General features: G+C 41.1%; 1 protein-coding gene and 1 long non-coding RNA gene across 2 annotated transcripts; both read right to left on the bottom strand.

The window, feature by feature from the left end:
• Window positions 1–4,502: 4,502 nt before the first annotated feature.
• Window positions 4,503–8,538, bottom strand: LOC114670120 (uncharacterized). Its single transcript, XR_003719605.1, has 3 exons — window positions 8,488–8,538; window positions 5,719–5,774; window positions 4,503–4,540 (listed from the first exon to the last, which is right to left on the bottom strand). It is a non-coding gene; the product is annotated as an uncharacterized LOC114670120 (long non-coding RNA).
• A 42,683-nt stretch (window positions 8,539–51,221) lies between these two features.
• Window positions 51,222–113,785, bottom strand: PTPN20 (protein tyrosine phosphatase non-receptor type 20). The gene is made up of 9 exons (XM_015146968.3): window positions 113,702–113,785; window positions 110,415–110,512; window positions 107,770–107,882; window positions 87,819–87,970; window positions 84,890–84,980; window positions 68,675–69,009; window positions 65,669–65,884; window positions 53,589–53,651; window positions 51,222–52,880 (listed from the first exon to the last, which is right to left on the bottom strand). The coding sequence occupies exons 3-9, from the start codon at window positions 107,864–107,866 to the stop codon at window positions 52,815–52,817; spliced, it is 1,020 nt and encodes a 339-aa protein (XP_015002454.1). The 5' UTR covers window positions 107,867–107,882; window positions 110,415–110,512; window positions 113,702–113,785; the 3' UTR covers window positions 51,222–52,814.
• Between the last annotated feature and the right edge of the window lie 30,394 nt (window positions 113,786–144,179).

Genomic DNA, 144,179 nt, shown 5'->3' with positions numbered 1-144,179 from the left:
CTCCAGCAGCCATCTGATGACATGTCCCAGGTTGGGGTCTCCACCAACCCTCCCACTCACTGATGCTCACCCTGCACCCAGAACTACTCAAGAAGCAGCAGGGATGGGATGAGTCTCCAGGAAGCCTGCAGTTGGGGCAGATTCAGGGGTGCAATTCAGGACTGATGTAAGAAGTAGATTTACCTCGAAGCTACTGATGCTTCCAGCACAGGCCTCTCATTTATAGGAGCCCATTCCAAGCCCCCAGGAGAGGCTCCAGCAATGTAAGTAAGAAGATATCTTCTCATTCCACTGGGATCTCCCCTCTGTCCCACATAATGCACTCTGCCCCCATCAAGTGGCACTGGAGTGGCCCCAGGTATATGGGGGATCTGGAGAGGTTCAGCTAAGAATATGTTATTTAATCTATAATCTGGAAGGATGCTTTGAAATGTTGCAATAAAACAAATGAGAAGTTATGGTCTTCCACTTTAGACAAATATTATTTTGTCATCCTTAAATTTTTAATTAAGGAACAGAGAAAATTTAGATAATTATTGATGGGGTCAGGCATGGTGGCTCTCACCTTTAATCTCAGCACTTTGGGAGGCTGAGGTGGGAAGATCACTTGAGCTCAGGATGTTGAGGCTACAGTGAGCTATGATCACACCACTGCATCCAGCCAGGGTGACAGTGCAAGACCCTGTCTCAAAAAAAAAAAAAAAAAAAAGAAAAAAAAAAGAAAAGAAAAGGAAAAAATAAAGAAAGAAATTACTGTTAATCAAATTACATTTTTAAATGTTCAGATTTTACCATGAAGAGGTAGAAATAAATTCCTAATAAAAATAATAAGCAGGCTGTTGGAATATTTAGTAATCTAATCAAGAAAAGTGAGTCCTATGAAGATATTGGGGAAACATTTAAATTTCTTGATGAATTAATCAAAACTGACAACAACAAAGAAAACACTAAACATGAATACCATTAAAATGTGGGTCTAGATGTGTATGTCGTCATTCAGAGAGCATTTCAGGTCAATCACCATACAGAAAATTTGACATGCCCTAAAGTCATACAGTGCAGATGGGATAGAAACATGGTTCAAGTCTTCCCTAATTTTTTTTCAACAATTTACTATAATGTATATGACATTATCAATTCGTTATGAAGTTGAAATGAATTTTTCTCAACTACCGATTTTTTTCAGAAAATGTTGTTTGACCAGCCCTGCCAGAGGAAAGACTGAATTACCTTTCTATTATGACTCTAGAAAATCATTGTCATATGAAGAGGGAAACAGCAAGTACCCAGCCAAAAATACAGGAAGGAAAATATTACAATTACAGCAGTACGTCTGGAAGCCATACTGCTTCCAGTAATTAATATGTTTTTGCAGAGTTTTGTGATGCTTACATTATTTATCAACTTTTTAAAAATGTGTAGTTCATTTCGATTATTGTATCATTTTGAATAAGTATTCACTTTTATACCTAGTTTTGTACTCACAATTTTGTATCCTTTTTCTTTACAAAGTCCCCTACATTTAATATGGAATCATAGAAACTAGATGGACTGTGACTGAGGTGGTGACCAGGCATGGGCGCAGACACAAACTCTGCACAGCCTCGGGCACCTTAGCCCAGAAACCACCTCTAGGCCCTGTGACCCAGAGCCAAGCTAAAAACCCACAGGCGTGGAGCCCCACTGGCAGGCGCCAGCTCTGCATCCCTCGACACCTCCCCTGGTTCAGGCGCCCCTGATTCAAATGGGGACAGGACTGGCATCTGGTCACTAGATATCTTGTCCCCAGATTAGCTTTTGAGTCATTTCCAACCCTGTTCTTTTTAAAAGACTGATGGTGTGTACTTTCACATTCCCGGAAAGCAAATAACATGAGTTTCTGGAGGATAAACTGGCAATACATATTCAAAGGTTCATACTCTTTGGCCTGGTAATCCCCCTTACAGGAATCTACGAATAGAAATGATCAGAAAAACAGACAAATATGTAAGCAAAATAAGGTTCCCACAGCATTGCATGACACAATAATGACACAATACCAACAGTGTTAACAGAAAGAAAATCCTTCTGTTATGTCTATCCCTTGTCACTAGGTATCCACAACCCGAAGAAATTTACCAGCATATTAACTAAAATGCTCTGAGTGGTACAATTTGGAGTGATGGTTGTTTTCTTCTTTATGCATTTGTGTGTGTGTGTGTGTAACACAGATGACTTTATCAGAAGAAAATGCACTTTTAAAATGAAACAGTCGTAGAAGGAAATTAATCAGACACCTAAACTAGGAGGCTGACACAACTGCTCCCAAAGGAATGTCTTAGTACCCATCAGTATTTCTTTAAAATAAATGGCTTCATCAGGCTAAAAAATGGGCCTGCCCACCTCTTTTCTCAGGGTCCCTGGAGCCTTTGCTCAGACAGTTTGATTCAGTAATGCTCATAAATATGGAGCGGCCCTTTGCAAGATTCCTTGCATTTTAACGTGGGGGTAGTTCTCATCTCCTCCGTGGATGGGCGATTGCAAGCAGTCTCTTGCTCCTCATTTCTGCAAGAGCCAGTGAGGTGTGTAGACTGGGATGCCTAAGAGGGAGACACGTGGAAATGCCCATCTTCTGACCAGGGAGTCCCTTGGACCTTGAAAGCAACCAGAGAGCAGAGAAAGAACAGTAGCCCATGCAGATGAACTTACCTCCGCCTTCTGGCCTTGCTGTTGTCTTCTGTCAAGTGGGGAGATGACTCTGAGTCATCTCCGAGGGCTCCCCAATTCTGCACGTGAGCTTCCTATGAGCAGGGAAGTTGACTGGCATGGTGCCTCATGTGAAGGTCACAGGGAGGACAGGTAGTTCACCCCATCCAGCGCGAATGCCCTTCCTTCATCTTAGCTTGGGTGGGGGGTGTCAGTATTTCTCATCCTGAAGTCAAGCTACCTACTCTGGTCTCCTGGAGTCTCTTCTGAAACAAGGCTAAGTTATGTAAATACACAAACTAAACATGCTTTTGAGGCATAATTTTTAAAACAGAGATGAGGAATGGAGAAATAACCAAAAAAATCATGTACCTTCTCTGTGCCTGGTTTATGTCTGATTTCGTAGAATCCAGCAGACTATACACATGGGACAAGCCTGTGAACGTGGCTATCACCTCTGAGTTTCAGAGGGTGGGTGACAGACTAGGACAGGCTGGCGCCACCACCCAGCACAGCCTGCAGAGGACACCTACACATGGGGACTCGGTGTGGATCTTGGTGGCACAGGGGAGTCTGCATTGGCCAGGGAGCCCTGGGGCCCAATCTCAGGAAGGGAGGTGCCGCAGGGAAAATGGAGGGCCACAGATCAAGACAGAGATTCGTTTCTGTGTACGGTGCAGAGAGAGGTCCCCAGGGACAAGCCAGGATGTCACAAGTGCAGGGTGGGTACAAGGCATCTCAGAGGCCACCTGCAGAGAAGGATCCCTGCTGACTTGGGCACTTGAACACAATGTGGCCTACAGATCCATCCTCCGCAGAGTCTCTGCACTCACACACTCTCTGATATTCCTCATCTGGACTTTTACACCAAAGGGGTTTTGATGCACCTATCAGCGTACCAAGGCCACTGACAGCCACAGAAATGCGGTAGAGCCAGCCCCATCCAGGCATCAGTCTTTGATCCTATTTATTTTAGACCAGTTTGTGACTTGGTCAATACAGATGCTGCATAGCCAGGAAGCACTGGGTGCAGGCTTCGAGCTCATTCCCACAGATTTAGTGGTCAGGGAAGAAAGGGCAACACCTTGGAGAAGCTTGGGAAATTGAGGCCCAAGAGATGAGGGCCAGGGGGTTAACTCACTCAGCCTCAACTGGCAAAAGCAGATTTGGAAGCAGCTAGAAAACCACATTGTGAATAATGTAGTCTGGCTTGGCCCCCCGCATTTCCTTGTCGTGGGCTTCCAAACCATCCACTTGGAAGTGGCCCATCACCAGCCTCTAATGAAATGCAATTGGTGTTCCCAACCACGTCCCCACCTTCACCAGTCCCAGCAGCCCCTCAGTCCTGGCCGCACACACTTGGGCATGCAGTGCCAGTTGCACCAAGCCAATCTGCTGTGAGATGCCGGGAAACGGTTTGCAAATATTACTTTCCAAATTTATCACACTTGGCCTGGTACCCTGGAAAAAGTTAGTTCTGATTTCAATGTGGATGAGTCTGAGGCCCCAGTCTTTGTCCTCTTGGAGCTGGCTTCGGGTGCTGGGGCCGAAGTCTGAGCTCAGAAAGGGGCCGGGCATTCTCAAGTGGTTCTACTGCCGAGAAACGTGCCGGCCCCTCCACTGACCACTGGCCACCGGCAGAAGCCCACCCAGCCACACAGGGCCTTTCCCAGCACTTTCCAAGCCAGCGAAGGTGACCTCCCTCTGGCAAACAGAAATCCGCGCTGTTGGGAGACAGAGCAGTAGGCATCTACCTCCACAGAGCCATCTTGAGCACCTGGTATGCGCCATATTGTTAGCACGGAACTCTCTCCCCATCCCTGTCTCAGCAGCTTCCTTGGAGCCAGCCGCAGGCCTGAGGAGGAGGAGAGGGGAGTGGCCATCAAGCCATCCCAACTCAAGAGAGAACCCACGGGCCCCATAGGAGGGACCTGGCTGCCCGTCTAGACCCTCAGTCTCTCGCTCTGTGACTCTCAAGTTCCCAATATGTCTGTCTCTCTCTTCTTTTCTGTCTTGATCTGTTTCTTTCTCTGTGTCTTCTTCTCTCTCTGTCTCTGTCTCCCTCTCTGTTTATCCTTCTCTATATCTCTGTCTCTGTCTCTGTTTCTCTCTCCCTCCTCCCCTCCTCTCACTCTCTTTTTCTCTCTCCCTCCTCCCCCTTTTCTTGCATTTCCCTGGGGATGATGGAATTTTCTTCTGCATCACCATGTGGCTAGACAAATCAGCCTTGGCCTTTTCGTTCCTGCATGAGAGGAGAAGGCCCTCCAAAGTCCCACAGGCTCCATGGTGTCTGCTCCAGCCAGGTCCCCTACCCAAACCCTCTGAATCGCTGGCTCTGGGGATGGTGACAGCCCTCTTTGCCTGGTCCTCACACTCAGTCCCAGACTGTGTAGACCAACGACCTTGTGTGTCACATCCCTCATGTCCCCCTCTAGGGAAACTGGCCAGAGTGGGAAATCACAGCCAGATTGCAGGTTATGGGCAAGGGACTGAGGGCTCATGTCTGTGAAGAGAGGGGCCTCGAGGGGCCCAGGCAGGGAATGGTAGTGCTGGGAGCACTGTGGAGAGTGGTGGGGTCTGCAGGAACCTGCCCCCAACTAGATGGGGCAGCTGCTCTCCTGCTGCATGTCTCCTTTCACATCTGTGGCCAGAGTCTCCAACTTTTCAGGAGAAACTGCAGATCTAGATTTTCATATGAAAATGTTGAGACATAATTCAAAGTTTGTTGAGAAGCACTCTGCAAGCCAAATAAAACACATCAGCAAGACGGATCTGGCTAGCACAGCACATTCATGACCTCTGTTTGGTGTCCCCTAACACCCAACCTTGGGCCCCAGCCACCTTCAGGGCTGGTAAGGAGGCCTCTGCTTCCAGGACCCATGCTCCTCCCTCGCCTTCATCCTGGTCATGGGGCTCTGCCTTCCCCAGAGCTGTCCCGGAGCTCAGATGACCCCTGTGCAGGAGCCCATCTGCAATACAGCCTCCAGGCTGGTCAGCCCGCGTAGACACCTGGTCGTTCTCCATGTCCCTTACCTGCCCAGCTGGTCACGAAGCAGAGGTCCAAGCCCCAGGAAGCTCAGGAGCACCGGCTGCAGAGGAGAGAGGGTTGCTGGTGTTTCATGCACCTTCTTTGCTGTTACCAAAGCTCATGTTTAAATGCAATTACTTTCTGCCCCTCTCAGGCAACCCAGTTGGCACACCCTGCCAGAGGCCAAGTCCCATGTCCTTTAAGGAAGCCCTAGCATGGGGCTGCCCATTCCCTAGACGTGAAAGGCATCTAGTAAGTTTGCTACTCATTAGCTGTGGGGCCTGGGAAAATGACTTAGTTTGGCTGGCCTCAGTTTCTTCATCTGTAAAATGGGAACACTATCCCATGCTAGATAAAAAGGGACAAAATTAGACAAATTAGATAAATTCCCTCCCAGCTTCACTCATGTGCAGGAATCCTGGAAGAAGGTGAAGGAGAAGGAGAAGGAGAAGGAGAAGGAGAAGGAGAAGGAGAAGGAGAAGGAGAAGGAGAAGGGGAAGGGGAGAGGGAAGGAGAAGGGGAAGGGGAAGGGGAAGGGGAAGGAGTAGGAGAAGGAGAAGGAGGAGAGCAGAAAGGGGAGTTAACATTTATTGAACCTATTATGCGTGAGGCACCTTGACAAGGGCTTACAAATGTCATCTCAACTCACCCTGCCAATCACCCTGGTAGGCTATCACCCCACTGTTCACACAGTCCCCATTTCCACTTCACAGATGAAATCCTGAGCTCCAGGGAAGTTGAGCTATTTGTCCCTGGAAGGGCCCAAGATTTGAACCAAGATTCAAATTTGATCGGTCTCAACATCAAACCTAGAAATCCCAGAGCAGGGCGTGGGGCCACCTGGCCAGCTGCAGTGACCCCCCTGCTGAGCCTTCCACCCCTGGCCCTGGACTGACACTCCCTCCCACAGCTCCAGCATGTGTGGGCCCAGGCTCCTGCGCCCTCCTCAGGGGCTGCCCTGCCTCCACTCTTGACAGGACCTGCAGGCCTCCACCACCCAGCCCATGCTTCCTGCCTGTGTCACAGGGGTGCCCAACCCAGTGCTGGCCTCCTCCTCTCGGTGTTGCAGGCAGCCTGCCAAAGCCATTCCTGGGCTCAAGTGGACCCTGTGGACAAGAGAACACTCCCCCAACCACTGCCTTCTTGGCCCAGCCAACTCCTTCTCATCCTTCAGAACGCAGTTCAGACATACCTCATATTAGGGGCTGTGCCTGGCAACCCCAGCTCCCCAGGCTGGACTGAACGCCTCCCTAGGCCACACCAGCACCCACCTTGGCCTTGGTCTCATGCTTTATCAGTGAGTCCGCTTTGCAATGAGGGGCAACACTAAGTTGAGGTAAGGCGCTCTCCCGGGGCCACTGCCTTAACCTGAGGGTCCCGGCAACTGTCCCCGGGGCCACTGGTCCTTGCCTCTGATGCCACCCTGTGCTGCTGTTACCTACTCTCAAGCAAACCACACCCTGTTGGGAGGCTCTGGGGCTGCAGAGGCTGTGAGGACAGAGCCTGAAGCCTCTGCTGGCGTCCCACCCTGAGCTCTGAGAGAACCCCCAAGTGAGAACCCCCACCCTCTGGGTTACACTTTGCTTTTCCCATGTGGCCACAGGTCCCAGGCTGGGGACTGGGCCACCTTCCCTTCCTCATGCTTTATTTTCATGCCCAGCTCTGGGTATCTTCTCGTCGGGGACTGTGCATGCCTCTCTCAGGGCTGAGTAGAGCTGAGTGGTCCAGGAGCCCTGGCTACCCCCAGGTGATATCCCGTGGTATTGTTAGCATGGGAGGTGATGTAGTGAAGACAGCTTGTCAGCTAGGATGGGGGCGAGATGGCCATCTAAGCAATGTCAGAGCAGGGCACCCACTCAAAAATGTACAAACATATCTTCCAATCTTCCAGCTGTTGGGAGAGCTTGGGCCATCCAAGGGCACAGCGCCCCCTGCTGGCCATGCTGATGATGTGCCCTAGCTCACAGGGCTTTCCTCTGCAGCAGCTCCCCGGAAGCTGGGCAGGGGAGTGCTGGGCGGGGTGGGGGCGGGATAGGGGTGTGCATGCATGGGCCATTTCTCATTCTCTCACATACACACATGCTCTGACATCTCTCTTGAGGACCCCCTGTGCCCACTGGCACCACCAACAAACCAATCACATAGCCAATCAACAAATTCACAAGCACCTGTGGTGTACACACTGGCCCAGACTCACCTTACCTGGATGCTCCCCACCTCCACTCTCTGTGTTCAATTTGCCAGAGTCCTCCTGCCCCACCTCCCATGGTTCTCACCCCCACAGAACTGCCCCTTGTGCCTTCCTCCTCAGCCAGGTCTTCATGCCCCCAGCAGGACACATATCCAGGGCCTAACCAAGTGGCCTGACTCTGCACTCTCCTGCACCCATCCATCCCGCACACCACCCGCACTCTAGTCCTCTTGCCAAGAACGCTCCAGTGTTCTCACCACCAGCTCCACAACCTCCAGGGCTTCCCAGTCCTTGAGAAAGAGCCCAGGGAAAGCCTTGGGTGATCAGACTCAACCTGCAGACACAGCCCTGCCTGCCTGACTCCCACTCACACCTGCCCTCTAAGCAAACTGCAGCAGCACAGCACCATTCCCAGAAAGCCCCTTCACAGCAGCCTCCCACACACCTCCACAGCCCCCACCTGCACAGGCTCACTCAGCCTCGCAGAGCCCCCCTACAGCCCTGAGCCCTCGTTCCTATGGAAGACTCATGCCGAGGCCCTCTTGCCCATTCCCATTGCACATGGACCCACCAGGCCACTCACCTCTTCATCTGAGCCCCCTACACCCAGAAGCACCCATGGCCCGACACCCTCTGTGGTGTCCACCCTCCCGCCCACACTCAGGGTTCTGTACAGAAAAGAGTGACGCAGGGAGCATAGTGAGCATGGGCTCCGACACCCAGTTTCCCCGGAGAAGCCTTTCAGATAAATCATTTTCACATGGCAGCTTTGGTCCTCCGGGAGGGCAGCAGCTGAGGAGGGGGCATGACGGGGCAGCCAGCAAGACCATTGTTCACGCCTTGGCTGCTGGAGCCAGGCCCCTACCCCAGTGCCCCTTATCCATTGGAGGAGACCAAAGGAAAACAAGGTCTGGTACCCGAGGGGCCCAGTGACCCATTTGAGCAGCTCCCCTCAAGCGGAAGTTTCCCACATGACCTTCCAGCCGGGCCCTGGGCTTTCCTGCCTCCACAGCAACCGCAGCTCCTCACTTGGCACTGGGTCTTGGCCCAGGGCACAGGGGGAGGGAGGAAACGGGGAGGTGGGGAGAGGATGCACAGGCCTGCCCCAGACTCCCAGCGGGCAACAGCCCTTCCTGTAAGGACTTCTGGGTCCTCTGACCACCTCTTTCCACCACCCAAAACTGGTCATGGCCTGCACGGGTTTGGGGACCCGGTGAGCTACACCCACATCACTGGGATGCTTCAAAACAGCTGTGTGACTCCAGGCGAGTGTCAGGACTGTGGGTTCTTCATGCCCTCCTGGCTAAATCAAGCTTGGAGGGCCCATGTGGAGATTCGAGGGAAAATGCACACTCAGGCCCAGGAGCAGTGTCTGGCACCAGTGAGTGGAGCTCCCTTTTTAACATATTCTTGGGTATCGCCTCCACCCAGGGTCTGTTTGTCCCCAAATTTAAGCTTCCTGGGTTCTGACTATGTTGGGCCCAGTGGTGTGGTCTCTGCCCAGCTGGACGTCAGCCTCCCCTCGGCCTCAAGGGCCTGATGCTACCACCTACGTCTCCTGACCATGAGTCTGAGCAGTGTTGCTCCCTCTCTAAGTCCCAGGAATGGTGCACTTGTCTGCCACTGGTATCTCCACTCCCCAAGAACCTTCCTCACCCATCCTACTGGGCCACCCAGGACTTCCGGCCCTCTCTGGCCTTCTGACAGGCTCTGCTGTAAGCTCAAGCTCTCCACCTCCTCACGCCCAGCCTCTCACAGGACCAATGCACCTCAGTAGGCGCTTGACCGAGGGCGGCAGGGCCGTGTTGAATACACAGATTTCCTCTATGAGCCTTTGCGGTGAGGAAGGCAGAGAGCTTGCCAGCAGCCTGGCCTTTTGTCCCGTGCCCTAGGCCCTTTGGAGGGAGCCCCTGCCCTGCCCCTGTGGCCTCCCCACATCTTGCACTGTTGCCTGGCCTTCTGTAGCCAGCGCCTCACACCTCCCAAGCCTCAGGCGGAGGCCTGCCACTCACGGGCCACAACTGCCATGTCCTTGGAGCCTTAAGATGCAGGTGCTGAGAGTTCGGTCTTGCCTGCAAAGGCCCCCCTGGAGAGGTCCCTCCCATCAGACCTGGAGGCTTGGGTCTGTCTACATGCATTTGCATGGGGCATGGCTGGTTTCCAGAACCTCAGAACCCAATCCACCTGCCCACATAGCCCACACCAGCTGACCAGTGACAGTGAGGCCAATCACCAGGCTCCTCCTCACTCTGAGGTCTCCCTGCTGTGACCGTCCTCAACTTTTGATTCCTCCTTCTTACAGCCCAGCTCCCCGACTGGACTCAGTTCTGGGATTTGGGATCTGGCCTTGATCTCCAACTTGCTCCAGACTGTGCCTTGGAGTTGGCCCAGTCCATGGTCAGGTGGGCTACCCGGAGCCACTTTGGGCCTCTCAGAGCCCATTTCTTTGGCGGTTGGTGCTGTGGACAGAGAAGGGTCTGGTGGAGAGGGGAGCGGAGACATGCAGGATTCTGGTGCCTGGAATGGCCGAGGTTGGGCCCATCGCTCCCTGGAACCACTGGCTGCCTCCTCTCTGGGGCTTGTGTTTGCCACAGTCTGTGAGCTTGGTGCCCACACCCCGTGGAGCACCATGGCCAGATCCAGGCAGCAAAGGTGAGGTTGGCTCACAGAGAAACCTGCGGAAGCCTCTGGCCCGCATCCCATCCCAGGCTCAACCTGCCTCACAGAAAGGACAGGAGACCCCTGGCACTGGGGCTGGAGCCCAGGGCATCTCTTCCAAGTTCCTCTGGATTATGAAAAATATTTAATGTGATATCTCAGCTCTTTTCAAACAACATGGGGTGACGTCTACAGGGCACTTGCCTAATGCTGAACATCTGGGTCAGCAGTAGAAATGCCTCCAGTTATTGGGGTGGCTCCTAATATCCAGATGTCAGGCACCAGGGAACCCAACTTAGGGACTAAGATCCTCACTTGGGAAGGGTCCTGGGGGCTGTCAGAGGGAGGGTCACCACTCGCAGATGAGCGAGTGTGCACATCTGGATTCATTTCCACGACTCAGGATCACCCCGGGCAGCATCAGGGGCTGCGGGGGGATGGGGGTCACAGGCTCCTACCCTCCTCTTGGCCCTGGAAATATGAAGGCCTTCTGTGCCCTCCTCCAGTACCACCTGTGAGTGCCTGGCACACAGTGGGCACTCAGTGAATGCTGGTAAGTGCCTGCTGACCAGAGCTCATATGGGGGAGCGCACCTCCCTGGCAAGCTGGATCCCATCAGTGTCGGCCCACATGTGCACCAGCCTCATCTCAGCTGGGAGAATCGCATCAGGACAATGGGAAAACTTCTCCCCATTCCTCTGCCAGGTGGGCCCAACGCCAGAGCTGCGATCCAGGGCGTCGCTGCCAAGTTTCCAGGCTCCCGTCAGGCATCACTCCCACCCAGGGGGACCCTGCACAGTCTCACTTCTTTAGAGACAAATCAAATTGGAGAGACTTGGCTCGCATCGAAGACAAGGCTATGTTGTTTACACACATTTTTTGGGAAGAGGGAACAAATTATTTTTCTTCTTGTCCATGGGATGCCGATGATGAGTTCTGGGGGAACCACTCAGAGGCACCTGTCGCGAATTCCCAGGGCAGGGCGAGTGGCGCAGGCTCCTGATTTAGAAAGAAAAGCGCAGCATGGGTCCTCTAAAGTCCAGTGGCAGCAGCTTGCAGGGGACACTGTGGCACTCATGGTGCCCTAAAAGTCACATGGGATGGAGGCCACAGTGGACGACGCATGCTGATGACATGGCAGGAAGGGCAGGTCTTAACTCAGCCCGAGGGTGCTTCTCCCCGGTGCCACAGGCTTGCACTTCCGGGCTTACTCATCAGGACCAAGGGGAGAGGCAGGCTGATGGCTCTAGGTCTGGGTCCCTCTGACACACCCACACAGTGGTGGAGCCTTGAGGACAGCCTGGGGCCTGCTGCAAGTGTCCCAGGGAAGAGAACATGGGGGATCTCTGCCTGTCCACATTGGAATGCCTCCTCCATGGGAAACACTGCAGGCTGGGCATCTCTGGGGGAAACCACCAGGAGCCTGCACAGAGGCCCTGCCCAATGCACTGGAGCGTGAAGCAAGGACAGTCTGCTTGCCCTAAGCGCACCCCATCTGGAGAGAGTGACTATGGCACTGGCCATCCTGTCAGCTGGAAACCTCAGGGAACCAAGGCAGGGAGAGCCCCCAGAGGAGGTAGCAGCTCAGGTGAGCCTCACATGATCACCTGCAAGGAGGGGATTTCTAGAGGGGCATGAGTTGACTATGGGATGCAGCTGCTGCTGCTCCTTCTTCTTCTTCTTCTTCTTCTTCTTCTTCTTCTTCTTCTTCTTCTTCTTCTTCTTCTTCTTCTTCTTCTTCTTCTTCTTCTTCTTCTTCCTCTTCTTCCTCTTCTTCCTCTTCTTCCTCTTCTTCTTCTTCTTCTTCCTTCTCCTTCTCCTTCTTCTTCTTTCTTCTTCTTCTGGCTAAAAAGAAGGAAGAAAAAGTCCCACTCAGCTTTACCATCCAGATCACATTTGGCAGAGGCTCAAAGAACCTGCGTGTGGCGCCCTGGGTGGAGGAACGCTCTGGTCCCGACAGCAGTCTCCCTCTTGCTAAGGCCTTCCCTGACTCCCCAACATCTGCTCCCCATTTCCCTTCCCTGGTCTCCCCACTCTGCAGCCTGACCATCACAGACACAGTGTGGGCGGGACTGTCAGCCCCTCCAGGGCAGCACCTTGCTTTCACAGGGCTCACAGTTGAGCTCTGCCCTGAGTGCCTTCCATGCGCAGTGCTCATTCATTTTGGTTCATTCAGCACCTTCCCATTTTACAGGTGGGGAAACATAGCCCCGGAGAGGCTAAGTGACTTGTCCAAAGCAACCAGCTGGTGTATGGCAGAGCAAGGACTCCATCCAGGCTCCCTGACCCCAGGGTCTGCATAGTTAACCCCTGGCCCGTAGTATCTAAAATGGTAATGTTATCTAAGGTCTGGAATTTTTGCAGTTGCAATGTTCCCAGAGCCAAAAACAGTGGGTAGCACATAATGAGATCTTCATAAATGTTTGTGAAATGAATGAATGTAGACATGTGTAGACACACATGCATTACAGTGAGAGAACTTTGTCATCTCAGTTACACTGAACCACATGGCATTTCAGCTCGGGGTCCCCACTGTCTGTGTCAGAAGCCTCTGGGGCCTGTGAAAGCAGCACACACCATACCTTCGAGTAAGGGTAAACTACCAGCAAGCAATGTTGGGTGCAGGGAGCATGGCCTTTGGGCCAAGCACCAGGCAGAGAATTGGAGCATCTGCTGGAGTCATTTTCCTGACCCTTTGTCCTTCTGCCCACAGTTCTCTCCCTTTCCCAGCACAGCCTGGAGGTTGGAGGCCTCCGTAGAAGCCTCATTGAAGAGAAGACAGTCTGTACTAGAAACTCGAGGATTAGAACTAGGATTAAATCCTGCCTTCTCACTCGGAAGTTGTGTGATCTTGGGCAAGTGTTCCAACCTCTCTGAGCTCCAGATACCTCTGGATTGACAAGGTCAGGGTTTCTCCCTGAGAAGTAACTTTCTAACACCTTGACATACACACTATCTTGGCCTATGTCCCGGACCGCTGGGCCAGTTTCAACCTCTCTGCTGGAGACAGCAGCAAGGTTCCTGGACAATCCCTATGTTCGAAGTCCACTTGCCACTGCCTACAACGGCCTGTCTGCCATTCCCCAGGCCTCAGTGCTATTCTGCGGTGAGCACAGAAGTGTCCTTGCCCAGTCTCAGTTTTTATTTATTTTTCATTGTCAGCCTCAGTTCCAAAATCTTACCATGTTATTAGAGGAAGGTATATTTTTGACAACTTTATCCACGGTTACTTTAAATCAAGGTGTCATATACACAGTGCCAAGACTGAAGATGTTTTTCAACATAAAAATCCATTTGATGATGAAAAGGCTGTTGAGAATCCCTTTTGAAATTTCATCAGCCAGTACTCAGAGGACTTTTGGATTTGACTAACACAGAGGAATCGCTTCTTGGTAAAGGATCTCAGATCCAGATGTTGTCCCAATGGAAAAAAGAAAGAAAGAAAAGAAAAGAAAAAAAGAACCTTTTCCAATATTCCTTTATAAGTAAGCGGGTGCTGGGGATATGATGTCCACTTTACTGGGACAAACCAAAATATCTTGATAAGTATAATTTTTTTCAGCAAATAACCTGCTGTTGGAAATTTTTTTAAAAACAAACACAGTCCTGTAATCTCTGTCAAGTTCAGTGGTAAACTTGTATAAAAAGAACTTAAAGAACTTAAAAAGTCAACTGTCATCTGGGTACCAGTAAACTCAACGTAAGTAGTGATTCGGCAAGGGAGCTTAGGTTTTTAAAATGTACTTTCATTTTTTTGTTAACAAGATATGAGTTAACTTCTTAATGAAACCCAAATAAAATGTAAAATATAGTATGTATTAAAGGTTGGCATAAAATAATTTCCATGCATGTCAAGTCTGCACCTGTTTATCTGGGGGACTATCATCTCACAGAAACCGAAAACCTCCTGACAACTTGAGTGTCTTGCTCTGCAAATTGGGAATGACAGCACCTACCTCTCAGAGTTGTTTGTTCACCTCCCCTGCCCCATATTCCAGGTGAACCCCCGACAGTGGATGCTTAGTTCCCCAAGCCAGGATTTAGGCCCAGGTGTGTGGCTCCTTACGGAACATCCTAAGTGACAGCATGCAGGCTTTGCCTCTGAAGAACAGCCCTTCCCTCCTTCCCTTCCTCCCTCCCTTTACTCCACACCTCTGCATGAGTATCTAGTGGGCACGGGCCAGGGGCAATGCTCTAGTACTTGATGATACAACAGTGAGCAAAGTCTCTGTCCTCACAGCGCTTACCATGTAGAACAAGAAGAAAGATGTTAAAGGAACACACAGATGTCTAAAGTTTAATGCAAATAACATAAAAGCGGAGATAGATGAGTCCCAGGCTTTTCCACCCTTCCCCCCTTTAAAACAATCCCCTCTGCTTTGCATGCAGGCTTCTCTCCTTCTACCCCAGCCCTGGTGAGAGCATTCAGAGAGCTCCAGGGAGCATTAAATGGAAGGGGTGGCTCTAGGTCTCGCAGCCTCAGTGGAGACTGGTCACTGCCCCTGTCCAGAGTCTGAGCAAGCTAAGCGGGCTTGGGTCTGATCAGCATCCACCCACGAAGCGGGCAGGAGGGAGGGCAAGTGTGCAGAGGGACAGGCCACACTTCTTCCAAACCCATGCGTGGAGGCAGGCAGGTGCCCTGCTGTGGCTGTGAGACAGGACTCAGGGGATGGACCAGCTCCAGGAATGGGTATGGAACAGATTCACATGGCCCAGGTCGGATTCAGGTCGCAGCCTGGTAGGCAGCTTGACTAGGCCAGCACCAGAGCACAGGCCCTGCCATGGAGGCTGGAACCTGTAGGCTGGGCTGCCAGGCTTTGGGCGTGCAGAGGAACACACCTGGGGCTTTGTCTACGGCGCTGCCTGGTGGACAGTGAGACTGAATGGGGGAGCAGCAGAGCAGTCAGGAATGATGAGGACACGGGGTGGTCCTCAAGCCTGGTCCATTGGCTATGGCAAGCCTAGTTTGGGGATAAGGTGGCTACACCATCATAGGGTTATTACACGGGTTTTCGGAACCAGTCTTAGGATCAAATCCCACTCCTGTCCCTTCTCAGCTGGGTGACTTTTGGCAAGGTTTCCTCATCTGTAACTTGGGAACAGTGACAGGTGCCTTGCAAAGCTGTCTTGAGAATTGAGATGGTGAAATCTAAACCTCAAGCTAAAGCAAGTGGGGAGACAATGGTCACTGCTGTGAACAGACGTATCAGCAGCGGCCGTGGTGTGTGACAGAGCTGTCCCCCCCCGCAGCATAGTTCCGTGAGGCATGGCTGGGTAGGCCGTGTGGGGCCAGCACATTCCCACCCTGCCCACCTACCAAGGCCTGTTTGTGTTAATGTCACAGCTCTGAAGTATTATCATCAGAGGCCATGAGATTTCAAAGGAGCTTCCTTTGCAGAGCCACGTTGCTCTGTCCATAATTAGCGCAAGTTTCCATGAGCATGACGATGAGGCCAGAGGGGCTGCCCTGCGGGCTGGTTTGTTAGTGTAAGACATTCCTGGGACTTCTGCGTAGCCTGGGCTGTGCTTCTCCAGCCCTCACTCTCCGTGGCCCCTGCCCTCAGCAGCCCCCAGGCCCTCATTAAGGGATTAGCGATATGGGCCATGCAATCCCTTGGCCATCTGCTCGAGAACTGCTGGCTCTTTGCTCTGTCCCCACTGAATCTTATCAGTGGTCCTCGCGCAATGTTTGTGCTGCAAAAATCAAAGTGGGTCTTGGGCGGAAATTATAGACCACTGGTGTCATGAGCTAATTAAAGACTACGGGGTCATATACAAGGGAGAGGACACAGATTTCTCTCACTAACTGTCCTTCTGCTAATGGGACATTGACAAGCACAGACCAGGCAGAAGGCTGAGAAAGCCAACAGCCCATGAGAGTGTGATAAAGGGTGACAGTGACAGGTCTTGCTTCACCAAGTATAGATTGGGGGATGCTCCTATCAGGGCCCAGCACCCCTGTCACAGAGGGTGTGGCTGCGGGGCCTGGCAGCAGGCTAGGAGCACACCCCCAGCAGCCATCCAGAGCCTGAGGGAGGGGATCTGTGAGGGGACAGTCTCATGTCAATGGCAACACATTTATGACCCAGGAGGCAGTTTAGGACAGTTCTGAATGTCTACATCTCCATCATCAAAACAGATTAAAATTCAAGAACAATCTTGAACAATGGGAAACAGGCAGACAGGGAAAGACCAAAATGTAACCTTGAATAGCTTCTGCTGTTGTTCTCTGTTTACCAGGAGGCTGTGGGCTTCTTGAAGGCATTGCCTCCCTCACATGCGAGGTGGGGGTCTGGGGTGATCTGAGTGAGTGATGGGAGCTCACATCCTTGCACTTGGGATGAGATAACATCCCCAGGTACCATCTGAGTGCTCCAACCCCCTCCACACTCACCTCAGTTCCCAGCCCCAGGCAGATGGACCAGAGACTCCACTGCTGAATCTAAAGTAAAGGCTGCAAATGTACGACCACTAGGGTCAATATCTGGTGACGTAGGTCCCAATGATCACACTTGCCATGGGTTCCTGCACAGAGGGTGATCCTATCCTAGAGGACTGGCTCCACAGCTTCCACAGGCCAGGGAAGGGGTCACAGGAGCACACCCCCACCCAAGCAAGTGTAGTCCCTGCCAAGACTAGCAGTGCTGTAGTACCCTTGCCCACTCTCCTGTGGTTAGGACCCCCAGTGATGGCACATGTCATCCAGTTCGGAAAGATCATCAAGCCTCAAGACTGGGCAGCACCTCCCACTCAATGCACCCATGTGGCCAGCCCCTCCAGGGACACGCTTCGGCCTGGGTGCGGGGGGTATTCGAGGAAGGACTGCCCTGTCTGTCAGGGAGTGCTGGAAGCTGATACAGTATGGTACAATCTAATAATTCTCTGGGGAGACCTTCTGAGCCCCTCCCACTTCCTTCAGCCATTCTCCATGCCCCCTTTTGTTGAGTATAACCCTCAATTTCTTTATCACTCAATCCAGCCTTCTCTGGCAGAGTAGCACCTACTATTTTCCAGGGGAGGCTTCTCAAACTAAGGCCTGTAGGTGAAATCCAGCCTGCTGTCTATTTTTATTGATAAAGTTTAGTTGGAACACAGCCAGCTTAATCTGTTTATGCATTGCCTGTGGCTGCTTTCCAGCTACGATGGCAGAGTTGAGTGGTTGCAGCAGAGATCCTATGGCCTGAAAGCCTAAAATATTTACTATCTGACTCTTTATAGAGAAAGTTTACTGTCTCCTATTCTAGGAGGTGTAGAAAAACTATTTTAGTTTAGCCTCATAATGTCCCTGCGTAATAGACCCTGACTTTCATTTGAAGGAAAGCCACTAAGTCTTGGCAAAGTTAAATAGAACCCAGCTGTTAGGGAGGGGAGGTGGGCCTCAAACCCATGTGTACTAACTGTAAAGACTGTCCTTTTGGCGTTTGTCTGGTTGCATCTTTGGCAGAATAAGCTGAGGGTGAAACATTGCCTTGATCCTGTTGCTGGAGCAGGGCTAGAGCTTTTACACCTCCTAAACCTGCAGAATGTCTAGTAACAGCCCCCAACTTTCCCCATGGAAGTCCTGGTTAAAATGAAAAGATAAATGACCCTCTCCATATTATCCTCCAAGATCCAAAAAATTACTCATTCAAACAACTCTTTGGTCTTCTCCTTAGGTTTGTGATGTAAAAGTGTATCAACCAGTGAGCCTTTTCCTCCTCCCTTTGATCCAGGCATTGTGTGTGCATTTGGAGCCTGAGCCAGGTGGGTAAGGTGAACCTGGATGCCCCATGAGGTCCTTTTTGGGGTTGGCAGGTATCTCCTCACTGGGCAGTGGAGACACAGGATGAGGAAGTTGATCTGTGGCTACAGAGAAGCTGTCAGAGACAGAACCTCTGGTTACTCAGTGATGGCCCTCCGGGAGTCAGGAACCCAACAGACGTAATCTTTAGTCTGCAGGATCGCCCAGAAAGCAGATGCGCTGGGCATCAGGGTGCCTCTTGTTCTCTCTATTGGCTTTCAAGCCTCTGAACACCCTTAGTGCTTGAAGAACTGGCCCAGCATGAATGAGTTCTGCAGGATTCAGGACCCAGCTGCCGCTACAGATAGGGAGCAGGGCACTCCAGACTCAGCCATATTCCTGCTGCTGCACCCACCTGCTTGTTACCTGAACTCTGCCATCCAGCGGTGAGCTCTGCCAGGCCTCACAGTGGGGTGGCGGGGTGTGGCCCACACCTCCCCACCACCCACCCCCAACCTCCAAGTTGACTTCGGTGGTCAAGTTTGCTTTGATTCCTGCCTGTTCCCTAAGCCTGTGCTCCAGGCTTCTCTGTCAACCACCCCATCAGTTCAATAAATTCATTTTCTACTAAAGTCAGCCCACACCTGTGCAGAAACTGAGTTAGTGCAATTAGGTGTCTTGCCCAAAGTGATAACAGATGGGAAAATGCAGAACTTGGATTCAAGTGCAGCTCCTCTGACCCTAACAAGCACAGGCCTCTCTCGCTAGCCCACACCCCTCTCAAGGAGCAACACTGCTCTTTCTAGACCCTCAGAAATGGGCCACCTCCCAGATGCCAGGTGTGAGTGTCCCGACACCCTCCCCTCACCCTCCTCCCCAGCCAGGGCTTCTCTGATGGATTTTCCTGAGTCGGACTATTGAACTACCTGCCTTCCTGGGAAACACCTTCAAATCCGCAGAGGACACAGTGGGCTCCAGAAATGAAAGTGGAGCGTTTCGCCGTGTGTGGAGCAGTGAGAAAGGGAAGGCGTGATCTTGGAGAGTGCAGTTAGCCTGCAGTGGGCAGCCTGACCTGTCGGGCCCCGGAGGCGGGGGAGGGACACAGGGGCCTCCAGTCACAGGAGGTCCTTGGGGGGACAAGGCCTAGTTGAGGAAGAGGGCAGAGGGCCGGTTCCCAGCACACCTGTCAGGCCCCACACATGGGGCCTTGGGGTCCCAGAGATTTCTTTGCAATGCCTAAAGCTTTGCTATCTGAGCCTAAAGACATGTGGACAGGACAGGGCAGGATGGCATAAACTTGACCTCCTTCCCCTTGTCCCCTGAGTCGCACCCTCCAGACATGGACTGGCTGCACAGATGGGCTGGACACTCAGGGGGAAGGTCAGACTCGCCAGTCTGGGACCCTGACTTTGCTGTTCGCGGCCAGGTGTCTGTCCTGAGTCAGACTACAGCTGTCAGCTGTGTTCACAGGTGTGTGTCCCCACAGAAGGTGACTGGCTATTCCAGTGGGAGTGTTGGGAGGAGGAAGGAGAAGAGGGTTCTATAGGCATCCGTTCTGCTGCGACTGTGTGTGGCTGAGTGCCCCATGCTCTGTGCCCAGGGCCACCTGTCTCTCCTGTGACGGGTGAATGTGTTGATAGGGGGAGTCCAGATCTTAGTTCCCCTGGTAGTAAAGGGGACCCTGCAGCTCCATCTCAGGGGTGTGGCTCCCTGAGGCAGGCTTTCACCCATAAGGGACTTGCCCAAGATCAAGACAGCAGAGCACTAAAGCCAAGCTGCCCCTCCAGCCCAGCTCTCACCAACCCCAGGAATCGAGAGGCCCCCCACTTACTTCCTCCTGTGTGCCAGGGCTAAGCATTCAGCTTCATACACACACTTACCTGCATTTAACACCTCCAGTCATCAGCCCTGCTTGAATCAAGTTGCCTATCTGCCAGGGAAGTGGCAGAGGTGACCGCTCCTGACCACAGTCACCTGGCCCCACTGGGCAGGAGCATCTCCCGGCTGGGAGCAGTGGGGGTAGGAAAGCCATTTTCTCAAGCATTGGATGGGGCTGGAGGGAAGCAGCCATGCTCTGTGGTGGGCTTTGGGAACACAGATTCCTTGTTCTGGGTGAGCGGTCATGAGGCAATCTCCATTTCCTCAACTATGAAATGGAAAAAGAACCTGAGAGTGCTGGCTTCATGACCTCACTGTGGGGCACACACAAGGAGGATCAGTCCCATGGTGACTGCTACCCACCAGGGCGGGTGCTCCGGCAGTGACGGGCTCGTCCACAGCTGTGGCAACCCCTGACACCCCCAACTTACCTTGTCATTGTCATCTGCATCCTCCCTGTCATTAACCTCCCCATGCCCCACGCCCTCCCTTTTACATCCTGTCTGGGCTGTCCGTGCCAGCTCACCAGCAGCCCATGAAAAGCCTGGACAATGATTGGAGAGAACAGTAATGAATACAAATCGTTCTCCGAGTACCGCAGAGCCAATTTCGGGTGATGCGGCCTCTGGGTGCTAACCATCCTTGGTCCTTCCTGGAATGGCTGTCAGGCCACCGAGGCCGCAGGCTTGATGAAGACGGATGATGGCCTGCGCCTGGGTGATGCTGTAGTAACACAGAGCCCAGCGTTTAATCAGAGCTCTGCTCTCTTCCAGAGCCCAGTAATTGGAGGCAGGTGCTAAGCACAATTGAAATAAAATGTGGAGTTAATAAGGACAGTCGACAAGGATGTTGCAAGTCTCCTGTCCAAGTTTTCAACAGAAATTGGAAGGCAACTTGGAGACCTCAGAAACTATGAGTTAATTTCCTACGTTTCTCTTCAAAAACAAGTACAATCAACTTTAGGGTTTTTTTTTTAAATAAGCTTATTTATTTTCACATTTGCACTTCAAAAATAAGATGGTCAGAAAAGCAGCACATGTCTAAGATACTTACGATGGACTACAGGGGACACCACCTCCGTGGAGGCCTGCACACCCCTCTCTCCACCTTCATGCTCCCCACTCAGCCTCAGAGTCCTCCAGTCTGCCTCTCTGGCAGTCCCTTCCTCTTCCAGCCCATTCCTAATGGTCGCTGCACCCCAATCTTGATTCATCCAGGCATTGCTACCAGTGCAGTCTTACTAGAATACACAACTCCCTGCAGAAAGTTCTATTCCCTCCCAAGTAGAGCTAAGCCCCAATTCTCCATGGTCTTGCCTGAGCTGGGCCCCAGCCTTATCTCCCCCTGCTCCTGCTCTAGTCATGGTGAAAATCCTCCACCTTCTCAGAGGGTCCCTGACACCTCCACTCTTAATATACTCTCTCCCTGGCCTGAAGGATCTTCCTCCCTTCTTCATTGGCATGCTCAGAGAGTGCCCCAAGAGCTGTCCTGAGCCCCGCACCTGCTTCCTGTGCCCACCCATCCCACGGACAGCATCGTCCATCACATCCTACCCTCCACAGGCTGCTGTCAGTGTCCTGTCTCCCATCCCACTAGACTCTGCAGTGGCCAGGTCAGTCCTGATGCCTGCAGGACTGCACCCCGCATGGCACCTGCACCTCGCAAGGTGTGAGGGAGGCACTGGACCCACCCAAGGCTGTCCTTGTATCATGTGCTGTCACTTACTAGCCAGCACATTCCCTCAAAGCTGCACAGGCAACTTTGCCATGGTCTGTGCCCACCCTCTTTATCCTCAAAACAGTCCCAGTTTGTGATTTCATTTCATAAATGACTGCCCCCCTACCAAGAACCAGAACTATAAGAGGCAGATGAAAGAAAGGAAAACAGATTCAAGCCTGAAACCTCCCCGCCCAGCCAGCAAGGTTGTCTCGAGTACCTCTCGGCTCAGTCTTCAGTGAAGTGACACCTGGTGAGGATGGGCTGTGGATTGTCCCCCTCACCAGCTAATATACCTGGAGTACACAGTCACCTGGAGAATGAGCCTCAGGGTGACCCACCTCAGTGTCAAGGGGACTCGAGGTCCATGAGACCCAGCTCCTATATGAGGGGACCATTCTGCAATCATCCCCAAAGTTGGAGTGCATGGAGCTACCATATGATCCAGCAACCCCAATGCTGAGTCTATACTCAAAAGAAAGAAAATCAGTTTATCAAAGCGATGTCTGCATCGCCATGTTTATTCCTGCAGTATTCACAATAGCCAACATGTGGTCACTGAGCTTGACTGATGCTCAGTGTCCATCGATAACTGAATGGATAAAGAAATCGGTGGACAATGGAATACTATTCATCCACAAAAAAGAATGGAATTCTGTCATTCATGGCTGCATGGATGAGCCTGGAGGATATCATGATAAGTGCAATAAGCCAAGCACAGAAGGACAAATATCGCATGTCCTCACTCATATGTGGAAGCTTAAAAACTGGGTCTCATGAAGATAGAGAGTGGGTTGATGGTTACTACGGACCAGGAAGGTTAGGGAGAGCAAAAAATAAAGAGAGGTTGATTGACGGGTACAAATATACAGTTAGATAAAAGAAACAAGACCTCATGTTCAATAGATCAATAGGGTGACAATAGTTAAAAAAAAATCTATTGTACATTTCAAAGTAACTAGAAGAGAATAATTAGAATGTTTCTAGCATAAAGAAAAGATAAATGTTTAAGGTGATGAGTATCCCAATTACCTTGATTTAATCTTTACACATTATATGAATATTTCAAATTATCACACATACCCCTAAAATATGTTCAACTATTATGTCTCAATAAAAAAAAAACTTGGAGTTCAACTTCCCCCAAGACACTCCAGAGAAGGGGTTTTGTGATGAGCAATAGCTCAGAGATCAGAAAGCCCCCTCTGAGTCTTGCTGACATCCTCCTCTCTCTGTCGGCGAGCTACAGAGCCACGATGGAAGCAAATGCTCCCTTCCTCTACCCTCAAATGGAACAGTCCCTTCTGGACATGGTTCCAGGCCCATCTTTCTCCTGCTCGGCCACAGTGCCTCTTCAGAGGACCTTGGTGGGGTCTGCGCAGCACCGAGGAGGCCTCACTCCATTCGGGCAGTTCTGCCTCTATGGAAGACAGCGGCTCAGAGAGTCAGAGAGTGCCCTCTGGAATCTTTTGCAGCTCTGACTCACACCCAGTCATGGCCTTCCCTCTCCCCACCCAAGTCTCTGACCATGTGAGGGGCTTTGCACACAATGTCCCTGATTCTCTTGCATCCTTGTCCTCATTCCAGAGTGGATTCAGGGAAGTGCAATGATCTGAGGGCTGTGCTTACTTCAGGCCCACTTGGGCCTGCCATCTGCTCTTCCCTGTGGCTCCTGGGGGAGTCCGCCCACCTCCCCAACATCCCCAGCCCCGTCTCCCCTGGCTCCAGGCTCCATGCAATCTGAAAGCTCTACAGGCAGCTCAAACTCAGGTCCCAAACGGAACTCATTATGGATCCCTCCAAACTCACTCCTCCTCCATCCCCTGCTCCAAAGAATGACATCACCACCAGCCGGTCCCCACGCCAGAAACCTGGGAATCATTTGAGATGTCTCTGACCCTCATCTCCACCCCCAGCAACCAGCCAGCATTGCGGCTGCACTGGCCTGAGGTTTCCTGAGCCCAGCCCACCCCCTTGCCCACTGTCATTCCCTGGCTCAGGCTCTCATCTTTCGCCAGGGCTGTTACCGCACCAGCGCCCTCACTGTCTTTCTGATTCTAAGCTGGCTCCCTGCCAGTCCTCCCGCAGCACAGGTCTCAAGATGATCTTTATAAAGGTCCCACATGGTGTGTCATTCCAGCTCTAAATCCCTCAAGGGCTTCCCCTACATTGCCAGAACTCAAATGTCTTGACACAGCAAGGGAGAACCTCATGACCTGGCTCAGGCCTGCTCCCTACCTGGGAGCCTTTCCCTCCTGCACACTCAACACTGCTTTTCTCTCACTTTGACCCCTTGTATTTGGACTCCGTTGTCCTCCATCCTCATCCCTGGGCAGTGGCTCTCAAACCTACGTGTGCATCGAAATCACTGTTCAGGCACATAGAACACTGGGATCCCCTCAGGGTTGCTGACTGGTGAGTTTGGGGTGGGACCTGAGAATTTGCATTTCCAATGTCAAGTTCATACGATGGCGATGCTGCTAATCTGGTGGTGCCACACAGCACCCCCACTAAAAGCCTTCAATAAGGGATTGAAAGGACCCAAAACTGTTAGCTGAATGAAGGAATGAACGAGTGGGATACACTCTGGCCAGCCAAAGTTTTGCAGCCACTCCCTAGGACTCTGTTGACTGGGTCTCACGTATGTGAGTAATCTTGGGTGGAATTTCTGAATAAGTTAAAGAGACAAAGCTACATGTTGCCTTTATCAGGGTTAGGGGGACTCCTGTGAGTTCCTCTCCGAGGTCAGGTCCCGCTGTGCGCCCTGAGGGTCAGCAACTTTCCCAGACGCGGAGGTGGGAATTGGAGGGCCTGAGCCTGGGACCTCTGAATGCATTCCCGTTACATCATTTGGATTTCTTTATAGACTGAAGAGTTTACAACATCATCAAAACACATGTTTTTGTGATTTTCCAATAGCCCTGATTCCTGCTACTATGTCCTGTTCCCAGGCCACCACTGAGCACAGCAGACAGATGCCAGCAAGCATCTGAGCTTTCAAATGCACACAGCATGTCCCTTCTCATGGGCAGGAGCTTTGGAAAATGGAACACTGGGTGTGAAAGACCCAGAAAGGGCCCTATGAGGCTGCGGAGAAGGGGTGAGGGTGAGGCCAGCCTGCCCAGCCAGGCCGTAACTGTGGAGACTCCGTGAGTTTCCAGAGTCGTGATCAGCATGAAGAAGCCCTTGGGGCCCAGCACAGCCATGATGGCCAGCACAGTCAGCCTGCATCAGCCACTGAGGGCCTGGGCCACGTGGAACTCACTGGGGTAGCGCTTGTGATCCCGCTCCTCAGCGTATCTGGACTAGGAAACCCCGTGGTGGTCAGGACATCCAGGGAGCTGACATCCAGGGGAACTCTCCCCCTCAGACCCACCAGGCTGAAAGGGCAAATTCCAACCCTCCTTCAGAAAGGGAGTTCTCCCTGAGTCCTTGAGATCCACTGCTCTCTTGGGGTGCTGTTACAGGCTAAACTGTGTTTACAAAAATTTCAGATGTTGAAGTCTCAACCCCCAGTACCTCTCAATGTGACTGTATTTGAAGATAGAGTCTTTAAAGGCATGACCGAGTTAAAATGAAATCATTAGGCTGGGCCCTAATCCAGTATGACTGGTGTCTGTATAAGAAGAGGAGATGAGGACAGACACTCAGAGGGAGGACCATGTGAGGACATGGCAGAAGGCGGCATCTACAAAGCAGGGAGAGAGGCCTCAGGAGAACCCGGCCCTGCCGACACCCTGATCTTGGACTCGTAGCCCTGTGGGAACTATATGGGAAACTGAGAAAATGACTTTCTGTGGTTAAGCCCTCTAGTCTGTGATTCTTTGTTTCTGTAGCTCAAGCTGACTAAGACAGACACTCCAGAGCCCTGGCCAATGCGGGCCTCTCTGCTGGGTGAGGAACCAAGCTTAGCGTGCCTCATGAAGGGGTTCAAGGGTGTCCCTGAGGCCTGTGTCCACTGCCTGCTCTGTGTTCCCCCTGGGGAGGGCCCTTCAGCTCTGTCTGCCCTGGGCATCTCAGCCCAGCCGTGGCTTCCCATCCCCACAGGGTGAACTGCTTGAAATGGAGATGTGCTCATTGAGAAAGGGGGGCTTGAGCCAGGTTTCCAGGCAATGCTCTCTTGACTGAGCCCCAGACAGCAGCGCTTTGGGCCCTGTCGCCCAGGCACGGCTTACTCCCCTGGGGCTGCGCAGAGGATGCGGGGCTGTTTCCTGGAGCTGATCCTTGGTGCCATACAGCCCTTTTCTCTCTGGCCTGACCATTAGCCCTCTCCCCAAGGGGGTCCTGCTTCCTATCCCCAGAGGGATGCGCTTCCCTTTAACTTCTTGCTTCTTCCACGAGGATCTGGAAGCCACCTTGCCTCTGGGTGGGATCTGAACCACACACCCATAGCTGGAGATGCTGCCATGGAGGGGAGAAGAAAGGAGGTGAGGTAAGAGAAGGGGTGGGTGACAATTCTCTGACACCAACCGAGGACCCACAATTCAATTCAATTCTAACACAACTGCCTCTAGCTAGCACAGACCCCACAAGCTAGGGGCTCTGCCCTGCAAGACTGCACCCACTTCTGCACCGAGTCACACTGCTCCCACACTGCCGCCAGGCTGCTGGGATGCCGGGTGGGAGGCTGCAGAGGCAGGCAGGGGCCCTCAGAGTGGTGTTAGGGCACTCCCACCCTATCTTCTAAGTGACAGGGAGAGTTGGGCGGGGCGGCACCCATGAAGAAAGGCTGTTTTGCTGTCCACATGGAGAGTCATACAGGAGATTACAGCGCACAGCCTTGGGAAAGCGCTCACTAAACAATCCTTGAATGGAACTGGGCGGGGCCTGAAGCAGGAGGGTTAAGGGGAGCCTTCCATGTGTCCGAGACCTAAGAGCAGGACTAACTTGGTGAGTGGCCAGCTGGGTGGGCAGAGCAGGGGCTCCAGGCTTCTGTCTGGGCTGTGAGTGGCCTTGTGGATGCAGGGCAGGGGGGCAGGAAAGAGCATGGAGTGGCAGCTTCATTGCAGACACACTGAGGATGAGGACACCGGAGCCTGGGCAGGGATAGCCATCGGACATGAGGACACCTGTGTCTAGAACTCAGAAGTCAGAGCAAGAGACACAGATTTGGGGCTAGCCATACCATGGCTGCCGGGGAGGGTCTGCTGGGGCTGTGATGGAAAAGTCTTCTGTACAGCCCTGTCCCCGACCTCCCATCCCTGGCTCTCTCCCTCTCCCCAGGGCACAGCTTCCCAGGAAAGAAAAGCCGATCCCATGAAGTATCGGTGGTGCAAGCCTGGCAGCATCTGTAACGCTCTCACTGTGCTGTTCCTTGTTGGGGTAAGACAGTCCCATGAGCAGGCTTCTCCAAGGACTGGGAGAGGCTCCCCTGTGGAGCACCTGGCCCACAGGTCCGTACGCCCCTCTGCCGCACCCTGGCTGGGGTGGGCACTGGTTATCCCTTCCCCATTGGCCTCAGGATCCGGGTTGCCTGGCTTGTGGAGACTTGTGTCATGCTCTTCTGATTAGCCAACTATGGAGCCTTCCAGAAGTGCAGGGCGACAACCTGTCCCCCTGAGCCCCATCAAACCCCCTAGTGCTTCCCTTCCCACTCCAATACCTCTGCATCTGAAGCTCCTTCTGAGGCTGGGAGGCTCCTGGCTTCTTCCCAGGGCTCTGGCATGCCTCACCCTGGCAGAATACCCTCAAAATGTTAACACAAGTGTGTTGGGGCACTGACACAATTGATGGGGAGAACCTGGCAGGTGTGGCATCAGGCTGGCAGCTTCTGACCAGCCCTATGACCCCTGGGTGGCCACAGTTCCCTTCTCTGCAAAGAAAAAGGCCATGAGTGACCCCCTCCTCTGGTGGGGTGAAGCTTTGAGGAGATGGGACCCTTCTCTGCCTGGTGCCCAGCTTCCACTGGCACCAGAGGGCATTCAGTGCAGGACTCCCTTCTGCCCTCCCCCTCCCTACCCCCCTATCCAAGTTGACATCCTCACTGTGGTCCCTGTAGGGGGCCCAGAAGGAAGGGCCAGGGCTGGGCAGAGGGCTCACTGGATAGCCCAGGAGCCCAACTCCCCACTTGCTCCACCCACCAACACCTTGTGGGCGAGCACCCCTCAGAGCCCAAGGACCTAGGGCAGCAATCCCTTTTGGAAACTGCTGTGAGGCCTGATGGTGAAGTCAGCGGCAGTGGCCGGGCTCCTGGCTTCCGGAAGAGGCCCGCTGGGAACTCCAGGAAGGGAATGGCGAGTGGAAGGTCCTGATCTTCTTCATGTGTGTGGATGGAAGGGCTCAAGGCAGGTGGACCCCATGAGAAGCCTGGGACACAGGGGCTGGGCCCCAGGAGTGAGAGGTCAGGGGAGGCCGGAGCCAGTATGTGCTGGGTGCAGGTCCAATCCTGCTGAATCCTCACCCTCTTCACGGGAGGTGGGCACTCTCATGAACCCTGTTTTACAGAAGATGAAACTGAGGCTCCAGGAGGGTTAGCTCCCTAGGCTTGAACAGCTGGGGAGAGAGCTGGGATTAAACCAGGTTGGATGGGGCCAGGAACCCTGGGTGAATGCACCACCCACGATGCCCTGCATAACCATGTGGAGATGGGCACAGTGACCTGAGGTGGCCTTGGGGGTCGATGACATTTGCAGGCAATAGTATAGCTCTGGCTCTCTGTAGTATTTCCTACAGGTAGGCAAAGGGCAGATGGGGTCTCTGCCTCATGGTCCTGCAGGGAATCTGCATCTTAGCGCTGGAGCACCTGTGGGCACCTGATCTTGTCCAGCTGTAGCCGCTGTCATCCCCAGGAGGGGCCAGAGTGGCAGACAGACTTCCGTGTCCCTCCTCAGGAAGCTGAGGGTGACTGGGGCTCACAGGCCTCCACCCAGCCTGGACTCCTCTCTCCCAGGCTTCTGGGAGTTGTCCCAGAGGAGGTGGGGCCCAGAGTCCAGCCTGTCTAAGGGCCACAGACTTGGATTCCTGCAAGGGCCAGGAAGGATGAGTAAAGGCTGATGATGGGGCCTGGTGGAGGCTCTGGCCACCAACAAGCACCAGCCTCTAAGAAGGGTGCAGTCACTGACTGTGCATCTGTGGGCTGCCAGGCTCTAGCCTCATATGGACAGGGTCAGACGAGCCCCTACTCACACAGGTCTGGGTTCACAAAGTCCTACAGCCACCCTGCCGCACCACGCAGGGGAGGGAGCAAAGGCCCCTGACTGCAGAAGCCCCACCCCATCTGGCTTCAGTCTTCTCAGTCTTCTGTTTCTGGTCCTGAGGCCCCATATGTTCCCTGCTCTGTGCCCAGCACACCCTCCTCCACCAGACTCCCTCTGAGAGCAGGGCACAGGCAGCAGGCTATGGAAGTGAAGGGCTGTAGAGTTAGGCCTGGCTCCCTCCACCTCGCTGCTGTGTGACCCTGGGCAGGTGCTTAACCTCTCTGAGCTTCAGTGTTCTCACTTGACAGATGGGTGTGAAGATCCAAAGCAATAATGTGTGTCAAGTGCTTCACATGGAGCAGATGAAGCCTTCCTTTCCTCTCTGAAATTAACACGTGCAGCGTTGGGAAGTGGGAGTCAGGCATAATATTAAGTCCATGCTCAAATGGGATGTGGGTCTGATGGCAGAGGTTTCCAGCTGGGGCTCATCTGTTAGCCTTGAACTTCTGACCCAGAATAGAGCAGGATATGCAGGTTCAGCAGCTGAGGGTGTGGGTGGGGAGTCAGGGGAATCTGCTTCCCAGAACCTGCCTCTGGCAAGGTCCTGATTGCTGCGCAGGCGGGCAGCACCACCTAGTGGGCTTGCATAGTGCCATGACTCAGGGTACTGATTGTTCTCACACATGCACATACACACGCACAGAGCTGTGAACACACACCTCAGGCCCCTACCCACACCTTCACCTGCACACAAATGTCTCCTAGCTTCCTACCCCTTGGATCCCATCTTGGAGCTGAGCATCAGCAGCCATAAAACCATGCATCCTTCCTCTTTCCAAAAGCTGATTTGGGGATTGTGTGAGGACAGCCAGGTAGTCTGAAATGGAAAGGGGGTGAGGTCACATTTGCTAAGGGCATACTAGTGCATGCCAGGCTCCAAGCCATGAGGGAGGTGTTACTGTCACGCTGAAAGGCTAAGAGCTTGCCCAAGCCCACCCAGTGAACACAAGACTGCACGCCCCAGGGTATGCATCTGGAAGGCCTGGTTCCTACAAGCTCCACAAATTATTCCATCATAAAAAAGGATTTTTCTGGATCCTTTAACTTCTTTCTTGAACTCGGTTTTATTCGAAGTGGAATCAACTTTGCTCATAATTTTATTTAGCGTCCTGAGATGATTTTCTAAGTAACAGCAGAACCTGCATTCTCAGCAGCCATTGTCTAACCTACGTTGTCCTCCTCCTCCTTCTCCTCCCAGCAACAGTGTGTGTGTGTGTGTGTGACTGTGTGGTTTATGTGTGCACAAATGTATATGTGCAGGTGTGTGTGGTTGTGTGTATATATGTGGTGTGTGGGGTGACGTGTGGTGTGATATGTGTGTGTGGTGCGTAGTGCGTGTGGTGTGTGTGGTATGGTGTGTGTGTTGTGTGTGTGTGGTATAGTGTGTGTGTGGAGTGTGGAGTATGTGTGGCATGAAGTGTGTGTGGTGTGTGTTTGTGGTATATGTGGGGTGTGTGTGGTGTGTGTGGTGTGTGCACGTGTAGTGTGTGTAATATGTGGTGTATGTGGTGTTTGTGGTGTGGAGTGTGTGTGTGGTGTGTGGAGTGTGTGGAGTGTGGAGTGTGCATGGTGTGTATGGCATGGTGTGTGTTATATGTGTACATGGTGTGTGTGATGTGTGGTGAGATGTGTGTGTATGTGGCATAGTGTGTGTGGAGGGCATATGGTGTGTGGTATGGTGTGTGTTATATGTGTAAATGGTGTGTGTGATGTGTGGTGAGGTGTATGTGATATATGTGGTGTGCTGTGCATGTGTGATGTGTGTAATGTGTGGTGTTTGTTGTGTGATGTGTGTATATGGACTGTGGGTAGTGTGTGGTGTGCATGTGTGTGGTGTGTGTGATGTATGTGTGTGTTGTGGTGTGTGGTGTGCATGTGTGTGGTGGGTGTGGTGAGTGTAATGTGTGGTGTGTGTGGCAAGTATGTGGTGTGGTGTGTGTGGTGTGGTGTATGTGATGTAGTGTGTGTAATGTGTGGTATGTGTGGTGTGTGGTATGCATGTGTGTGGCGTGCCTGTGGTGTGGTGTGTGCGGTGGGTGTGGAGTGTGTGGTGTGTGTGGAGTGTGTGGTGTCCATCTATTTGGTGCATTGTGCATGTAATGTGTGGTGTAATGTGTGGTGTGCGTGATGTTTGTGGTGCACGTGGTGTGTTGTGTGTGGAGTGAGTGGTTTGGGGTGTGTGGAGTGTGTGGTGTGTAGTGTGTATGTGTGTGGTGTGTGTGTGGTGTGTGGTGTGTATGTGTGTGGTGTGTGCGGTGTATGTGTGTGGTGTGCTGTGCATGTGTGGTGTGTGTAATGTGTGGTGTGTGATGTGTGTGGTGCATGTGGTATGTTGTTTGGAGTGTGTGGTGTGTTAGTGGAGTGTGTGGCGTGAGGTGTGTGGAGTGTATGGTGTGTATGTGCGTGGTGTGTCTGGTGTGCTGTGCATGTGTGGTGTGTGTAATGTGTGTGGTGTGTAATGTGTGATGTGTGTGCTGTGAGTGCGTTTGTGGTGAGTGGGGTTCGCGGCACCAACAGGCACTCAGAGTGTGGTTAAACCCCTGCTCTGCACCAGATGTCCTGGGCGTGCTTCTGTGGAACCTGTGCCTGGACTGCAGGCTGCTCCTGGTGCCTTGTTTCTAATGAACAGAACAAGGCAGAAGTCATCGGCCGCCACTTCCAAGAATAGGTTACAAAAAAAACCCTCTGGGTTCTGCCCTGGGTGCCTACTGCCCGCTCGCTTGCCTGTTTCAGGGAAAGCCGGTGGCCAGGCTGTGGCCTGGAGAGGACCACGCAGCAGAGAACTGAGCCTGGCCTCAGCCAACAGTCTGCAAGTGATCCACCAGCAACTGCCTGAGTGTGCTTGGAAGCAGAGCCTCTGTGTGAGGGGAGCCTGTGGGACACCCTGAGGCAGAAGACCTAGCGAAGCCACCCTAATCCCTGCCCCATAGGAACTGTGTGAGGATAATTGTTGTTGGAAGCCACCAAAGGACGGGCAGTTTGTGACGCTGCCACAGAGAACTAACTCAATGGGCCTTTTTTGTCCCCTTCTGAGTCCCACACTCCCTGCTATAAAGTAGGGATTGGGTCACAGGTCATGCTTGCTTAACATGGTGCTTGGGAGCAAAGAGAGACTCAACACAAGTCCCCTTTTTCCTGTCCACGCTCAGAGGCAGGCTTGGATCCTGCTCACTCAGCCAGGTGTTATGAAAAACCCTAAGTCAGGCTCTGTCTCACAGCTGGGGGCTGACAAACAGCACCGCTTTGCCAGCCACAGCAGCTGGAGAAGGAGGTCGCCAGCACCAGGACTGGAGAGCAGATCTGATGGCGCCAGCTCGGGCTTGCTCCGTCCACGCCGGGCTGGAGTGTGGCCATCGCTCCCAGCCACAGAAGCTCATTGATCTCTGACCTCCGTGGTGGGAACAGGCCTTTCTCCAGGACGGGCCCGGGCACCTGCATTCGGACAATCTACGGGTACTCTCTAGGCCAGGACAGCCCCGATGGAAGACTGACGCCCTGCCTTTGGCACGGTGAGTCTAGGAAGAGGCAACTAGCCACTGCCCACGTCTATGGGAGACACCCCTAGCCAGCTCCTGATTCCCTAGCCTCACTCAGGCACCTCCAAACACTCCATCTTCCTGACTAAGGGGCAGGAGGCAGCCTCCCACCCCCACAACGCTCGCTGCTGCTCCAGGCTAGCCCAGGGAACGCCATCTGCAGTCCCACGGCATGGACCCCAGGACCCTGACTCTCCGGGGTGGGCCCTGAGAGGAATTTCAGAGCTGCTGTCTCCCAGGGGAGGCTGGCCAAGCCCCTTTTCTCCTGCTCTTCCTCCCATCAGGCACAGCAGTCCCTTGCTCTGGGAAAGTACAAAGACCTTACCTCTGAGACCCCTCCACCTTCGAAGTTCTAAAACCAGGATTCTCGCATGAGTCACCCTAACAGCAACCCTGATAAGATGTTCTTCCTACTTTCTAGATGAGGAAAGTCAGACTCTAAGGCTCAGAGTTTTTGGCAAGATCACACAGCAAGGGAGGCAGTCTTAAACATGGCCCCAGAATCCCTTGACCTTCCTTCCACTGAGGGGTGGGGTTTATGCCGTCTCTTTGAGCCTGGGCTCTGTGGCTGCTTGGCCAAGGAAACACTGTGGACATGATGCTGAGCCAGTTTCTGGGCTCAGGCTGTAAGAAACCTGGTTTCTCTTGGAACCCAATCATCCTTCTTGAGGGTGCCCAAGTGGCCCAGGGAGAAGAACCTGACTTGGTCCCCTGCTGACAGCCATGCAGTGTGCCATCTTGAAAGCGGACCCTCCACCCCACCTTGCATTGCCCAGGTGATACCATGGGGAGCCATCCCCACGAAGCCCGACCCACGCTATGTCATGAGCTAAATAAATGTGTTTTTTAAACCACGAAGTAATTTTAAAATTCAGGGTAATTTTAAGTAACTGATACAGCAAGAAATGATGAACACAGTTCAGATGATATCCAAGTCCATGGTCTTTTTGATTCCAACCACGGCTGCCTCTCTGATTCTCACTGCGTTCGTCTGAATAGCTTATTAGGGAACAGAGGCCTTGAAAAGACCCCCAAACTGAATTCCCCTTCCTCCAGGGACAGCCCCCACCAGGAAATTCCTTTCAGGGCTGTCCTCGCTGCATTTCATCTCTAGCCCCGTGGCAGGGGTAGAATTCTTAGATGACCCCTAATGACTGTCGTCTTTTTTATAATTTTCCTTGAGTGAGTAAATGTGAGTATGAAAATCTATCACTCTCATGATTATGTTACTAATTTGGGGCAAGGACTTTGCAAACGTTATGAAGGTTACTAGTCCGTCAGTTGGCCTTAAGGAGATTTTTTCTGCGTGGGTCTAACCTAATCACAGGAGACCTTTAAGAGTAGAACATTTTTTTTCTGGTGGTGGGAGATGAGGTAGTCAGAGAGATTTAATGCTTAAAGAGGCTTGTACACTAGGGAGGTTCTCCTCTCCTGAGACAGAGGGGCCATGGGGCTAGGCCCTGAGAGGAGCCTCTAGGAGCTGGGGTGGTCCTTAGACATCAGCCAGCAAGAAAGTGAGGACCTCAGTCCAACAACCACAAGGGCATGAATTCTGCCCACAACCTGAATGAGCTTAGAAACATTTTTTTCCCCAAATTGTCCAGAAAAGAATGCAGTCCTACCAACAACTCAATTACAGTTGTGGGTTTCTGGGCGGACAACTCAGTTGAGCCCACCGAGGCCTCTGAACTACAGAACTGTGAGATAAGTGAGTTGTTTTAAGTTGCTAACTTTGTAATTCGTTTCATAGGAATAACAAAATTAATACGACCCCATTCTTTTTGTTTCCAGACTCTTCCTTCTCCAAAAGTGTCCTTCCTTTTTTTCATTGCAGACCTTGTAAATGGGAGGACATGTAGATCTTCAAGCTGTGGCTGGAGGGTGGGTCTACAGCCGTGGCCAAGGCCCCTGGGCCAGCCCTTGGGAGTCATGTTTCCAGGCGTCGCTGAGGGTTGAGTGTGGGCCCGCAGTGGAATGCCTGAGCGTGCACTAGCTGGGCCTCCATGGCCTGGCAGAGCCTTCCCAGGCTGGACCGGCTGAGTTTCTGAGTCCAGGGTATGCCTCCAATGATCAGGCTCCCAGACTTCCTGTTAGGGTGACTAAGCCCAGCCTTAATTAGGTGGCCTCTGATGATCTGGACTCTCCCGATTTCCTCATTTCTAGGACAATAATGGTTCTCTGTTCATAAAAGACTTTCCCCCTAAAGAACCAGCCCTAGACTCTTCACACAGTTTATTCCATCTTCTCCCTGTGTAACCCCAGCCTTTCCCATCTCTTACCTTCTCTGAAACCCAGCCACACTCTTACAGCACATGCTTACACTGCTGTTCAGAGGGGGCTGAGTGTGCCTGACGCCCCTTCACCTCCTCTCCTCACCCCAGTTCTTGGCCACACTCTAGAAGGCAAGCAACACAGGAGTTCCCATGTCCGTCTTTAAAATGAGAAGCCTGAGGCCCAGAGCCCTCAGCACGGAATGGAAGGCTTTGAATGTAAACCTAGAGGGTTCCTAGTTACTTTATGTCTCCGCAGTTACTTTCCAGGTTTTTAAAGACAATGATCTTTTTCTTCTATCACCACTGAAGTTATCCCCTTCAGAAAGAAGCACTGGCCTAGATATGCAACAGATTGTTAAAAAAAAAAAAACTGTCTGATAATTGCAAGGTTGTATATTTACTTATCATATCAAGAAGAAGCATGTGGTTTTGACCCTCCATTTCCTTACTAATCATCTTATCTGTGCTACAACCCTACCATGTTATCTGTGTCCACTCCACGGTGGCGTGTTCACCACATCACTGGAAAATAATGCCACTCCCTGACAGCATACCCCCACAAAGCTCCCTGTCTTCTCAGAGGATGGGGGCCCAGACCCTCAACGCCCTCTTCACTCTGCCCCCTGCCATTGTCTCTAGGATGGGAAAGGAGAGGACACCAACCTCCATGATCTGACTCTGCTGAAACGTTGCTCCCAGGCCCCCTCTGGTGGCCTCTGACTCCACTCTTCTCAGCCACACACAGAAACATCCTCATCTTGGGTTTCTTCATCCCTCAAGAATCAAACCAGCTCCCAGGCCAAGCCCTCTGACATTGCCGTCATTGGCCACAATCTGCCTCCCTTTTCACCTCTCCCCAGGCCTGGTTCACCTGCTTTTTATTTCCATAAGAACACCCCATTCTTTTTTCCTGCAAGTCCCTCCTGAAACCATTTTCAGCTCTATCCTCACACACAGACCAAAACCCTGCAGAGTCCCCCTTTCTGTGGCTGCCTTGTCAGGAACCAACCATGGATAAGCCACCACCTGCCTTCCTGTATCTTCTGGCCAGTGCAACATGGAGGGGAAGCTGTGCAACTGTGTGCCTTGGCTCCTTGACAAGCCAGGCAACCCCCACCAGCCCCCCAGGCTGCTGCACAGCCCAGCTCTTCATCCCTTGCTAGCATCCCAACAGATGTTCCCAATCTCCTTCTTTTTCCCCAGTCCACAAATCCGCCCCCACGTCCCAAACTCATACCAGGTGAATTCACTTTATAATTTATTGAGAATTTCATCCTATAATGACATTCTCACCTTCTCTCCCCTTCTCCTCAGAATGTCTCTTATCTTTCCCCAGTGTGTCTTTTTCCGAGAAATACCCTTCCTCTTTTTGAAACAAACATTTCCCTCTGGACTCTAAATCTCTCAGCTTCCTGATTCCTTCCTGACCTCCTTCCATTTTTCTGTCTTCTAACTTCTTCCAGTTTTCTGTCTTCTAACTTCTTAAACTTTTATTTTTTAGCTGTATTGAGATATAAATGATACACAGAAAATTGCACATATTTAATGTATACATCTTGATGAGTTTGGACATATGCACACACCATCACCACAACTAAGGAACTAAACATATTCATCACCTCCAAAAATTTGTGTACTTCTGTAAGTCATGTTTTTTGGTAAGAACACTTAACATGAACTCTGTCCTCTTAATGTATTTTAAAATGCACAATATTATATTGTTAACCATAGGTACTATGCTGTACAGCAGATCTCCAGAACTTACTCATCTTGCATAACAGAAACTTTATACCTTGAAAAACAATTCCCCATTTCTTCCCCTCACCAGCCCCTGGCAGCCACCATTCTACTGTTTCTATGAGTTTGACTATCTTAGATGCCTTATATAAGTGACATCATTCAGTATTTGTCCTTCTGTGACTGGCTTATTTTGCTTAGTATGTCTTCTAGGCCCATCCTTTTTGAAGCAAATGGCAGGATTTTCTTCTTTTTAAAGGCTGAACAATATTCCATTGTGTATGTGCATGGCAGTTTCTTCATGCATCCATTGATGGACATAGGATGATTTCATATCTTGGCTATTGTGAATAGTGCTGCAATAAATGTGAGAGTGCAGATATCTCTTTGATATACCAGTTTCTTTTCTTTTGGATAGATACCCAGTTGTGGAATGGCTGAGTCATACAGGACTATTTTTAGTTTTTTTGAGGAATCACCATGCTGTTTTCCATAATGACTGTAGTAATTTACATTCCCACCAACAGTGTAAGAATGTTCTCCTTTCTTCACATCTTTGCCAGCATGCTACTTTTTGTCTTCTTGATAATAGCCATTTTAACTGTGACAAGATGATATTGCATTATTTTGATTTGCATTTCTCTGATGATTAGTGACGTTTAGCACTTTTTCATATATCTGTTGGCCATTTGTATATCTTATTTTGAGAAATGTCTATTCAGTTATTTTTCTCATTTTTTTATTGGATGATGATGATGATTATTATTATTATTCCTATTAAGTGGTTTGAGTTCCTTACCTATTCTGGTTACTAATCTCTTCTTAGATAGATATTTTGCAAATATTTTCTCTCATTCTGTAGGCTGTCTCTTTGCTTTGTTACTTGTTTCCTTTGCTGTGTAGAATTTTTTTAACTTGATGTGATCCCATTTGTCCATTTTTGCTTTGATTTCCTCTACTTTTAAGGTATTACCTAGGAACAGTCTTTGCCCATACCAGTGTCCTGAAGCATTTTGAACTGGGACATTTTTGAAAGTGAAGGAGGTGTTATTAATAATTACGTAGGTCAATAGGCATCAAGTAGACTGTCCTGATCATCCTAGCCCCAGGGCTTGCCATAATAAGTGTATTTGGGATTTGTTTTAATCGGGTATGGTAAGACACACAGGAATTAAAATGACTGTCAGGAAGAAAGAGGCCTCCACACAGATCCCTAGAAACAAGAGGCGTGGTGCCTCAGTCAGAGCCCCACAGGGAAGCACTGGGTTTAGTAAGCACTGGGTTTGGGCAAGGAGAGTGGGAATCTGTGGGCAAGAGCCTTTATTGAGGTTTCTGTGAAAAGCAACAGGCAAGGCAAGGTAAACAGGCCTAGGAGAAGCTAATTTGAATAATAGGAGAGGGCTCTGGGCACAGGGGCTGCCCAGGTATCTGGCACCTGGCCCTGGGTGATTAGGGCAGGTGGGTAGTGGTCATGAGTGGGAGTCCCCTGGAGGAGGCTGTTCAGGGTGTAAGCTCTGGACTGGTTGGTCTGTGTCTGAAAAGCATGCGCTTGGGTGACTTGTTCAGTGTCCTTAGGAATTGGCAGCCCTGGGAGGGGCAGCAAGGCCCCAAACTGTCAGCAGCAGAATACAGAAAATAAAAGGGATGGCTAATATAAGGACTATCGCAGTCACCCAAGAGGCTTTTTCATAAAGTACATACTTCCTTTCCACCTCCTCTCCTCTCCCCTCCCCCAGGTAAGAATGACTGCCTGAGTGAGCCAGAGCTACCATGTGCACATACACACACCAGGTGCGTGCTGGAAAGGGAGGGATCGAGAGCCAGGGCTTTGCCTGCCGCCCCCCCAACCACCCCAACTTATACTGACTTGACACATCTAATACCTCAAGTCTAAGTCTGTGTCCTTCATCTGCTGGACTGGATCCCACCTCCTGCCTGGTACCATAGTGACTCCTATTTTCTCTTTCACCTGGAACGCCTTCCCCCTCCACCTGTCAAAGACCCAGCTCTCTCAAGGCCCTGCTACAAGGCTGTTTCCTGGAAACGCAGCTTAGGCCTCTCTCCCTGCCTGAGTCCTGGCCGCAGTTTACACTCCCTCCAAGCCCCCTAGCCTGCCTTCCGCCATGTCTGCCTCTCCTATCAGTGTGCGCTTCCTAAGCAGCTCCTCCTCTGGGGCAGAGAGAGGTGTAGACACTCTTAGAATGAACGATGCTGCCCACCTCCAGGGTAAGGCATGCGTGCTGATGTGCCAGCGCCTTACTCCCTGGCAGCATAGTAAATGGGAGTGGGAGTCTCTGGGAAACATGCTGTCTTAGCCTGGTGTTTCCCATAATAAGTTACAGGGGATGTGCTCTTCCTGGGGTTTGTGGAACTGCAAAACTCCTCACAGATTAGACACTGAGGAGCCTGTGATGAAGCGATTCTCCCTAGGGCATTTGAAAACTTTTTTTTTTTTTTTTGTAATTTATGTACTTGCCATCTTTCTTCTGAGACTCATGGGACTGGTGGTCCTGAAAAACATAAATGTCTAAGAAAGGTGCTTTCAGGAGACTGTAGGGCCGTGCTTAAGCAGGGGGTCCTCCTGCAGGCTGCAGGTCACGTTGGCTGGATTATCATCTGTTTCACTGGCGATCCCAAACCTCCAATTAAGGTGACTTTGCCTGGTGAAGCTAATATGTCCCATCTGCTCCTTCCCTTTGGTCCCCCAAGGGACATAAACTAAGCCGGCCAATCCCCTTGCCCTTGGCTCCAGTCAAGCTAATCCGCTTTCAGTCCCCTGAATGCACCATGCTGCTTCTCACCTCTGCGCCTTTCTCACACTGCCTGCTTCAACCGCAAATCTCTCTCTCTCATATACTATCACCTAATGTAGATATAACCATCTATACAGACATATATATAAAACACATATGTATATATGTATGAAGTTGGACATGCATGTGTATATGTTAGGCTAGAAAGATGATACATACATGATAGATGATATAGATGATGATGGATAGATAGTAGATGATAGATCAATAGACAATAGATAGATTATAGATAGATACAGATGATAGATTAGATAGATGATAGATAGACGATAGGAGAGATTGCTTATTAGGCTGCCCCTTTAACTTAGGACATATCTAGAAATATTCACTAAATGAGGAAAGGAAAATTAAACTAGAAAGCAAGTGAATGGATGGATGGATGGGTGGAAGGATGCATGGATGGAAGTAGAATTTGTATTACACATATTGGAGAATTTTAATCTGATAATAAATAGAAGGTGTGGCTCGACAAGGACTCCTTCCTTCCCAGACTTTAGTCAGTCTCCTTTGAGCCCTCTTCTTAACTAGCCTCGGCCTGTTGAACTCATTTTACGGAGACTCCCCCCATCCTTGATATATAATTAGGTTCCTCTCAGTGATTTTCCACTCACTGACCCCTGACTATACCCCTGCACCTTGGCTATAAATCCTCAGCTGTCTTTTCTGTATGCAAAGTTGAACTTAGTAGTTCTATACTTGTCTCCCTCCCCTACTGCAAAAACCTTTCTTGCCACTTTTAACAACTGTCCAGTGCAATTTCTCCTCGACAGGCTGTGAATGTGTACATATAGACCCCATTATGGGTTTCACTGGGCTGCTTTGGACAAATCTTAGGCGTTGTAGGTTGTTACCATCACATTTGTAACATGGGTGTACTGCCCACTGGGCTCTCTGAGGAAAGGCTTCAAGAAAGGGTCAGAAGGCGATTCTCAAATGTAATGTGTGCTTTACAAGTCAGCCTAGATTTGAAGCGGTGTATCAGCACTAAACAAACACTGTGTTCTCCTTCAGCACGCTGGACAAACAGCAAAGTGTTACTCATTCAAGTTTGTCCTCCTAGCCCTAGGGTTGCCAGAATAAAAGATGGCTTCTCTAGAGTCAGAAGGGCAAGATAACTGGGGGAAAGGAAGTGAACACTGGCTCAACTGTTAGTGTGTGCCTGGTTCATGCTCAGCACTCTGTCCATGTGGCCTCACGCAATCTTGCCAGCAACCTCCTCGGGCAGATATCATCACTGTTTCACACCTGGGTGCTCATCCGTGTGGCTTCTCTTCACTTGGCCTCTTGGCATTAGTCTAGTCCTAGCTTCTTTATGGCACGATGGTGGCTTCCCCAGGGTAGCAGAAGCTGCTGGTCTTCTTAAGGGCCAGAATCAGGACTGGCTTAAAAATCATCACTTTGTCTACATTCTATTGGTCAGGGAGTGTCAAAGGTTTGCCACCAATTCAAGAGGCAGGAAAAGACTCCACCTCTTGAAAGTAGAGCAATGTTCCTGCATAGGGAGGGGAGGAATCGATGGAGACCATGACCCTGGTCTGACCCGGGACAGGGACCTGGTAGGGGTGCTGCTCTCTAAGGCCAGGAAGCAGGTATTGGACACCCGTGGCATCACGGACCAGAAGTGCATTATACCTACCTGGGCCAGGTACAGGTGCTGACGGACTCAGAAACAGATGCGGGGATTCAGTGCTGAATCCAGGACAAATCCACACTCGCTTACAGTAAGCCTGCATGTCACAAATCCGAGGTGGCCCTGTAGAGGGAGCCACGGCCTTTTCCTGCTAGTTCGGGCTAGCCTTGGGCCACAGCAGCCAGCCCATTGGTCCAGCGGGAGCCCAGAATGTGGGGCGAGGCCCTCCGGGTGCTTGCTGGCAAAGCTGCCCGGGCTGTGTGGCTGTATCACAGTCCTGACCGCACCCTCCCAGCCTTCCCAGAACAGAGCTTCCAAGGCGAAAACACCTCCTGGCTGTTCTCATTCCCCAAATGGCTATGTTTTATGATGTGCTAAGTTTGGGGGGAAAAAAAGAAAATTCCTCCAGCTGTGGCGTGATCCCATCTGAAGGCATTCCAGGGATTTGATTTATAATCTCTGGGCATGAACTGCATGCTGGGCTCTGTGAGAGGGGCGCCTGTCCCGGGCACTGCAGGGCCAGGGCCATTGAGGCCCTCTGGGTGGAGCTGCCTCCTTCGTGGGTTCCCGGCTTCCAGCACGCTGGAGCTGTCTCCAAGCCCAAGTTGCGCATGGAACAGGCATGAATATACAATATTCAGTCAGGATGAGCTCACTCTGCTACCACCTTGCATAATATTTATTTATTCACTCATTTAGCAGAGTTTCTGGGGGCTAGAAAATACCTTAGGTACTGATAATACAAAATGAATATGGCAAAGATTAAGATATGTTTGAACCAAGGTTAATATCAGAGGTAGCTATTGAAATTAATTATCAACCCAACAATCAGCTTGTAAAACAGCCGTCTGTTTTCTGTCCTTTTTTTTTTTTTTTTTTCAAGGTGGGGTTGACTTATTGCGAGGGTGGTGGTAAAAGGAAGTTCTATATGAATTATTGGAGAATAACAGTTCTGAGAGGAGACATGGCTGTTCTAAGCCCAGCCTGGTGCTGGTCTCCCTGGTGTCTTTCTCTCGAGAAATAAAGAAATGAAAGTTGATCTCAGCAACAAGGACCCATCCGGGTACCCACACCTTTCCTTCCCAGCAGCCCTGCAGGGTTGAGGCTTGTTCCCACAGCCTGGAACACAAGAATAGTGTGCGTTCCAGTTGGAGCAGAATGATTCTGGCCTAGGAAAGACATTATGCCGAGTGGGTTTCAGATTCTTACTGCTATCCAGGAAAGGACAGACAGCCACTTCTACTTACAAGAAATGCCCACAATCCCACTTCCCATCATGGGCAGAACATGCATATGAACTGCACTTCACAGAGGACCCTGTGTGCAAGGTGGTGCAAGGCCAACATAAAATCAAGTCAGGTCAAAGAGGAAAAGTGTCTTAGCCCAACCACAGTATTGAGAAGGGAACCCTGCACAGTTGAGTCATTATTTTGATTCAAAGACTGTCTATTTATTTTTGTCCTCCCTTTGTCCCTGTGTTTCCTTGGTTGCGATTGTGCTCGGTGAGTGAACTGTCCCTGGCCTGCTTCCAGGGTCAGCAGGGCCTGAGTCTTATGTCACCTTTGATCATCATTGGCAGCTTCTCCAGTCCTCTGAGACAGACAGGACAGGGGGCTTTAATATCTTTGAGCAACTATACACATAGAGGGCTGAATCCTAGACACAGCTGACATATGCTATGACTTATTTCATTTTTAACTAGTAAGTCTTGGGTCTATCTGTTACTAGCAGAATCTTCTAAGCAAAACAGGAATTTCAAAATTCAGGAGGATTAGCTTGACAGATTTCCCAAAACCTTGGACAGCAGCATGAGTTAAAATGTGACCCCCACCACCACTATGCATTAATCATGACTAGCTTGCCTCTGTCAAAAAATGGCCTGGGAGAGAATGGGCTAGAGGTGCTGTTCTATCTGTCAAATGTGATCTATGTAATAATCCTAGTTGGCACTGCAGAATGAAAACTCAAATGCATCTCTTCTCATTCCATGAAAAAGGAAAGCTCCTGAGGGTTCTCTGTGACAACACTTATGCTACTTATTCTTGGTCCTGTGGTGGCACTCAGTTTCTCTAAAAGTGAAAGGACATTATGGGGGCCTTCTTCGCCCCAACACTAGGAGATCACACAGTGAAAGTCAGGTATTTGCATTCATTCACTCCTCCGAAACTATATGCTACTCGAAACTGAGGAGCAGAGACACCCCTGCCCCTACGGGACAGTGTTGGTGAGGATGGGTTTAGAGACAACAGAGCAAAATCTGAGTTGCCCCCTGCCCTGATTCAACACCAACTGTCAGCATCAGCTGGCAGAGAGGAGGAAAAGCGGCTTCCAAAGAGGAAAGGAACAACCAAGGCAGCCATTCGAAGATAGTAGAAAAGAAAGCAACAGGTAGCTCAAGAATACACAATAGATGAAAACTATGGCTTCCATGCAGGAAGAGCTAAATGAGAGAGGCCCTCAAAAAAAGGTAGCAGAAAGAGTTTAAAAGTGAGTTGACCATTTAAATGATATTGATTCTTCCAATCATGAGCGTGGAATGTTCTTCCATTTGTTTGCATCATCCGTGATTTCTTTCAGCAGTGTAATGTAATTCTCCTTGTAGAGATCTTTCACCTCCTTGGTTAGATGTATTCCTAGATATTTTTTGTGGCTGTTGTCAATAGGATTGTATTCTTGATTCTCAGATTGAACGTTATTGGTGTATAGAAATGTTACTGATCTTTGTACATTGATTTTGTCTGATGAAACCTTACAGAAGTTGTTTATCAGTTCTAGGAGCCTTCTCATGGGGTCTTTAGGGTTTTCTTGGTTTACGATCATATTATCTCTTATTTCTTTTTCTTGCCTGATTGCTCTGGCTAGGACTTCCAGTACTATGTTGAAGAGAAGTTAATGAGTATGGGCATGAACAGACACTTCCCAAACCAAGAGATAAATGCAGCCAATAAACATATGAGAAAATGCTCCACATCACTAATCATCAGAGAAACGCAACCACAATGAGATACCATCTCACACCAATCAGAATCACTATTATTAAAAAGTCAAAAAATAACAGATGCTGACGAGGCTGTGGAGAAAAGGGAATGCTTATACATTGTTGGTGGGAGTGTAATTAGTTCAGCCACTGTTGAAAGCAGTTTGGATATTTCTCAAAGAACTTAGAGCTACCATTCAACTCAGCAATCTCATTACTGGGTATATATCCAAAGAAAAATAAATTATTCCACCAAAAAGACACATGCACTTGTTTGTGCATCTCAGCACAATTTACAATAGCAAAGACGTGGAATCAACCTGGATTCCCATCAGTGTGGACTGAATAAAGAAAATGTGGTACATACACACCAGGAAATACTAAACAGCCACATAAAAAGAATGAAATCATGTCCTTTGCAGCAACATGGATGCAGCTGGATACCATTATCCTAAATGAATTAATGGAAGAACAAAAAAAACAAATACTGCATGTCCTCACGTATAAGTGGGAGCTAAACACTGGGTACTCATGGACATAAAGATGGAACCAATAAACACTGGGGACTCCTAGAGTTGGGAGAGAGGGAGGGAGGCAAGAGTTCAAAAATTACCTATTGAGTACTATGCTGACTACCTGGGTGGTGGGATCAGTCATATGCCAAACCTCAGCATCACACAATATACCCATGTAACAAATCTGCACATGTATCCCCTAAATCTAAAATAAAAGTTGACATTTTTTAAAAAAGAAAGAAAGAACTTAGCATGTCAATGAAAGACTCTGTATTAATGACGAACTCTAGTGGAATATATGCCTCTTTTCTTTACTTTTACGTAATACAATTTAAAACTTTCAAAAATAAAAAATAAATGAGTCGACAACAGTGCTTGGGGAAAGCAATTCTTGTTTCTTAATGCCCTCCAACCCAGGTCTTCTGCCTTCCCACTGGCAAGTCATTATAAAGCTAAATGAAACAATAAAATGTGCTCACTCTCTCTCGTTATGAGAATTATGTTTCTAACACAATAGATTCCTCCATAACAACACTGAATGAGAAAGAGAAAGTAAGTGAAACAATGTCTACAAAGACCTCCAAGTGAGAAAAGAATGACACATGAATATTATACAGAACCAAAATGTCATGTACATATAAAGAACCTCAAGAAATTGAAAGAATGCCAGAAATCAAGGACAATAGAACTTGTGAGCCCATTTTGGAAAACCTTTTGGAGGATGAACTCTCATCAACCAAGTTATGCATAAGGAAATTTCTATACACTAGCTGAAGAGACAAAACAAATTAGTCACTATATTATGCTCTTCGGATATTTAATTCACTCCTCCTTATCCTTATGTTCCTAATTTCATAACCAAAAGCTGAAGTGATGCCATTTTATCCATGTAAGTTCTTCTCCAGGCTCTTCAGGTACTAATTTGCTTAAATCTCTTCAAATATTTTATAGTGTTTGTTTTCATCGACAATTGGAATATGACCATGTTCCCACCTGCCCTACTTATTAGACAGGTGTGTCACAGGGCAAGTGGCATAGTGCCAGGAGATACACACTTGCACGAATGTCCATGTATCTGGGTGTTGGCAACCAGAGTACACATGAGCGTGAGAAGGGCTACTTCTGTGACTTTCCTGGACCAATAGTCCCAATAGAGCCCAAGCTAGAGCAAAACCACAGCCTCCTCACCCAGAGGCGCCTCCCCCAGCACTCATCTATTTAGGAGTCCCCAGCCCATCTCCAAGTGTTGTGCAGCACTCTGAAGCTCCTCCTCACCCCCTTGAGGCAGCTGCTCCAGGGGTCCCTGGACTCCTCAAACTCTGATTCCCCTGGCAGAACACCCTCCTGGCTGCAGGTGTGGCTCCTGTCCCAGCCTCAAAGCAGCAGGTTCCTGTGCTCTCATCGTTACAGCAAAGAGTTGAGGGCTCTTTTCTTTTCATTGAAACCCCTGAGGAGCGCCCCCCAACAAAGGAATATCCCCAGGCTATCTGTTCTTATCATACTCATAATGTTTTGGCTTTGTCATGCCATTTACCCAGCCTCAACTTGACATACTTTCCCTGAAGGTCTAAATCCAGACAAAAATATGAGCAACCCTTCTCAACATTTGGCCTCCCTAACATTATTACAAACCCCTTATTCATGGTCTTTGGCTCTGTCCAGAGTGTTGGCAGTCTCTTTATGCCTGGGTTATTCTCCCACACAGTATGTGACCTGAGAAGTCAGGAATGGCTATTGTGCTCTAATGTCATAGCAAGTGGCATGCCACCTAGCTCTGGGGGTGGCAGTCAGTGCCAGGGGCCCAGTCATTGTCTTCCCTAGAGGTCATAAGAACTCTCATAGAAACAAGTTGACCCCACAGGTATGCCAGCCCAGACATCCTGGTGAGGCCCCAGCATGCCCCAGTTCTCAACCGCAAGCAGCTCAGGAAATAACGAAAGGACCCAGGCACCATTTGGTTTTGTAAGTCCATACAGTAAGGCTCAGACTCTTGGAAAGCCAGCCTCAGTCCTTTGTTGCTATTGATTCAGTCCTTTGTTGCTATTCGCTTTAATGTTTACTTCATTTTCTGTTTCATGCAGGCAGAATTCCTGGTAAATAAGCCCTTCAGCAACCGCAGTCTTGTGCTCTGCTGGAGATGTATATTCTTGGAGAATGAAATACTGTGCCATACATATTTCAGTCTGGACTGTGAAATGCCTTCTATACATCTGATGTGTAAGAGAGATGGTTCCGATTGCTGACATCTCAGTGGTGATCCTGAAGAGAAAGTCTTGACAGAGAATTTTAAAGGTGCTCTATGGAGTGTAATTAACCAAATCCACTCCCCCTCTATATCTGAAAAAATTTTGGCATTGTCACCAGTGAGGAAGATAGCTTCTTTTGCATAAAGGAACTTTTAGTTGTTTCCCTGGGGTTATTATCTCCAAGCCTGGCTGTGTGGTGAACTCGGTTTCCCCAGTTGCACTCCAATCCATTCTTGAGACCAGTCCAAGACAGTACTTGACTTGTAGGACAGAAACAGTGTTTTACCATAAAATGTGCTCCTGTTATAAGTTTGCTGTAGCTATCCCCTAGCAGATTAAGGTAATTCCCTTCTATTCCAAGTTTACAAAAAATTTTTATTTTTAAAATATAGAATGGATATCAAATTTGATTAGAATTTTGTTTCTGCATCTACTGAGGAATGGCTCTTGGGAACAATATTTCCTGAGCTCTTGCATGTTGATTTCAATTTGCACCCAGGGCATCAAGGTCAGTTTTTCTAGATATAACATATTTGGCTCATAAAAATCTTTCCTTGGACATTTTAACTATATTATTCCATCTTCTTTTGTATTAAAGCATTACTCTTAAAAATCTGACAATAATCTAATTTTCTTTTCCTCATATTCTTTTGCACAAACCCCCCCCCCCATTTTCTTTCTTCAAACTACAGCAATTTTATGTAAAAATGTATTAAACCTTGGTATTGGTCATACTCATTTGATGGTTTCAAGTATGTACTATGATATTTCAACATATACTTTTATAACCAATTATTTCAGGAATATTTTCTTTAATTATTATTCTAAATATTTCTTGAATTAGTGAATTTGTTCTGAACCCTTGCTTTGGTTTTTCTTCTTTAAACTTTCTATTATCTATCTACTAGTCTTCTTTCCCTATCATTGATTCTTGTTATGCTCTTAAATCCTGTTTTCTTTCTCCATTTTGTTTTGAAATTATTCCTCTTAAGCTTTCTATTTATTGTAAAGCATCAGTTATCAAATTTTTTGTTTTTTCTAGTTTATGGATTTTATTTCTAATTTTTGTTTCTAATTCTTTCTTGATTTTCACACTGCTTTAAAATTTTCTAGTTCTGATTTTTGTTGTTCCATCCTGCTTTATGCAATTTTCCTATTGTCTTTAAGCTCATTTTGAAATAGTAGGATATCGTTTTCTGTGACTTTCTGAACTGCTTGCCATTGAGAACTGTGTTTTGAGTATATCTTTCTGGTATACCTTCATTGTTTGTAAGGGATGCTATTCAGCTCCTCAGTCTTTGTTTTCTTATGGTAACTTGTATGGGATTTGATCATAATATTTTCTAGTGCTTGTTTCCATGTGAATTTGGTTTTCCTGAAGTAAACTTGGCTTGGACAGACAGCTCTCACAAGTTCACTAAGCTTGCTTTCTGAGGTTTTCTGGCTGTATTCTCAATCACTTTTATAGGACCTTCTCTTTTCTTCAGCCCATTCTCTCCATTCTGCTCAATTTTAATTCTAAGGTTTCTCCTCAGTGTGACTCTGTTCTGGGAAGGAGCCATGGCTGGTCACCTTTAAAGCAGATAAGAGCTACACAGCTCTAACCCCTTCAGGCCCTACCATGTGCTCCTTGCACTTTTCCACTTTGAAAGTGAGCAATGCCCATCCAGTTTCAGACACCATCCTCAGCTTAGCCCCACCACACCTCCCAGTAAATATCTGTTGGATCTTTTGGCTGTGTTCAAGTCTATCAGTTGGTAAATAAAACTGGTCCTTCACCAGAGTTTGAGAAGCATTGCTGAAGGAATCAGCAGAGGGAGAGATGAGTGTTAGAAGGCTTCATGGAAGAGATAGTTCTTAGGCCAGGCCCTGGAGGGCAATCACGGTCGAAGTGAATGTTGAAGTTCCCCAGCACTCTGCCCTTGGCCTCCACCTCACTTTCTTTGTGGAGCTCATCCATTCCCATGCCCTCAAACATCACTTTCAAGGCAAGCATTTCTCCATATCTGAGTTTTCAGCTCAGGAATCTCTTTTAACATGAAACTTGTAGAGACACTTGCATAGGTATAACAAATTCAGCATGAATCAAACAAGTGCATGACTTTCTCCCCACATTTTGTCAATGAATCTTACAAGTTTTGTTGCATTTTTATTTTCGTTCAGTTCCAAATATTTTGTAACTTCTAATTTTTTCTCTGACTCATATATTATTTAGAAATATGCTGTTTAATTTCCATATATTTTGGAATTTAAAAAATATCTTTACATTATTGATTTCTAGTTAATTCTATATGCATACTTTATATAGTTACATTCTTCTGAAATATAGTGAGACTATGACCCAAAATATAGTGTTTTTTGGTGAATGTTCTATGTCCACTTGAAAAGAATGTGTATTCTGCTGTAGTTTAGGGTTCTATAATATCTGTTAGGTAAAGCAGGTTGGAAGGGTTATTCAAATCTTTTATATATTATTTTCTGTTTACTTGTTCTATCAATTACTTAGAGACAAATGCTGAAATCTCAAACTCTAATTATGGATTTGCCTATTTTTCCAGTTTCACCTTATCTATCAATTTTTGTTTCATGTATTTGAAGCTCTGTATTTGAAATGCTATCCATAGCATAAATTCACAAATATAAATGAGTCTGTAATGCTCAACTCTATTTTGTTCCATTTATCTATCTATATATCCATGTGCCAGAATCAGATTGTTTTCATTACTGTGACTTTAGATAATACTTTGACTATTGCTAAGGCAAGCCTTTTCCCTTTCCTCCAGTTAATTTTTCTTTCTCAAAAATATCTTGGTTCTTTTCATACATCTACTGTTCATTTAGAATGTAAGCATCATCTGGTCACATTCTTGTTAAGTTTAATCTTAAGTATTTCATATATTTTATAAAATATACATTTTATATATGCCTGTTGCACAGAGATATTTTTCCTGTTGAAGATACAGGACAGGGGCTGGCAAACGTTTTCTTTAAAGGGCCAGGTGGTAAAAATTGTAGGCTTTATAAGACATGTGATGTCTGCTGATACTATTCATTCAGCCATTGCCATAATACAAAAGCAGCCATAGACAATATGTAAACAAATGGGCATAAAGCTTTATTTACAAAAAAAGGAAAGAAGTCAGATACGGCCTGTGGGCCACAGTTTGCTAGTTGTAGATGAAGAGACAGACTAATAGATGTAGAGAAAGATTAATTTTTACATAGTCATCTTGTATCTTAACTTCATAAGTTTGCTAATACTATTTTTGAGTTGAGTCTCTTATCTCTATGTGAACAACATACAAACAAAAGATCATTTTGTTCTAGTTTTCCAATATTTACAGCAATTATTCCACTTTTGCAGTCTTACTGCATCGGCTAGATAACTCTGGAGCAATACTCAGCTACTGTGCTAACAGGAGGTATTGTTTTGTTAATAGGGGGGCTCTATTTTTTCACCTACAAATTTGATGTTGCTGTTGGTTTCTAAAAATTGTTCTTTATCACGTTCAAATATCAAATACGATGCTTGTATTCAATCTTTTAAGATCCCTTCTGATTCAAATTGTTTAATTATGAAGTAATTACCAGTTTTTGATTGTGGCTGTAGACAAATGAGTGTTCCAGTGAGCAATTCATCACCCCCATTGAATACCGATGACTTGTTTTTACTTAATAGAGACCTTCTGAATCTTTTTGTTCAATTACATGAACCTCAAGACAACATAGAAGAAAATGAATTCTTTCCAGGAATTAGAAAAAAATTAAGTAGGAAATAAAAGTTTTTTGCTTTAGACTTTTTAAAGGTGTTTTCCTTTGAGGTTTTTCAATAAAAATAAATCACTAAAATAACTTTTGAGAGCTAAAGGTAAACTTAGCTGAAAATTCAATAACGTTCTAAGGAGATTGGGGGTAAAAGGTCCAAAGGAAGATAAATTACTAACTCTAATATGGAAGAAAAAAATCTATGATGTTTATTTCTGAAAAGCTTTGGTCTAACATGTAAGCCTCAAGAACACACAACTTTAAAAATACGTATTTAAAGTTGAAAGTTAATAAATGTATATATGCTTATATTTAAATATTTTAAAACTTCCTTTAAATTAGCATTCATATACTCACAAAGGTGTCAATGAGAGTTTCATATTCATATTGCAGGTAGAAATTGATTCATTACTGATATAAAATTATTTCAATAAGGCAAAAGTTTTCACTTTGGCATTCACCTTCCAAGAATGAAGGGAAAACAAATGCAATTAGTATTTCCATATTCACTCCTTTAATTTCCTTGGAAAACTAAAAAGTAGTCCAGCTGTAAAAATACGAGGCATACATTAAAGGAGAGACATGTTTAACATTAAGCATTGTGGAATTTTTCTTTACAAGACTATTTCAAGGCCCAGATAAAAATACTTCAGGCAATACATAGTAAATATTTTATTTTAATAATAGCATAGAATTCTTCTGAAGAAAATTGTTATACATTATAGTTATTATTTTACAGTAACAGAGAGAAAATAAAATTAGAGATACAAATATTAAGGGTCAATTATCAAAATGAAATTAACACAGACTATTATTCATATGAACAATGTAAACAGAATCATCTATTTGATTTAACATCAAATATATTTTTGGCATATAATTATATTTAAAATGAGAATTATCAATTATTCAATCAATTCAAATATACTCATTCAGCCAAAATAAGAAAGTACGCCTCTTAGAAATTCAAGATTTATAGATTGACATTAAACATTTTCTCAATAAATAGAATATTCTGATCTCCACTGAGTTAAACTGTAAAAACACTCATATCTGTTGTTTTATAGCTTATAATTAGGTATAACTGGTCACCAAAACTCCTTGCCCAAAATATCACTATTAATTGTACAAGGCAAAGTCCTATAATAAAATTAATGTAATAATGGCCCCATCTTTTCAAAAACAGAATATACAAGTTTCCATTTTCATGACTATGAATCTGGTTTTCCAAACTCTGGTTCCCAAATCCAGTTTCTAAATGTTTCAACAGAGGTGAGAAAGTAATGGAAATAAATGATTTAATGGAACTCTGGAAAAAGAACTATCATAGATCTTAGTTTGAAAAATACATCAAACATAAGAGATACCATGAATGACTCAGAATTATATAATAATGCCTATATCAAACTTTATGAGTTAGCTAAAGGGCAAAGAGTAAGAGGCAAGTTAAATGTAATACTTGCTTTTAACAAAGCAGACTAAGTAATATGTTAAGGTTTAGGGTGGGATAGGAAAGAACTCAGGCCTGGCAAAAATCTCCTCTTGGACTTTCTATATAAACATCTATTTTAGTTTTGGACTGTTCACCAAGAGGAGCTCTCCCCATCCGTGAAATCCTTCCCAGACCAACAGGTCCTTGTCTAGCTGCTGTAGGAAGGCAGCAGTGTGAAAATGTAGGAAATAGAAGCCAATTTGTGTCCAAAGTTAGTCCACCCTAACTGAACTCTTTTTAAACTAGGTTATTCAAATGCTAGTTAGGTACAGGCTCTAGCTAAAGAACATGAATAGATATCTGTCTTAAAAATGCCTGGAAGAGGTCATGATGTGATCCTGTAGTTTATTGGCCTTATGTTCTCCCAGAATAAGAGCTTATAAAGTCCTGGAAATCCTCAACTCTCTCCAGCCACCCTTCCAAATAAAATCTTAATGAATATAGTTTAAATCCTTTATTGGGCTCTGTAATCCCTTCAACCAAATAGCCAAGCTGCAACTGTTTTATGTAACATCTGTTTCACTGGAAAATGTGGGAAGGTATTTTGATATTGTCTAGCAAGATCAATGAGTAAACACTGTTCACCCCAAGCCAAATGATGCTGCCGTTCAGGGAGCTTTTAGAAAGAAAATAAATCGATAAACCAAGAAAGCAGACTGTATGCATAGCAAAGCCCTTCAGCACAGTGCGAACGTGTTCTTTAGGAGGAGGCTCAAAGCCACTTGGTAATTTCAAGTGAGAGGCAACAGAAGTCTTTCTTAATCCAAAGTCAGAAGTTTCCGAAGAACTTTAAGCACAATATCGTAACAAAAGTGATACTGCTCCTATATACATATATATAAAAAACAACAGAATGTTAAGTAATTGAATATCTGAACCCACTTTCAGAAAACACATTTGTAATTTTCAGTCACACTGGAAAGTTCCTAAAAAGAGCAAACATTGAACTATAAACACTTAAGAACTTTATGTGAATACATTTTTAAAACTATGAGGAAGATAAATGATCAAAATATAGTCCTTGGCCTAGAACTAGTTACCTTAAGGCTTAACATAACTGTTTTTTTTTTTATTATCATTATCCATACTCTATTAATCTACTCTCCCAATGACTACTAACTAATCTGTGACATAAATAATGTCTTTTTGTGACATCTCAATAACTTTGACAGGTTAGTGGCAAGTAAATATCTCAAACTGCTATGCAGAAATGTTTTAAAAATAACTTTAGATGTTACTTACATAGTACGGCATTATGGACAAGGCATGTGTTTGGACATGAGGAGACCTCAACTTCAGGCTTGGCTCCTCCCCTTCTATCTGAGTGACCCCGTGAAGCAGGCTTTACTGCTCTGAATTTAAAGTACTTGGTCAGGAATACCAGAGCACCAGAGCAAAACTAATGTCTAACTCAAACAGTAGGAATTCAATGAGATTATGTCAGTAAAAGAACTTTATAAGTGGTAAAGTGTTAGACAATGTTAATCTTTATATTCATTAATCTTATTATTATGTATGTGGTGAAAGCTTACCTTTGTTTGAATCATACCAGAACGTTGTTCTCTCATTTGGGCCACTATATCCATGATGTTGAACTGTAATAAGATGACAGTAATTTTGTATGATCCACGTAGGGCGAAAAACACAAATTCACAGATTGCAACAAAGAGTAAAAGAGATGTCAAGATTTAACCAGAAAGATTTCGTTTTCACTCACAAGAAAATGTACTATTTTTGACTTACCCAATGGATAAGGAAGACTTATTTTAATAGGTTTTCAGGAGAAAGCAGGAAGCAATCATTCATAATAAGAAATGCTCTCCAAAATAAGTAATAAATTTGTCCTTGTGTGTCCCCGTTTGTTATCCAGAGGCAGAACTTAAAGCAGCACTGTAATTCTGGAAAGGAACAGAAGACTTTCTCTGGCCCCAACAATAGCATATCTGTTTCTTATATGAAGATCTCTGTCAACTCACACGGAGACCTGGAGCAACAGTCGACCCAACACTAGATTCTAGACTGCGTGTGGACACCAGTACAGCTGGATGTGGTCATTGAGTTGGTGCAGGCCTACAAAGGTCTGTTGCTGGTCCACAATAAGTCGAGAAACTGGGAGTAAGTGCCCAGAAACTCTTATGGCAATTTGACACTGGCACGGCACTGAGAAGTGTGCTCAGCTGAACAGGATATAGACCCGCTCAGGTGTTGCTGAACTTGCCTGGAGAGTCACATATGGTACAAGCTGAGTATTAGTCGTTTCAGCAAGACATTGTGGACACATGTAAGTTTTGTCAACTGTAACCCCAAAGCATATAAAAATAGAAAACAATAAGCATTCCTTTATTTTCATAGCTTGTCATCTTTATAATTAAAAATTTTAATTAACCCTTTTTAAAAAACTTTTTGTTTTTTAGAGACAGGGTCTTGCTCTGTAGTCTCGGCTGATGGAGTGCAGCGGTGTCGTCATATCTCACTGCAATCTCAAACTACAATCCTCCCTCCTCAACCTCCTGAGTAGCAAGAACTATAGGTGCGTGCCACCATGCCCAGCTAACTTTTTTATTTTTATTTTTGTAGAGATTGGGGTCTCACTATGTTGCCCAGGCTGGTTTCAGACTCCTGGCCTAAAGTGATCCTCAGCCTTGGCCTCCTAAGGTGCTGGGATTATAGGCGTGAGCCACCATGTCTGCCTTTTATTTTATAATATAGACATACAGGAAGTTGTACAGGGTGGCCCTGTGTATCTTTCACGCAGTTTCCCAGATGCTATCATCTTGTTTAACCAGATATAATATTAAAACCAGGAAAGAAACTGACATTGGGACAATCCACAAAGCTTAATTCAGATTTCACCAGTTTTACATGCAACTGTTAGTGAGCATGTGAACGTCAGTATGTGTGCATGTGTGCACACACAGCTCCATGCAATTGTATATGTGAAGATTCATGAAACTCTAACCAAAGTCCAGATACAGAGCTGTTCCACCACAAGTCTTCCTCCTGCTATCCCTATAGAGTCACACTCAACCACCTCAGTCTCTAACCCTTGGCAAACAGTAATCTGTTTTCCTTCTCTATGCTTTTGCTATTTCAAGAAGAAATAGCAAAATTCATTATATGAATAAAATCACACAATATCTAACCTTTTGTGATTTACCTTTTTCCCACCCAGAATAACTTGGAGATCCATCCAAGTTGTTGGTGTAACAATAGTTTTCTTCTTTTTATTGCTAAATAATATTCCATGATGTGGATGTGTGCCACTTTAACCATCAATTGGTTGAAGAACATCTGGGTTGTTCCAGTTTTTGGCTATTGTGAATATAATCTGCTATGAACACTTACATACAGCTTTCTGTGTGAACATAAATTTTGATTTCTCTGGGATAAATGCCCCAAGAGTGCTATTGCTGGGTTATATGTCAACTTTAGTTTAGTCAGTTTCTTTCCCCAAGAAACTGCTCAATTGTTTTCCACAGTGGCTGGTACCAGTCTACATTCCCAATGTCTCATACATATGGGTAATACATGAGCAATACAGTTTCTCCAAATCTTCAAATTCTCCAAATCCTCACCAGCATTTCTCCAAATCTTCATCAGCATGGGATGCTGTCACTATTTTTACATAAGCTTTTCTAATAGGTGTGTAATGCTACTCCATCCTGGTTTTAATTAGCATTTCCCCAAGGGCTAATGAAGCTGAGCGTCTTTTCACATGCTTGTCATTTGTATATTCTCTTTGGTAAATTGTCTGTTCATGTCTTTTACCCATTTCTGTTTTTCTTTTTTTTTTAACTATTGATTTTTGAGGGTTCCTTATAAATTCTAGATCCAAGGCCTTTGTTGGATATGTGCCCTGCATATAGTTATTCTCTAGCTTTTTTTTTAAACCTCTTCATTGGGTGTTTCACAGAAAATAAAATTTTAGTTTGCTTTCCCTCTAAGATCAGTGATGGCAACAATGCCTGCTCTCACCACTCTTATTCAATGTAGCACTTGACATTTTAGTACAGCAATAAGACCAGAAAATAAGTAGGATGTATACAGATCAAAAAGGAAGAGACAAATCTATATGCACATAGCATGACTGTTTATGTAGAACATACCAAAGAATCTTAAAAAAAACCTACAAAACCTCTAAGAATAAGTAAGTTCAACAAGATCACAGCGAACAAGATCAACAAATGAAAATCAATTGAATTTCTACATACTAACAATGAATATGTGGAAACTGAAAGTTCAAACACAATACCATTTACAATTGCTGCAAAGAGAATGAATAGGGTAAATTTAACAAAACATATACAAGATCTACACACTGAAAATGACAAAATGCTGATGAAAGAATTCAAAGAAAACCTAAATAAATAGAGATACTTATGTTCATGGACTTGAAGATTCAATACAGTAAAGATGTCAGCTCTCTCCAACTAATCTACAGATTTAAAGCAATTTCCATCCAAATCCCAGCAAGTTTTTTTTGTAGATGTAGTCAAACTAATTCTAAAATTTATTAGGGAAGGCAAAGACCCCCTAGGATAGCTCAAAGAATTTTGAAAAAGAGGAATAAAGTGGCAGAAATCATTCTATCTGATGTTAAAGCTCACTATATCACTACAATAATCCAAAGGGTGGTACTGGCAGAAGGATAGACACACTGATCAATAGAACAGAATACAGAACCAGAAATAGGACCATACAAATATGCCCAATGATTTTTGACAAAGGTACAACAATAATTAAATGGAGGAATAATAGAATTTTCAATAAATGATATTGAAACAACTAGCCATCAATAGACCAAAAAATGAATCTTCACCTAAATTTCGTAATTTATTAACTCAAAATGGACTAAGGACTTAAATGTCAAATATGAACTTACAGAATTTTCATAAAAGAACACAAAAAATTATTCAGGCCCTCAGCTAAGTGATGGGCTGTTAGACTTGATATCAAAACAGGATCCATAAAAGGAAATACTAATAAAATACAATCTCATCAGAATTAAAAACTATTACTTCTTTAAAAGCTTATTTTTTAAAAAATTATAATTTAAGATTAGGGAAATTATGGAAACACATTAGAATTACTAATTTGTAATCAACTTACTGACTACAAAACAAGCATCACTGGACTGTTTAGTTAGAAAAGACACAGCTTTCCGAATGTGGCTGTAGTGGTTAACCAAATAATGAAGACGGAAGTGACTGCAATGAAATGAAGACCAAGAGTTATATAATTTTCACCTGGAGTTATGATTCCTCATATATTGAGTTTTGTAGTCATTATTGATTGTGAAGCTCTAAAACTACACTTGTGTTATTTGCAAAGATGTATTGGTTAACAAAGCAAAGGAACCATTAAGACTTAATTGTAATTTACATAAAAATTAATTAATTCAAAGATAAAATAATTGTCTTAAGGAGAATTAGATTAAAAAGACAAGAGAGGACTTCCGGTTCCAAAATAATAGTGTAGAAGCAAGCTGGCTTCACTTCTTTACAAAGAAAACCAAAACCAAATATACAGCACTTAAATTATCAACAACAATATCCCAGAAATCAAGTATGAGGAGAAGACAGTTCCTGGATCCACAGAGATGGGGAAAAAAGTCTAAGTAGGCAGTAAGAGAATTGGGTTTCCACATCTGCAATGCCCATTCCTCCAACTTGCCCAGCACCAAGTGTGCAAAAAATCTCCACCTGATTCATGATTTCTATACTAGAAAAGGTGACAGCCAGGTTTCCCACCATCTGGGTTACCTGGCAGGAAACCTGTCCTTACCTCAACTCACAGGAAGCACTACACGTGCCTGAAGAAAGAAATATCCTGAGAACAGTCAGAGACAAACAGGTGAGGTGGGACTACCACCCCCTGCCCTTGAAACTCTGGTCTGTAACTCAGCTTGGAGATGCCAAACCAGAGTGGTTGTTTAGTAGCACCACATTGCAGAAGGTATGTTGCACAGGACCCCTGGGCATGGATCTCAAGCCACCTTTCCCACACTGCCATGATATCCCCTTTGAGACTTTGCCTAATTGGGATGAGCAGTTCTCTTATTGTTTACTGGAGCCAAGGCAAACTTGGTCGTAAGGTGACATCTAGTGCCAAAAAAAGGCAGCAACTTAGCACCCCACACCCCCCCCCACCCACACACAAAAAAAATTCCACAGGTAAATTACAAAGAATCTATAAGCAAATATATTCAATAAAAAACAAAAATAAGCCAGACAGAGAACACCAGGATAAATAACTAATCCTTCATTCAAAGACATCAATACAAGATATATACTTCTTGCACATCCACAAGAAACTGCAGCCAACAGAAAATCATGACCTCCCCAAATGGATAAAGCAGGAACAAGTGACTGACCCTAATGAGATGGCCATATGAGAGCTCCTTGATCAAGAATTCAAACAGTATTAATAGCTTTGAGGAAATTCAGAAATCTCCAAGGTAACAGAAAACCAATTCAAAACTTTATTAGACAAATTTAACAAAGAGATTGAAATAATTTAAAAATCAAATAGAAATCTTGGAGCTCAGAAATATATTAGCTGAACTGAAAAATTCATTACAGCCTCACAATAATAGAATGAATTACGCAGAGGAACGAATCAGTGAGCTTGAAAACAGGCTATTTGAAAATACGGTCATAGGTGAAAAAGGAATAAAAAAGAATAAAGATCATCACCAGATATAGACAATTACCTCAAAAGACCAAATCCAAAAATTACTGGTGTTCAAGAGGGAATCGAACGAGAGCAAGGGGTAGAAAGCTTATTCAAAGAAATAATAACAAAACTTTCCAAAATGCAACAGATATAAATATTCAGGTATAAGAGTGTCAGAGAACACCAAACAGATTCAACCCGAATAAGGCCACACCAAAGTATATAATAATAAACTCTCAAAGCTCAAGGATAAAGACTGGATCCTAAAAAGTAGCAGGAGAAAAGAAGCAATTAACATATAAAAGAGTTCCAATTCATCTGACAATTGACTCTCAACAGAAATCATATAGGCCAGGAGAAAGTGGGATAAATTTTCAAAGCGTTGAAAGAAAAACAAAAAAACCTGTTATCCAAGAATACTGTATTCAGCAAAGGTACTTTCAAATATGAAAGAGTGATAAAGTATTTTTCAGATAAACAAAATCTGAGGATTCACCACCACCAGACCTGACTTACAAGAAATGCTAAAGCAAGTTCTTCAGAAGGAAAATAAAAAAAAAAAAATACAAAAAAACCACATACACATTCAAAAAGAAAACTTTTCAAGGCATAAAATCCACTGGTAACATTAACAACATGGACAAAGCCAGAATACTCTATTACTGTAATGATGGTGTGCAATCCATGCCTAACTCTGGTATGAAGCTGAAAGACGAATTCATAAAAAGCCATAATAGCTATAGCAACCTGTTAAGAGAAAGGTAATATAAAAATACATAAATTTAGATAATAAGCAGTTGAAATTGTGGTTGAAATGTGGTTGGGATGGAGTTAAAGCATAGAGAATTTTAAAAAAATTTTTTCTTTGTTTGTTTCTATTCTTTACTTTGTGATCTAAGATAAGTTGCCACTTCTTTAGAATAGCTTCTTGAGAACCAGTCAAGGCAAAAAGAACTGGGAAGTCCCCACAGATGTCTGCTGGGCAGAAAACCCTAGGCTATGGGTGCCACATCAGCTGTACACCCACAGCAACACCGCCCTGCCTGGAGATCTCACACCCTTGACCTACTGCATCAACAAACCATCTGTAGACACAATTACCTCTGACTCCCAAGCACAGAGGACCAGTAGGCCTCCAGCGTGCTGTGGATCTTTTGGTGACCTAATCTTTGGCTCAGGCTGCCCCAAGGGCGGAGAGAGCACAGGCTGCCAGGGTCCCCCTTGGGGTTAAAGAGATGTGGGCATGGTGCCAGTGACTGGAGGGGGCTCCCCTAAGGCCTGGAAATGGACCTGGCAGGGGATCATCGCTACCTCTTCCTACCCCCACTGCTGCAAATACGCTGAAATATAAAAGAGTTGTGTGGCTAAGAGTCTATTTGCCGATCATTACTCTCAAGCACCATCTACTGGATTGAAGCCTAAATTACAACATCCAAAACTTCCAGTATACACTGCCTGTGAAACCCAGTGCGAGAATCTAGCTACAAGTATTAATAAATATTCCATACAGAGCGTTGGCCCTCTGAAAGCACTCAGAAATAAAGCCAATTGACTATACTCAGCTTACACTACAGTCAAATCCTCAAGTGATATAAAGAATATAAAAACAAAAGCCTCATCAAAATGATAACAAATTCAACATGATAAAAGAACACCTGCCCTCTCAGAAGAGAAAGATTTAGTGCAAGAACTTTGGCAATTCAAAAAGTCAGTGCCTCCTTATCTCCAAATAATTGTACTAGCTCGCTAGAAATTGTTCTTAACTATATTGAGATGGTTGAAATGACAAACAAAGAACTCAGAATCTGGGTGGTAAGGAAGCTTAATAAGATTCAGGAGACAGCTGAAACCTAATCCAAGGAATTCGGTAAAATGATCCAAGAGTTAAAAAGCTGACAAAGCCATTTTAAGAAACAAACAAACTGACCTTCTGGAACTGAAAAATTCACTACAGAAATTTCATAATACAGTTGGAAGCATTAAGAACAGAATAGACCAAGATGAGGAAAGAATCTCAGAGCTCAAAGATTGGTCCTTCAAATCAATTCAGACAGACAAAAATAAACAAAAAAGAATTTCAGGCTGGGCATGGTGGCTCATGCCTATGACCCCAGCACTTTGGGAGGCTGAGGTGGGAGGATCACTTGGGGCCAGGAGTTCAAGACCTGCCTGGCCAACACGGTGAAACCCCATCTCTACTAAAAATACAAAAACTAGCAAGGCATGGTGGCATGCGCCTGTAGCTCCAGTTACTCAGGAGGCTGAGGCACGAAAATTGCTTGAACCTGAGAGGTGGAGGATGTAGTGATCTGAGATAACGCCACTGCACTCCAAACTGGGCGACAGGAAAGACTCTGTCTCAAAAAAAAAATAAATAAATAAAAATTGAAAATGAACAAAACCTCCAAGAAATAAGAGATTGTGTAAAGAGACCAAACCTATGACTCACTGTCGTTTCTGAAAGAGAAGAAGAGTAAACAACTTGGAAAACATATTTGAAAATATAGTGCACAAAACTTTTCCCAGTCTCACTAGAGAAGTCAATAGGCAAATTTAAGAAATTCAGCAAAGTCCTACGAGATACCATACAAAATAATCATCCTCAGGACATATAGTTAACAGATTCACCAAGGTCAATGCCAAAGAAAAAATCTTAAAGGCAGCTAGAGAGAAAGGTCAGTTTACTTACAAAAGGAATCCCATCAGGCTAGGAGTAGACCTATCAGCAGAAACTTACAAGTGAGAAGAAATTGTGGACCTATTTTCGGCATCATTAAATAAAAGAAACTCCAAACAATAATTTGATATTCTGCCAAACTAAGCTTCATAAGCAGAGGAGAAATAAAATCCTTTTCAGACAAGCAAAGTTAAGGAAATTCATGAGTACTAGACCAGTCTTACAAGAAGCCCTTAAGGAAGTGCTAAATGTGGAAATGAAAGAGCAGTACCTGGCACCACAAAAACACAAGTACATGGCCCACAGATACTATACAGCAAATACACAATCACGTCTACAAAGCATCCAGCTAACAACATGATGGCAGCATCAAAATCTCACATATTGATATAAACCTTGAAGGCAAATGGTCTAAATATCCCACTTAAAAGGCTTAGGATGGCAAATTGGATTTAAAAAACAAGGCCCAACCATCTTCTGTCTTCAAGAGACCCATCTCACATGTAAGAACACCCACAGGTTCAAAGTAAAGGGATGGAGAAAGATCTATAATGCAAATGGAAAACAAAAAGAAAGCAGGGGTCACTATTCTTATGTCAGATAAAACAGACTTTGAACCAACAATGATCTAAAAGGACAAAGAAGGGCATTACACAATGACAAAGGGAACAATTCAAAAAGAAGACTTAACTACCTTAAATATACACACAGCTAACATTGGAGCACCCAGATTCTTAAAACAAGTTCCTCTGGACCTAGGAAAAGACTTAGTCCACACAATAATATTGGGAGCCTTCAACACCCAATTGACAGGATTAGAGAGATCATCAAAGCAAAAAATTAATAAAGAAATTCTGGACTTAAATTCAACACTTGACCAATTGGACTCAATAGACATCTATAGACTAGTCCACTCCAAAACCATAGGATATGCAGTCTTCTTATCTGTACATGGAATATACTCTAAGAACAACTATACGCTCAGCCATAAAGCAAATCTGAAAAAATTTAAAAACACTGAAATCATCTCAAGCATACTCTCAGACCATAGTATAATAAAAATAGAAATTACTACCAAGAAGATCTCCCAAAACTATACAATTACTTGGAAATTAAACAACTTGCTCCTAAGTGACTTTTGGGTAAACAAATGAATTCAGAAATCAAAAAAATTCTTTGAAATTAATGAAAACAGAGACAAAACAAATAAAAAATTTTGGGATGCAGCTAAAGCAGTGCTCGGAGTAAAGTCTATAGTGCTAAATGTCTACATCAAAGAAGTTAGGAAGATCTTAAATGAACAATCTGATGTCACACCTAGAGAAACTAGAAAAAAGAATGAATCAATCCCAAACTAGCAGAAGAAAACAAATAATCAAAATCAGAGGAGAACTGAATGAAATTAAGATGCAAAAATGCATACAAAAGATCAACAAAACAATTTTTTTTTTTTTTTTTTTTTTTGAGACGGAGTCTCGCTCTGTTTCCCAGGCTGGAGTGCAGTGGCACAATCTCGGCTCACTGCAACCTTTACCTCTTGGGTTCAAGCAATTCTCCTGTCTCAGCTTCCCAAGTAGCTGGGACTGCAGGTGCACACCACCACACCTGGCTAATTTTTGTATTTTTAGTAGACACAGGGTTTTGCCATATTGGTCAGACTGGTCTCGAACTCCTGACCTCAGGTGATCCATCTGCCTCAGTCTCCCAAAGTGCTGGGATCACAGGCATGAGCCACCATGCCTGGTCTGTTTTTTGAAAGAATAAACAAAATTGATAGACTGCTAGCTAAACAACAAAAAAAGAGAAAATCTAAGCACAATCAGAAATGACAAAGATGACATTACAACTAATCCCATAGAAATATAAAAGATTCTCAGAGATCATTATAAATATCTCTGCACACAAAAATTAGAAAGTCTAGAGGAAATGAGTAAATTCCTGAAAACACACATCCTCCCAAGATTGAACCAGGAAGAAATTGAAAACCTGAACAGACCAATAATGAATTCCAAAAGTGAATCAGTAATAAAAATCCTACCAACCAAAAAAAGTCCTGGACCAGATGGATTCATAGCTAAATTCTACCACATGTACAAAGAAGAACTGGTACCAATCCTACTGAAATGATTCCAAAAAATTCAAGGAGGAGGGATTCCTCCCTAACTCATTCTATGAAGCCATTATCATCTTGATACCAAAATCTGGCGGAGACACAATGAAAAAAAAGTTCAAGCCAATATCCCTGATGAAGATAGATGCAAAAAAAAATCTTCAACAAAATACTAGCAAAACAAATGTAACAGCACATCAAAAAGATAATGCACTATGATCAAGTGGGATTTATCCCCAGAATGCAAGTATAATTTGACATATGCAAATCAATAAATGTGATACATCACATCAACAGAATGAATGACAAAAACCATATGAGAATCTTAATAGATGTAGAAGAAACATTTCATAAAATTCAACATGCTTTCATGATTAAAAAAAAAAAAACTCTCAACAGACGAGGCATAGAAGGAACATATCTAAACACAATAAAGACCATATATGACAAACACACAGTTAACATCATACTGAATGGGGAAAAGCTCAAAGCCTTTCTTCTAAGAACTGGAAAACAAGTCAAGAATGCCCAGTTTTACCATTCTTATTCAGCATAATGTTGGATATCCTAGCCATTGCAATTAGTCAAGAGAAAGAAAGAAGGGGCATCCAAATTGGAAAAAGGAAATTAAATTGTCCCTCTTTGCATGTGACATGACTATATATTCACACATTCATATATATATATACACACACACATATATACACATACATATCCCCCAAAACTAATGACTCTACCAAAACACTTAGAACTAATAAACTAATTCAGTAAAGTTGCAGGATACAAAGTCGACATACAAAAATCAGTGATATTTCTAGATGCCAATAACGAACTAGCTGAAAGAAAATAAAGAAGGTGATCTTATTTACAATAGCTATAAAAAAAAAAAACCCTAGGATAAATTTAACCAAAAAAAGTAAAAGACCTCTATGAGGAAAACTATGAAACACTGGTGAAAATCCTATGCTAATGGATTGGAAAAGGGAACACCATGCAGCCATAAAAAAGAGTGACATCCTGTCATTTGCAGCAACATGGATAAGTCTGGAGAACATTGTATTAAGCAAAACAAGGCAGGCACAGAAAGATAAATACTGTATGTTCTCATTTATATATGAGAGCTAAAAAATCGAGCTCATGGAAGTCGAGAGTAGAACTGTGGGTATTAAAGATGATAAGGTAAGGTTGGCTAACAAATACAAAATTACAGCTAGATAGGAGGAATGAGCTCTGGTGTTCTGCATCACTGTAGGGCAAATATGGTTGACTGTAATTTATTGTATATATTCAAAAAGTTAGGAGAGAAGATTTTTGATGTTCACAACACAAAGAAATGATAAATGTTTGAGGTGATGGATACATTAACTACCTTGATCTGATCACTACACATTGTATACAGATACCTAAATATCACTCTCTCTACCCCACAAATATGTACAATTATTACATGTCAACTAAAAATAAAAGGAAAAACAACACAGATGGAATCTATTTTAACAAATAAAACTTGAGAATAAAAATAATAATAAAGGAAATATTGTAATCATCACATGTCTTGTTCCTGTGTCTATCTCTTAGCTGTTTCCAAATTAAAAAAGAAAAGTAAAGGATTGTGAATTATTGACTCAAACTCAATTATATTATTATGTTCATTTTGCAAATGAGAAAACTAGGTTTGAGAGAGGTTGAGCAATTTACCCAAAGTCACCAAAATCTAAACTATGTGGCAAAACAGGCAGTCAAACAGGGACCCCTCATTCACTCGGAAGTCTACATTTTTTCTCACATTCTTATGTGCTTGTCACTTATATTCATTAAAAACAGGCACACTCCATCAACATTCTCTAGTAAGTCTAAACACCCTGTGTAAGATACAGGGAAGGAAAAGGAAATGGAACTCACATTTTCTGTGTATCTATTATGTTCCAGACACTGTCCTAAGCCATTATTTACATTACATACTTTAATTTTCACAAACACCCCCAGGAACCTGCAGCAAGTTCAGTGAGAATCAGGTATCGCAAGCTCATGTGCTTTTGATTTACTAAGTTGCTTTTGAAGACCAAATATTAGTCTTCCAAATGATCAGGCTGTTAAACGTAGTGTGTTTACCAACAGCATCAGGGTATCTGCTTGATTCACACACTTACTGAACAGTTCTTTACGATGGCACAGAACACGACATCCACACATAGGAACACCCCTGTCCGGCCTATGCCAGCACTGCAGTGAACAACCATGGGTCCCGTAAGGTGGCTCTTCCTTGCATAACGAACATATTTTATGAAGCTATCTGCTGAGGCAGGAGTGCCATGGTCTGGCCACTTGGTGAACTGCAACTGTTTTACAGAGTGACTAGTTCCTGTCTGTTAGAGAAAGAAACAGAGCGAGAAAGATATTTATTGATTTCTTATATTAGAGAGACCTCACACCAACTTCTAATATTTAAATGATAATAATAATGGCTACACGGTATTACCTTGGTATTATATAGAACTTTCAAAAAATACTCAAACCTCTTTTTGATGTTTATAAGAATTCTGGAAGTTGCTAGGAATAGAGGTTTTCTCCATTTTACAAAGGAGAGCACAGGAACAACAATAAAAATACCAGTACTAACAGGTAACAAAAGTTAAGCACTTGCTATGTGGCAGGTACTATGCTAGGGGCTTCACATGAATTCTCTCCTTCAATCTTCACATCAATCATGTGAGGTAGGCACCATTTTATCTCCATTTTACAGATGAAAATGTAAGGATGAGGGGGACGAGAGATGTATGCTAGGTTAGAAGGTTCACACATTTAGAGCTGGAACTGTAATGTAGGTGTCTTGAATTCTAATCTAGCATCATTCTTCTGTACCGTGAGGCTGCAGGAAAACCAAGATTTCAAAATGCTTAGAGTGAGAGATGGACTGTCATGTTAGGAATAAGACCAAAAGGCAATGTATTTTAGTTTAAAAATGACATATGAAATTGAATTAAGACATACAGGTGTCTGACAAGAGAGGCGCCAATCTCTTCCAGCGATGAAGACAGGGTAGTCAATGACCATGAGAGTAGACTGTGGGTCCCACTATTGTGCTGAGCCCCCTTGAAGTGGAGTCATGAAACTCTTCCCAGTATTGTCAGATAAAGCACTTTGAATTTACCTATATCTCATTCAAAGAGATCATGACCCTTTCCCCAGTGTGGGGCCCTTATTTTACCACACATGGGACCCTAATGGAAGAACTCAAAATGAGTTTCTCACTTCTCCTCTGCTTCTTCTGAATGCACCTCTTTTTCCTAAGCTTCCTGAATAAAGATGCTAGTGTTCAGAGCTCTATTCTAATCCACAGTGTCTACTGAAATTTGTGATAGTTAATTTTATGTGTCAACTTGGCTGAGCCCTGGTACCCAGATACTAGGCCAAATATTATTTTGTGTCTCTGTGAAAGTATTTTTTAGGTGAGATTAACATTTAAATTGGAATTTAATTGAGCAAAGCAGGTTATTCTCCATAAAATGGGTTGGCTTCATCTAATCAGCTGAAGGCCTTAACAGAACAAAAACTGATCTCCCATGAGCAAGAAGGAATTCTACTAGCAGATTGCTTTTGGACTCAAACTGCAATTCTTCCCTGGGTCTTCAGCCTACTTTCCCACCCCGCAGATTTGCCAACCCTCCACAATCACTTGAACCAATTCCTTAAAATTAATCTCTCTCTCTGGGTCAGTCCCATAACCCGTACTCAGGAATCTCAATGTTATACTGCTGGAAAAAAACACAAAACAAAACACATAATCACATATTTTGTTGCTATTACAAATTTATGGGTCAAACCTCAGCATCACTCAGCAGCCCTTTTCCTGGTGATTGTGCTCCAATCAACTTCTTTGGTGATGACTCCAAAACTCACCACTCTCTACAAGTTTCCTGTTCAACTCCTATTCCCTTCACTCCTGTTAACACATGTATCACCTACCTGCCAACTGAATCCACTAGAGCAATCTAACTCATTGCTTTCTGCTATAAACCATTCCTTTTCTGTTTTCTAAGTCTATTAGACCAAGAAATACATGAATTATTCTAGACCAGTGCTTCTCAACAGAACTTTCTATACTGAAGCAAATGTCTTAAATATGGCAATATATAGTAGCCACTATCAACATGTGACTAATAAGCCCTAGAAACGTGGCTACTGCAGGTGAGGAACTCAATTTGTTATTTTACATAAATTTAAATAACTTAAATTTAAACAAATATCCACATGTGGTTACTGTATTGAATATATTTTCAACCCCTCCTCTGTCACTTATAAATCATAAGTCATAAGTCAATTATAAGTCTCCCAATTTTATCTGCAAAACACTTGCGTCTGTTCTTTCCACCCCATGCCAATAGCCGTAGTTGATCATGTCACTTACTAAAATTCTTCAATGTCTCCCAATTATCTTCATAATAAAGTTCATGCTACTTAGCTGAAATTTAAGACATTTCACATTCTAGCTGACCCCTGCTTACTTTTGATAACCTCATCTCATCTTTTATTACTCCCTGGCACTGAACTTTTACATTTCAGAAACACTTAACTACTTACATTTGTCTCTATACACACCTTGTATTATTTTATATTTTGATCATCTACTTTCTCCCTCCATCTTTCTCATTTGGATAATTCTCAAAACAAATGCTACTTCCTCCAGTAAACCTTACCCCAAACTCCAAGTAAAGCTAAGTACTTACCTTCTGAGCCCCAAAGTGGCCAAGACATATCTCAACATTATCACTGAACACGGTAAGTTAGGTATCTATCAGTGAGTGTACCAACCTCTCCACTACTCGGTAAGTACTGATAGTGCCTGGCCCAGTGATTAGCATACCTTAAGGACTCAACACTTATCTGCCACACTTGGCAGAAGCAGGTATAACCCAGAATCAGACAACTTCAACAGACACTCTCCCTACCCCACCTCTCTTTTCCAATTTGTTCTTCTCTACAGAATCTGGTTAAGGAGGAGGAGAAGTGGTGGTGGCTTCTGGTACCAGGGACAAGTAAAAAGTTACTTTAAGAAGTATCCTCGGTCTATTTTCCATCCTACTCCTAACTTCTAGTTCTAAGACATTTGCTTATGTGGTGAAACATATATCTAATACTGATGTTTAAGAACTTACAGACTTCTCCACAACTTGAAACATTCGAATGATGAAATATTGAAGTATCTGGTAGTTCTCCAGGAATACACGGAAGTGTTTCAATTCCAATGGCTTCTTCAGAGAAATGGGCCAGTAAGGGTAGCATTTGATAACTCCACCTTCTACCTCTCTGGTTATCATGGCAATAACATTAGAATTATTTTCCAACACCATTTGCCAAAAGTCATCTATGGTGCTCAGCAGTGGTCCTTGAGTAGCGATATAAAAATACTCTTGTCCACAATTGACTATCCTAATATAACTAGCATTGATGTAGTCCTTGCTTTTTCCAAGAGGAACGCGTGTTGAATCATCTATTACAGAAACAGAAACATCTGGTAGATAAAGGTGGGAGATACATCACACCCAGACTTCACGAAAGGATTTCACACACATAAATCCGTATATCTCTCTGATCAATAAAGAAGATGGCCTAGGAGTTTTTTTTTTCAAAAGGGTTGAGTCCATGAGTTTAAATTCTTTCCTCCCTGAAAACTATTGGCATGACCTAAGAAATATACAATTATGAGAGGTTTATTTTTCAGATCAGTTTTTAATAAACACAGAATGATATCATTACCATCCAGGTACTTTTGGAAATTTCTGCTAGAACTGGCATAGGCAAGATTAAGTCAAGGGACGTATCCTCTAGTTTGCAACTGAACACAACAGAGAAGAAACTCTCTGTGGGAGTAAATGAATGATATTCTCCTGCAAATCTGTGAAACCTGCAAACCCAGAGCAGCAGGGGCCAGGGGAAAAAAAAATCTAATAGTTGACTGCAGACAAATCCTAGGATTAATGGAATTCCACCAGTGTCCTCCAAACTAGACAGCCATATTTTATGTCCATTCTCAGCCTTCAGCTGGTGATGGGACATGTTATTCAAAGCAAAGATATTGTGGCAAAGGGATGCTACCAAGGGGATTTGCTCCAAGTAATATGGGACTCATCTAACATGGACTGTTATAACAAATACGAGAGGGAAAACCAGCTATTTGGCCTACTAAGCTTCACTGCTCCAGGAGTTCCTTCTTCACCTGACACAGACATCTGAAGCTCTGGTTCCACCACCAGTCCCCACATGAAGAGCACAAACACACACAGAAAAGGAGGCCCTTCTCTGCCATGCAGCTCTCTCACCAATAACCTGTCCTCACTACTCAGAATCACACGGACCATTTATCTAGTAAATATACTGAGAAGACCTAAACAGGCATTTACCTAATATCTGGCAGAACTCTTCTCAAATTTTAACATAGTACACAGAAACTTTCCCTTGTAAATATGAACAAGCAGAAAAAACAGCCAGGCGCGGTGGCTCACACCTATAATCCCAGCTACTCACGCGGCTGAGGCAGGAGAATCGCTTTAACCAGGGAGGCGGAGGCTGCAGTGAGCCGAGACCGCTCCACTGTACTCCAGCCTGGGTGACAGAATAAGTGAGACTCCGTTTAAAAAAAAAAATTGCTAGATATATAAAGGTACCCAGTATTTCAAAAAGGGAGCACATTCTAAAAAATCATAACAAATGTTCTCCTTTCTATAAAAGGTGATAACACCTTAAAAATTCCTATTTGTATATTAAATAAAATTCAAGAGAGCATTAATTGTTTAAAACAATACTATATATCTATGTTTACTAACAAATATGTTATATTACTAAATTATAAAGGCAGTAACAATGGCTCTGTAGGGAGATCTTTCATCATATGTATGTACATATATGATGATATATGTCATATAATCATAAGCCTGGCAAGTGTTCATCACAATGTTAGCAGCAGTTATTACAGTATATAAACAGTATGAGTTACTTCATAGTAAAAAAAGCATGTTTTAAATTTTGAAATGAGATTAAATATGTGAAAATTAAATAATCTAAACTAATAAAAGCTTGATTTCATATAAAAGTCACAATCATTCAACTCAAACTCCTAAAGCAGGAATTGAACAGAAAAACAAATTCATGTTTTAAAAACCAGCTTAAAATTTTTCCCAGAACTCAGAAAAAAAAATTTTTTAAACCTACAATAATGATTAAAGTGCTAAAAGACATAGCGCATAGAAGGGGAATATAAAAAAGGAATTTCAGAAGCAAGCTGTGGAATTCACTACAGAAAGGAAATAATTCAAGTGATCATAGGAAAGCTCCCTAAACAGAAGCGAGAGTACTAATAGAACGCAGTGAAACATGCATACCAGGTTCAAGCAGCATGATACACTACATGTATCACCTTGTCAACTCCAAAACAAACCTTCGAGGGAGGTGCTATTCTATTCATACTTTTAAAATAAAGAATCTGTACAAAGCAACTTGTTCCATATTATGCAGCAATCTTCTAGACTCCACAGACTAGGTAAATCTAGACTCTGGCGCAAAAATAATTTCAAACTCTGTTGTCCATCAAGGAAGACCCAAGTTTGCAGACAGAAAGGCCTAAGTGTCAGACAACATTAATGAAGAGAGCCACTAAGACCCCTAGACCAGCAGAGCATAAGGCCACATGAACAGGAAGGAAAAATTATGCTAATGGATGACTAGGGATAATGGCGACTGGTGCCACTCCCATTTCAACCCCTTGATTCTTGAATCCTGGCTATGGTAGAAACAGCATCATATATTGGATGCTGATCTGGGGCATATATAACCTCCTGGAGAACATTACCCCAGCCCTGCAAGGTACTGTCACCTAGCTTTCACTGTAATTGAGTCTTCGAAAGGCCATTTATCCATTCTATCAAGCCAGCTGCTTTGAGAGGATAAGGAATATGGTAACACAGTGGCAGTGAGGCCATTGCCACAAGGTATTTGCCACAGAGTGAGTTCCTTGATTACAGCAATGCTGTATGGAATACCATGATGGTGGATAAGGCATTCTGTAGGTCCACAGATGGTAAATTGGCAGGAGCACTGTGTGCAGGGAAGGCAAATCCATACCCATAGTTACTGTGTATTCTAGTAAGAAAAAAGCACTGCTCCTTCCATGATGGAAGTGGTCCCAATGTAATCAACCTGCCATCAGCTAGCTGGCTGATCATCCCATGGAATAGTGCCCATCAGGTACTCAGTGTTGGTCTCTGTTGCTGGCAGATTGGACACTCAGTAGTAGCTGTAGCCAGGTCAGCCTTGGTGAGTGGAAGTCCATGTTGCTGAGCTCATACATAACCTCCATCCCTGCCACTAAGGCCACTTTGTTCATGAGACCTATGGGCAATGACACAATGACAGGGGTGGCTGGGGGAATAGTCTAGCTGATATTCATAGAGCAAGTCATTCTATTCACTTGATTATTAAAGTCTTCCTCTGCTGAGATCAACCTTTGGTGAGCATTCACATGGGATACAAATATCTTTGTGTTTGTGCCTATCTAGCAAAGTCTATTCACATGCCTCTTCCCCAGACCTTACTGTCACCAATTTTTCCAATCATGTTCCTTCAAAGTCCCTGACCATCCGGCTAAGTCGTTAAACATAGTCCATGAATCAGTATAGATTTATACCTCTGGCCATTTCTCCAGGCAAAAAAAAAAAAAAAAAAAAAAACCACCAAGTGCACTACCCAATATTCTCCCCACTGGGAGTACTTCTCTTAACCACTGTCCTTCAGAGATGTCTCAAAAAAGGGGCTGTAGTGCTCTAGCTGTCTTCTGGGTGGTACCTTTATATCATGCAGAACCTTCTGTAGACCACGTCCAAGTCTTCTCTTCTTCTGTCAGCGGATCATAGGGAACTTCTCATGAGGCAATAGGTGCAGGCTGAAGATAGGTAATGTAGCAGGGGTGGGAACAGTGAGCATTTGGGCAGCTTCCTCGTGTAACTTATTTGTGCCTTCAGGATCTGCTCAAGCCCAATCTTGTATCTACCACTTTCATTTGATGGTGGAGTGCTGTTTTGTATGCCCAACTTTATGGCTTGGTGGCCCATGGTTAAACATTCTCTACTTAGTAGTCTATGAAGCAGTCTCTACCAAGGCCCAGTAGCAGGTCAAAAACTGTTTCTCAAAAAGAGAGTCCACAGAGGGTGGCAGGAATTTACTCTAAAATCCTATGTGCCTGCACTGTGACTCATCTAAAGGGGTCTGCCAAAGGTCCAAATAGCACCCTTATCTGCCATGAACACTTCAAGCACCACTGGATCTGCTAGATCATACGGCCCACGTGGCAGAGAGGCTTACATGGCAGACTGAACGTGTTTCAGAGCCTTCTCTTGTTTTGGGTCCCACTCAAAACTAGCAGCTTTTCATATCACTTAGTAAATGGACCAGAGTAGCAAATCCAATAAGGAATGTTTCCTCCAAAACACCGAGGTTCATTAGCCATTGTGCCTCTTTTTTGGTTGTAAGAAGAGCCAGATACAATTTATCCTTCACCTTATGATTATCTCAACATGTCCCACACCACTGGAGCCCTAGAAATTTCACTGAAGTAGAAGGCCACTGAATTTTTGTTGTATATATCTCCTACCCTCTGACAGACAGTAAGACTAAAGCATTTGCTACTTCTTGTTCACTAGGTCCAATCAGCACAATGTCATCAATGTAATAAACCTCTGTAATATCCTGTGGAACGGAAAGGTGATTGAGATCCCTGAGAACTAAATTACAACATAGGGCTGAAGAGTTAATTCACCCCTGAGGCAGGACAGTGAGGGTGTATTGCTGGCCCTGCCAGGCTGAAAGTAAACTACTTTTGGTGTTCTTGATTACTAGGTATAGAGAAAACAAAGCATTTCCCAGATCAATAGCTACTAGCTACATAGCAGGTATGAAGGGATGTGTTGATTTTCTAAGGCAATGAAACTATATCTGGTATAGCAGCTGCAACTGGAGTCACCATCTGAGGAAGCTTACAATAATCCACTGTCATTCTCCAAATTCCATCTTTTTTCTGTATAGGTCAAACAGGTGAGTTGAATGGGATGTGACAGATATCAACATCACTTCATCCTTAAAGTCCTTGATGGAGGCATTAATATCAGTAATCTCTTCAGGAATGTAGTATTGCTTTTGCTTTTTTACTATTTTCCTAAGCAGAATCAGTTCTAGTGGCTTCCATTTGCCCTTTCCTGCCATAATATTCCTCACTCCACAGGTCAGAGAAGCAATGTGAGGATTCTACCAGTTACTGAGTATGTTTATGCCAATTATTCATTCCAGGGCTTGGAAAATAATCACAAGATGGGTTTAGGGACCTACTGAGTCCACTGTGAAATGAACTTGAACTAAAGTTCCGTTGAATACCTGACCTCCATAAGCCCCTGCTTTGATTTGTAGACCACAGTGATGTTTCGGGTCTCCTGGAATTGGTGTCAATTCAGAGCCAGTGTCCAGTAGTTTCTGAAAGGTTTGATTATTTTCTTTTTTCCAAATGTGTAGTTGCCCTGGCAAAAGGCTATAGGTCCCTTTGGGGAAGGCTGAAAGATTAACAGTATACATTCTTGGCAGTGTGCCAGGGTCCTCCCATTCATTCAAGGTGTTCTGCGTGTGTAAACTGGCTCAAGTCTAGGATGTTATTGACTGGTTGTGATTCTCAGTTCCTATGGTTCAGGTTAGGTTTTTGCTCACTTGACCTAGAACTCTTATGCTTACACATATCAAGGAAGAATTTAGTGGACGTCCCATCTAGTTCACTTCTAGGAACACCATGATCAACTAATCAACACTATAGGTCTCTGCAGGTCAGACTGTTCTGATTGCTGCTTTGACTCTGCTGTCTATTACCATACCACATTCACCTTACCTTTGGCTATCAAGTGCCACCACCTGGCCCTTATTTCTCTGGGATTCAATTATACCCACTGCATTCAGGTTTCCCAATTCAGTGGCAGCAATTTCCACTGCAATATCTGAGCTACAGAGAAAAACAATCACAGTATTCTTCAAGGATGCTGGGACTCGCCTCACAAATATATTTATCACAGTTATGAGAAAAGTACATCCTCTAGACCTCCTGGGGTGGGTGGGCAGGTCTTAAATGATAAACCCAATCTAATGTTCCAATCTCCCTAATCCTTTGGATCCCTTCCTTCACAGTATATAGTATATATCAAGGCAGTTCTGGCATTTTATCTTCATTTAGACTGGGCTACCTTTTGGTCCACTAAATACAACTAACCAAATAAACTGTAAGAGCTCTTTCTAACTCCCCAAGCCACATATTAAGTCCAGAATCTCTTCTTAGTGGTCCCATTTCAATAAATTCAGCCTGATCAAACACTAAGTTCCTTTCACCATTGTCCCACACCCTTAAAATCCTTCCCCACAAATATTTCCCAGCTTTCTGTCAGTATAAATTGGAAAAATCATATAGCTCTTTTGTAGTATAACATACTTCCCCATGGGCCACACTTCGTACCTTACCTTTAAGGGCCTGCTGAGACTAGAAGCAATGAAGGATGGTGGCTGTGAGTCTTGAGAAGAATCAGCAATGTCTTGCAAGACAACAAACTCAGGGAGGTAATAAATGTTTCCTCAGGTAAAGTAGCATTAATCTCCTCAGATGGGGGTGGCCTGGCTGCTTTTACTGGCAAGGAAGACTCATCAGAGTCAAGGGGTTCAATACACCCAGCTTTATAAGGCTCTTCACATACGTCTCCACTCCAATTTTCAAGATCCCATTCCTTCTCAGTCAATGCCCTCATTTTAACAGCAGACACCCTAAAAGGGTGGGGATTCAATTTGCACTGTAATTCAGTCATTTTCAGGATGAGATTTTGGGTTTGGTTTTCTACAATCTCAGTTTTGTTGGAATATAAGAGTTTCTTTCAGGGCAGAAAGAGAAACTTTTGCGTTATTTATGTGGCACTTGAGCTGGGAAAATTAATCCCTAAGATCATCCTTTCCTTCTCTACATCAGGAGTAACTAGCCAATCTCATTGTTCTCATGAGAACTCAAAAATGTTCTAAGGTATCAAATACAGACACCCAGAACCTTGCTTCTTCTAAGTATCTGAATAGGATTACCTAATGGCAATACTTTGCACATCTCTACTGTTACATTACACTATGAATTATTAATACTCTGTTCACTATTGAAATGTCATTAATGCTTTTACATCTTATCAGATTAAGGAAGTAATTCATAAAACTCATCCTTAAAACTCTGTTCCTCTAGAATTGCTCTCAGTACCAAATTCTATTACTCTAGATTCTCTAGATAAATAGAATCAATAGACTGTATATATACGGTGAGAAAGATTTAAAGAACTGACTCATGATTGTGGAGACTGGCAAGTCAATATCTGCAGGGCAGGCCAACAGGTTAGAAACCCAGAGAAAAGTTGACATTGTAGTCTTGAGTCCAAAGGCAGTCTGGAGGTAGAATTCCTTCTTCCTCTGGAAATATGAGCCTTTTTTTCTTAATGACTTCAACTGACTGAATGGGGCCCACTCTCATAATGGAGGTTAATCAGCTTTACTCAAAGTCTGCTAATCTAAATGTTAATTACATCTTTAAAAAATACCTTCACACCAACATCTAGACTAATATTTGACCAAATAGCTGAGTATCATAGCCTAGCCTAGTTGACACATGAAATTAACCATCAAACAAGCTAAAAATTTTAGTAGATGATTTGAAGGAGGAAAGTTTTTTTAAAAAACTTAAATTAGTTTCCTATAAGACCAAGTGAAAGAAGAAAATAAGAATAAAAATCAGAGAGATAGAGAAAGTACATGCAAAACTACAGAGGTAGAAGAAGTAACAAGAGAAAAAGTTTTACAAGATAGAACCGAGAGACAACCCCACGATTCATAGAAGCCAAAAAAAAAAAAAAAAAAAAAAGAAGGCAAGAGGAGCAATTACTAACTGATGAAATGTATTACAGCTAAAGGAAGATCAATTAAAGGGTTTATTTGTCTAGGTAACACTGATGGAAATGAAGCACACCTGGTAACATTATTTAATTCCAGGAAGATAGTTAAAGATTTTGAAAAAAAGGAACATATTTCTCATGAAGAAAAGGAGTCATATGACCATTACAGTTCTCATCTAAAACACTGGAAGGGAAAGGACAGTAAAGTAACACTCAGGGGAAAAAAAATGAGAAAAAAAAGAACTAAAATCCAAGATTCCTAAAACCAATAAAAATATTCATTTATCAGGATACAAAAAAAAAAGAAAGAAAGAAAGAAAGATAAAGGTAGAGTTTGAGACTACATCAACTACTTATGCCCATCTCCAATCAAACAGCCAATAGATCAGAATAGTGATTTAAAATTAAGGGAAAAGAGAAAGAAAATGAAGTAATAGCAACAAATACTACAAAATAAAGTTTCATATCTATAAGAAGAATGACGAGAGCCAGGCATTCCAGCTACTTGGGAGGCTGAGGCAGAAGGATCACTTGAAGCCAAGAGTTTGAGACCAGCCTAAGCAAAAGAGTGAGTCCCTGTTTCTAAAAAAAATAAATGAATAAAAAATTAGCTGGGTGTGGTGGCACATACCCATCCCCATAGTCCCAGCTACTTGAGAAGCTGAGGTGGGAGGATTGCTTGAGCTCAGGAGTTTGAGGTTTCAGTGAGCTATGATTGTGATACTGAACTCCAAGTAGACTGATTCTTAAAGAAACAAAACAGCTGGGCGCGGTGGCTCATGCCTAATCCCAGTACTTTGGGAGGCCGAGGTGGCCAGATCACCTGAGGTTGGGAGTTCGAGATCAGCCTGACCAATATGGAGAAAACCCATCTCTACTAAAAATACAAAATTACTCAGGTGTGGTGGCACATGCCTGTAATTCCAGCTACTTGGGAGGCTGAGGCAGGAAAATCGCTTGAACCCAGGAGGCAGAGGTTGCAGTGAGCTGAGGTTTCCAACCTGGGAGACAACAAGACTCCATCTCAAAATGAAAAAAAAAAGTTTCTTGAAATAGAAAACAAAGCAATGTACAATAAATACAGTGGTGGTTAAGCCTGGGTTTGAATCCCAGATCTCTCTCTATTTGCAGTGTGACTGTGAGAAAATTACTTAATCTCTTTTAGCCTTTTTGTAAAACAAGGACACCAACATACTGACACCTCAGAGGTAGGTTGTTGTGGGAATTAAATATTACTACCTATAACAGACTTAAATTAGTAATAAGCAATAGTAATAAACATATTAGTGTTACTACTACTACTATTACCATTAGTTGGTGGTAGGAATAGAAGCAAACATACAGCAACCTCAAGAAGTACAGAAAGAAGCTTGTTAAATCTCTGCCTTAAAGAGCTTGTTTTCCCATCTATCTACATTATAATGGTGAACTGTATGAAAATTTTTTACAAGTGAAATATACCTTTTGCACTCACAAACCACCTTTTTAACAGTTTATGGAGGTATAGCTGTCATATATGTGCACCCATGAGACCACCACAACAATAAAGATAATTAAACATCTCCATCAGTGCAAAACTATCCTCATGCCTCTTTATAATCTATCCTTCTTGCTCTCATCTTGCCCCAAGGCAACCACTGATATGCTCTGTCAATACAAATTAGTTTAAATTTTCTAACATTTTATATATGTGGAACCACTGATATACTCTGTCAATACAAATTAGTTTAAAATTTCCAAAATTTTATATATGTGGAAGCATACAGTATATTAGTTTTCTAGGGTGGAAATTTATTTTCACATTCTGGAGGCTGGAAGTGCAGCAATTGTTAGGGTTTGGATGTTTGTCCTCTCCAAACCTAATATTGAAAACTGATCACCAACATTGGAAGTGGGGCCTAATGGGAGGTTTTGAGACATGGAGACAAATCACTCATGAATAGGTTAATGCCCTTCCTCGGGGTTGACTGAGTTCTCACTCTATTCACTGCTGCAAAAACTGATTATTAAAAAGGATGGGGCACCTCTCTCTCTCCCTCTTGCGTCCTCTTTCACCATGTAATCTCTGCACATGCTGATTCCACTTCACCTTCTACCATGAGTGGAAGCAGCCTGAGGCCCTCACTACAGGCCCAATCTTGAACCTTCCAGCCAGCAGAACCGGGAGCTAAATAAACCTCTTTTCTTTATAAATTAACCAGCCTCAGGTACTCCTTTATAGCAATACAAAATGGACTAAGACAGAATTGGTACTGAGAATTGGGGTGTTGCTATAAAAATGTCTGAAAATGTGGAAGCAGTTTTGGAACTGGGCTGTGAGCAGAGGGTGGAAATGTGTGGAAGGCTCAGAAAAAGACAAAAATATGAGGAAGAGTCTGAAAAAAGTGCCCAAAAGCACTTCAGAAATATCTAGGGCCACCCCTTCCCTCATAGGCCCCAAGGTCTAGAAGGACAGAATGCCTTTTGGGGACAGACCTGGAGCACCACTGCCCGTGGCCACCTCAGGATGCTGCTCCCCACATCCTGGCTGCTCTGGCTCCAGCAATGGGTCAAATGGCCCCAGTTAGGATTTGGGCCACTGCTCCTAAGTGGTAAGCCTTGGTGGCATTCATGTGGTGTTAAGTCTGCAGGCATTCAGAATGCAAGGGACATGGAGGCTTGGCAGCTTTAACCTAAATTTCAGAGAATATATTAAAAAGTCTGGGAGTGCAGGCAGATGCCTATTGCGGGGGTGGAGCCACCACAGAGAGCTCCTACTAAGGCAATCTTTAGTGGAAATGTTGGGCTAGAGTTTCCTTAGAGTCCACACCAGGGCAACTCTTAGTGGAGCCACGAAGGTGCTGGAACCCCACCACAGTAGAGCTATTAACAGCATTCCACATCAGCCTGAAAAAGCTGCAGCATTATTACAACCCATGGAAGCAGCCAGTGGTCTGTGCCCCACAAAGCTATGGGGGAAGGGCTACCCAAGGCCTTGGGAGCCCACCCCACACACCACTGTGACCAATATGCAGGGCATGGAGTCAAAGGAGATTATTTTGGAGCTTTAAGATTTAATGTATGCCCTGCTGGGTTTTGGACTTGCATGGGGACTATTATCCCTTTCTTTTGACCAATTTTTCCTTTTTGGAATGGAAGTGTTTACCCAATGCCTGTACCACCATTTTACCTTGGAGGTAAATATCCTCTTTTTTGATTTTACAGGCTTACAACTGGAAAGAACTTACTCTGAATCTTAGATGTGAAAGTTGGTGCTGAAACAAGTTGACTTTTAGGGACTATTGGGAAGGAATAATTGTATTTTGCAATGTGGTAAGAACATAAGTTTTAAAGGGCCGGGGCAAAATGCTATGATTTAGATGTTTGGCCCTTCTAAACCTCATGCTGAAACTTGATTCCCAATGTTGGAAGTGAAGCCTAACGGGATGTGTTTGGGTCACAAGGGCAGATCCCTCATTAATAGATTAATGGCATGAGTGAGCTCTCATTCTATTCGTTCTGCAAGAGCCGGGCACCTCCGCATTTCTCTCCTGCTTCCTCTTTCACCATGTGATCTCTGCATATGCTGGCTTCACTTCACTTCCCACCATGAGTGGAAGCAGCCTGTAGCCCTCACCAGATGCCCACTCTTGAACCTTCCAGTCTGCAGAACTATGAGCTAAATAAATCCCTTTCCTTTATAAATTATTCCTTTATAGCAACACAAAACAAACTAAGACAAAGATCAAGGTGGCAGCAGGCTTGGTTTTTCCTGAGGTCTCTCTCCTTGGCCTGCCAATGGCTGCCTTCTTGCTGTGTCTTCACGTGGACTTTTCTCTGTGCCTTTGGATCCCTGATGTCTCTTGTGTGTCCCAATTGCTTCTTATATAAGGACACCTGATGGATTGGATTGGGCACACTCTAAGAGCCTCATTTTATCTTAATTAGCACTTTAAAGGTCCTATCTCCAAATTAGGTCACATCTGAGGTACGAAGGGTTGGAACTTCAACATATGAATTTTGGGAGAATTTAATTTGGTTCATAACATACAGTATATACTCTTTTTGACTGGCTTATTCCACTGAGTAAAATTATTTTAAGATTCATTCATGTTGTTCAATGCATTGTTAGTCATTTTTTATTGCCTGGTTGCATTCTATTATGTAGACATACCACAATTTGTTTATCCAACTCTCCTGTTGATGGGCATTTGCACTGTTTCCAGTTTTTGGCTATTACAAGTAAAGCTGATAACATTAATATATAAGTCTTTATGCAGACATATGCTTTACTTTGTCTTAGGTAAAACATATGAATAGAACTGCTGAATCATATGGTAGGTATATGTTTAACTTTATTAGAAACAAACTCCATTTCATTGTAGTGAGCATAAAATGGTATCACATTATGGTTTTAATTTGCATTTTCCTAATGATTTATAATGGTGAATATCATTTCATGCATTTATTTGCCATCCATAGATCTTCCTTGAGAAGTGTCTGCTCAAATCTTTTGCTCATTTAGTGTTGGGTTCTTTGTCTTCTTCTTGATTTGTAGTAATTATAGATTATGAATATAAGTTTTTGTGAGATAAATGTTTTGCATGTATTTTTCTTCCAGCCTGTTGCTTTCCTTTTTGGTTTTATAATAATATGCTTTGAAGAGCAGGGATTTTTTCTTATTTGATGAAGTCCAATTTATTTTTTTTCTTTTACAATTTGAGGGTTTTGTGTCCTATTTAGGAAAAATTTGCCAAACCCAAGAGCAGTAACATCTTCTCCTAGGGTTTCTTTCAGAAGTTTTATGTTTTTAACTCTAATGATAGGTCTATAATCTACTTTGAGTTAATTTTTATGTAAGTTTTGAGGTAAGAATCAAAGTTCATTTTTGGTATATGAATATGCAACTCTCCAGACGATTTGCTGAAAGATTATCCCTTCCTTATTGTCTTGCATTAAATTTAGATATTATCATCTTCCCTGTTCTTCTCACATGAGCATACAGAGCACTCAATGAGAAATTCGTAAACATGCTCTGAAAAGTGAGAAGCTAACAGAAACCTAAGTCATTACCTTTATTAGTTCTGAGTAGATCCCTGAGAGACAGACAAGTAACAGAAAAAGTATTAGGCCAAGAGTCGGAGAACCTGTGTGACTTGCTCTTTTATTAGTCTTCAAAATGCTTTGTAAGTTGTGAAATGGTAAAGAAATGGAAGATATTGTCTTTATACCTAAAAATTCCTATACTACAAAATAAAGGCCATTCTTGCTTGGCATGATGGTACGGGGCCATAAATATGACCATGCAAGTTGAAACCATGCAAAAGAATCTTAATAATCAATAGGAAATACTATTCTTGTTTCATGACTCTTAAATTTTTTTGTGAAATCATTAAAAACTTACTTATTGCTGGCTATACATATATAGAGAAGCAAAAAATAGCAAGACTAACATGTATTTAGAACATTGTAATTTAAAACATTAGAAATATTGGGAATTAAAGCATTTAATTTGTTTAAAAAAAAAACTTACCAAGAGTAGTTTGAACAGTGTCTGCCTCTTCTTTTTGTTGTATAACTTACAATACAGAGTGAGCATTTTTCTATGTCTAGGCTAACTTCTAAGTCTGGATCAGTTTCTACCTTTTATCCTTGGCACTTATATTGTTGTGAAATAGCTCCAAAGTTTCTTTCTTTAATGTCAAGTTTTTGCAATCATTGCCTCCCCTAGGTTGCCTTTATCTTTTTCCTCACAACCACTTTGGTCATTCATGTCGGTGAGTTCCCCTTCCACAGGTGCCTTAGGCTGCAACTCTAGAGTCTCTTGAGCAATAGCAGTGTCAGCATGTCCCTGGTCAGCTAGTTCTTCTATAACTCCACTCAAATTTCATTCCCAACATTATCACTTTTTGTTTCTTTACTGTAGTTTCATGTCTCTCAGCCAAATCTCTCTCTCGATTATACATTTTGATAAAAGGTCATAGGGGTTTACCATTGAGAGACGAGAAGACAACACAATCAGATGCTTTGCTGTGTGTGAACTGAATAACAGGCTCACAGTTACCTATCACTGACATATGTTGAAAGAAGTAACATTTATTAGTCACTGGTCATGATGCACATCTGTTATTTACATAGGGACTTGTGGACTAAAGTGCTAGCAAAGATGCTTATTGCTTTAGGCAATTACTTGCAGTGAATATATTGTAGTAACTAAAATGTGAATTGTATTGTTGTGGGACTGGTGTTATTTAGTTAAACACAGTAACCGATATTTGAGCATATTGAGGCCATGCAAAGTGAAGGCTGCCTGTATTTGTAGTGTTCAAAGGTGTGTGAATTCATCCATTTAGTGTTCTCAGCATTTGAAGACGACACACAAATTACTTCTCTAGCTTTCTTGATGTGAATCTTCAGGAACCTTTTCTATAAAGCCAAGAAATGTGTGATTTTAAAAAACCAAAGAGTTTTTTGTGATGGCCACTTAAGTTGGCTGAGTTTCAGATTAGATTACACTGTGTTATGAGGTAGATACACCAATGGGCCTTTAGGTAGAATATGGTTGAATTACAGTTTCTTTTCTTTTATGAAAAGCAGAAAGTTTCACATAACTTTCCTTACTTTAATGGTTTAACTTTATTTTTTATTATCTTTGAATTTCTTAGTTGTAACTCTTTTGATATCCAGAATAAAAACTTCAAGTCAGATAAAATATTATGTGTACCCTCTATTGTAAAATGAGCTTCTTACAATCCTGAGAGGCTAATTATTAAGGCATGTTTGCTTTTAGTCTCCTTGAGGGCAAACTGCACATGCAGGAATAGAAATTATGAAATTTGGACCTTTGACATTTTGGAGAAGCAACAAATTATTAGCATTATTTATTAAAATGTTTAATCATGGTTCATTACTCTGATTTCAGAAGTATTCATCAATGTACTTCTCCACACTCTCCCCACAGAAGATACAAAATAGATTATTTTAACCATGTTGGAAATGTATTTACTGTATTTTATAATCATAAAGTTATTTTCAATTTTAATAAACCCACTAAACATGAGGTATTTATCTAATGACAGCAATCACTGCATTCCACTCTGGTTTTTATAATAACTATCTCAAGTCTAGTAGGAGAAACAAAAATGAAAATAAATTAAAATATGGTTTGGTAGAAGGGGTGAGTGGTTACAAGATGCTAAGAAACTATTGGAAAAACACCAAACCTACCTTTGAGGAAAATAAGAAAAGACTGTTGGAGCTGCTTAAGTAAGACAGCAGGAACTGCCTCAGCAAAGAAGGGATGAGTAGTTCTTTCAAGAACTGCAGTTTAGAGGCATAACAACCAACGAACAAAAAAGAATTATTAATTCTAGATAGCAAAAGAAGTTCTGTGGGAGAGCTAAGGCTAGAGAAGCAAACAGGTGAAATTCATATGCCATGTTAAACAACTGCACCATGACAGTAACAAAGAGCCAAGAAAGAGCTTTAAAAGAAAAGCTACATGTTCTGACTTGCATTTTAAGGAAATCTCAGTAGCTTTTGTGAATGATCAGAAAGTGAGGCAGTAAACCAGCTGAGAGTTAAAATGGGCTCAGACTAAGTCAGCAGCCATGGGAACTGAGAGATGGGGTAGGACCCTGGAAGTATTACAATCAACTGACTCCCTGTTTTCTGGTTTGAACTTGGTGATTACGTAAGATGTGAAATATAAGAAGAGGATTAAGTTGGAGGAAGTAAAATAGTAAATTTAGTTTTGAAAAACCTTGACTCTGAAAGGAATGTGAGTTATGGAATGAGATTTCCTGCCTAAGATTAAAATTGCATTGTTGTGTTTTGATTCTGCTCTTTGAATGGCCTGAGATGGATAACTCCTAAGAGTAACTAAGTGGGGAGGACAGAAGTGCCACTACCCTCCCATCAACACTGGGAAGCAATGTTAAGGTCCTGTGGAGACAACCAAAAGGCAGCCTCCTGTTGGAGAGGAGATTCATAGCTTTATTGTCCAGGATGAAGGATGCAAATAGCTTTTTTGTGTGTCTAAACAAAATAGCCAGAGAAGGTGGTTAAGGCTTTGGGTACCAAATCCAATAGTATGACTCAGACTATTGGATTTTGTTTTGGAAGGCTCATGCCCTGAGAAGCAGCAATATATGAGAACAAGGCTGAAGGACTGCTGTAAAGGACCCTGTGACAGTGGCTGAAGGATGTACCAGAAAGAGAGGAACTGACTCTCTCCTATGCAGCACATATCTTAGAATCTGCCCAGGTCGCCCAGTGCTATGTGCCAGAACTCTTCATCCTGGTCACAGGCCAAAATGTCTCATACAAAAAGCCATACAGTGCCCTTTTCACTTTTGCTAAATGTAAACAGGAAAATAATCAAAACCATTTTTAGCTTACATGGAAGAATATCTCGGTATCTATTTTTTTCTCTGTTGTTTGGTTGATTCCCAGATTTGAACTCACCAGGCAGATTCTTCAGTTCCAAAGCCTTTAAAAGGTTAAAAAAATAAATAAATAATAAATTGTGTATTTACTATAACCAATAAACAAGAAAAAAATCTGCCTTTGTTTAGTGCTCATGATCCTTAAACCCTATCTGACATGACCTGCTATTTAATGTTTTGTGTTAAGTTAGATCCCCATTTTAAAAGTACTATATAAAATATCTCAAGTTTAGATGCCAATCAATGAGCTGCTTAATAAGAAAATGTTAAACTTTCTGGAGATACTTCCCATTTGAACTTCATTTTGTTCTTCTTTCATAAAAAAGGAAATACAGGCTAATCACTTCTCCCAACCTACCCACAGATCTATCATTTTATAAATAAAAATAACAAAATAACAATAACAGAAACATGTAAACAAAAAATATATACAAACAGTCTCACAATTTACCCTTCCCCTTTGAAGAAATTATAGTTAGGACCCTAAGAATCCTTCCTTTCAAAAAATTTCTTTACCAAGTGTGAATTCAACAAACACTTATTAAGCATTTAGTAGGTACCTGGCCCTGTTTCAGACACTGGAATACAGAGATGAATTGGATAATGGCCTCATCCTTAAGGAGTGAACAGAGTAGTTAGAGGACATGTAATCAAATACCATGTGACCAATGTACGGAGACACTAGTATAAATGACAGTACTAGATTGCACCTAAAAGTCAAGAAGAAAAGCTCCTAAAGATGAAGTAGCCCTTGAACTGGGCCTTAGTAAGTCATTGGAAGTTAGCATATGAAAAACAGTGTGTACATAGAAGGAAAGAGGAGAGAAGGTGAAGGGGTGGAAATAATGGAGGCATAAGCATCCCTTTGGGAAACTGTGACTAATATGGTAATAAGAGCACAGAGCACATGATCTAGTCCAACAACAGACTAAAACTACAAACGATCTTGTTTCGTATATAAATGAAATTAGGAAGTAGCTAGTCAAAATCTATTAGAATATTTGTGGAGAAAGCCTGAGAATCTATACATTTTCAAAGCTCTTGGGTAACTCTTGTGTAGCCAACATAGCAACCATGGGGAAGAAGGAGCCTGTGAAGGTTTTAAGTAGTATGATAAAATGATCAAGTCTTTCTAAAATTAATTAATGAAATTAATTAATTTTTAGAATTAACAATTCTAAAATTAATCTGGAAAAAAATCTGTAGGAAGAATGAGAAAAAAATTTCATAAATGAATAATGATGGCAGATGAGTCTCATTAGATGTTAAAAGATAATATGAAGCTCTGCTAATTAACAGAGTAATACCAATAAAGGAATAAGAAAATCAGTAGAAAAAGTCCAAGAATAAATTAAAATATATGTAAAGCTCTAGTATATGATAAAAGTGGCATTTTGCATCACTCAAGGGAAGTTCCAGGAGAGTCTTGGGACAACTGGATAGCTATATAATGCTGAGTCCCTATCAAACATCTTATACCAAATTAAATTCTAGCTGCATCAAAGAGTTAAATGCTTAAAAAATCATAAAAGTACTAGAAAAAAACATGAAGTAATTATTACAATCCTAGAGTAAAAGAAGCATTCCTAAAGAGCACCAAAAGCCCCAAACCCAGAAGCCCCAAAAGAAAAGATTGCCATATTTGACCACTAAAAATCAGCTATTTCTTCATGGTAAACAGGCATGTGTGTGCAAGTGCATGTGAACCTGTGTGTAACACAAACAACAGCAGAAAAAATACTACATGTAAGACACAAAAAGGCACAATTTTTTCCTTAAAGAGTTAGTAATCGGCCAGGTGCGGTGACTCACTCCTGTAATCCCAAAGGGCGGATCACCTTAGGTCAGGAGTTTGACGCCAGCCGGCCAACATGGTGAAACCCCGTCTCTATTAAAAATACAAAAATTAGCCAGGTGTGGTGGCAGGCACCTGTAATCTTATCTACTCAGGAGGCTGAGGCAGGAGAATTGCTTGAACGGGGGAGGCAGAGGTTGCAGTGAGCTGAGATCACACCATTGCACTCCAGCCTGGGGGACAAGAGCGAGACTTCATCTCAAAAAAAAAAAAAAAAAAGAGTTAGTAACCAATAAGAAAAAAAAAAAATAGAAAATGGGGCAAAGAATTGAAACTAGCAGTTCTCTGAAAATATAAAAGGCTTAAAAACATATGGAAAGATATTCTTTTGTTCTCAAATAAAGAAATACCAATTATATAATCAATAAGAAACAATTTGTCATTTAAGAGACGAGAAAAGATCCAAAAAATTGATAGCCCAAGATATTAATATTGTCTTTCTAGGAATTTGTTCTAAAAATATTTAAATATATGCATACAGTATATGAAGAGAGATGACTGCTGTTCATAATAGCAAAGACTAGAACAACCTAAATGTCCAAGTGTTGCATGGTAGTTAATTATATGGATAAGAACCTTAATTTCAGAAATTAAATATTATAAGTATCTCAATTTTGAAAATTAATTACCATATAATTACTATGCAACACTTAAAAAAATGAGATACTGCTATACATGCTGATAATATATTTGGAAATTGTATCTAGGTGGAAAATAAATTTAAGGATGTAAAGTGCATTCCAACAAATTTTTTAAAAAGTGTGCATGACAAAATGACAAAATGAATAGTGTAAAGGCATCCTAGAAAGTCTTGAGAGAAAGAGAGAGACTTTCTATTTTATATCCTTTTATGTTATTTGGCTTTTTTTTTTTCTAACCATGTACATCTATTACTTTAAAATATATATAATATTTAAAAGTAAAAATAATGTACTAAAACCAAATAAAGAAAGAAAAGAAAAGAAACCCTCTGGCAATGATATAAAAAAAGAAATCACATATAGACTTTTGTTAAGAAAATATTTACCATAAATTCCTGCATGATATCATATGCTCCTGTTTTTTTCTCAAGCATTTTCAAACAATCCTTGATGGCTGTCTGCTCATGAAAATTGAATATTAATGGCCGAATCTGAGCCAACTGATGTAGTTCCCCTTCAGAAACAATTTTGTGTGTATCTAAGGAAAAGAAAAATTCACATATAAAGTCACTGGTATATATGTGAAGGGAGATTTTGTTTCTGTTTCTCTTAAAGGCACAACCATTTAAGGGTAAAAAGAAGTTTATTTTTCCACAGATAAAGAGTACATTACTTGGAAAGAGGCTTCCTTTGGAAAAAATCATGGCTATTTACACCTTGAAATTATACAAAATCCACTGTCCTTGGAGAAAACTGTTTAGTGCTACAAACATAACAGATGCTGTGTATTGAGAAGTGTTCTGCTTTATAATGTGAATTGGGTATATGGATTGACAGTTATGCCAAAGCAAGAACGTACAAGGCTTAGATTAGGAAAAAGAGAACTTTTGCCTTCCCTGGGACCAAGTGTTTGGAAGTTCCTAGAGTCTGAGATGTGGGGATGTGAAGAGTTCACGTCCTGTTTCATTACTCTGAAACAGATTGAACATGAATACACACACGTGCACACACACCAAGGATGGAGAGAATCTATGCAATGTAATTAATAAGACTGAATAATGGATACATATGGACACTTGTAACCAATAATTAGGGAGAACATTCTATTAATATTTAATAACATATGCAATCTTTTTATTTTTAAAATTATGATCTTTTAGGTCATGTTGACAGTCAAGGTTCCAAATATCTGAAATTTTATACATCAGGTCCACTGGCCAAAATGCAATAAATCTAGAAGTCAACAGTAAAAGAATATTTTAAAAGCTTCAAAATTTTGAGGTAAGATGTTCAAGTAAAACAAGTTCTCATCATCTCTTTGCAAAGCCAAATAATGTGAACAATAATCAAGTTAATACCAGCAAAAAGATACATACAAAACAATACAGAAAAAGAAAGAGGTGGACATTTCTAAGAATCTGCACATTCCTGGGAAGCACATCTTGTCTTGGAACTCCACTATATACAGAGGCTGTTTGTAGAATTGGAAGTGAGGGTTCTTGGTTGGGATAGACAGGCACAGAAATCCTAAAATTTCTCACAAATTTCCCTAACCTTAGTATGAAAGGAGGTCTAAGCAGGCTAGAAGGGGAGATAAAATTTCCACCAGAGTAGAAGCCATTTTGATCATCTTTGATCCCCAGCAGGAAAACCTTTAGACCTTCACATTGTGTTCCATCTTTGCTAGTACAAAAGCTGAGAGAATGAAGAGGGAAAAAAAATGAAAATGTAGAATGACTGGAACAAACACTGGTGTTGACTCCCCAACACTGATTCTACCCCTCTGGTTAGTTAAAGCCATTTGTGATCATTCCACAGTAAGATCCTTCCAGTGAATAATTCAGAAATGGGTAGGTGATTTGCGCCACCCACAGAAACAGGCTGGTCTTGTAAAAAAGAGAAGCAAACCTCTCTTCTACCTTCATCCCTCTGTACAGACATAAACAAAGAAGCATTAAGGACCTAATTATCATAGTCTGCCCTCTTATGGCCACAAAAGGAAGGAGTATAGCAAATGTGAAAAACATAAAGAACCTATGTTCTTGGTGACATTAGCAACTGATCATACTGAACCTGGAATCCTTCCTATCTCTGGACTTCCATTATGGTAGAAAATACATATCTTTATCATTAACATCATTCTGAACTTGGTCTCTTTTTCTTGTAGCCTGGTCCAAGAAAGGTGAGGTTTCAGCTGTAGATCACGGGAATCATTTCAGCCAGTTTACAGAAAGGGATTTGATCTAGCTATTTGGTGCTTGTATCACCATTGGGTGGGCTTGAAGAGCAGATGCCTCTCTCATTATGATCCAAGAACACTGCACAATGGTCTGCCAAGAAAAGTTCTGTCTCTACTACAATTAGGAAACTGAGGAAGTTGGAGATCATTTTTTCTAGCCACTGGCTCCTGGATGACACCACTTGAGCAACAATGGAGAAATGAGAAAGTCACTACCACAACTGTTGGCTCTAATAACACATCACCTTACCTATAATGAGGACCAGGAACGCCAAGCCTGCTGTGATGTATAGCAACAAAATGGATGTCTCTCTAAATATTTACATCTTGGCTAAGTGCATATGATTAGTGAAGCCCAAATAAGCTTCTTGAAATAAGAAGTCTTGAAAATGTAATTTTTCATTTTTCTGCCTGTGCCATATAGGAAGGTACACTAGGAGAAGGGTCTGATTGATATTGAGTAAGGGCATCTATGATATCTGCTTAACATTTCAGCCACACCATGCCCTTTGAGTATCCTTCTCCTCAGTCCCTACCTCTTCAGCACACTTATCATTGTCCTCAGGCAAAATAAAAAATGCAGCCCTCCAAAATATAGTTTACAGGGGAAGATAATGAGATCCAAATAAAAATGGAAATCAAGAAGAATTCATTCCTGCTCAATCAACAAAATCGAAGAGATAGAAAAAACTATACATGTTCGTAACAAAATGCAATAAAACATGAAACAGAAAAAATAATAATATAATATAGCATGCAGAATAATTTTTAAAATCTATTCTAAAATGGAAGATAAGCTTAAAAAGGAAAATTCACTGTGTACGCAACATCTGTCAAAAGAAAAAAAAATAAATTATTTTAAGTAAGAGTTCACAAGGAGATAAGAAAACAATAGAATGAGGTAAAAATTAGTTTATAAACCTAAGAAAATAAAAGTAAAACTCAAAAGTACATAATTATAGCAATTTATAATTATATCAAATTCTGCAAGAAACAAAGCAGACAGTTCAAAATCGACTTATTGACATAGGACAAAGGCATGTGTACATTTATTAATGAAGACAAGAAAGGTTTAAAAACAAACAATGAAAAGATAATGCATGTGAGGACCTCATCAGAGGCTCAGGAGAAAAGCTGGAGACAGGGTGAGGAACTTGAGAAATCCTCCTTCGTGGGGCAAGCTTGGGAAGGGGAAAAACAGCATTCACAGGAATGGCACAAAGCATGTCCAGAATGCTTTTCCCTATTTCCCTAATGGACCAAAAGCATAAGAAGCTGGGGAAAGGCATGAAACTCTGTCATCCTCAAGGCACAAGTGAAGACTCATTAACACTGGGGGTAGGGAAGGGAGAAGAGCATCCCGGACTTAGGCCATAAGACATTCCCTACCCCTGGAGAATGGACAGAACAACAAAGAAGGTACCACCTGAGGCCTTCCTAAGACTGAGGCTGGACAAGGACATCAAAGAATGTCACCTCCAACCAGGCTGGCAAGCAAGGTAATCATAAGTAAGAGCTCTGTACTGCTGGGAATTAGACAAGATCATGGAGAGGACCTTCTCTGAGGTGCATGTACAATGGGAAGAGCTAAAGCAGAAGGTGGAGTAAACACTGAGGCAAATCCTCTACATGCAAGGTAACACTGGAGGAATTTGAAGCTGGTGGTGTATTGAGGGTAACCATAGCAACATCAAATCCAAGCCCTGCTGCATTACTGAATAAACTGATGCAACTCCTCACACTGAAGGGCTACCAAAAAAAGAGGCATGTCCATCCCTATGTACCACAGCATCTAGAACTTAGGTAAGAAATACTACAATAGCTCCTCTTTATCTGCAGGGGATATGTTCCAAGACCCCCAGTGAATGCCTGAATCTCTGGATAGTACTGAACCTGACTATCATCAACTGAAACATATTTTTGTTCATGTCTTCCACCCATAAATTTAATGCCTTTTCCATCTTAAGTAAGCATGTATCATGCACTGTGGCCGTAACTTTGGCACTCTGATGTGCAACAGCAAAACTTGGATAGAAGATTCATTCTTACCATAGGTCTAAGCAACTTTAGCATATGATTTTTTTTCTTTCCTTATTAAGTCAAAAACTTTCATCTTTTCATGTAAAGAAAGCACTTTACAGCTTCCCTTTGGCATGTCCAAACTGCCAGCATTACTGCTCTTTGGGGTCATTACTAAGTAAAATAAGAGCTACTTGAACACAAGCACTGTGAGGCCAAAACAGTAGATCTGATAACTAAGATGACTACTAGTTGGCTAACAGGCAGGTAGCATATACAGCATGAATATGCTAGACAAAGGGACGATTCACTTCCAGGCAGGAAAAAGCTAGACAGTGTGAGGTTTCATCACACTGCTCAGAACAGCATACAATTTAAAACTTACTGTTTATATCTGGAATTACCACTTAACATTTGTAGTCTGTGGTCGACTGCAGGTAACTGAAACTATGAAGAGTGAAACCACGGATAAGGCATTTTTACTTCCATCTCTAGACTATACAATATCCAGTTTTCAACCAAAAAATTATAGAGTACACACAGAAGAAAAAGAGAAAAAAGTTGTCAAGAGACAAAACAATCAACAGAACCTGGAGCTACAAGGTTATTTTGTAGAAAATAGCTACAAGAAATATTTTTTGCAGAATTTTTTGTAAAAAAGCTACAAGAAATATTTTTTTAAAACAGAGATATAACATATGTTAAAACTGTCAAGTGATGAATTTAAAATAGTAATAATCGAGGTGTGAAAAGTCAGTGGGAAAAGTAAACAACTTACATGAACAAATGGAGAATTTCAATGGAGAAATGGAAACCATAAAAAAGAATCAAGTGGAAATGCTTAAAGTAAAAAAATATTGTAAGAAATTAAGCACATTATTGATAAGCTCATCAGTAGATTTTACAGAGGCAAGAAAAGAGTTCATGAATTACAAAATAAATCAAGAGGAATTATCCAAATTAGAACACAGAGAAAAAAAGGTAGATGAGTGGCAGAGGCAGAGAAGAAGAGACCATCCAAGAACCACAAGCCAATATCAAGCAGACTAATATATTATACCTGTAAATGGAATCCCAAAATAGAAGAGAAGGAGAATTGGGCAGAAAAAATATTAGAAAAGATAATAACTGAGAATTTCTTCCAAAATGAATGAGACACCAAGCCTCAGATCCAAAAGCTCATCAGAAACAATATAAGCCAGAAGACAACTGAGTGACAACTTTAATGTAATCAAAGAAAAAATACACACAAAGAAATTAAGATTTCAGCAAATACATGACTAATTATAAAAGCTAGTATTCTTGTAACAAAAATGTGTAACTTCACTTTTTCTTTTCTACATGATTTGAGATGACATTTTTCTAAATTTATTAGTCTAAAAATAAAAAACTGTCATAACTTTAGATTGTAAATCCACATTTTGTTTTCTACATAGAAAACTAAAGCATTAAAAACATTATTTTATGTTTTGGGACACATAATATATAAGAATGTAATTTTGTGATAACAAATGAAAAAGGTGGGGGGCAGAACATTTAAAGGAGCACAGTTTTTTGTGTGTGTGTGTGTGTGTTTTTTTTTTTTTGTATTTTACTGAATTAAGCTGGCATAAATCCAAATTAGAGTGATAAGTTTAGGATGTTAAATATAATGCCCATGGTAACCACAAAGAAAATAGCTAAAATATATATATAAAGGAAAGTTTTAAAAAATTAAAATTTTTTTTACAAAAGGCAACTAAATACAAAAGGAAACAGTAAGGCAAAAAAAAAAAATGAGGAACAGAAAAGCTACAAGAAATATTTTTTTAAAACAGCAAAATGAGAGAAGTCCCTCCTTATCAGTAATTACTTTAGATGTAAATGAATTAAGCTCTCCAATTGAAAGAGAGATTGGCAGAATGGATTAAAAAAAATAAAAACATGACCCAACTATACACTGTCTACAAGGGACTCACTTTAGATCCAAAGACACAAATAGGTTAAAAGTAAAAGAAATATTCCATGCAAACAGGAACCAAAACAGAACATGAATAGCTATATTAATATCAGATAAAATCGATTCTAATTTTAAAAAGTTAAAAATGACAAAGAAGGACATTATATATCAGGTTCTATATAAAAGGTTCAATACAGCAAGAACATATAACAATTATAAACATTTATGCACCTAATAACAGGTAATCAAAATACACAAAGCAAAAATTGACAGGAATGAAGAGATAAACAGTTTCATAACAATAATTGAAGACTTCAATACCCCATTTTCATTAGTGGATAGAACAATCAAACAGAAGAAGAGGGAGGAATTGAACAATATAATAAACGAAGTATATCTAACAGATACATACAGAATCCTCTGTGCAACAACAGACCACATATTCAAGAACACATGTAATACTTTGCATGTGTTAGGCTTTAAACTAAGTATCAATCAATTTTAAAAGATTAATATCACAAAGAGTATCTTCTCCAAATACAAGAGATAAAATTAGAAATCAAATATAAGAAAAACTGATAAACTTACAAATTTGTGAAAATTAACATATTTTTAAAATTCCAATGGATCAAAGAAGAAATTACAAGGGAAATTAGAAACATTTAGAAATGAATGAAAATGTAACACAACATATCAAAACTATGGGACACAGCAAAAGCAGGGTTAAGGGGGGAATTTATAGCTATAAATGCTTATACGAATAAAACAAGACCTTAAACTAGCTTTACAACGTAAGGAATTACAAAAAGAAGAACAAACTAAACCTAAAGCTAACAAAAGGAAGGAAATAGTAAAGATTAGAGCAGAGGTCAAAATATAAAATATAAAAAAGAGAAAAATCAATGAAACCAAAAGCAAGTTCTTCAAAAATATCAACAAAATGATGTGATGAACCTTTAATTAGATAAACTAAGATAAAAAGAGAAAAGAATCAAATTACCAAAATCAGAAATAAAAATGAGGACATTACTACCAATTCTAAAGACACAAAAAAGATAAGGGAGTACTATGATCAATTGTATGCAAAAAAATAAAAATAAAAATAAAAAGCTGGATAACCTCAATGAAATAGACAAATTTATAGAAACACAAAACCTACCAAAACCAAACCACAAAGAAATAGACCTATAACTAGTAAGGTGATTGAATAAGTTATCAAAATTATCCCAAAAAAAGTAAGCCCTGGATCCAATGGCTTCATTGGTAAATTCTACCAAACATTTAAAGAACTAACACCAATACTTCTCAACTGTTCAAAAACTTTAAAGAGTAGGGAACACTTCCTAACTTATTCTACGAGGCCAGCATTATCCCAATATCAAATTGGGACATTACCCTACAAGAAAAGAATATTAAAGGCCTATATCCATCTTAAACATTGATGTAAAAATCCTCAACAAAATAGTAGCAAAGCAAATATTCAGCAGCATATTAAAAAGATCAAAAGACTATGTGGGATTTATTATCGGAATGCAAGGATGACTTAACATCCTTAAAATCAAGGTAATACAACACATTAACAGAATGAAAGGGGAAAAAAGACATGATTATCTCAACTGATGCAGAGAAAGTGTTTGACAAAATTCAACATCCTTTCAAGGTTATATTCTTTTTTTTTTTTTTTGACAGAGTTTCACTGTTGCACAGGCTGAAGTACACTGGAGAGATCCTGGCTCACTGCAACCTCTGCCTCCTGGGTTCAAGTGACTCTCCTGCCTCAGACTCCAAAGCAGCTGGGATTACAGGCACCTGCTACCACGTCCAGCTAATTTTTGTACTTTTTCTTTAGTAGAGACATGTTGGCCAGAATGGTCATGAACTCCCCGACCTCAGGTGATCTGCCTGCCTTGGCCTCCCAAAGTGCTGGGATTACAGGCATGAGCCACCATGTCCGGCCTATTCATTTGTAGAAAAAAATTCAACAAACTAGGAACATAAGGAAGATACATAAACATAATAAAAGTTATATATGGAAAACCCACAGCAAACATAATCAATGTTGAAAGAGTAAAAGCTTTTCCCCTAAGATCAGAAACAAGGCATGGATGCCACTTTTGCCACTTCTACTTAACATAGTATTGGAAGTCCTAGTCAGAGAAATTAGGGGACAAAAAGAAATAAAAGGCATCCAAATTGGGGAAAACAAAAAGTAAACATCTCTGTCTGCAAATGATATGATATACATAGAAAATCCTAAAGATGACTGGATTTTACACACACACACACATACATACATACACACATACACACACACACACAGAGTTAAAAAAAATGAATTCTGTAAAGTGGCAGGATAAAAAGTCACACACAAAAATCAGTTGCATTTATATATACTCACATGAACCATCTGAAAATGAAATTAAGAAGACAATTTCATTTACAATAACATATAAAAAGAAATAAAATACTTTGAAATTAGCCAAGAAGGGAAAGGGAAAGATTTGTACAAAGAGACCTACAAAACATTGCTGAAAAAAAATTAAACAAATATATCTCATGTTCATGGTTTGGAAGATTTAATATCATTAAGATATCAGTACTAACCAAAACGATCTACAGATTCAATGCAATCCTTATCAAAATCCCAATGACCCCTTCTGCATAAATAGACAAACTCATCCTAAAATTCATATGGAATTTCAAAGGACCCCAAACAGCTAAAACAATCCTGAAAAATATGGGGGAAAAAAAGACTCACACTTCTTGATTTCAAAACTTACTACAATACTACAGTAATCAAAACAGTCTGGTACGGGCATAGACAGACATATAGGCCAAGGGAATAGAAGAAAGAGTCCAGAAATAAAACCCAATTATTTTCAAAAGTTGTCAAGGCCATTTAATGGGAAAAAAACGGTCTTTACACAAATGGTGCTGGGAAGCTGGATATCCACATGCAAAATAATATAATTGGATCTTTACCAAATGCCGTATACAAAGATTAACTCAAAATGGATCCATTACCTACATGTAAAAGCTAAAACTATAAAACTCTTACAAGAAAACATGGCAATAACTTCATGACGTTGGATCTGGCAATGATTCCAAAGGTACAAACAAATTTTTAAAAATATAATTAATAATACTGACATATATACTTAAAATGGTTAAGATAGTAAATGTTATGTTATGTAAAGTTTACTACAATAAAAATAATTTGGAGAAAATACAACTAAGTAACCCGTAGATCAAAGAGGAAGTCACAAGAGAAATAGGAAGACATTTTGTTAAAAATGTATAGATTTCATTTTTTAGAAAAGTTTTATATTAAAAAAATGAGCATATAGAATTCCCATATATTCCCTGCCAAAGTTTCACTTACTATTAATGTTTTACATTTGGGTGGTACATTCATTAGTATTGAACCAATATTAATACATTTTTGTTAACTAAAGTGCATACTGTATTTTGGTTTTCTTAGATTTCCTTAATGTCTTTTTACTGTTTCAGGAGCCCATCTAGGATAAAACATTGTATTTAGTTGTCAGGTCTCCTCGGGCAACTTTTGGCTACAACGGCTTCTCAGATTTCCTTGTTTTTGATGACCTTGATAGGTTTGAAGAGTATTGGCCAGGTGTATTCTTCAATGCCTTACTATTGAAATTTGTCTATTTTTTTTTTGTCATGATTAAGACTGGGGTTATGGGTTTTCAGGAATAAGATCACAGAAGTAGAGTGCCATATTTATCCATAGTATCAAGGGTATATTCTATCAACATGATGTACGACAGTTGATGGTGACCTTGATCACCTGGCTGCAGTAGTGTTTATTAGGTTTCTCTACTATGCAATTATTCTTTGTACTCCTCTGGCCATACTGTACTTTTTGAAAGAAAGTCAATATGTGCAACCCACACTTAAGAGTTGGGAAATTATGATCCACTTCCTTTAAAATTGAATATCAATGTAATTTATCACAAATTCTTCTGCATGGGAGATTCGTCTCTTCTTTCCCATTTATTAACATATTTAATCATTTATTTATATCAGTATGAACTCATGGAAGATTATTTTATACTTCATACTATAATCCACTGCTACATTAGATTGTTGTTCAAATTGTTCCATCCTTTGCTACTTAGAATGAGAAAACATTATAAATTGAATGAAAATAAAAACACTTCAAAATGTGTGGGATGCAACTAAAGCAGTACTTACAGGAAGATTTGTTGTATTAAATGCTTGTACTACTGTTGTCCCTCTGTATTTGCAAGGGATTGGTTCCAGGACCTCCCACGAATACCAAAATCCTCGGATGCTCAAGTCCTTTACATAAAATAGCATAGTATTTGCATATAATCTAAACACATCCTCTCTCTCAGATACTTTAAATCATGTCTAGATTACTTATACCTAATACAACATAAATGCCATGTAAATAGTTGCTATACTATATTTTTAAAATTTGTAATTTTTTGTTGTTGTATTGTTATCTTTGTTCTTAAAATATCTTTGATCCACAGTTGGTTGAATTTGCAGATGCAGAATCTACAGATATGGAGGGCCAGTTGTATTTATGAAAAAGAAATATATCAGTAATCTAAGTTTCCACCTTAATAAATTAAGAAAAGATAAAATAAAATCCAAAGCAAGAAGGAAAAAGGAAATAATAAAAAGCAGAAATCGATGAAATTGAAAACAATGAGAAAGTAAGTGAAACTAAAGGCTAGTTCTTGGAAAATATCAATAGAATTGATGCAGTATCTAGCCAAACTGATCAAGAAACACAGAACAAAGACACATTTTATGTAATTGAAAAAAAAGAGAGGTGATCAATGAAGATAAGACATTAAAAAGTTAATAAGGGAATATTACAAACAACTCTAGTGCCATAAGTTAGACAATTTACATGAATGGGACAAATTCACTGAAAAATACAAACTGCCAAAGCTCATTAAAAAAAAAGAGAAAGACAACCTAAATAGTCCTATATCAATTAAATAAATTGAATACTGTTGTGGGCTGAATTGTGTAATCCCCCAAAAAATACATATATACTAAGTCCTAACTCCCAGTAACTAAATGTGACCGCCTTTGGAGATAGGGTCTATAAAGAGATGATTCAGTTAAAATGAAGTCATTAGAATAGCCTTTAATGTAATGTAACTGGTATCCTTATCACAGAGATAAGACACAGATATACACAGCAGGAAGACCATGTGAAGACACAGAGGAAAAGGGCCACCTGCAAGCCAAGGAGAGTGGCCTCAGAAGAAATCAACTTTGCTGACACCTTGATGTTGGACTGCTAGCCCACAGAATCACGAGAGCAATTCTTCGATACTTTGTTATAAAAGCCACCCCCCGCAAAAAAAAAAAAAAAAAAAAAAAAAACCTAACACAAATATGTATTTAGAAACCTCACAAATTCCGGGTCCAGTTGGCCTCACTGGTGAATTTTACCAAACATTTAAGGAAGCGATACTACCAATTTTATACAAACTTTTCCAGAATATTGAAGAGGAGAAAACACTTCCAAATAATTTTATAAGGAAAGCATTACTCTGATACTAAAACCAGAAAAAGATATCACAAAAAAGAAAATTACAGATCAATATCCGTCATGAATATAAACACAGAAAAAGTCTTCAGGAAAATACTAGCAAATCAAATCGTAAAAGATAAAAACAATATTATACCATGACCAAGTTGGGCTTATCCCTGGAATGCAAAGCACGTTAGATATTTGGAAATCAACCAAAGTAACTCATCATATATCAACAGGCAAAAAAAGAAAAACTATATGATCATCTCAATAGATGCAGAAAACGCATTTAACAAAAGTAAGAGTCCATTCATAATAACTCTTCGGGAAACTAGAATAAAAGGAAGGCTCCCTTAATCTGATAAATGGCATTCACAAAAATCCTACAGCTAACATTATACTTTATGATGAAAAACAGAATGCTTTCTCCCCAAAATGGAGAATCTAGAAAGATGTCCACTCTCTTTCCTCTTATTCAACATTATACCAAAGGTTAATGCTAATGCAATAAGTCAGTAAGTCAAAAAAAAATAAAAGGAAGGAAGGAAGGGAGGGAGGGAGGGAGGGAGGGAGGGAGGGAGGGAAGAAAGAAAGAAAGAAAGAAAGAAAGAAAGAAAGAAAGAAAGAAAGAAAGAAAGAAAGAAAGAAAGAAAGAAAGAAAGAAAGAGAGAGAGAGAGAGAGAGAGAGAGAGAGAGAGGGAGGGAGGGAGGGAGGGAGGGAGGGAGGGAGGGAGGAAGGAAGGAAGGAAAAGAGAAAGAAAGAGGAGGAGGAGGGAGGGAGAGAGGGAGGGAGGGAGGGAGGGAGGAAGGAAGGAAGGAAGGAAGGAAGGAAGGAAGGAAGGAAGGAAGGAAGGGAAGGAAGGAAGGAAGGAAGGAAGGAAGGAAGGAAGGAAGGAAGGAAGGAAGGAAGGAAGGAAGGAAGGAAGGAAGGAAGGAAGGAAGGAAGGAAGGAAGGAAGGAAAGGCATATGCATTGTAAAGGTAGAAAAATAAAACTATGTTTATTCACCAACATAAGTATCTACATAAAAAAATTCCAAAAAATATATTTAAAAGGTCCTAGAATTAATGAGAGTTTAGGAAGGTTGAAGGGTAACACATGGGTAATATACAAAAATCAATCATATTTCTATCTACTATCAATGAACAATAGAAGCTACAATATTTTTCATAAGTCCCATTTACAATAGCACCAAAACATATGGAATACTTAGATATGAATGTAACAAAACATATATACAATCTATATGTTAAGACTGCAAAACAAACAAACACTGATGAAAGAAATCAAAGCAGACCTAAACAGAGTGAGGAATGCTTCCATCAGGAGAAACAACTACAAATCCATTGAATTGGAATTGGAGAAAGCCACTAGGCCATTTTGGGCTCCTCATATGCTACTGAATCATCATGGAAAGAGGGATTACTACACTGCCTAGTACGCTGGATTCTAAGTATTAAGGGGAAACGGGGCTACTGCTATCCAATGGGGTAAGGAGGAATATGTCTGCCATGCCAGTGATCCTCTAGGGTGTGTCAAGGTGATTAAAGTCAATGGAAAACTACAACCACCCAATCCAGGCAGAACTACTAATGACTTAGATCTTGAGGAATGAATGTTTGGGTCACCCTATCAGACCAGGAACCACAACCAAATAGGATGTTTGCTGAGCTGAAAGAGAATACCAAACAAGTGTAAGACAGCAGTGATCAAAACCAGATACAACCATGTGACCAGCTGCATGAACAGGGATATAATATTGTGACTTTTTCTTTTTTGATATGCATATTTATATATATCATATTTTTGTTTTCTTTTAAAAGTATTAAAGGGAATATGAATCACTTGGAAAAGAAAGACTATCACTGAAGATAAGAAAGAGACACTTTTGGAGAAGGGGAGAGAATGTTTTCAGTTGTACACAGATTAGTTTTATCACTGTAGACGCAAGCATAATGTTGTCTTTATTTGGATATTAAGTAACATTTAAAACGATGTGTATGGGTCCCAGCATGATATAGTGTGGACCATGACAGCTTTATAACATGTTAACATGGCTAGGCTGGACCACTTTTCCCAGAATTCTGTTTCCTGAATGTTTCCAGCCAGACAGGGCACAAGCGAGGTCCTCATCCTCATGTCAGATATGGAAGGCGAACATGGGGCAGCAGCTATTCTGTGCTCAGATGCACTGTGGTTGATCTCTTGACTCCCCTCATTCTATATGTGGAAAGAAGAACCTAAAATCACAACAGTGCCAATCCTACCTGAATGAATATAACTGACATGTCATTCTATCTAAATTTCAAACAAGTTTACACAAGAATGCACAAAATAATTTAAAATCACCGAGGTAGCAAAAACTTGCCCAAATAGCTACAAAAATGTATTTTTTAAAAAGTTAGAGGGAGGATTTTCCTTTCCAGATATATTTAGAATGAACAGAATCAAAACAGAATACTATAATATGTCCACAGGAACAAACAAGTCAATTAGTAAAAAAATTTAGAGAATACAAAAGGATCAAACATTTTTGGAAACTTAATACGTGATAAAAGTATACATAAATTCATTTGGGAAATGTGGTTTACTTAGTGAATAGTGCTGGTATAACTGTCTAGTCATATGAAAGAAAATACAGTTTTCTATACCCCTATAATATTTAGTAACAAACTGCAGAGTCATGATCTAAGCAAAATAAATGAATAAAAATTCTGAAGAAAATTTAGGAGAATATTTGTATGTTTTTCCTGTAAAGAAGACCTTTTTAAGCATTTTAGAAATTAAGAATGTTCATGAAGGTCTCCCTTCTTAAGATATAGAATTGAGGGTCACAATTTGTAGCACATTTGTAGGACAGACAACATGTTAAAATTTCCAACATGTGAAGAGTTCCTACAAATTAATAAGAAAAGAAAAACAATGAACAACGTGTATAAATACGCAAATCCAAGAAGAAGTTAATAAACATATATTAAGATACTTGATCCTGGCCGGGTGTAGTGGCTCATGCCTGTAATCCCAGCACTTTGGGACACTAAGGGGGGGGTGGATCACAATGTCAGGAGTTCAAGACCAGCCTGGCCAACATGGTGAAACCTGGTCTCTACTAAAAATACAAAAATTAGCCAGGCATGGTGGTGCGTGCCTGTGGCCCCAGCTACTCAGGATGCTGAGGCAGGAGAGTTGCTTGAACCTGGGAGGCAGAGGTTTCAGTGAGCCGAGATCACGCCATTGCACTCCAGCCTGGGCGAGAGAACCAGACTCTGTCTCAAAAAAAGATAATTGATCCTACTAGTAATCAGTATAACAAAAATTTTGAATAATAAGGAGATGCTGTTTTTCATCCATCAGATTAGCAAAAATTAGAAAAAGGGTTATCTAATAATAATAGGAAGGTGGGAAAATTGAACCATCCCTAACAGCTTAGGGTAACAATAAATTTCTCTAAGCTTTTGGAAAGGAATCTGGTATTGCCCATTAAAATATAAGATGAACATAAACTTTTTCTTAACTATCTTACTTTAGGGAATCTAACCAAAATCAAAGTATCAGTACTTAGGAAATGTGTAAAAATATATAATGCAGAAAAAGTCAATTGGAGAATGGGTGAATGTATTATGGTATCTACATACAATGAAATATTAGACAACCATTAATCCTATGTTAGAATATGTCTTAACCTATGTACATAATACAGTTTAAATTTTAAAAACTATGGTTGCAGAGTAATTGTAGAGTTGTAGAGCACACATCAATTTTCATTTAAACTTTAAACAGAAAATCTGTTTTTATATCTTTGTGTATTGTTAGATAAACTATTAATATTGGTTGCCTCTGAATCAGGATTCAAGATGACGGGAGGAAATTATTAACTTTTTCTCGATATCATTCTATATTGATTTTCATTAAAATATTAGCATATGTTAACTTTATAATTTATTTTTTAAATTTTGGCTTTTAAAATATTTTATTAAATGTTAAATAGGTACAAAATAATAATTAAGTGAAATATCTTTAAGAAAAAGAACAATACATACCCAATTTAAAACAGAACATTAGCCCCTGATGCTCCTGTGTCCCCTTCCCAGACCTCATTCCTCGTCCTCCTCCCTCAGGGTATAATCACTATTCTGAATTGTGCTATCATTCCTTTTGTTTGTTTTGTTTACCCTTTATGCTGTTTGGCATTTTTTGCAAGTTTATATAGATTAAATTATTTTGTTTTAAATCTCGACTTTTTTGCTAAGACTGCATCTGGGTTTATTCATCTTCACATTAAACAAAATACAATATTTAATTCATACATGCTGGTGTTGACAGATATCTGAGTTATTTACAGTTGAAGTCTATTACAAACAAGCCTAGTATGGACATTCTTGCATATGTCTTCTGTTACAAAAGGAAAAGAGTTTCTCTAAGATAAATAACCAGGAAGGAAATTGCTAGGACATATGGCATGTGCACATTAAAAAAAACACCAAATTATTTTCCAAAATGGTTTCCATCAAGCCACATACTCACCAATATTAACTATTATCACATTTTTAAAAATGGAAACCATCTAGTCAGTGTAAATTATTATTTCAATATGATTTAATTTTCACTTCCCTGATTCAAAATTAGGTTGGACCACTTTTTCTTATTTTCTCTTCTGTGAAATGCCTGTTAATGTGTTTTGCCCATCTTTCTATTTGGTTATCTTTTACTTATTAATATGCAGTTCTTTATATTTTCTAGTCATTAATCCTTTGTGAGCATAGACCTCAGTAACAGACCCTAGGAGGAGCTTAACCATAGTTCTAAACTGAAACTGACACGGAGGGTACTAAGAAAGAAAAAAGCAATGTCTATCTACTTTTCCCTAGGAACTGGCCTTACTCTAACAGCTAAGACATGGTATTCCCTGTTTGCAAAGGAATATGTTCTTATTTTTATTTTTAAAATATATTTATATTCAAAATTCCATTTCTGCCTAAATATAGAAAGCTAATATGAGCATCACTCATACCCTAACAATATATACAAGTTGAAAAAACAAAGCACTAAATCAAAAATTTTGAACCCATCAGAGAGCTGAAGTTGCAGGGCAACCAAGTAGTCTGAAATCTAAGGAAAGACAGACTCTCCTAAAGAGTGACAGGACATGAACACTGGCTCCCTGTTGCAGTTCAAAGGAGAAAGAGATACCAGGCACTATACAAATGGGAAAGAAGTATTCAGACATAAAATGTACTGTACATAAATGTACTGCTGATAGCTGGATGTGGGCCAGTGTGACAATACAGAACAGCGTAAAGCCACAGACACAAAGAGAACTTGCACACATTCAAAGACTCAAATTCACAGACCTCCAACAGGTGCTCATAAGAAAGACTGAGAGCAGAGCAGGAGATGGGAAGAACCGTTCCCTCAGAAGGGTAGGCTTGGAGGAGGGGAGCTACTGTCATGGTAGAAAATGCATAAAGCCTCACTAAGACCTATTTTTCCCAGAATAAAAGCCTCACACTGCAGGAGGAGGAGCATCAATTCCTGCTGTATATAAGTGTAGACACACTGCAGTTGGGAAAAGAGCAAACAAAACCCCTCTATTCCTGGAGAAGGTGCAGAAAGCAGTCCTGAGTCCAGGATTTGATGCCATTATTATTACAAAACTCCTACCACTACACTAAGTGAAGGGGAGGAAACCTTCTCCACTATGGACTTACCAAAGGTGTCAGGCAGAGTCTGGATGCCATGAGAAGGGGTAGTATCACTGACCAAGCCTGTCACTGAGGACCAGGGATGGAGGACCTGCCCAAGGCTGATAATGGAATAGGACAAGAAACAATGACTTGGCCCTCCCTCCCCAGGCAAGCAAGCACCAGTCTACTGCTGGAAGATGGGCAGAAGAAGGAGAGAGAGCCCTTCTGAAGCACAGGCACACAGGGAAGGCCCAAAGTTGAGGATGAAATAGGAAAAGGCCAACAATAAAAACTCTTTAGCACCCCAGCTGCCACCCTGCACACAAGCTAAATCCTAAGGAATTCTAAGCCAATGGTTCACTATAGGTAATGAGAGCAACACAAAACCAAAACCCAGCTCATGTCCTAAATGGCCTACCAGAGGAATAGGCATGACTATTTCTAGGCATAAATTCTATTTACTTCAGTCTCTTTTTTTCTACACCCAGTACCAACACTCAATCAGATATATAGACATATAATGAAGCTGCAGCAGCTGCAACAACAGAAGCCAGTGTCGAAAAGCAAAGCAATCACAGAAAAAAGTATCAGCAACAACCCATCTGTCAGAGTTATCCAACAGGGAATTTTAAATAACTATCATTAACATGTTTAAGCTCTATGAAAAATGCAGACAAAATGCATTATCAACAGAGACAGAATCTGTAAGGAGGTGTCAAATGGAAATGTTGTACATAAAAAAACACTGTATGCTTTCAATGCGTTCATTAGTAGACTCGACACAACCAAGAAAGGAATTAGTAAACTTGAAGATAGGTTGACAGAAATTACCTAACTGAAATACAAAGAGTAAAAAGAATAGGAAAAAAAAAAGTAAAAAGCAACCAATAACATTAGTACAGCTTCTTTGGAATACAGTTTGTCTATTATACACTTATGACCCAGCAATCCCACTCCTAGATATTTACCTTAAAGTAATGGAAACTTATGTTTACACAAAGTTTGTGAATATCTGTGGTATTATCCATAATTGCCAAAATCTGGAAACAACCCAGTGTCCTTCAACTGGTGAATGGAATACTATTCAATAAAAAAGAAATTAAATACTGATAAATGCAATGACACAGATGAATATCAAAAGAATTACGCTAAGTGAAAGAAGTTGGACTCAAAAGGCTACATATTTATGATTCCTTTTATATAATACCTTGAAAAAGACAAAAGTAAAGAGAATGAAAATAGATTAGTGGTTGCTAGGCACTGGTGATAGGGTTGAGTTAACTACAAAAAAATACAAGAGAAATGTGTGGGGAGATAGAAATGTACTATACCTTGATTGTGGTGGCAAACCTGGGTCAAACCTCATAGAACCGTATGCTAAAACGGTGAATTTTCCTGTATGCCTCAGTTTAATTAAGCATGTTTTAATTAATTAAAATTATGCCTCATTTTACAAAAGCATATTCTTATAACAAACTATTTTTGTATATTTTGTATATAGTGTGGACTGTGACAGCTTTATAATATGTTAACATGACTAGGCTGGACCACTTTTCCCAGAATTCTGTTTCCTGAATGTTTCCAGCTAAGACAGGGCACAAGCGAGGTCCTCATCCTCATGTCAGATATGGAAGGCGAACATGGGGCAGCAGCTATTCTGTGCTCAGATGCACTGTGGATGATCTCTTGACTCCCCTCATTCTATATGTGGAAGGAAGAACCTAAAATCACAACAGTGCCAATCCTACCTGAATGAATATAACTGGCATGTCATTCTATCTAAATTTCAAACAAGTTTACACAAGAATGCACAAAATAATTTAAAATCACCGAGGTAGCAAAAACTTGCCCAAATAGCTACAAAAATGTATTTTTTAAAAAGTTAGAGGGAGGATTTTCCTTTCCAGATATATTTAGAATGAATAGAATCAAAACAGAATAATATAATATGTCCACAGGAACAAACAAGTCAATTAGTAAAAAAATTTAGAGAATACAAAAGGATCAAACATTTTTAGAAACTTAATACGTGATAAAAGTATATATAAATTCATTTGGGAAATGTGGTTTATTTAGTGAATAGTGCTGGTATAACTGTCTAGTCATATGAAAGAAAATACAGTTTTCTATACCCCTATAATATTTAGCAATATTTTTGTATGAGATCTGCAGTTTAATAATTGTGTAATATGATATTTTCTTAATTGGGTTTGATATGTTTCAAATAAAGTCATTAGAGAAGATGTTTCCAACATTTGATGGGACGTTGGTTATGGATGACCTCCAAGATCCTCTCCAACTCCAAGGTTTTTGAGGTGTGCATGTGATCCCCCAAGTTTACAAATACAAATTTTATAAATATATCTATACACACACACATATATAAAGTATATATTCATAGTTCTAATTACATTTATATTATATATACATGTAAATACACATACACAAACAGTTCTGAAATATTATTCAGTGTTATAATTTGTTATGCATATTTGTTGTTTTCTTTTTTCCCCACTATAAACATGTGATAATTTGTAATCCAAAAATGTTATTATTTTACTTACAAAGCATATATTGTGCAACAAATTTTTAAAAAGGAAATTAGGAAGCAGGTTGTTATTTTTCAAATCTATAAAATATCTAGCTTTAAAAAAATGGATTTTACTAAACTGACATATTTAATACCTTAAAATACTTGAAGAAAGGACAGAAATTAGCCATTCTGAATATGGGGTGTGGAGCATTTTTTTAATTGTATTTTTTTATTTTTAAAAGAAAATCCTAGAAAAGCATATTTTCCCATTTTTTGAAGTTTTTCCTAGCTCTTTCTTTCATTGGTAATAGAAATATCTTTGTGCATATCTCTAAAATAGAGCCTCAACTTGTTACTACAAATAGGATGATGTCATACCAGAAAGTAGTGGGGAGAGAGCCTGTGAGGGTCCTGCAGGCTCCTCGTTCTCACTGCTCAACCTGTCTCTTCTGAAGGGGACTCTGGCTGTCCACATGCTGGGATCACTGCCACTAGAAAAGAAATGTATATATTTGCCCATGGTTTCAAAGAATATATACATTTGAGAAATACTTTCTAATCACCTTGATTATTTAATTGACATTCACTTCCATTTCAATTCAGTCACCCACTCCCATTGTCATCACCTGAAATTGGCTCACTTGTGAGATAATTCCCAAATCCCAATGTCTGATCATAAACTCCATCTCCTCCCACTACTTTTACCTTGCAAACTAGTCGCCTCAGATCCATCCGCCTATTTACCTTCTCCTCTCCTCTACCTAGGCTGCGGGAGGGAAGTACTAGGGTTACTGGGCTTTCTAATATCAGCAGAGAGCCATTTGGAAAACACCACCATGTCCCTGGTTGGTTTCCTGTACCATTGGTTTCTTCCATGGCAGCTAATTCCAAGCCACCATCCTGTTAGAGTCCTTATCTTAATACTTTCTCCGCCTTAGTAAAACTGTAACTTCTTCTAGAAAATACCAGAAAATAGAAATTCTTTCAATTATCTTTTAAAACATTTACTTAGATGCATCAATGTCTTTCTTATTCCTTGCTTTCTGCCTGTTCAAAATTCATCCTTCCATGTTCTTAACCTGATTCCTTCTACCTCCTCTAAGGTACTTTCTATAACTTATATATATTTTTTAACATATCATGAATCACTCCCTATCTACAAATTCTTTCATATCATACTCACTTTTCTGTATCTAAAAAATAGGAAATGCTTTAAACTCTGTCTAGCTACTAATCGTTAACAGATTTTTCAAATACTAGCCCATATTCACTTTCTGTTTCCTTTGCAACCTCTCCATACTCAGCTGACTCGCTAATGCTATCAACTTGGCTCCTGTTGCATTTTCATTTGCAACCCTACCTAGCAAAATCCTCCTAACTTGACTTCCGCATCTAACCTTCAATGTTTAGAGAAAATTCTTACTAAAACACAAACTTAATTACACCTGCCCACCAATATCAGGATAAATCAAAGCCCCTTATCAGACACCTAAGTTTAAGATATTGGCCAGGTGGCCTCTGTGTACTTTTTCATCACCATCTCCACTGATTTCCTACCTCCACTGTATGCTTTAACCTTAGCAAAATAAATGCCTTTTTCTTTTACTTCTGTAAGGCATTTCGGGTTTCTTACTCTTTTCTCCTTCTCATTTTTTCTTGGATTACTATAAACATTTAATTAATCTCCACTGACTGCCACTTCCAGCTATCCTCACCTTGCCACCAGCATTCCTCCTTCTGTGTGGATAAATAGACAGTTTCACAAATAAAACAAAAAGACCCTCCCTATGCATCCTTTTCATTTTAACAGACTGAATAAAATGTATACTCAGCTTCACATATATGGCGTTACTTCCCACCCCAGCCCACGCTGTATTTTGGGCTCCACCTCTCATCTTCTCCAGCTTCCTGGCATTCCACCTCACACACACCCTACGACTCTTGGCACCTAATATTTCTCCCCATTAGTAAGATATTTTCACAACTCCTTACCCTCGCTCAAACTTCTTCCTCTTGCCTGAAACGTTCTCCTTTTCACCTGCTAGGTTTCTATTTAATTAAATCCTAAATTCAACTAAAATATCTTTTCTTCAGAGAAGCTTGTGGGAAACCTCCCTCATGCATAGTCAGTCTTCTGTACCCGCAATCTTTGGATTTTGACTCTAAAATAATGTTTACTACATTGTACATCAATTTGTCTTTTATATGTCTGTTTTCCTAATTAAACTGTGAACTGAAGAGCCAAAAATATATAGTCGTTTTTATTTGTGTACAATGCTTAGTATATCATAGAATCTCAAAAAGCCTTTGGAATTACTGTTACTTGTTTAATGCACTTCTGAAAGTTGTACATACAAATTTCATACAATACACATACAAAAACACACAATATAAAGAATATACACATTCTTATACAGTGCTATTCCAGTGAGGGTAGCTAAAATTACTGATAAATCTCTAAGAAAATATGGCTTAACAAAATGTTTCCTCATTTGATGTTTTTGCTTATAACACCTAAATTTGAATATTTTATAAGCATGAAAACTTGTTTCTTTAGTTTTCTTAATGGAAATTTACTGTTCTTCAGGTACTTTAAATTTTTTAAACATATACTACCAGAAATTCACCATACTAATAATCCTATTGTTTATACCATATAATTTTCTTTCTGAAAACAGATTACATTTCTAACAAAATTTAGTGCTGTACTGAGAGCTTCATGCTACCTCAAGTACACTGACCACTTCAAAAGCTCCAAGCATATTTGCAAAAGCTTTAACACCAGGTAACTATTGAGAGGATAGAGAAATTGAATCCTTCAAGAATACTTTTCTCTTGTGTTAATTACCATATTTGTGAGATCGTAACCATATTCCTAAGAAAGCTAAATCAGGTTTATAAAAGGCTATATCTTGAAAAATTAAACATTTGAGGGCCATTATTCACTATCTCCATGCAGAGGGCTAGCTATGAATATAAGTAGCATAAACAGAAAACTCACTAAACAAGCATATCAGTTATACCTTTCTGAAGGCTCTTCAAAAATATCCTCATAATCATTACGTGGGAAATTCCGAAGAGAAGGTTTTACCTTCTCTGAGTTAACTTTCTTCTCAAAAACCTACAGACATAAGAAAGGAAACAAATTATAGCCCTGGTTTTAGAAAAAATGTGGTTTAAAAGAAACATTATTTCTATAGCTACTTAAGAAGAGTGAAAAGATCTGCAATAATGGAATTATAACCACAATCACATAGTATAATTCTGCTCCTAGAAAATCACTTAACTGTATATCTCCCTATAAAATATTTTTCAATCTGTCAAAACAGTGCAGAGTACTATGTAAACAGAAGTTATTTATATTAAATAACTCAAGTGATTTTTCAAAACTAAATTTTTAAAAAGCTTCGTTTGAGAAAAAATAGATTTATTACTTCAGCTCATAAGAGATTTTCTTATAAGTGTTCACCATGTTTTGTTTACTGTGAATATAAAACTCCTGCCACTATATTTATCTTTACTTTAGTACTTGCACCATCCAATCTACTAATTCTAAGTATTTCTCCACATTTCACTGCCCAATTTTGCACTGGAGAGACTTCAGTCTTGACAAGTCGCAGTGCTAGTGCCCCAGTCATCATATACACATGTTTCCTTCCCTCTTTGTCTAATACTGTCTTGCCATACTTGACCTTCTGTTTTCTCAAGAACATCTTTTGAATCAGCTGATCGAATCTCATTCACACACAAAAATAACTTTGGGATTATTACTGAAATTAAGTGATATGAATTTTTAAATTTAAATTGGAAATAAGTGATATATTTATATATTAAGTATTATTATCCACTAATATGATATAGCTACCCAGCAAACACATTATAAAATATTCTCAATAAAGACAATGTACACTTTTTCTTAGATTTACTGCTAAACACTTTAAGTGGCACAATTGTAAATGTAATGTTATAGATTAGACCTTATATTTGCTACACACTGCTCAGTCCGCAAACCACATGTTTTTACATCTAGTATTTTTGTGTACATTCCATTCTAAATACTTTAAACTTCCATTATGATTTCTTCTTTGACTAATGAGTTTACTAGTGTTTGCTTGGTGTATATTTAATTTTTACTTTAAAATCACAGGAAAATGTCCACCTAAGATTCCTTCTCATTAAACTATGTAGCTAACCAATACATTAAATGAAATGAGCTTCACAGAGTTGAACTAGTTTTGAAATCAGCACTGATTGGGAAATCCCTAAAAATTACTTTCAGGATAATTAAAATTGAAATGTAGAAACTGTGGCTCCAGTGGGATGGAGGAAAAGAAGTGGGACAGTGCTATTACACAAACATGATCCCACTTCCCTCCTATGAGACATGTTTAAAAGTCATTTGAGTACAATTCATTTACTTAGAAGAAGTAACATCTGGAAGTCCTAACACAATTTAAACCTGAGACATCTTTCAAGTCATGGTTCAAAATCAAATTGATTATATTTATTTTTTAAAGAAGCAAACTGTTCTAGACGGCTGCAATTCAAATTTAAGGTTGACTAACATATGTCTGATTGAGTGAAATGTGATTTTGCTAACAATACCAAGAACTAACATGGAGAAACATAATAAATTATCAACATGGCAGGACTTTTGGAGATTGCTCACTGAATCAAATTAATATGAAATTTTTTTAAATGTTAGAAAATGTTTTCTGAGGAGCCTAAGTTAGCTTTTCTGTACTCCATGAAGCAAGGATTTATGAGGACAAAGTGAAAACAGTAACACAGATAGGAGCCTGGTTTCTAGTCTGTGACTCAAGAGTCGTATGATCATAGACAAATTGCTTCAGCTTTCACCTCTAAAATGAGTGCCGGCATAAAAATGTCTTTAACAGGCCAGCCGTGGTGGCTTATGCCTATTATCCCAGCACTTTGAGAGGCCGAGATGGGTGGATCACTTGAGGCCAGGAGCTCAAGACCAGCCTGGCCAACATGGTGAAACCCTGTCTCTACCAAAAATCCAAAAAATAAATTAGCCTGTCTCAAAAAAAGTTAGTAATGCTCCAAATCTAACCAACTTCAAGTCTATGAGTCTAGACAATTTCTAGGGGACAGCATCTATCTGAAAGGACATAAAAATGGCTACAATATCAAATTGTTTCATGAAATATAAGAAAAACAAGTTCTAATGAAATCAGGTAATTTTCCCAACACTCTAAAAACCATCCAGGAATGTTCTAAGATCCTTTTTTCTTAAAGGAAACTTTAAAGCATATCAGAATTCATCCTAGATAGGCCAAGCTATAACTTAGAAAAAAAAAAAAAAAAAAAACCAAAGTAAAAATATAAACAAAATCACAAAATGTGCTCAGTTCTAGAAGAAGTCAAATAAGACTATAAGACTATACAAAGGATCTACTTGGGCCATTCTGTGAAGGTGTTCCCATTCAAACTGTCTCTGCTTCAAACAGGAAACCATTCTGATCAGAGAAAAGAATGGCTCAAGAGTGAGCTAAAAGCCCAACATGGCACTAACAGCCATAGATTCCCAGCCAAAGATGTGATGGTAGCCTTGATGTGCCCAACTTAAGTATAGCAGAGAACAGACAGGAGATAATAACCAAGTTACAATGTTGTTCTTAAAAGCGGCACTCCTGCCCATCTGGGGTGGAGGTGGCAATTGAACGGGGGAAGCAGTAGAAGCAGTATTTGGTCTATGTACTGACTTTATCTCTATTATTGCTGTAACTTACAGGAAATGAGCACAAGGCCAGCATCATCATGGCAGTTCCAAAGCTCTAGTTGACTAGGTAAGAGAAAAAAAATGCAAAGCACCCGCCAGACTAAAATCCATTTCCCTTTTTTTGTGTCCTAACCCCAGCACTATCTCCACAAATGGGGTAATGTGTTGACGTAAGAGGTTTTGTCACAGACTTTTCACAGCCCTCTACTTTTCCATAGTTTGGAGATACCCAATCATGCTGTCTCAAACAATGAAAAAGTCCACAATCAATACATCTAAAGGTGCTTCAAACTTCATGTGAAATTTATTTTTTATCTTCATTAGTAGCACAAAACAAGTGCCTGTAAAATTTCTAGAGTAGCATTAGAAAATGCAATTCACTAGAAACTTGGCAAAAAGTTCCACTCTTTCAAATCCCTATTTTGGTCACTGTCAACACTACAGTGCAAAGAATTAAGAAATTATTTTGGTGAAAACAAAATAGATACCCATTTCCCAGAGAGCATAGTCAGAAACTTAGGTATTAGCCAAAATTAGTAGAGATCCCTCTCCTTTTAGTCTTACCTTTGATCTAGGTGTGTTTTTCTTACTTGATGAAGGCAAAGTCTCCCTGAAATTCAGGTCTTCTTCTTCAGAGTCATTTCCCTCATAATCTTTTACTGAACAAAGCGGGGGGAAAACTGATCAAATAGAAAACACTACACAGAAGGAAAAATGGAGACTTAATGAGAAAAAACAAGCTACATGAGGGGAATTTTCACCTACTTTTCCTGTTTTCCAAACACCCCATCTTTATCTCCTATGGTAATCATCTCTTTCCCCCCTGCTTTGAAAAAAGCAACATAGCAAAGCTGATCCTTCTTCTAGGATTATCCTCAGGGAGTTGACTTTTGAGCAGTTCCCTTGTTCCTCACTGCCACATTATTCAAGAAAGTACTCTTCAAGTAAATCCTAGATATTTACAACCTGCAGAACCCATGCATTGGGATCTACAGAATACAGTCTTCTGTGTTTCAGAGTCTGTTTCTTGAATAAAGAATACTGTGTTACAAAAGTCCCACTTTAACTTCTTGTATTATTTATAATTCATAAGTTAGCAAGCAATATGTTAAATTATATAGAAAATTGTTTTCAGCTTTGTTGAAGAATGTAATATGAATCATCCCAAGGAAACTCTGGGTTTCTTATATGATTGTTCCTAATTACTGTGTAAATTTTACTGCACAGACTCTTTCAGATAAGAAGCCGAGAGAAAATTTTCTCTGATCTCAGTATTGAGCACTCACAGTACTGTTTCTCATACCATAGCAGCATGAAATATTATGATTTAGAACTTCTGTGACATGGCATATTACAAAATCAATAAAAATATAGTAAACAAGCACTATGGAATTGAAAAAGTGTGTTCCTGAATGTGTGTTAAAAAGGAAATCTAATAGAAATTATGAACCTTTATAACATATGAATTAATTTTATAAATTAAAACATTAAGAAATGTCAATGAAGGGACAACATATCAAAACTAATGTGAAGTAGCTAAATGAGTATTTAGATAGAGGGAAAATGTATAGGTTTAAATATGTTTACAAAAAAAGTAGAAAAAAACCTGATATAAATGAGTTTTGTATTCAATCATAGAGGCCAAAGAAAAACCGAGGAAACCCAGAGAAACTACAAAGGAGGAAATCATAAAGAAAACCATAATAATAGAAAATAAGCCTAAAGAATAATCAGCAAAATCCAATACACTAGTTCTTTGGAAAAAAACTTAAAAATACACAACCCTCTTTCACTATCAATCAATGGAGAGTAAGTGCACAAATGACATTAAAAATGAAAAAGAATCGCTTCTCAGCCTTTTGGCTAAGATCAAGTGTGAAAATGAAAAAGCACACAACTACAGATGCAACTCACTTTTTTAAAGGTAATAAGCAAATACTATGAGAAACTTTAGGAAAATCTGATGAAATGGAAACTTTTATAAGAGAATTATAAGTTATGAAAATTTACTCCAGAAGATGTAGAAAGCCTAAATAGTGTCATAACCATTTAAAAAGTCAAACCAATAATCAAAAATACCACTCCCAAGAGGAAAAAGCATATGGGCCCAAACAGGTTTCCAGATGGCATTTTATCAGACTTTCAGTGAAGAAAAATCTTTCTTATGCAAACGGTTTTGAAAATAGGAAATTCCGCAAACCTAGGAAGGAGCTTCAAGTGCTAGAAAAAAAAAATTAACAGAAAAACAAGTCTATAAGAAATATAAACAAGCAACTCAAAGAAGGTGACTTACAGGCCAGTAATGTATTTTTAAAAAGTCCAGTCTCACCTGACAAACAAAAAATGAAAATTGAAACAACCTACAACTTACTTTCATTTATGCTTATAAGAGATTTACTGTAATAGGACTTAACCACAACTAATCAGAAAATAGGACAAAATATATAAAACAATAATTTTCAGACCTTGAACAACAGATTATGATCCCAGAGAGAAGGGGGTGAGCCTTCTGGTTGCTCCAGATCATGGCCTCCAGGAGTTTGCAGGCTATAGCTCAGGAAAGGAATCAGAGTCCAGTGATTCACCGATTGAGAAGAAAAAGATCAAAGTTAGGAGAGGCTGAGGCAGCCAGAATTTGTAGGGCAGAATAACAGGGAGGCCTATTATTATATTATTATAATAATAATAGGAGGGAGCTATACAGAACAAGAGAAGTCTAAGTAGCTGCAAAGAAACCCACTCATGTCTTTTGCAGAATGTAGATATGCTTATATGAAGGAAGACAATCTCTGATACTCAGGAAGGATCACCGGAAAGTAGCAAGCCACATAATTCCTAGAAACAGTTCATATGAGCCAGAATGAGGAGACCCTGCAATACAGGGACATTGAGGATAGTGCACAGAAGAGATACCTCTTAGTAGTAAAACCATCCCTGGAACAGAAGCTCCTTAGGGCCACCTATAAAAAAGGTGAAGAGCAAGCCTCAGACAGGATCAGGTTAAACTTCAAGTAACATAACTACGAGGCAGAAAAACCCAACATTCTTTAAAGAAATATCAAGGCTGGGTGCGGTGGCTCATGCCTGTAATCCCAGCACTTTGGGAGGCCCAGGCAGGTGGATCATGAGGTCAGGAGTTCGAGATCAGCCTCACCAACAAGGTGAAACCCCATCTCTACTAAAAATACAAAAATTAGCTGGGCATGGTGGCGTGCACCTGTAATCCCAGCTACTCAGGAGGCTGAGGCAGGAGAATCGCTTGAACCCGGGAGGCGGAAGGTTGCAGTGAGCGCACCACTGCACTCCAGCCTGCGAGACAGAGCAAGACTCTGTCTAAAAAAAAAAAGAAAGAAAGAAAGAAGAAGAAGAAAGAAAGAAAGAAAAAGAAAAAATCTAGCACCAAAATCATGTAATTCACAATATGTAGTAAACAATTAACAGGTATGCAAAGGAATAGAAAAGTATAACCCATAGCCAAATCAATCAATCAATAGAAATGTACTTAGAAATGACAGATGACAAAATTCAGAAAAAAGAACTTTTTAACTATTATAAGTTTTTAAAAGGTGCTCAAGGAAATAAAGAAAAACATGATACAATAAAGAGATATAAATAATGTAAAAATAAGATATACTGAAATTTCTAGAGACAATGTATGAACTAAAAGAAATTAACAGCAGATAAGGCAGTAGAGAAGGAAAAAAATCAGTGTCTGTCAATATACAGCAAGAGTGTATCCAAAATGAAGCACACAGTAGCAAAAAAAAGAAGACTGAACAGACTCAGCAAACTGGGACAACGTAAGTGAACTAAAATTTCTGTAACTGGAATACCAAAAGTAAAACAAATATGAAGAAATAATAGCTGAAATGTTACCAAACTAGATGAAAACTATAAACCAACAGACCAAAGAAGATCAATAAAATACAAGTGTAATATATGAGCTTATAGAAAAATCACGTTCATGTATGTCATATTCAAATTACTGACAAGAAAAAATGCCAGAGAAAATAGACACATTAAATATAGAAAAACAAATATAAGAATGATGGATTTCTCATCAGAAATCATGCATGCTAGAAGATAATGGTGAGGACATTTTAAAGTATTGAAAGAATATAGAATTCTTATAGAATGCCAGTATAGAATTCTATACTCTGAAAATATACATTTCAAAAAATAAGACTTCTGTAGACCAATAAAAATTAAGATAATATCCAGCCTGCACTAAACAACAACAACAAAAAATTAAAGGAATTTTTCAGACAGAAGGAAAAGGATAAAATATGAAAATGTAGACCTATGCAAAGGAATGAAGAGTGGCAAAACTGGAAAATATATGAGCACATAAAACAAACTCTTTCACATGTTCTAATTTCTTTAAAAGATAACTCAATTTTAAGGAAAAATAATAATCTATTGTAGGGTATATGACACTCACAAAAAAATTGGTATCAATAATAGCATGAAAGGCAAACGGGAGGAAATGGAAATATCCTATGTTCCTACAACTATATGTGAAATGGTAAAGCAGTCCCTGCTTACGCACAGGGAATGTGTTCTAAGACCCCCTGTGGATGCCTAAAACTTAGGCTAGTACTTCCTGCACTGAAGTCTGAAATCCCTCAAAGTCATCCATGAGAGTTAAAATCAATTTCTCCCAAACTCCTGTTAATGTTGACATTTTGATCTTCTCCCATAAATCACAAATGTTCTTAATGGCATCTAGAACGCTGAGTTATTTCCAAAAGGTTTTCAATTTACTTTGCCCAGAACCATCAGAAGAATCACTATCTGTGGCAGCTACAGCCTTATAAAATGTTTCTTAAATAATGAGACATGAAACTCAAAATTGCTCCTTGATTTCTAGGCTATGGAATAGATATTAAATCAGAAACTAAATCAGTCATTTAAAAAAAATCTACCAATCAGAAAAAGCCCGGGCCAGAAGGATTCACAGTCAAATTCTACCAGATGTATAAACCAGAGATGGTACCAATCCTACTGAAACTATTCCAAATAATCAGGAAGAGGGACTCCTCCCTAACTCATTCCATAAGGCCAGCATCGTTCTGATACCAAAACCTGGCAGAACACAAGGTCTAATATCCAGAACTTATAATGAACTTATAAATGAACAAGCAAGAATCAAACAACCCCGTTAAACAACCGGCAAAGAACACGAACAGACACTTTTCAAAAGGAGACACACACGTAGCCAAGAAGCGTAAGAAAAAATACTCAATATCACTAATCATCAGAGAAATGCAAATGAAAATCACAACGAGATACCATCTTACACAAGTCAGAATGGCTATTAGTAAAAAGTAAAAAAAAAAAAAAAAAAGGTTTGTGAGGTTGCAGAGAAAAGTGAACACTTATACACTGCTGATAGGAATGTAAGTTCAACCACTATGGAAAGCAGTTTGGAGATTTCTCAAAGAACATAAAATAGAACTACCATTTAATTCAGCAATCACATTACTGGGTATATGAAGGGGTATAAATTGTTCTGTCATAAAGACACAAGCACAAGTATATTCACCACAGAACTTTTCACAATAGCGAAGACATGGAATCAACCTGCATGCCTGTCAACAGTGGAGCGGATAAAGAAAATGTGGTACATACACACCGTAGAATATTACACAACCATAAAAAGAATGAAATCATGGCCAGGTGCGGCGACTCATGCCTGTAATCCCAGCAGTTTCGGAAGCCAAGGCAGATGAACTACCAGAGGTCAGGAGTTTGAGACCAGCCTTGCCAACATGATGAAACCCTGTCTCTACTAAAACTACAAAAATTAGCGGGGCATGGTGGCACACGCCTGTAATTCCAGCTACTCAGGAGGCTGAGGCAGAAGAATTGCTTGAGCCTGGGAGATGGAGATTGCAGTGAACCAAGATCGCACCACTGCACTCCAACCTGGCTGACAGAGGGAGACTCTGTCTCAAAGAAACAAACAAACAACAACAAAAACAGAATGGAATCATGTCTTTGCTGCAACATGGATGCAGCTGGAGGCCATTATCCTAAATGAATCACTACCTGGGTGATGAAATCATTTGTTCACCAAACCACAGCAACAAGCAATTTGCCCATGTAATAAACTTACATATGTACCCCCAAGCCTAAAATAAAAGTTGGAAAAAAAAAGTCTACAAAACAGTTTGGGTAGCTTTCCATGTTTTCCCATATTCTAGCATAATTGATTTAGCATTAAAATTAGCTTTTTCAGAAAAGTTTGCAACTGTTAAAGGATAGTTTTCAGAAAAAGAAAATCATGGCTCTCATACAGATATATAAATGAACGTGTTACTTTATTATATTCATTAATCAGTGAGGGAACCAGGCAGATGTTATTTTAAAAAAATTTTTTTGAACCCATAATACTGTGTGTTCATCTGTTTGCATTTATATATAGGAATGTCTAAGGCTGGGTAATTTATAAAGAAAAGAGGTTTGTTCTGGCTTGTGGTTCTGCAGGCTGTACAGGAAGCATGGTGCTGGTATCCGCTTCTAGTATCTAACCTCAGAAGGCTTATAGTCATGGCAAAAAGTGAATGAGGAGCCAGCATATCACATGGTGAGAGAGAAAGCAAGAGAGAAGGGGAGGTTCTAGACACCTTTGAACAACCAGATCTCACATGAGCTGAGCGGGCACTCACTAACTATAGCACCAAGTCATTCATGAAGGATCTGCCCCTATGATCCAACATCTCCCACCAGGTTGGGGATTACATTTCAACATGATTGGAAGAGATAAACATCCGAACTATACCATACTGGAAGTCCTTGCCAGAGCAATTAAGCAAGAGAAACAAATAAAAGGCATCCAAATTTGAAAAGGAGAAACAATTATGCAAGAGAAACAAATAAAAGGTACCCAAATTGAAAAGGAGGAAGTCAAATTTGTCCCTGTTTACAGATGACATGCTCTTATAAATGCAAAAACCTGAAGAATTCACCAAAAAACTCCTCTAAGTAAAGTTGTAGGATACAAAATCAACATGCAAAAATCAGTAGCATTTCTATACACCAATAACAAACTACCTGAAAAAGAAATCAAGTAAGCAATCTCATTTATAATAACTACAAAAAAAATACCTAGGAATAAATTTAACCAGAGATTAAAGATCTCTACAATAAAAACTATAAAAAATTGATGAAATAAATTGAAGAAGACACAAACCAATGGAAAGACATTCCATGTTCATGGAATGAAAGAATAAATATTTTTAAAATGACAATATAACCAAAGGAATCTGAGAGCTCAATGCAATTCCTATCAAAATACCAATGATATTATTCAGAGAAATTTTAAAATCCTAAAATTCACATGGAAGTACAAAAAATGCTCCAAATAGTCAAAGCAATTCTGAGCCAAGAAAAACAAAAACAAAATAAAAGCAAACAACAACAACAACAAAAAAACAAGAACAAAGCTTGGGGTATCACACTACCTGACTTCAAAATACACTACAAATCTATAGTAACCACAAAATTATGACACTGGCATAAAAACAGGCACATATACCAGTGGAATAGAATAGAGAACCCAGAAATAATTCCATATGTTTATAGCCAACTCTTTTATGACAAGGCACAAAGAACATATATTGGGGACAAGAGAGTCTCCTCTATAAATGGTCCTGGAAATAACTGGATATTCCTATGTAGAATAAACTTAGATTCCTATCCCTCACCTTACACAAATATTGCATAATCTGACTTATAGATGGAATCCAGGCTCACAAAAGCAGATAGCAGAATGGTGGTTGCCAGAGGATAGGCGAAGGAGGAAATGGGGAGTTGTTGGTCAGATGGTATCAAGTATCAGTTATACTAGATGAATACGTTCTGAAGATCTGATGTACAGCATAATACATACAATACTGTATTTAATGATATTTGCTAAGAGGGTAGATCTTATGTTTGTAATACACACATACACACACATACACGCACAAAGAAAGAAAATGGTAACTACGTGAGGTGGTGGATATGTTAGCTTAATTGTGGTAATCATTTCACAGTATATAGACAAATCAAAACATCAAGTTGCACACCTTACATATACACAATTTCGTCAATTATACCTCGATAAGGATTGGAAAAACACTTCTAAGGAGGAAGCAATAATAATGACAAGGAGGGCAGGTAGAAGAGGGAATGGAAGCTGGGCTGAATGTGGAAGGAATGAGAAAATGCATAAAAGACATACTGAGAAATGATGGCAAGCTAGTAATGTTTTAAGCAAGACAATGACAATATGGGTCGGCTGGGAGACAGTTGACATTTAACTAAATCAAAAACCTTAGAAATGTGTAAGCCCTGAGTTCACATCTAACAAAATTATGAAAACAAACAGCTTTGTGGCAGATTACAGGTTGTTTTTACTGTCTTGTTGTTTTGTGTTTTTATGCTTGTTAGTACTTTCCAAATTCTTCACAATAAACCTATATTACATTTATAATCAGGAAAAAAATGCTATTTGAAAAGAGTAAAGTAAAACACTAGAGTCTAATTGTTGTTACTCTAAGTGTGATGGCTTATTAGAAATGCAAAGTCTTGCCCCCGTCCCCCACCTCACGAAGACCCAGGAGATCAGAATATGCAGGATAATAATCCACAGGTGGTCCCTATCCAAATCTACAGTCTGAGAGGCACTGCTGTAGCTCCTCCTGATCCCATACCCACAAAAGTAGATGATGCACCTACCAGACTCTGCTCTAAAGTCCCTAGGTGAAGACATGTTCCCATCCCCTAAATTAGACTGGTAAAAGGTTTCTTCAGAAATGGAGCCTTAATATCCTGTGAGTCAGGCCAAAGGTCTAATTAGTATCCTGGGGGCCAGCAAATAATTTTTGTTCACCTAGTAAAATACACAAAGCCAAAGATTTTTCTGTTAGACAACTGGAGCTATCACAGCTTTGACTTATTATTACTCAATTCAAAATATTTAAAACAGTGCAATTTTAATTAAAGACAATTAAAACAAATTTCATTTGAAATTTTATCAAATAATTTCAGGATATTCCTTGAGAATTGGATACGCTTATTTATTCAAATACCAGAGCTTAAATATGCTATACCTTGCATTCCACAAATAAATATGTGAATGGCTCTCCACTCCAATGATGGATCTCTTTATATAAACACACACACACACACATACACACACACAAATGCAATCAGTGTCACTCAATGGAAACTCAATTATTTAAATGCCACACTTAAGCTAAATTAGGTGCTGAGAATTCAGTACTGAATAAATAAGAATTAATTACAGAGCCCGTCTTCAAGGAGTTCTTGTTCATTCAATCTATAAAAAGTTCTCGCATAGAATAAATATTTTTTCTTTTCTAATTCTTCCCATAAGGGGCCTGTAAGGCCATGTTACATTGCTCCCATTGGTTAAAATACCAAGAATACTTTTTGTCTGGAGACCTTTCCATTAACTACCAGCAAATAAAATGGTATTGCTGTAATCTGAATCTAAAATGAATGTTGTGAAACAGATTTATCTTAAAACTTTGAGATATAAGTGTTAAAAAATTATTTAAGGCTGGGTGTGGTGGCTCATGCCTACAATCCTAACATTTTGGGAGGCCGAGGTAGGAGGATCGCTTGAGTTCAGGAGTTTGAGACCAGCTGGGGCAACTGGGCGAAACTCTGTCTCTACAAAAATTAGATGGGTATGGTGGCACACACCTGTGGTCCCAGCTACTCCAGAAGCTGAGGTAGGAGAATGGCTTGAGCCTGGGAGGCAGAGGATACAGTGAGCTGAGATCATGCCACTGCAGTCCAGCGTGGTCAACAGAGCCAGACCCTGTGGCAAAAAAAAAAAAAAAAAAAAACCTAAAATGTGAAAGTAAGGCAAAAAGACAAGTGGAATGTCACTTCAACGTCATAAAATGATGACAGGCCATCCCAAAGATTACTTGTGTGGGGAAATTGTACTTTATTAAGTTCATTGTTTACTACTGATTAAAAGTCCTAGACTTAATGCAATTACAAGGTAACCTATAGATTTTTGTCCAGCAGTGATACAAATAATTTCTGTCTGATAAAGTAACACTAAAGATTATAATTTATTTCTGTCTGATGTTAACCAAGTTTTCTTAATCTAATCTAGCATTCTTACTCTAACATTGGTTCAAAATGCCAGTGAAAAACCTAGATCCTCAAACTGCTCTTTGAACTACCTTTGCCATCTTCCTGGTTTATTCACTAATTAATACATTGAGTAAAATGTTTAACCTGGTTTCATTTCAAATTTGTATGAGTCACATTTTTAATTTTTAAAAAACTCTACTTTGACAAGGGGAAGAATATCTTTTTTAAATAGGAGGAGGGCTAGGCACAGTGGCTCACACCCGTAATCCCAGCACTTCGGGAGGCCGAGGTGGGAAGATCACTTGAGCTCAAGAGTTTGAGGCCAGCCTGAGCAATGCAGTAAGACCTCATCTCTACCAAAAATTTTTTTAAAAAAAAGATAGCCAGGTGTGGTGGCACTCATCTGTAGTCTCAGCTACTTGGGCAGCTAAGGCAGGAGGATTACGAACCCGCGAGACGGAGGCTGCAATAAGCTATGATTGTGCTACACTGTACTCCAGCCTAGGCAACAGAGCAAGACTCTGTCTCAATTAAAAACAAAAACAAAAGGATGGCAGTGGTCTTGTGACTGGTAGTGAGGTAACAGATTTCAGTGAGGAGCCTTCCCTGGAAGCAGACATGAGATCTTAAGGACCTCAGAATTAACTAAGAACCTCTAAGAATGACACCTAAGCTTCTGCCTACCAACTATGTGATTGAAAAGATACAAAATAGTACAATTTTAACTAAAGACAAAATAAATTTTGTTTCGAATTTCATCAAGTAATTTCAAGACACTCCTTGATAACTGGAGACACTCATTACTAATTCAAATACTAGGGTTTAAACATGCTATACCTTGCATTGCACAAATAAATATGTGAATGGCCCTCTACACCAATGACTTATCCTCTTTATGTAAATACACACACATATTAGTAAGATCTCTCTAGTGCACAGATGAATAAACTAAAATTCATATCAAACCATACCAACAGTCAGTTGTTCAAACCTTCCATCAGAACAGCTTTGATCAGAAATGCATGCCTAATCCTAGTATTTTAATAAACAACAGTGCAGCGAGTCACAGATAACCCTACAGAAACACAAGAATTAAACTGGATAAATTTCCCTTTCCTGACATGTTTTCTAGTGTATCTTAAAATAGACAAAACAAAGCAATATTAAAATGATTAACATTTAATTCAATTTTGAGTTGCAGCTACTGTAGTAAATCAGTAATAGGATCACACAAGTCAACATCAACACATGTGTACTGAAATTTTAGATAGCCTAGAAAAGTAAACTATATGATAAAAACAAAATCTTCATTTGCAGAAGAAAACTTTTCAGAAAATATAGTGCAAGCTTTTACCATATTTCCCACCTCCCCTCAAGCTTGGCTAAGTAAGCCCCTGCAAGTGCTTCCCCTATAAGCTCCATGTTTTATAATGATTTCTGGACTCATCTCCTAGGGTTGGACCAGAAGCATCTTGAGGACAGTAACTATAACATTTTCATTTTTTAATCTCCAGCCACTAAACTAACACATTGGAGACATGCAAGAAATGTTTGAGGACTAATTAGTTAATTCCATAAAGAACGTGTATGTATCACCAGGTAACTAATCTGCATGTCCACATCAAGAGCTCTGAGAAGTCACAGAGGTATCACTTGAGTGACAGGCACTCGGTCCCTGAGGGAAAGATTGTGAAAGATATTGAGGGGCCAGTGGTCAGATCCGTAAGACGAAGGTTTCCCTCCAACTCCTGGGGAAGGTGCAATAGTATAGAAAATAGAGAATTAGCCCTGATAAAAGGGAAATCCTTTTAAAAGTATTACTTATTCTATGATAGAGCACTGAGGATAGAGGAACAAAAGCTCCAATATGAAACAAAGTGATCCCATCTAATCATAAAAAAAAGAAAAACTACAAGTGTTTAGTTTGCTCAAGAAACAAAAGCAAAACACCTTTCCTCAGGTGGCAGGGTGACATAATTGGAGAATCAGTGAATACTGTACATATTCTCAAATCCTCAGCCAGGACAGGATTTTCAGTCTATCTCAAACTCTCTCAAAACTGAAACAGGTGCTAACAAAGACTATTTCTTCACAGTGGACTTTGGGTTGGGTGCAAGACGCGAAAACATACAATTTAAAATGACATGCTCAGCACCTTCAGCCTCTGTCAATTCTTAGCACCAGGGCTGGGGCTACCTCTAATTCTTGTGAAAGTCCTATCACACACTACTCCCTGAGACCTACACTAGCCTGAAGAGAAGGGAATGAAAGAAGTCTCAAATGTTCAATAGTGACTGACTCTTGCCCTACCTGTAGTTACCCCAGGGATAAGAGTTCTTTCCTCTGAAATCTGTATTTCCTGTGACTAAATTCTCAGTACAAGCTTCTTAGGCTACTAGTAATTATTTGGCAGGTTTTATGCCTTTTAATAATGATTTTTAGTTTTTTATAAAGAATGGTGGTATTGCTTTTTCTGATTATAAACGTAACCATTAAGAAATGTCATTCCATGGTTTCTTATTCCCTGTAGTATGTGAGTGTGAGGGCTGGGGGCTCAGAGGGAAGCGGGGAGAAGTGAAGTGCTGAAGTGCTACCTCCAGAGCCACTGACAGTTCGCCCAGTGCAATCAGACAAAACAAGAAAAATAAAATAAAAGGATTAATATTGGGGAGGAAGAAAGAAAACCGTCTTTATTTGCAAGGTTAAAAGCTTTATACATAATTATACCTCAATAAAGTTGATTTTTAAAAAGCCGCAAAAAGATAATGTACTTCAATTAAAATAAAATATAGAAACACTTGTATAAAGATAATATCAAGTGACTAATGTAAGTTTAAACATTAAAAAATAGTTGCTACCCACCCATCATAGACATGAGAACAAACTGTCCCCATCTGTGTTAGCAGCAAGCTCACTAAGGATTACTGTGAGCATCCATTGGAACAATGGAAGACTTAACGTTCCAAAGGCGCTGGAACCCTATGTCAACAATGCTTCACCCCTTGAAACCCAGGCACTGATGATAGCGTTGCCATGAGCTACATTCTAAGTAAATACTTTTTCAATTATTAGAATGGTTCAAGTAAAAGTAATTAATGACTTAAGACATCTTTCCGAAATGACTCTGTTATCTGGATGCCTCTGCTATTAAGGTGCCAAGGCAAACAACCTTCTACTGTTTATTTCATTCATGATATAAATTGCTTTGGCATATTCCCTCCAACCTCCTGAACCTCAGGTCCATCCGTTTGTCCATCTGTCTGTTTAAACTTTTTTTCTTCCCTCCTTCCTACATTCCTCTCTCTCTCTTTTGGAAGTGTATCAGTAATTACAAGAGGGTGCTTTATTTCAAAATACACAATTCCTGTACCTCCAATCACTGTTACCAAGCAAAAAAGTTCACTGTTTAATGTGTTAGAAGCCAATACTATGGCACTGGGTTTTTGAGAAAAGAAAGACTTTTTTGTAGGTCAACCAACAGGGAGACAGGAGTCTAGCTCAAATCTGTCTCCATGTACTGTTTTTAAGGCAGTATTTTTATTAGAACACATTGAGGGAGTGAATTTGGGGATAGCAGGAGATTGGCAGAAAGAAAAGGGTGGCTGAAAAGGCTTTGGTTATGTGCAGTATCTCTTCATGCTGTCTCATGGGTCACATATGTAAATTCCGGGGGAGTTAGTACAAAACATGCAGTGGAAATGTGGGCTGTGGTGTCAGCAAGCTCATACTATGTAGACTCTAGTTTGCCATATTGGTTCCAACTGATTTCAGCCAGTTTTGTTATCTTAAAAGCAGAGAGAATTTCAGTGTTTCAGAAAGTTGTTTTTGTTTTTTGTTTTTATCAACCAATCCTATAAATTCAAGAATTTCTCTTTGCCACTGATTAACTCTCTGGCGCACGGTTTCATTAGTAGACCTCAGCTTCCGTACTCCAGAGAACTACTTAGTTACTGGGTGCAGCTGAACCATTTCCATAACTGAGATCATGTAAGTCAGGAATGTATACACATCACATATGTGCGCAGACAAAAGTTCATGACTTCACCTACCAGGTCCAAGACGAGTCTCCTTAGGAATGCCTGCATACAAGACTGGCCCTTGGCTGGTGTCTGGGAACTTGGCTGGTAAAATCATTGCCTATACTAATGCAAAATTTTTTCTAAATGAGAAAAGTAGCTCATTTCTCCTAAAACATCTTCTTTCCTTCTAGGTATCTGGAATTTCAGTGACTGCTATCAGTCGCACTGACAGTCTGTGCCCTTGACTAACCCCTGATAAAGACCCTAAATTCTTATGTTCAGATGAGCTTCCCTGATAGACAACACTTCACACAAGTTCTCATACCTTGTTATTCAGAAAATTAAGTGCATCCTACGTGACTCACAAGGAGAATATTCTGGGGAGATTGTGTCTGATTTTCCTTTGTTGATTTTGCTTTGTACCTTTTCAGTCTACCATATCTTAGCCATGAATGTGACTACCTGCTGAAACCTATGAATCCTTCTATCCAATCGCTGAACCTGGGAGTAGTCTTAGAGAGCTCTGACAAAGGCTAGTGTGGGAAATACGTTGTCGTCCTCATTAACAGACCCTTCTTAGTTATATCTCACTTTCTAAGTTCCTGCCTTCCACTTCCCAGGAGAGAAAAAACCACACAGCATTACCTGAACATCATCCCAGGGTAATCACAGAACACTCATCTCTGCAAAAGAAGGAAAAACGAACTAGGTAATGTTGCAATATTTTTAACTGCAAATAATTTTGCATACAAGGCTTACCTACATTTGACTATTTTTGCACTAAATGTTTAAAAGTAACAAGCTAGTATCTTCTTAATGTAAAAATATACATGTCCAACAAAATTTAACTTGTTCTGCTATCATGAAAAGAGGAATTCCAGACAAATGTCTCATAATGTGCAGTCAATGGGCTTATATAAATAAGGCTAAAATTACAGGCTTAATAAAAGATCATCAAACCAGGGAAAACTCCAAGTAAAATTATAGTACACAGTTGGCCCTGCCACCTGAGACTCACCTGAGACTCATACTTTCCTTCCAACATGCCTGTTTTACCTATTCCCTCAAGGCTCAGACTTCAAATGAGTTCCCTTTTTTTGGCAACAGATTCCAGAAAAACCAATATGCCACCTAAAGGACAAGGAAGGCATCTGCACTAAGAAAATGAAAAGAAATCAGAGAGAGAACTTCCTGACTTACTCAGATCATATCCATGGGTCCACATATGTCTAAAGGCCAACCTTGTCCTGAATCTTTAGCCATTTAATCTATAAAATAAAAGATTTAGAAAAGGGCTATGGGCAATATGGATCTTTTGCAGATACAAAATTTTTTAAGTCCATAAACTTTCTCCTTAAAATACTGAAGACCATTAGTGATGGTTATAATATTCTTGTCTGAACTGAGAGCTATAGTTAGGCTCCTTTTAGAAGCCCTGCCATGAACAGAGAAAAAAGAAAAGGCATGTTCCTACTCCGTTATCCTCTGTAGACATCTTTCCCATGATAAGTTAATAATGAGAAGAGAAAACCAACCTTCTAGATTTCTCATCATTTAATGGTGTGAACCCTGAGTTTCTGAAGCCTGGTTAAAGAAAAAAGAAAAAAAGAAGGAGAAGGAGAAAGAGAAGGAGAAGGAGAAGGAGAAAGAGAAGGAGAAGAAGGAGAAGGAGGAGGAGGAGGAGGAGGAGGAGGAGGAAGAAGAGGAAGAAGAAGAAGAAGAAGAAGAAGAAGAAGAAGAAGAAGAAGAAGAAGAAGAAGAAGAAGAAGAAGAAGAAGAAGAAGAAGAAGAAAGTTCTCCTCATTTGAAATTCTTCCCTCTCCTAGCTCACCTTCCTCACCTTCTCTTTCCTCTGTGGTCTCCACAGTCAGATATGAGGTAATAGGTGGAAAACACTTCCCTGTGATAAAGCAGTGATGCCTGAGCCACCCACTTCTGGTACTAAAGCTGTTCCTAAAGAATAGCAATGGTACTCATGTTTTGGGGGACTCTATGCTACTTAGAAGTGAGTGGCTAAAGTTTCACAGTGACTAATTCAAGAACAAACAGAAGAAAAGGACAAACAGAAAGAGGCATGCCCTTAGCCTCAATCAGATAGTTCTAAGAAAGTGATTAGGATGGTTTGGAGATTACCAGTCCCATACCTTATCCAGTCACCAAACAACCCAGGCTGGATGTGGTTGCCTGGTAACCACACCTTCCATGTACCGAGCCACAAGTACGTCTTTCAGGTGTGTGAACACCTGAAAATTTTTAATTTTTAGGTTCATTTTATACAATGCACCTAAAAATTCTTCCAGTCTATACACAATTCCAAAGCCACTTCCATGTTTTTTAGGTACTTATTACAACAGAAAAAGATTTCCTGGTATCAAAATATGTATTCATTTCCTATGGCTGCCATAACAAAGTGCTACAAATTGGATGGCTTAAAGAGGCAGAAATGTATTCTCTCACAGTTCTGGGGGCAAAAGTCTGAGAGTGGCAGCAAGGCCATGCCCTCTCTTAGGCCCCAGGGAAGGACGTTTCCTTGTCTCTTCCTAACTTTTGGTGGTTTCAGTAATCCTTGATGTTCCCTGGTTATAGACATCCCACTCCAATTTCAGCCTCTGCTGATACAGGAATTTCTCCCTCTGTCTGTGTCCAAATTTCCTTTGTTTTACAGGGACACCAATCATTGTATTAGGACCTCAGCTTAACTTGTTGGACTCACAGGTACCTGGGGTTAGGACTTCAAAATATTCTCTTGGGGTATAAAATGCAACCACACAACAATAATAAAAGAGAAAATCTAGGCCACCTTGGTTTTGGCAATGAGATTTTAAATACAACACCAAAAGGATAATCCAGGAAACAATGTTGACAAGTTGGACTTTATTAAAATTAAAAACTACTTTTCTGCAAAATACACTGTTAAGAGAATACAAAGACAAGCTACAGACCAGGAGAAAATGTTTGAAAAACACATATCCAATAGAAAAGTTCTAATAAAAAATATACAAAGAACTCTTAAAGTTCAACAATGAGAAAACAAACAATCTCATTTAAAAAATGGCAAAATAGGCGTGTCACTGCAAATTCCGTGAAACAGGAGAAAAACTGTGAGTTCCCAGAGTGTAAGAGGGAGAAAACCGACCTCCAAACACACATCCCTACTGGGAATCTGAAAATCCAGATCACAAGAGAATAATTTAACCTTACCTAGAAATGAAAGGATTTAGAGAGTCACACAAAATATAAAAGTAGAAGTAGCAGCAGGAAGTGCCTTGTATGAACTCCTCGTCTCCAACTCGAGCACAGGGAAGCCATTCCTGACTATATCTCACTGGGGCCCTTGAGGAAGGCAACCAGCAGAATTGTGGAAGTGTTGTGGGGTGAAGAAAGCTCCCGGATGAAATTGGTAGTGGTTTCGACTGGGCACACATTTTCTGGAGTAGAGTCTGAGGAAGGAGCAGGAGCTGCTGCAGATATAAGCAAGTGCAGGAGTACAAGAACTGCCACCAACAGAGCAGGGGCAAGGTCTGAGCGGGGCATTGCAGAATATGTGGGCTTGCCAACTGCATGGGAAATGAGTCAGGCCTCTTGCTACTGGCTATCCCTGACTTCCCTGGCAAACTATATAATACAGCAGAGGTGGTCAAGATTCCCTATGGAACATAATCCCATTGGCCGAAGAACCAACTCCCAGACCCCACAGTGGCCTCAGCAAACCCCGCCCAAGGAGAGTCTGAAACCAGACCTGCCTGATCTGCTGCCACCTGATGGCATTTCCCTACCTGCCCTGGTAGCTGAACACAAAACACAGAAACTCTGGGGAACTTTATTCCCTGAACTCTGCCCCCAGCACCTGAGAAACAAAAATACTTACCCTGGCCGTCTTAGGGCAGACTTAGAGCCCCGTACTAGTATCATAGCTGGTGCTCTTCTGAAAATTCCACCTCCTGGCTAGAGGCCAACCAACTCAGGCCATTACAGCAACACATAACAGAATAATCCTGATCCTAGGAAGGGGAAGTCAACACCTAATTCCACTACCTGAAACATCCTGGCTAACCAGAGGTCCTAAGTGTATCCACTTGACAACTTCACTGTAGCATAACCAGCATTCAAGAAAGCCAGAACAGTAAACATTATCTACAATCGAGGACTCTCAGAGTCTACTTTACTTCCCTGCCACCTCTACCAGAACAGGTGCTGGTGTCCACGGCTGGGGGACCTGAAGACGGATCACATCATAGGACTTTTTGCAGACATCCCCCAGCAGCAGCCCAGAGCCTGGTAGCCCCGCTGGGTGGCTAGACCCAGAAGAGCAATAACCATCACTGCAGTCCAGCCCTCAGGAAGTACCATCCTTAAGGGAATGGGGAGAACACCACATCAAATGATCGCCCCATGGGACAAGAGAATCTGAACATCAGGCCTTGAGTTTCAGATCTCTCTGCTGAAATAGTCTACCCAAATGAGAAAGAACCAGAAAAGTAATTCTGGTAACAAGACAGAACATGGTTCTCTAACAGCCCCAAAAGATCACACCAGCTCCCCAGCCAAGAACAAATCCCTGAAGTGCCGCATAAAGAATTCAGAAGGTTGATTATTAAGCTACTCAAGGAGATACCAGAAAAAAAGTCAAAAAAAAAAAGAAATTTTTAAAAAATACAGCATATAAATGAAAAATTCTCCAGAGAAATAGATATTAAAAAAAATCACAACTTCTGGAAATGAAAGACACACTTAAAGAAATACAAAATGCAGTGGAAAGTTTCAGCAACAGACTAGAATAAGTAGAAGAAAAAACTTCAGAGCTCTAAGACACAGCTTTTGAATTAACACAATCAGACAAAAACAAAGAAAAAAGAACTTTAAAAAAATGAACAAAGCCTCCAAGAAATGTGGGAAAATGTTAAATGGCCAAACTAAGAATAATAGATGTTCCTGAGGAAGAAGAGAAATCTAAAAGTTTTGAAAATGTATTTAAAGGAATAGTTGAGGAAAACTTCCCTGGCTTTGTTAGAAATCTAGACATCCAAATACAAGAAGCTCAAAAAACACTTGGGATATGCATTGCAAAAAGATCATCACCTAGGCACAGTCATCAGGTTATGTAAAGTCAAGGCGAAGAAAAGAATCTTGAGCTGTGAGACCACCTATAAAGAAAAAAGCATCAGATTAACAGCAGACTTAGCAGAAACATTACAAGCCAGAGGGATTGGGGTCCTATCTTTAGCTTCCTGAAACAAAATAATTGTCAGCCAAGAACTTTGCATCCAGCAAAACTAAGCTTCATAAATGAGGGAGAGATAAAATATTTCTCAGATAAACAAATGCTGAGAGAATTTGCCACTAATAAGTCAACACTATAAGAAATGCTTAAAGAAGTTTTAAACCTTGAAACAAAACCTCAAAATACACCAAAAAAGAACCTCCTTAGAGCACAAATCTCATAGGGCCTATAAAATGATGACATCATGAAAAAAAGGTTATTAAGGCAACAACTAGCATGATGAATAAAATAGCACCTCACATCTCAATACTAGCATTGACTGTAAGTGGCTGGCCTAAATGCTCCACTCAAAAGATACAGAATGGCAGAATGAATAAAAATCGACCAACCAAGTAACTGTTCTCTTTAAGAGACGCACCTAACACATAAGGACTCACATAAACTTAAGGTAATGGGGTGGAAAAAGATATCCCATGTAAATGGAAGCCAAAAGCAAGCAGAAATAATTTTTCTTATATCAGACAAAACAGACTGTAAAACAGCAACAGTAAAAAAAAAAAAAAAAAAAAAAAAAAAAGGACATTATACAATGATAAAAAGATTAGTCCCACAGGGAAATATCACAATCCTAAAAACATATGCACCTAACACTGGAGCTCCCAAATTTATAAAACAATTGCTATGAGACCAAAGAAATGAGACAGATGGCAACACAATAATATTGAGGGATTTTGATACTCCATTGGCAGCACTGGACAGGTCATTAAGACAGTCAACAAAGAAACAATGGGCTTAAGCTACACTCTTGAACAAATGGACTTAAAAGATATTTACAGAACATTCTACCCAACAAATGCAGAATATACATTCTTTACTTCAGTGCATGGAACATCCTCCAAGATAGATCATATAATAGTACATCAAAAAGTCTCAATAAATTTAAGAAAATGAAAATTATATCAAGTATTCTCTTAGACCCCAGTAGAACAAAACTGGAAATTAACTCCAAAAGGAACTCTTGAAATTATACAAATACATGGAAATTAATTAATCTGCTCTTGATTAATCTTTGGGTCAACAATGAAATCAAGATGGAATTTAAAAATTTTTTGAGTTGAACAATAATAGTGAAATAACATCAAAACCTCTAGGATACAGCAAAAGTGGTGCTAAGAAGAAAGTTCAGTGCATTAAATACCTACATCAAAAGGTCTGAAAGAGCACAAGCAGACATTCTAAGGTCACACCTCAAGGAACTAGAGAAACAAGAACAAACTAAACCCAAACCCAGCAGAAAAAAAGAAATAACAAAGATCAGAGCAGAACTAAATAAAATTGAAACAAAATATACAAAAGGTAAATGAAACAAACAGCTGGTTCTTTGAAAAGATCGACAAAATTGATAGGCCTTTAGCTAGATTAACCAAGGAGAGAGAAGATCCAAATAGATTCAACTGGAAACGAAACAGGATATTACAACAGATACTATGGAAACACAAAAGCTCATTCCAGGCTACTATGAACACCTTTATGCACACAAACTAGAAAATCTAGAGGAGATAAATTCCTGGAAATATATAGCCCTCCAGGATTAAATGAAGAAATAGAAACTCTGAACAGACCAATAACAAGTAGCAACACTCAGTCAGTAATAACAACAAAAAAAAAAATGTTAACAACAACAACAGAAAGCCCAGGACCAGAAGGATTTATGGCTGTATTTTATCAGACATTCAAAGAAGAATTGGTACCAATCTTATTGAAACTATTCCAAAAAATAGAGAAAGAGAGAATCCTCCCTAAATAATTCTATGAAGCCAGTATTACCCTAATACCAAAACCAGGAAAGGACGTAATAAAAAAAAATAGAAAATTACAAACCAATACCCCTGATGAACATAGATGCAAAAATCCTCAACAAAATACTAGTTAAGTGAATCCAACAGCGTATCAAAAAGATGATATACCATGAACAAGTGGGTTTCATACCAGGGATGGAGGGATAGTTTAACATACATAAGAAGATAAATGTGATATATCACATAAACAGAATTAAAAATCATATGATCATCTTAATAGATGCAGAAAAAGCATTTGACAAAATCCAGCATCCCGTCATAATTAAAAGCCTCAGCAGAACTGGCATAGAAGGAACATACCTCAAGGTAGTAAGAACCATCTATGACAAACCCACAGCCAACATTATACTGAATAGGGAAAAGTTGATAGCATTCCCCCTGAGAACTGGAACAAGACAAGGATGCCCACTTTCACCACTTCTATTCAACATAGTATGGAAGTCCTAGCCAGAGTAATCAGACAAGAGAAATAAAGGGCATCCAAATTGGTAAAGAGGAAGTCAAACTGTCACTGTTCACCAATGATATGATTGTATACCTAGAAAAAACTAAAAACTCATCCAAAAAGCTCCTAGATCTGATAAATTAATTCTGTAAGTTTCAAGACACAAAATCAATGCACACAAATCGGTAGCACTGCTATACCTCAACAACAACCAAGCTGAGAAGCAAATCAAGAACTCAATCCCTTTTATAACAGCTATAAAAAATAAAAATAAAATGCTTAGTAATATACCTAACCAAGGAGGTGAAAGATCTGCATGAGGAAAACTACAAAATACTGGTGAAAGGAATCACTGATGACACAAACAAATGGAAATACACACCATGTTCATGGATGGGTAAAATCCATATTGTGAAAATCATTAAACTGCCCAAAGCAATCTACAGATTCTATGCAATTCTCATCAGAGTACCATCATCATTCTTCACAGAATGAGAAAAAAACCCTAAAATTCATATGAAACCAAAAACGACCCCATACAGCCAAAGCAAGACTAAGCAAAAAGAACAAATCTGGAGGCATCACATTACTCCATTTCAAACTATGCTACAAGGCTATAGTTACCAAAACAGCATCACACTGGTATAAAAATAGGCATGTAGACCAATGGCACAGAATAGAGAACTTAGAAATAAAGCCAACTACAGCCAACTGATCTTTGACAAAGCAAACAAAAACATAAAATGGGGAAGGGACACCCTGTTCAACAAATTCTGTGATTTACCAGTGGGGAAAGTATCCTTTTCCCACTTTATGGTGCTGGGATAACTGACAAGCCACATGCAGAAGAATGAAACTGAATCCTCATCTCTCACCTTATACAAAAATCCACTCAAGATGGATCAAAGACTTAAATCTAAGACCTGAAACCATAAAAATTCCAGAAGATAACATTGGTAAAACTCTACTAGATATTGGCTTAGGCAAAGACTTCATGACCAATAACCCAAAAACAAATGCAATAAAAACAAAAATAAGTAGATAGGACCTGATGAACTTAAAAGCTTCTGCATAGCAAAAGAAATAATCAGCAGAGTAAACAATCAACCCACAGAGGGGGAGAAAATATTCATAAACTATGTATCCAACAAAGGACGAATTTCCAGAATCTAAAAGGAACTTAAATCAGAAAGGAAAAAAAAAAATCAAAAAGTGGGCAAAGGCCATGAATAGACAATTCTCAAAAGAAGTTGTACAAACAGCCAATAAACATATGAAAAAATGCTCAATATAACTATCAGGGAAATGCAAATCAAAACTACAGTGAGATACCACCTTACCCCTGAAAAAATGGCAATAAGTTAAAAATAAAAATTAATAGATGTTGGCATGGATGTGGTGAAAAGGGAACTCTTTTACACTGCTGGTAGGAATGTAAACCAGTACAACCACTATGGAAAACAGTATGGAGATACCCTAAAGAACTAAAAGTAGAATTACCATTTTATCCAGCCATCCCAGTACTGGTATCTACCCAGAGGAAAAGAAGTCATTATATGAAAAAGACACTTGCACAGGCATGTTTACAGCAACACAATTTGTAATTGCAAAAATAAAGAACAAGCCTAGATACCAATGAAAAGAAAATGTGAGATATATATATATATATACACACACACACACACATACACATACATACACCATGGAATACCACTCAGCCATAAAATGGAACAAAATAATGGCATGTACAGCAACCTGGTGGAGTTGGAGAACATTATTCTAAGTGAAATAATTCAGGAATGGAAAACCAAATATCATATATTCTCACTTATACATGGGAGCTCAAGCTATGAGGATGCAAAGACATAAGAATGATATAATGGACTTTGGGTATTTAGGAGGAAGTTGGGAAGTGGGGTAAGTGATAGAAAGAATACACATTGGGTCCAGTACACACTGCTCAGGTGATGGGTGCACCAAAATTTCAGAAATTATAACTAAAGAACTTATCTATATAACAAAAAACCACCTGTTCCCCCAAAACTGTTGAAATCTTTTTTTTTAAAGGAAACAAGAAATGCCTTCTAAGATGGCTGAATAGGAACAGCTCCAGTCTGCAGCTCCCAGCGTGATCGACGCAGAAGACGGGTGATTTCTGCATTTCCAACTGAGGTACCTGGTTCATCTCATTGGGACTGGTTGGGCAGTGGGTGCAGCCCACGGAGGGCAAGCCAAAGCAGGGTGAGGTGTCGCCTCACCCAGGAAGTGCAAGGGGTCGGGGGATTTCCCTTTCCTAGCCAAGGGAAGCCATGACAGACTGTACCTGCAAAAATGGTACACTCCCACCCTAATACCATTGTTTTTCCAACAATCTTAGCAAACAGTAGACCAGGAGACTACATCCCGCAGCTGGCTCAGTGGGTCCCACACTCACAGAGCCTTGCTCACTGCTAGCACAGCAGTCAGATCAACCTGCGAGGCAGCAGTCTGGCAGGGGGAGGGGCGTCCGCCATTGCTGAGGCTTGAGTAGGCAAACAAAGCAGCAGGAAGCTCAAACCCGGCAGAGCCCACTGCTGCTCAGCAAGGCCGGCTGCCTCTATAGACTGCACCTCTGGGGGCAGGGCATAGCTGAACAAAAGGCAGTAGAAACTTCTGCAGACTTAAACGTCCCTGACAGCTCTGAAGAGAGCAGTGGTTCTCCCAGGACACTGTTTGAGCTCTGAGAATGGACAGACTGCCTCCTCAAGTGGGTCCCTGACCCCCGTGTAGCCTAACTGGGAGACACCTCCCAGTAGGGGCCAACTGACACCTCATACAGGTGGTGCCCCTCTGGGATGAAGCTTCCAGAGGAAGGATCAGGCAGCACTATTTACTGTTCTGCAATATTTGCTGTCCTGCAGCCTCCACTGGTGATACCCAGGCAAACGGGGTGTGGAGTGAACCTCCAGAAAACTCCAACAGAACTGCAGCTGAGGGACCTGACTGTTAGAAGGAAAACTAACAAACAGAAAGGAATAGCATCAATATCATCAAAAAGAGCATCCACAACAAAACCCCATCTGTAGGTCATCAACATCCAAGACCAAAGGTAGATAAAACCACAAACATGGGGAGAAACCACAGCAGAAAAGCTGAAAATTCTAAAAACCAGAGTGCCTCTTCTCCTCCAAAGGATCGCAGCTCCTCGTCAGCAGCAGAACAAAGCTGGACAGAGAATGATTTTGAGGAGGTGACAGAAGTATGCTTCAGAAGGTCTGTAATAACAAACTTCTCCAAGCTAAAGGAGCATGTTTGAACCCATTGCAAGGACGCCAAAAACCTTGAAAAAAAGATTAAATGAATTGCTAACTAGAACAGTGTAGAAAAGACCTTAAATGAATGGATGGACCTGAAAACTTTGGCATGAGAACTTCGTGATGCATGTACAAGTTTCAATAGTCAATTTGATCAAATGGAAGAAAGGGTATCAGTGATTGAAGATCAAATTAGTGAAATAAAGTGAGAAGAGAAGTTTAGAGAAAAAAGAATAAAAAGAAACAAACAAAGCCTCCAAGAAATATGGGACTATGTGAAAAGACCAAATCTACGTTTGATAAGTGTGCCTGAAAGTGACGAGGAGAAGGGAACCAAGTTGGAAAACACTCTTCAGGATATTATCCAGGAGAACTTCCGCAACCTAGCAAGGCAGGCCAACATTCAAATTCAGGAAATACAGAGAACACCACAAAGATACATACCCCAAGACACATAATTGTCAGATTCACCAAGGTTGAAATGAAGGAAAAAATGTTAAGGGCAGCCAGAGAGAAAGATCTGGTTACCCACAAAGGGAAGCCCATCAGACTAACAGTGGCTCTCTTGGCAGAAACCCTACAAGCCAGAAGAGAGTGGGGGCCAATATTCAACATTTTCAAAGAAAAGAATTTTCAACCCAGAATTTCATATCCAGCCAAACTAAGCTTCATAAGTGAAGGAGAAATAAAATCCTTTACAGACAAGCAAATGCTGAGAGATTTTGTCACCACCAGGCCTGCTTTACAAGAGTTCCTGAAGGAAGCACTAAACGTGGAAAGGAACAACCACTACCAGCCACTGCAAAAACATGTCAAATTGTAAAGACCATCGATGCTATGAAGAAACTGCATCAATTAATGGGCAAAATAACCAGCAAACATCATAATGACAGGATCAAATTCACACATGATAATATTAGCCTTAAATGTAAATGGGCTAAATGCCTCAATCAAAAGACACAGACTCACAAATTGGGTAAAGAGTCAAGACCCATCAGTGTGCTGTATTCAGGAGACCCATCTCACATGCAGAGACAAACATAGGCTCAAAATAAAGGGATGGAAGAAAATCTACCAAGCAAATGGAAAGAAAAAAAAAAAAAAAAAAAAGCAGGGATTGCAATCCTAGTCTCTGATAAAACAGACTTTAAACCAACAAAGATCAAAAGAGACAAAGAAGGCCATTACATAATAGTAAAGGGATCAATTCAGCAAGAAGAGCTAAGTATCCTAAATATATATGCACCCAATACAGGAGCACCTAGATTCATAAACAAGTCCTTAGAGACCTACAAAGAGACATAGACTCCCACAAAATAATAATGGGAGACTTTAACACCCCACCGTCAATATTAGACAGATCAACGAGACAGAAAGTTAACAAGTATATCCAGGACTTGAACTCAGCTCTGCACCAAGTGGACCTAACAGACATCTACAAAACTTCCACCACAAATCAACAGAGTATACATTCTTCTCAGCACCACATCGCACTTATTCCAAAATTGACCACATAGTTGGAAGTAAAGCACTCCTCAACAAATGGAAAAGAACAGAAATCACAACAAATTGTCTCTCAGACCACAGTGCAATCAAATTAGAACTCAAAACTGCACAGTTACCTGGAAACTGAACAACCTGCTCCTGAATGACTACTGGGTAAATAACAAAATGAAGGCACAAATAAAGATGCTCTTTGAAACCAATGAGAGCAAAGACACAACATACCAGAATCTCTGGGACACACTTAAAGCAGTGTGTAGAGGGAAATTTATAGTAGTAAATGTCCATTTAAGGGAAAGCAGGAAAGATCTAAAATCAACAACCTAACATCACAATTAAAATAACTAGAGAAGCAAGAGCAAATACATTCAAAAGCTAGCAGAAGGCAGGAAATAACTAAGATCAGAGCAGAATTGAAGGAGAGAGACACACACACAAAAAGCCCTTCAAAAAATCAATGAATCCAGGAGCTGGTTTTTTGAAAAGATCAACAAAACTGATGGACCACTAGCAAGACTAATAAAGAAGAAAAGAGATAAGAACCAAATAGATGCAATAAAAAATGATAAAGGGGATATCACCACTGATCCCACAGAAATACAAACTACCCTCAGAGAATACTATAAACACCTCAATGCAAATAAACGACAAAATCTAGAAGAAATGGATAAATTCCTGGACACATACACCCTCCCAAGACTAAACCAGGAAGAAGTTGAATCTTTGAATAGACCAATAATAGGCTCTGAAACTGAGGCAGTAATTAATAGCCTGCCAACCAAAAAAAGTCCAGGACCAGACGGATTCACAGCTAAATTTTACCAGAGGTAAAAAGAGGAGCTGGTACCATTCCTTCTGAAACTATTCCAATCAATAAAAAAAGAGAGAATCCTCCCTAACTCATTTTATGAGGCCGGCATCATCCTGATACCAAAGCCTGGCAGAGATACAACAAAAAAGAGAATTTTAGACCAATATCCCTGATGAACATCCATGCGAAAATTCTTAGTACTGGCAAACTGAACCCAGCAGCACATCAAAAACCTTATCCACCATGATCAAGTCAGCTTCATCCCTAGGATGCAAGCCTACTTCAACATATGCAAATCAAGAAACATAATCCAGCATATAAACAGAACCAAAGACAAAAACCACATGATTATCTCAACAGATGCAGAAAAGGCCTTCAACAAAATTCAACAGCCCTTCATGCTAAAAACTCTCAATAAACTAAGTACTGATGGAACATATCTCAAAATAATAAGAGCTATTTATGACAAACCCACAGCCAATATCATACTGAATAGGCAAAAACTGGAAGCATTCCCTTTGAAAACTGGCACAAGACAGGGATGCCCTCTCTCATCACTCCTGTTCAACATAGTGTTGGAAGTTCTGGTCAGGGCAATCAGGCAAGAGAAAGAAATAAAGAGTATTCAGTTAGGAAAAGTATAAGTCAGATTGTCCCTGTCTGCAGATGACATGATTGTATATTTAGAAAACGCCATCGTCTCAGCCCCAAATCTCCTTAAGCTGATATAAACACCTTTAGCAAAGTCTCAGGATACAAAATCAATGTGCAAAAATCACAAGCATTCCTATACACCAATAACAGACAAACAGCCACATCCCCCATTTGCAATTCCTACAAACCAGAACTCCCATTCACAATTCCTACAAAGAGGAATCCAACTTACAAGGGATGTGACGGACCTCTTCAAGGAGAACTACAAACCACTGCTCAACAAAATAAAAGCAGACACAAACAAATGGAAGAACGTTCCATGCTCATGGATAGGAAGAATCAATATCATGAAAATGGCCATACTGCCCAAGGTAATTTATAGATTCAATGCCATCCCCATTAAGCTACCAATGACTTTCTTCACAGAATTGGAAAAAAACTGCTTTAAAGTTCATATGGAACCAAAAAAGAAATATAGACCAATGGAACAGAACAGAGGCCTCAGAAATAATACCACACATCTACAACCATCTGATCTTTGACAAACCTGATGAAAACAATAAATTGGGAAAGGATTCCCTATCTAATAAATGGTGCTGGGAAAACTGGCTAGCTGTATGTAGAAAGCTGAAACTGGATTCCTTCCTTATACCTTATACAAAAATTAATTCAAGATGGATTAAGGACTTAAATGTTAGACCAAAAACCATAAAAACCGTAGAAGAAAACCTAGGCAATACCATTCAGGACATAGGCATGGGCAAGGACTTCATGCCTAAAACACCAAAAGTAATGGCAACGAAAGCCAAAATTGACAAATGGGATCTAATTAAACTAAAGAGCTTCTGCACAGCAAAATAAACTACCATCAGAGTGAACAGGCAACCTACAGAATGGGAGAAAATTTTTGCAACCTACTCATCTGACAAAGGGCTAATATCCAGAATCTACAAAGAACTTAAACAAGTTTTCAAGAAAAAACAAACAACCCCATCAAAAAGTGGGTGAAGGCTATGAGCAGACACTTCTCAAAAGAAGACATTTATGCCACCAACAGACACATGAACAAATGCTCCTCATCACTGGTCATCAGAGAAATGCAAATCAAAACCACAATGAGATACCATCTCATACCAGTTAGAATAGTGATCATTAAAAAGTCAGGAAACAACAGGTGCTGGAGAGAATGTGGTGATTCCTCAAGGATCTAGGACCAGAAATACCATTTGACCCAGCAATCCCATTACTGGGTATATACCCAGAGGATTATAAATCATGCTGCTATAAAGACACATGCAAACGTATGTTTAATGCAGCACTATTCACAATAGCAAAGACTTGGAACCAACCCAAATGTCCACAATGATAGACTGTATTAAGGAAATGTGGCACATATACACCGTGGAATACTATGCAGCCATAAAAATGGATGAGTTCATGTCCTTTGCAGGGACATGAATGAAGCTGGAAACCATCATTCTGAGCAAACTATCACAATGACAGAAAACCAAACACCACATGTTCTCACTCATAGGTGGGAACTGAACAATGAGAACACTTGGACATAGGGCGGCGAACATCACACACCAGGGCCTGTAATAGGGTGGGGGGCTAGGGGAGGGATAGCATTAGGAGATATACCTTATGTAAATGACAAGTTAATGGGTGCAGCAAACCAACATGGCACATGTATACCTATGTAACAAACCTGCACATTGTGCACACATACCCTAGAACTTAAAGTAAAATTAAAAAAAAAAAGTAAAAGAAACAAAAAAAAGTTGGCAAAATATCTAAACTGACACCTCCTAAAAGAAGTTATAATGGTGGCAAATAAGCATATGAAAAGATGCTTAGCATCATATGTCCTTATTGGAATTGCAAACTAAAACAACAATGAGACAATACTATATACCTATTAGAATGGCTAAAAACCAAAAAACTGACAATAGCAAATGCTGGTGAGTATATGGAGCAACAGGAACACTCATTCATTGTCAGTGGGAATGCAAAATGGTACAGCCACTTTAAAGACACTTTAAGCAAATTCCTTCAAAGCTACACATACTATTGCTATACTATCCAGCAACTGTACTCCTAGGTATTCACCTAATTAATCCAAAAACTTACATTCACACAAAACTTGCATTCAAATGTGTATAGCTGCTTAACTCATAATCACACAAAACTGGAAGCAACCAAGATGTACTTCATAATTTGAACAAACTGTGATATATCCATTGTGGAGACAGAAGTTACTCCATTTTGGATGCTAATCCACTACTCCAACTTCTGATGAACCCCAGTCCTGGAAACGCCTCCTGATTCCTACCTTATTTCCTATCCATAGTGTAAGAACATGTCGACCTTGATGTTATCACACAAATTATAGGCTATGATACATAGAGAAATCTTACCTGTTCTGGAGGGTTGTCTTTAATTGTCTATGGAACATATATATGCTCTTTCCCTATGGTATATAAACCCTGAGTCTGGGGAGTAATGGTGTGAACATCCGCCTGTCTTAAAACAACACATTTCTGCCGAAGAACACATTTGTCTCCATAAGTTCCCCCTAAAAATCACCCTCTGCCAATAAACTAGATATGCCTGCCTCATTCTTTGATTTCTTGGCTCCTTCTGTATTTGGGGGTTATTTTGCATATATGACCCTTTCAAGGAGCATCTATCTATATAATGATAAACAATAAGCTATCAAGCTATAATAAGATATGGAGAAAGTTTAAATCAATGTTTCTAAACAAAAGAAGCCAATCTGAAAGGCTGCATACTATTTAATTCCAACTATATGACACTGTAGGAAAAGCAAAGCTTTTGAGACAGCAAAAAGATCAGTGGTTAGCAGGGGTTCAGGGGTTGAGCTGGAATAATGAATAGATGAAGCACAGAAGACTTTTAGGACAATGAAACTATTTTGTATGATACTATAATTGTGGATACATGACATTATACATTTGTCAAAACCCATAGAAATGTACAATATAACTAGTGAACCTTAATGTAAACTAGAGACTTCAGTTAATACTAATCTATGGATATTGGTTTATTAACTATAACAAATGTACCAAACAAAAGCAACATATTGACAATGGGG

Source organism: Macaca mulatta, chromosome 9 (assembly GCF_049350105.2).
Source record: "Macaca mulatta isolate MMU2019108-1 chromosome 9, T2T-MMU8v2.0, whole genome shotgun sequence".
In the NCBI taxonomy this organism is placed as follows: domain Eukaryota; kingdom Metazoa; phylum Chordata; class Mammalia; order Primates; family Cercopithecidae; genus Macaca; species Macaca mulatta.
This window is presented reverse-complemented; position numbering and strand designations above follow the sequence as displayed.

Excerpts from the sequence above, each read along its gene's own strand:
- PTPN20 (XM_015146968.3), bottom strand. The coding sequence starts at position 107,866 with ATGTGGACAGCCAGAGTCCCCTTCAGAAGAGACAGGTTGAGCAGTGAG. Across the intron at positions 53,652-65,668 it reads CCATCGTAAAGAACTGTTCA|TTCAACATCATGGATATAGT; the intron begins GTAAGTGTGTGA and ends ATCTTATTACAG. Across the intron at positions 52,881-53,588 it reads CTGGTATGATTCAAACAAAG|GAGCAGTATCACTTTTGTTA; the intron begins GTAAGCTTTCAC and ends ATATGTATATAG.